The sequence below is a fragment of the Aplidium turbinatum genome, chromosome 3 (assembly GCF_918807975.1).
Source record: "Aplidium turbinatum chromosome 3, kaAplTurb1.1, whole genome shotgun sequence".
NCBI lineage: Eukaryota > Metazoa > Chordata > Ascidiacea > Aplousobranchia > Polyclinidae > Aplidium > Aplidium turbinatum.
The window spans coordinates 6194814-6338033 of record NC_137474.1 but is presented as its reverse complement, the minus strand read 5'-3'; the positions used below and the strand labels follow the sequence as shown (position 1 = coordinate 6338033).

The following is a 143220-nucleotide window of genomic DNA, read 5'->3' as shown; positions in this document are numbered from 1 at the left end:
GAAAAAATTCCAAAAAACGCAAAATGCTTGAAAATTTATCAGTAATCTTAAGCGTTATTGGTAGTAAAAATGTGCATACTGTGAAATCCATCAAGCTTGTCAAATTAGTCGTGTTTGTTCAAGAACAATAACATAATTATCGTAATTTACTAATAATTTCAGACAAATTTTTCTGTTTTCTTTGTGAACACCATCATTAAAGCAATGGCAGAACGCTGAGTTGTTGAGATAAGAATTACAATATAGGCACTGTATTATTAGTGGGAATAAAAATATTTGATTGAGCGTTGGCTATGTCGCATAGGTAAATCGTCGTCGTATCCAGGCTTACGCCCGGTGGTTGAAGATTTAGATTAAGTGGACGGGAAGGCAAGGAAGCCAATCTTCATGTCCACTTTCAGGCATGCCTTTAAGTGTCCTGTCCTTTCGATTGCCGTTCCAGCGCTCTAACCACTCGGCTATGCAGCATTGGTAAATGAGAAAGGTTATACTGTATTTAGCATAATTTTACCACGCAATTCGATACACAACTGTACTGTATGCTCATGAGCGGTGTCGAACCGGCGCCCTTTCGATTGCCGTTCCAGCGCTCTCACCACTCGGCTATGCAGCATAGGTAAATGAGAAAGGTTACACTGTATTTAGCATAATTTTACCACGCAACTCGATGCGCCTATTGTCATGCAAAAACTACTACAAGATGCAAGAAGTGTGATGTCGGTCTGCATGTCAAATGCTTCAAGCAATATCATATTCTGCAATGACTTGTTTCAGTTATGGTAGCGCGAAAGACCATGTTTCCGATGTAAAAGCAGCCTCGTATTGCGACACTTTCATAAACCACTTGCCAATTTTTTTTGCTTCGCTTCAAAGGAATCTGTACCGCCTGTGCGCTTACATTTTAATTGTAAAATTCACTCGCGATTGCCGATTGCAGCAAAACAACAAGAGACTTGTTGCATGCATTTCATTGCATTGCAATTTGCAACTCTAAAAATTATATACAATAATTTCTAAAAATTATTGTATTGCCCCGTGTACACCAGGGTTCAGTTTTGTCACCTCTGATATTTGCTATTGTGGCTGACGTTGTAACTGAAGGAGTGAGGGAGGGCTTGTTGGTTTCATAATCTCATGCTCAGTTCCGATTTAATCATAATTGTTTATGCCTGCTTTCTGACCCTTTACGAAGCCCTTGTTTACATGGCAAGTTTCGGTCGACTGCGTTGCCCTTCCCAAAATAGGCTTTATGCACATTCCCGGATGTTGTCACCGCGATGATGTTTTGACGGCGAGGCGGAAGATTCGAAAGCAGTTTTATTTAGGGTTTAAATATTTATTATCGTGGAAGTCATACAGTATGTAAGTACACTCTTAAACTAACTTAATGTTTATTTTCTTTGAAAGGGATCAGTAACTAATTGATATCGGATTTGTATCATACTGAAAGATCAATGTAGATGTAATTGCCTACTGGATTCGTAAAAACTAAATGGCTGCTGGTGCTACTGCTCACTAAATCTTTTATCCCTTTCCTCTGCTATACCCTATGCTGGCCTAGTCCATTACTAGCGCTCAGTTTATAAATTCGTGACTTTGGATGGTGCTTAACTAGCCCTCTTATTCCACGCCCTGCAAGCTCCCTGGTCTCAGTGGGGCTAAGCCCTGTTTTTTAGGTTTTGCTGTGTGTTGGGTCCCCCTTATTGTATTCTCTCTGTTTAATGTATGTGCGGTCCGCATAACTACTATTGGTCGCCAAATAGAATCAGTAACTCAACCTGTGGTGGTTACATCATATCAATTATTGATTTCTTGCGTACCCTGGTAGGCTACGGTACGATTGATTCATGAATGTGTGTAGTGGCTGCTTTTGCTGTGTGAGTTGAATGTCAGTCATTCAATTTCTTGTGTGAGGTTGCAGTAGTCTAGTTCGGTTAATTGTGGCTGAATGCGCATTAATTGATTCTACTCCAACTTACATAATTTTTGATTTACTGTTGTGATCAGTTGTAGCTCGCTTTGCTAGTTGTAAGCTGCTGACTCGTAGGTTATTTCCGAAGGGAATTCCCCTGGTTATTTCTTGTTTTTGTTTACTGTTGTGTTGTCTGGCTTATCTGTAGCCTATATCTACTGTAGGGATATATTGCGGCTATTTTACTTTGTTAATACTTACTGGTAGTATTTGTTTTCATTAATTTTGTTGAACTCACTATGGATAAGCGCCATGCTGAGTTGTCTCTCCAATTGGAGGAACGAGAGTTAGAACTGGAGCGCCGCGCTTTGCAGCTCCAACGCCAGGAGATGGCTTTAGAGCGCCGGGCCTTGGAGCTGGAGCGTCGACGTTTTAAATCTTCTCTGACAGGCGATGGCAAGGTTGAGTCAGAGAAGGCAATAGGTGAGGGGGAGGGTTTACTTCGTGAGGAATCTGTATCTCGCCATGTGACTGGCGATGTCCCCCTGTCTAAAGACGCAGTTCCGCCAAAAACAGAGACAGTTGTCAATCTCGTTGGAAATGAGAGTCACAGTACTTTCGAATCTTGTCAAGGGGAACTGCACCGTAGCGACAAAGGGCTAGACGTTTCTAGCGAAAAGGACTTTGTTACCAGGAGCCATGCCGACATGGATTCGCGGTCTGTGTTGCCTGGTGAACGCGTCACGGCTTCGCATTGGAATTCGTTTGTGAATTATGAAGCCAAGCGTAAGGATGCTCACTTGGAGTGCCAAGCAGAGTGGAATGGCTGGAGAGCACCACACCAACCCATGATGATGGGATACCAAAGAGATTCTTATGGCCAGCACAGCGCAGACATGAGGTCTGTGCCTGGCTACCAAGGTGTTGGGAGGCACCTGCCCGTAAGGCATGAGTCCACAGGTCTGGATACCTCATTGCATCCGGCAAATTCACAAATTGAAAAGGTTGTCGGTGCATTGCATTCAATGGCAACTGCGGTCTGCCGCGCCCAGGGTGGTCGGGTAACAGAAGAGAGTAAATTTGATGGTACGCCAACAGATTATTATCGCTTTGTCCGATATTTTGAGAAACATGTCATTCGCGATGTAAACGATCCAGCTGCTATGTTGGACCTTTTGATCTCTTGCTGCACTGGGAGGGCACGACGCAGCATCGAGCAATGCATTGTCATGGAACCACCAAGCCTTGCTTACCACCATGCCCGTAACACACTGTACAGAAACTTTGGCATGATCGACAGTGTTACCACAGCCTTTATTGAAAAGATCATAAATGGACCTTCATTTAAGGAAGGGAACACGCAGGGACTATTGGATTTGTCGCGTCAGATGAAGGATTGTGAAATGACTTGTGGGGGGAGACTAGATTGTGGGTTGAACACACGTCACACCCTGACAAGTATTGTGAGTCGTCTTCCACCCAAGTTGCAGGATCGGTTGATTGAGGTCTCTGTTGAAGGGCTTACATTTGCTCAACTGGCTGATCAGATTTACCAGTATGCTCGGATCCAAGGTGGATATTTGGCACAGGCTCTCAACAGAGACAAGATTCAATCGAACCAGGAAAGAAGAACCAAGTCAGGCAAAGGTGTTCTGTCATATGCATCACAGGGTTCAGTAAGGGGTGGACCTCATACTGCTAAGAGTAGCGTTGGTGCAAACTATTCTTCAGAACCATGCGATTGGAAGTGCCCTGTGTGTTCTAACGGACACCCATTGTGGCAATGCAGGCAGTTTCGTCGCATGGCTGAAGTGGACCGACAACGGACAGTTAGAGCTGCCCAGTGTTGTTTTAACTGTTTAGAGTTTGGACATCGTGTACAAGAGTGCAAGTGGGACAGGAGTTGTAAGCTTTGCAAGGGAAGACATAACACTCTGCTTCACCGCCCTCAAGATGACAGGAGTGGAAGAAAGTATGGAGCCACAGAACCCATGAAACCTGGCCAGGACAGCAAAGAGGCCGGGTCCTCTACCTCTTCCAATTGTACTTCTGTAGTAACCTGCGCTAGTTCGGGGCTGCGTGGTGCAAAGAGTTATATGGTACGTCTGAAGGTGGTACCGGTTACAGTTTGGAGCCCGGATAGAAAGTCACAAGTCGATACTTATGCCTTTCTTGATGAAGGCTCAGACACCACCCTCTGCACAATCGACTTGATGAAGCGGCTTGGGATGACAGGCAAGAGTGTGGATTACTCCATTTCAACTATGAACGGCGTCAGTCAACAACGTGGTTACAGGTTGCAGGGTCTGTATACACGTGGCATAAAAGAATGTAAGGGGATGGAGATTGATGCTGTATTGGCGGTTCCGGCATTACCTGCTCTGGATGGAAGTATTCCGAATGCTGATGATGCTAGCATGTTTCCAGATGTATTGCAAGGCGTTGACATCCCAGAGCTGGCTGAAAAGTCAGTTGACCTTTTAATTGGTGCTGATGTGCAGGAAGCACACTATATGCATGCGTTTCGCAGAGGCCGGAATGGTGAACCAAATGCCATTCGTACTGGCTTGGGTTGGACATTGAGTGGTCCTGTGGGACATAATAGTTCCAAGGCCTTGGTGCATGTTAATTTTATTCACTCTGGTAGTGACATACTGCATCGTCACATGCAGCAAACCTACGATCATGACTTCAATGATGTTGGTGATCCAGATGAACTTGCCATGTCCATCAATGACAAACAAGCGCTGACTTTAATGAAAGAATCGGTCAAAAAGGTGGAGGGACATTATCAGCTAGGACTACCATGGAAAGATGAGGAAACTACACTCTCTGGCAACAGAAAGGTTGCCGAAAAACGCTTGAACCACTTTCGGCGTAGGTTTGGAAAGGATGACGAGTTCTTCGATATGTATAGTCAAAAGATCAGAGAATATTTAGACAACGGATATGCACAAAGGATGCCACATGATCAATTGCCTCAGACCAACCGAACATGGTACCCCTCTCATCATGCTACCGGTGAAAAATTCCGCATTGTCTTCGATTGTGCGTCTAAGTTCAGGGGCACTTCTTTAAATGACAACCTACTTCAAGGCCCAGACCAAACAAGCAATCTGATTGAAGTTTTGCTTCGCTTTAGGGAAAAACATCCAATGATCTTGCCCAGCCGACACCATGTGACGCGGCTGGTGATTGAGTTTTATCATGTTTGTAGTGCCCATTGCGGCGTGCTTCATACGCTTAGTGTGTGTAGGAAGGCGTTTTGGGTGATTAAAGGTCATTCTACTGTGCGTCGTGTGTTGCGTGAGTGTAGAGTGTGTCGTTTAAGAGATGCTACAGGGGGTCAACAAATCATGGCACCACTTCCAAAATGTAGGGTTACCCCTGGTAGACCAGCGTTTGCTTGCACAGGAGTGGACTATGCAGGGCCGTTTATGACCAAGTCTGGTAGAAGCATGTCCAAACGTTACTTGTGTGTGTTTACCTGTATGGCCTCTCGGGCTGTACATTTTGAAATTGCTTATTCCCTCGACACCTACTCATTCCTTCAAGCATTTCAAAGATTCGTAAATCGAAGAGGCATGGTTGAAGAACTCATAAGTGACAACGGCACATTTGAAGGTATCAAACGGTGGAACCTTGCCCATATTCAGAAAGGCATCAAGTGGTCTTTCAATGCCCCATTGGCATCACATAGAGGTGGAGCCTGGGAGAGATGCACCCGATCTGCCAGGAGAATTCTGCATGCCTTGGTCAAGGACCGAACTTTGAAGGATGAAGACCTAATAACACTTGTTACCGAAGCAGAACACATTATGAATGACAGGCCGTTGACAACAGTTAGCGACGATCCCGAAGATTTGGTGGCTCTGTCACCTAATAGCTTGCTACAAAGCAAGCTTGATGCAAGCATGCCATGTGATATATTTACATTTGCTGACAGTTACCGTAAATCATGGCGGCTAGTTAACTACCTTACCGACCAGTTTTGGCAGCGTTGGTCTGCAGAATACATGACATTATTGCAAACCCGTAGCAAGTGGCAGAAGCCAGTTCGAAATCTCGCCGTTGGCGACGTGGTCTTGGTAATAAATGACTGTCAATCCAGAGGGTCGTGGCCCAAAGCGAGAGTGACGGAAGTGTTTCCAGATCAAGACGACGTTGCACGCACGGTTCGTCTAAAGGCTGCGATTTCAACCTATGTGCGTGATGTTCGAAAGGTGTGTCTTTTGGAAGCAGACGTTTGAATCGATTTCCCTAGATGATTGGACTTACTGATAGAGACAGTTTTATTATTACGCGCGCGACACGAACATTTACGTAACTTAGTGTATGGTATTGTTGCTTGCGTTTTGTTTCCAATACGTTTGCCTAGCTTTGCTTTTGTGTTCAAAACGACCTCAGGGGACCCACTTCAGAGATCGTAAGTATTTTCCATAGTTATGCGACATTGTACATTTGAAACGTTGTATTGTCTGAACAAGCTCATGTAATAAGAGCATTCGATTATTTTCTCTTGGGGAAAAACAGCTACTTCTACCCCAGTAATGTTTTTGAGGCCGGTATGTTGGTTTCATAATCTCATGCTCAGTTCCGATTTAATCATAATTGTTTATGCCTGCTTTCTGACCCTTTACGAAGCCCTTGTTTACATGGCAAGTTTCGGTCGACTGCGTTGCCCTTCCCAAAATAGGCTTTATGCACATTCCCGGATGTTGTCACCGCGATGATGTTTTGACGGCGAGGCGGAAGATTCGAAAGCAGTTTTATTTAGGGTTTAAATATTTATTATCGTGGAAGTCATACAGTATGTAAGTACACTCTTAAACTAACTTAATGTTTATTTTCTTTGAAAGGGATCAGTAACTAATTGATATCGGATTTGTATCATACTGAAAGATCAATGTAGATGTAATTGCCTACTGGATTCGTAAAAACTAAATGGCTGCTGGTGCTACTGCTCACTAAATCTTTTATCCCTTTCCTCTGCTATACCCTATGCTGGCCTAGTCCATTACTAGCGCTCAGTTTATAAATTCGTGACTTTGGATGGTGCTTAACTAGCCCTCTTATTCCACGCCCTGCAAGCTCCCTGGTCTCAGTGGGGCTAAGCCCTGTTTTTTAGGTTTTGCTGTGTGTTGGGTCCCCCTTATTGTATTCTCTCTGTTTAATGTATGTGCGGTCCGCATAACTACTATTGGTCGCCAAATAGAATCAGTAACTCAACCTGTGGTGGTTACAGGGCTTATTGAGTGAAATTTTGTATGCAGACGACCTGGTCTTGACAAGTAATAGTATGGAGGGAATGGAGAGAAAGTTTGAGAAATGGAAAGAAGCATTTGAAACCAAGGGTATGAAGGTGAATCTTGAAAAAACAAAAGTGATGGTGAGTGGAGCAGAAGGAACAGTTGTTGAGAGCAAAGTAGATCCGTGTGGAATATGTGGCAAGAGAGTGATGAGAAATTCAATGCAATGCAAGGAATGTGGAAAGTGGGTACATGCAAGATGTACTAATGTCAAGAAAGCCGCAACAAGATTGGCGAAGTGTTTTGTTTGTGGGAAATGCAGTAAAGGAAGGAATGAAGTGGAAGGCCATGATGATGAGTTCTGCCATGGCATCGAAACAGTGACAGACTTCTGTTATCTGGGTGATCGGATAAATGGAAGTGGTGGATGTGAAGCAGCGGTGACAACAAGGGTAAGATTGGGCTGGGCAAAGTTCAGGGAATGTGGGGAAATGTTGCATGGCAGAAAATTTTCACTAAGGATGAAAGGAAAAGTATATCGGAGCTGTGTGCGGCCTGCAATGCTATATGGTAGCGAGACATGGGTATTGAGAGAGAGTGAACTGGTAATCCTGAGAAGAACGGAAAGGTCAATGGTGAGAGCAATGTGTGGGGTGAAAACGAGAAGGGAAAAAAGGACTGAAGAATTATTGGATATGCTGGAGATGAGAGAGACCATAGACCAACTGGCAAGGGCAAATGGAGTAAGATGGTATGGACATGTGATAAGGAGGGAGGAAGGAAGTTTTCTTAGAAAGGCACTAGATCTAAAGGTGGATGGGAAGAGGAAACGCGGTCGTCCAAGAAGAACGTGGAAACAACAAGTAAAGGATGAGTTTAAAAAAGTCGGACTGAAGGAGGAAGATGCAAGGGACAGGGTGAAATGGAGAAAAGGGATTAAAACAATTGCTGCGCGGAAACAATCGGCCACCCCCACTAGTGGGGAACAAACCGACGATGGATTATGATGATGATGCCAGGGCCGTCGCTGCAGGGGGCGTGCCCCTCCCATGACAACGACCTGTGCACACACACTTCAGGCACTGAAGAAGAACTGGTTTTAATTTTAGTTTCATGAACTAGGTGGCTAGTAAAAATATTACTTTTCATGTACTTTCCACTTGTGTGTTGATCCGAAATAAAATTTATCGGCGATAATCAAATATTGCCTTTGGCGATAACGATAAACGATAACTGAAAAAATAATTAAGCGATAACGATAAGCGATAAAAATTTATCGCCGATAATGCCCATCACTGCCAACAGTATATAATGCCAAGTCCTTAAAATTTGAATGTTGAAGCTATTCTAAACTGCATCATTGGAGACCATTCTTTTCAAATGCCAAAAAGCCAAACGCAAATTGCCAATTGAATTTTTAAGCCATTCAAACGTAGCTTTTGTGTGGCCCGTAAGCAATTTCTTTTTCCAACGCGAAATTCACTGATGTTATTATGTATAGCATAAGAAACATCCCTACACTGGACGCATATCGTGATTTGAAGGCACGGATATTGAAGGTTTTATCAAATAGTAACTCGGAAGCGACAATACTATGACACTGCTATAATGTAAGGCAAAGTAATAAAATAACCTTTTGTAAAACGCCGGAAATACTAAAAATAGACGGAGATTAGCCTTCAGCAGAACGTTGTGAAAGGTGATTTTAAAACACAGTTTTGTGTAAGCTTATTAATAACTATTTAGAGCCTTTGCAGCATTTTTTTTCAAATAACTTAGCTAAAAAAACATTAGACAGATTAAAATGAGTGAGCCCCAAAAGGGTAGCGTCACTGCTATAAACTATCTAATGTGTAGAGGAGACTTACGCAAAATATCTGAATCACTTGAGCAAAACAACATGTTAAAGCAATTATTTTTGTTGATTCCACATGAACTGATTGTATTTGTCAAAAGTTGAAAAGCAGTCAGTCAAACATAATGGAACGGTGATTTGTTTCAAAATACAGTAATAGTTTTTTTGATGCTTACTATGAAACGACGGTGAAGCACAACAAACGGCACGGAGAATCACGGGTGTTCAGTTCGAAAGAAAACTTTCTGTACTCAGGTTCTTATGATTGTCATATTGCCCAACTACCGATTCGCCAAACTCAGTTGACAACTTCATATTCCTGAACTGCAGTCTGTTGCACCATGTTCCAGTACTTTCTTCTTATTGTATCAGTCTCTTCAGCAAGTTCTTTGCAAAGCTAAATACATGAACACAACAAGCATTAGACCAATTGCTGGAAAGATATGGTTGCGTTGCCGTTCAAGTACGTTTTATTTAGTAACGTTTCAGATGATTTAACCAGGGCTGTGAAATTGGGCGAAAAACGTACGACTCCGACTACTCGGTTTACAACTGGCCGGTTTCGGACACGTTAAAATCTTTCCGACTCTACAGTCCTAAATTTTATCACGATCACCATACATGGTGAAAAAGTATGAATGACGCAAGCTTTGGTTGATTCGTTGATGCAAGGTTAGGTAGTTTGCTTTACGCAAATGTTTTTCAAGCAAAAGAGAAACAAGTCAGGTTTGAAAAATCTACTTGTACACATATCTGATATTTGCCACAATAAATGCTTTGTAGTCAAGAAAAAGTAAAACCCAAGTCAAAAATTATTTCTTCAATTGCAGCAAAGATTGCGCAAACAGACAAAATACATTTTTTACAAATACAAAATCGCTTTGAAAACGGTGACCAATTTCTTATCTCTTGACAACTAGTTCATTTTATCCTCTTAGGCTTAATCTTGGAAGTTGTGCATGCTTGCGAACGCTTTGAACCCAGGAATTTCTAGAATGGAGATGCAAAACTTTCGCTGTTGACGATTGAATCTAAAGCACTAACCCGACTTGGGCTGACGTCATAACTGGTCGGCGTCGTGTTTTCTGTTTGTGCTAAACTCGTCACTCTTTACCTGTAGCCTACCTTGTACGATTGTACACTGTACAGTCTTGACACGCTCAAAATAAACCATTTGTGTTCTCCTTTTGTTAACCGCCACTGAATGGAGAGCTGTACATAATTCTCAAAACCATAACAGTATAAAGGAAGGCTATAAGAGTTCCAACAAATAACAGTCGCTTAAACGCAAGATTTTCTACCTCTTTTATTTTCGTTATTGTCTCGCCAACGTTACAGGCTTTGTTTTCGAGGTCTTCATTGTACATATCAATTAAAAACGCTGCAAGATGCGGGGACTTGAGATTCTCGTTCCTCCAGGACATGATGCGCTTGCGGAGATCAGCATCCCATGTCAGACCTCGATCTTGGAGGATCCTGTTCAGAAAACACAGATTGGACGTCAAAAGTATCATCCTATCTCACTCTGATCGGCATGGCATTGCGAAGTATTATTACGAATGATTTGATATCGATCGTCTTCAAGCGCTTAGCTATTGCTACAAAGACAGCCTAGTTCATATAACAACACACAGCAAAAAATGACCACATACCTAAAGCTGCAATGTGAAACAAGGGACATGACAACTACCAAAAACATAACGAAACATAACACATCTTTTATTTGCAACGTATCAACAACTTTTACACACCAGCTCAAAAAGTTCTTGCCAAAATGATTTGATGCTGGATTGATAGAATATTGTACAATTACAAAGATCAAGTCCTAATTTACACAAACATTTTTGGCAACACTGCAACCGAACTGGCGATCTTACCCTCTTAGATAACTCCAAGCGCTCTCGTTTCTGGTCACAACATCAATCTTCTTCACTGTATACCTAGCAAAGAAATGTGGTTAGCAGACTAAAATATGCTGTCTGGCGCACACGTACGGAATTGCATTCCACAGAAGAATCACTCAAGGTAGAGGTTACAAAGTGTCGTTTTGATCGTTCGTCCACAAAGTTATTTCATAAACTCAAGCATAGTTTAGGCCGACAACACAGCCGAGTGGTGAGAGGGAGCAAGTCTTTTAGGCGCAGACAGTTAGGCGCCGGTCAAATAGTAAAATATTTTAGTAAACCTTTCAGCAGCTACTTTTATTGCTTTCAAAATTACAACTACTTTTTAAAACTTCTGCAAACAAGTTTGAGACATAGAAAGTCGATAAATAATTTGTTTATCAACAATATCTAACGTACTCGATTTCTCTCTTCAAAACTTCATCAGTGAAGCCAGTGGTGTGTTGGATGACGAAGTAGCGCTGGTTCCAAGCGGAGTTATTTCTAACATCCAACTCGTGCAGAGAAGAAATGAAGTCTAATTCCCCTTTCCACAATTCAAATTCCTGTGCAGGTGACAAATAACAGTCGATAAACTCCATTCTAGCAAAGGATGCCAGTTCGATATGTAGCCTAGAAGAACACTTACGGTACCGTATACTGTATTATCTAAAAAGCACGAATAATGCTAAAGGAGATAACTGAATCTGTGATAGACAATAAAAAGATGTGTCCAAACTTCCGCTATTAAATTTTAAAGTTAAATATGTCATACTAGTGAACTTTGTATTTTAGACAAATCATCAAGGAAAGGTTACCCATACCATTATCACCCACTGACGGTGTTGCCAGGCATGATAGTTTTTTTGATCCAATTTGATTATTTTTGATGTAAACTCCATTTCCTTGGAATGATCTCGACTCCATTCAATTAATGCTCGCCGATGGTGCCAGACCTACAGCAATTAAAACCGCATAAAGATTTGATTTGAATGCACAAAATTTAGCACAAATGACCCAGACAACATTCAACCTCTGAGACGTTGAATCAATGTAAAAATAACAGATTTCGCTGTCTGGCCAAGCACATCCTATTAACACCAATTTTATGAAAATATTGACCTGATAATTCTTCTGTTGATCAACGATGATTTTGGACAAAAAATCCATCTCCTTTTGTATATCTTTCTTTAACTCTTTCAATATAACTCGTCTGTAACAGAAACATTGTAGCAACTTGTGTACTGAACAGCTTACACTGAATATATATATACAGAATCGCTTTCAAACTTCTATCTAAAAAGAATCGACACAAAAGTATGTTTTACAACACAATTTTCAAACAGGGTAAAAACTTTGTTTGCAAACTTAATATGTAGATTTAGAAAAGCTAGGTAGCAGAGCAAAGACTAACCATGCCATAACGATGCACAATTGCACATCAAAACTAACAAAAAAACACAGATTTTGCAAAATGATAAGTTCTGTTGGGTGGATGGTTTTGATATTCAAGCAATATCATAAGCAGCTGAAAAATTCCTATAATGTGATACATTATAGATTGGACAATTGGACATGGTAATTTTCATTTATGATGAACTACAGCTTTTAGTTTATACATTGAGATACCTGTATTGCCAAACGGTGTAATTGGCTGGATTTAAATCAATAGCTGATTGTGTTAGCTCTAATGCTCTTTCACTTTTTTCATCTTTCGCAAGCATTGCTCGGAAATAGTCAAACACATCTTTAACTGTAACAAAAAGGCAAAAAAGTTAAAGATGGTTAGCATCCTCTGTTCAATATGTCATGTTTAAAAAAAATAAAAAACATGGCAAAAAACATACGTACTACAGTATTTCTATATTATTTCAAAAAATATTCTATTTGAAAAAGCTGAAGATGCTATTACTATTAGCGAAATCGATTCTTAATAAATTACACTAAGAGGTTAGATTTTTGTGCAAATGCCAGCACTTGAAGAATGCAAAATAGCAGTACCGTGACAAAAAATACATATACAGTACTGCTGTTAAACAAAGGTTGAATTACATTTGTCGCTGTATGCGATTTGAACTACAGGGGACACTCCATCATCTTGTGGGATAGGCTTCACATCGGTCCATTCTGGACGGTCTCTAAAACATGAAACAAAAATATTAATTTTATGCACAATTATGATGCTTTGATGGGCTAACTTGTGGATTAATTGCTAGAATATTTATCTTAGAACTTTAAAATCTTCTTTGAGAGCTTATTTCTGGCAGTTTCATATACTTGTAACCACTGACACAAGGCAGTCACCCAGATTTAGCAGAGAGGTAAGCTTCTGGTTGTTGCAGTGTTAATGTCCGTAAATTATACCATCCACTACAGGTAACTAAATGGAGAATAATCCTTAAAATGAGTTGCACAATCGCAAACCTGAGCAGCGCTGCTTGATTTTGCAGTTTTTTATGCACAAAGTTGAACCCTTAACTGACTGAGCTAAATTTTAAAAAATGCAAAATGTTATGTTAACCACATTCCTGCAAGAAAGACTATAGTTGCACATTATGTCTGTGCCACTTCAATGGAGAACGTCTATAGATGGAATTGTTCTTCACTTGGCAAAGGAAAGCATTTACGACCACAGACCACTTACAACTTGTTGTAAGTCACCTAAAATTGTGTTAATTTTCAGCAATAATATAGCACTCATAAGTTCTATCTATTGGTTTATTGTTGTTTTCGTTCATGTGTTGATTTATATTATTGTTACATGGCTAACCCAAAATAACAAAATGCTACTGATGCACCGGAGGCAAGATTTTGGTCAGAGGCCAGATGTTCCGGCCAGAAAATGTCAACTGTGGCCCGAGCTTCTAAGCCTTTGTTAATATCTACCTCATAATCAAGGTTTTAACTGTGTGGTTGTTGGCAATAGGTTAACAGGGAAGTCTAATAAAGGGTACTGTTGGACCCAAGATAACTTAAAGGGCCGTATTCATTCCAAGGGCTTTAGAAACTTGAAGAAATCACCTCATATTTGTTAAATATGGTGCCTTTTTCTTAGAAGTGTCTGCATTTGGTGCCTGAGAGTCTCATTGATACAACCCACATTATCCTCCAACCTGTTTGTTGGTACACCACTCTTATCTAGCAGTAAAGCGATAACCAGGCACTCTTAAGGAAGGTGCTTTATGGCAATGATTCCATTCTTTCAAAAGGGTTCATTTAGATGCAAACATTTGAATAGATTTCAAATTTGGCTATGTTTTTATGTCCACCGTGACCTGACGTAGCAAGCCTTAAAGCAGTCGGCGGCCATCGCGGCCTTGGCCGCTAAGTAGTGCTTGAATGACCGCCTGTGCTACCTCCTCCGTCGGCCACGTTTGGCCGCCGGTTTCTTCTAGCCAATTATTTAATTTCGCAATAGAATGATCGTGGATTAAATGTCGAAAATATGTAGTATCAAAGAGTGATGCAGTAATAGGTCAGCGCATCATAGTCACTACTGTTGTATTGAATATATCCAGCTGCGATCACCAGCGCTGTAAGTCTTGTGTGCAATTCCCGATGTGTATTTTAAAGAAGTGTTAATCCGAAGTGCTAATTTACATCGGCTGGCAATATTGTCGTTTTTATATCGATTCAATGTTGTCGGACATAAAATCGTTGTTAAAAAGGAAAACTAGGTTAGTTGACATCCGTGGGTAAAACACGTATCTTCATAGTTGAGAACGCTGTGGGTTAGTGACTTCACATCCTCAACGGTGACATCATAACGAAATAAATGGTCAGGTTTTATGAAAGGCGGTATGCAGTTGAAACAATTTACTGAGCTGCAAGCAGTGAAAACAATTTAGGGTCGTTAGATGGTCCCGCAATACCGGATTACAATCCCGATAAAGCATTTAATGCGTGGTACAACAATTCTATTGCAGGACGTCGCCCAGACTTCAATAACGCTAAGTGATCATTTTAACATTGTTGTAAGTTTAATGCTATTTACTTGTGCTATCGTTATTGTATTTTGGCCACCAAGCACGCAGATTTGGCCGCTGAGAAGGCGCTCTCGGTAGGCCACGATGGCTGCCGGAAAAAAACACGAGTTTTAAGGCCTGTGTAGTATTGTTTTTAGGGTATTGAAGATTTTTGCTTGACTTCCTTGAACCCATTTTCAATCTTACATTTTAGCCTAAAGTTACAGTCAACATAATTATGTAATTGAGTATTCTTGCATTATTACAATACCACAATGATACATAAAACTACATTTATCCCAAGTCATAAACTTGACCACAGCTACACACAGTTGGCATACACACCTCCGGCTTTGAGCTGGAGACGTTATCATCTCCAGCCCAGAGCCGAGGTTGAAACAATGGCCAGAGCTGGAGGTTGTTCAGGAATCAAGAACACTGGACTTGACAGCCTGACAAAGCCAAAATTTATCAATGTCATAATAAATGCAGTCAAAATGTAGATAGGTGTAGATACCTGTAAAATATATATTCCTCATCTTCATCTGAACTGGAAGACATTGTTCTAATAATTGCTCTTTCTCCTGCAGTTTACAAATCTTTTCAATCACAGATAAATTAAAAAAACAAGACTTGATACGCTTAGTGCACTCAGTTAGACTCACTTATACATGAGAAAAATAATGCATTTAAATTGATTTTACGTCTTTAATTTGTACATACTGACCTGGGCACAAACAAAGTTGAAAATTAGACTCGCCCCTCACTAGTTAAGAGTAAATTATAGTTTAATCTTTGCGTAAATTTTCGATCTTGGTGGCAATGTCAATCCCTTCACAAATATTTTGCGATTCATTCATTCATTTTATTTTTGTCATTAACGCGTCCAGGATGAAAATTAAAGATACCACTACTAACTACAATAGTCCATAGACCTACCAGCACGTTAATGAATGGAAAAAGGTGGCAAAACCTTGAAAGGTTTAAAACGTGCCTGAACAGTGATCAAATCATTTAGCAAGCTATATATATGTCTGAAGTTAACATGGCCACAAAACCCAAAAGACAAAACAGCAAAAAAATAAAACAAAAAGAAAGAGAAGCACACATGTAGTAATGATTGAAATGGATTGGACAGAATAAAAACTAACAGTTCTTTTATGAACAATATTTTTACAACTTGCACGAATTTTATCGTATTACGCTAATTTTGTCATTTGTTTTTCGCTTTTGAAATGTTTTTAAAAATTTAAATTATTATGAGAAGATTTGGCAGAAACCTATGAAAATTGCCAGTTGCAAATGCACTTCAACTGTGAAAATTCAATACCTAAATTCTGCTCACACGAAATTTAGGTTACCGTATGCTTCCTGTTAAAAAATGCCACTCTCACGGAATTTAGCTTACCACAAAACAAAATAAACTGACTTGACTTGAAATCCGAGTTTCTGAAACGACATAATTATGCTTTCATAATTCCCACTATAATAAAAAGCAAGAGGCTTACAAAAGAGAACAGTTCAACAGACCGAACAACTCTAGAACAAGAAATTCACGACTAGAGAATGTCGCTTTTCTGACACCCGTCGCAATAAAGGGTCATTCCATGTCAACTCAACAGGGTGTGCAAGCTCGACCCTCTTAGATTTTCTTGAAATTCACACTAAAGTTTCATATTGATGTATAATGAACACAAAAATAATTTCAGCTCATTATCTCAAGACGTTTAGAAATTACAGCCCTTCAAAGTCACCAAGGTCCCTCAAAATGCGTTCGCATGTAAATTTTCCTCCATGTTTGGGTCTTCACAACTTTTTATGTAAAGCATCCACAAATCTGAAATTTGGTATTCTGATTAAGAAGCAGCCCTAGTTTTCATATCTACCATCGAAATTGCTAATTTCAAATTAGTTTTAGATATACAACCTTTCAAAAATTGAAATTTTTTACATTTGAAAAAATTACACCAATTTTTGATGTCCGCTATCTCCCAAACCAATAGTCCCAGAACTACCATTTTGTATATTATTATTCTATACTAGTTGGTAATTGACCCCCATGAGACTTACACTAAAAAAATGTGAAATTATTGAAGTTTGAAGGGTGCAAAGATGAAGCGCGGGCAAAAAACTCAAAATGCGCCATCTTGTGGTTAATATTTGACCCTGTGGACAGTCATTCAGGAAGTTGAAACTTTCAGAAAAAAATCTTCTTTGCCTAAGCTATAAACAGTTCAAGTTTCAAATATGTAACCCAACTCCTTCAATAGTAAATGCAGCTGTGAAATCATGAGTTTGACCATCACATGCAAAAGTCTTGGGGGTGTGAGGTAGTGTGGCTTACGGTAGCACGACAATTTAAAGCAGACAATTCAAAGCCGAAAATTCAAAGCCGTTTATTCAAAGCTGATGATTCAAAGACGAAAATTCAAAGCGGTTGATTCAAAGACGACGATTCAAAGATGAAAATTCAAAGCCGTCAATTAAAAGCCGATAATTCAAAGCTGAGATTAACGACAAAAAACAAAACAGAGAAAAGCCGACAATTCAAACCTAAAATAGTTCATAAGAAAACAGTTTCAATTTAATTACATACCAAAAGCCGACAATTCTAACAGAAAATAGTTCGCAAGAAAACTACATGCCAAAGTTGTAAGCAATTCCACGCAGATACTGAGCCGTTGTTCGAGCATCATACTGTTGCACAATGCGAAGGATTCGTTCATTTAGTTGTTCATATTTCCTTTTTCGAGATGGAGGATTGTGGCCTGCCACAAGACGTTCCATTAGGACTTCGTTATGTTTTTGCTCTTTCTTAAGAGCGTTGATGCAGCGAAAGATGGACAGACGAAAGCAACCGACAGTTGATTGAAAACGTCTATACCACCCTTCAATGCTATTGTTGGTACGATGCTCTCCACGCAAAGTGCGCTGATAAACATTCCAAAGTTCATTTGGGAACACAGCAGGTCTTCGATGCCCGTGGCGAGTTGGTCGACCAATCCAAGTGTCCTCAAAGTAATCAGCTACAGGTTGAATTCGGTAATCAAATTCTTCATCTATCACTAGGGCTTGTAATTAGGGTTGCCAGAAGGTAATATAAAAAAGAGCCCAAGCTTATGCAAAAAGTAGCCCAATTTTTTGGGGGGTTCTAAAATAGAGCCCAAAATGGAGCCCAAGCAAAGAGATAAGCTAATATACAAAATTATTCCGAAGCGCTTGATCATCAGTCCTAAATTTTAAGTGTTTTTCCAGTTCTTCACATCTTTCAAACAGATTGGCAACCATGCATTCACCCGATAGCTCAGATGATACTTGGTTAGCGCATAGGGCGTGACTTCAAGAACGAAGAAGCTTCAAGATCAAGCGGCGCTGGTTTGACTCTCGGGGTGTGCGCTTGAGCAACTCATTTTCAGGACTGCTCTCCATTCAGTGGCACCTAATGGATGGGATAATTCCCCGGCGACAACACTTCAACAATCGGCAACTTCACTCTGTCAATCTCGGTGACCGGGCCTGCGTCAGTAATTTAAAGCCTCTACAAGTATGCGAAACTGCCAGGATTAAGCTATTCAAAAAGCTTTCCTAGGCCGAGGATAAAGATTCAATCAATCAACTGTTTGTTAAAATAGCTACAAACAGGTACCGGTACCTAAACACAAAAAATGCCTTCACTAACCATTTTTTTCTCATCTTTCTACATTTTGTAAAAACTTTATTAAAGTGTTGCGACCATGCCATAACTGATTGTCCTGCTTTGGCATCATGCACGTTATAGCGTCCGTGTTTTGTCGTTTCTACCTTTTTCTAGACCCCTGCTATGTTGACATACCGTACATTGTTTTTCGTTGCGATGGTCAGAAATAAAAACAAATCTGAACTGATGTCCACTCACTGCATTTTCATGATAATAACACGGATCACTTAAGTTGCCAAGATTGCCAGACATTAAAGCCTAAACATGCACATTTTTGAAAATTGGCATCTTTATAGCCTACCAAATTGGTAACCCTGCCTGACCGAGGCCTCCAAAAATGCTCCTCCTCAATGAAATAACTACGGTACAAATTAGGTAAAAATCTTAAACATGACACAATTTTTACATAAAAAGGTTATATTATACTTTAAAAAAAAGTAGCCCAATTAGGCGCCATCCAAAAAAGCGCGCCCAACGAGAATTTTTGGCGCCTGGAGAAATCAAAAGTAGCCCAATTGGGCGTAAAAGCGCCCAATCTGGTAACCCTACTTGTATTTTGTAATGCGTTCCCAACGTCTTGTTCTGGTACAAAAGCTAGTGCTGCCAGGCTCCGCGCACTCATTGCAAACTTTCCATCATCTTCTTTATAAGCTGATACCAATCCAAATTGCTGTATTTTACGCCAAACACATTGCTGTAAATGGAAAAAGCAGCCCGTCAGTAAAGTTGCGGGAAAATTGTCTTGAATGGCATTGATTGCAGCCTTCTCAAAGTCTGCCATCCAGGACATTGGATTTATTTGAGGTCGAAGGTTTTTTATAGCCTGCAAAAGTCGACAATAGGTTTGAGCAGCTTTGTTCGGAAGAAGAGCATAGACAAGAGGTACAATTGTGCCTAATTCAATAGCATAGATGGTATATAGCTGTTGAAAGAGATGGCTTGGAGCTGTGCTAAACGTTCCATCAGAGAAATAGCTTTGACTCTGAGAGAGAAGTTCAAGGTTACGCTGGGTACTGAAGATGCATATGCGATCATTTCCAGGCCCAGAATCATAAAGCAGAAACACAGTACCATCATCCAATTTCTTGAATTCTAATAGAATTACCAGTTCTTCAGCATTTGACTGCTCCACAGAAATATTTTGTACTTGTCTTCTGGCTCGCTGAATGCTGCGTTTCAAAACACGTTCCTCAGGAATTTGAGCTGCTGCATTTGGATGCAAATCTGCTGTTGCCGCCGTAATGATTTGCTGAGTTGTAGCGTAAGACGTTGCTGCTTGCAACTTAACCTGGGCACAAACGTCCAAAACCTGCTTACGCTGACCATTTGGAGCGTGGTTATGTTCTCCAACAAATTTCACTGCCTTTTCATTGCAGACATGCATTCTTGCTTTGCACTTATTTTCCTTCCAATACTCTTCACACAACCAGAAGCTTAACCCCTCACCAAGCTTACTATTCCTGTCGTGATTATAGCAGTAGTCACCATGGCATGCTTTATTCCTTCCTCTTTCCGTTTTCGTGAAAGAAACATCCATACTACTGTACCGACTGCTGTCTTATATTCGTCACCAGCCATTATTCTGCAGTGCAGTCCAACGCTCTCATAATTCAATTGTTTAGCCCTTTCAAGTTTCAATTATTATTTAATTAGCTTTGCGCCTTGCAACCTGCGGATGAATATTGTTTAACATATAAATTAAGAGACTAGGTATGAATCTTCCTTTTTTCGATCAACACGTTTCTTATGGCAAGACGTGACGCTTTCTGAATTCGCTCTGATCGCTGCTGCAACAACTGACGCAATACAAGATGATTTCCCAAGTCTAGTGTTGCTTTCAAGTCAATCCAACCAGCAACGTCTACCCCTCAACCCAGAAGCCTTACTTCAAACTCAGCAGCGTCATCACACCTCAACCCAGCAGCGTCATCTCACCAACACAGAAGCGTTACACTACTCCTTGTTCGACTTCTGACTAACTTCAGCATTGCAAAACGATGGACTTTTGAGTACAGTATGAGCTCGCACTCTTATCACATCACAATAAGATTAATTAATTTCAATTATTGACTTTTCCAATCAAGCGGATTAATTATCGTCAACTTTGAACTGCCTGCTTTCAATTGTCGGCTTTCAATTGACCGCTTGGAATTGTCGTCTTTGAATTATCGGCTTTCAATCGACCGCTTTGAACTGTTATCTTTGAATTATCGGCTTTGAATTTACCACTTTGAATTATCAGCTTTGAATAGACGCATAGGCCTAACCGTGGCTTACTTGGCAAACATGAAAATGTTTTGAATTTTGCTGAGGACACCCTTTTAAATTGTGAAGTTGTCAAAAAAAATAACTCCTTCAAAACATTTTTGAATTTGAAATTGATTTAGGGGTGGCCCTCTCCCCATGAAGTTCTGCGCCCTCCCCCAAAATACCAAATCTTCATATCTCAAAAACTGCTGGAGCTAGATATACAGTTTTTGCGTCAAAAGATGCAAAAAACATGATTTCCTATCTGCTTTCTGAACAGTGATTGTGCCTATCTTGAGTAGAAAAGCAGTTATTTCAAAAAACCTGTTTCGGGTAGGCTATTCCAGCACAAAGCAGCGCTGAACAAGTATTTTGGTCCAAGTTATTCAATGCACAAAGTTCATATACTAACTTGTATAGCTGGTTAGTTTCAAGGTAAAAATGAAACGTAAAAAAGAGGGTCGAGCTTGCACTTTTCCAAAAACCTGTTGAGTTGACATGGAATGACCCTAAAGTAAGTTGGTTAGTGTTACTATTAGACAGGAGAGAGAGAGAGAGAGAAACCTTTTATTTTGTCTGTTGCGAGAAAAGTATACGGTACAAAATATAGACAATGCAAATAAAATAGCACCATAACTAGAATCTACAACAGACAGGAAGCAGCGAAAGACTATATTAGTCATCGAATAAGTACCGTATTTCTCAATTTTCCTCATAAGAACAAGCTTTGAACCGCAGGGCCAGTTACCGAGATTGACAAAATGCCTAAAATCAGTCCACAGACCATCCCGTATTGGTTATTCTATTTTCTTCACCATATTTCCTTCTACCATATTTTCTTCACCCAAAAAAATGCGATGTTTTTTCCTAAGCAAGTAATATACAAGTGGATTTTTATGTTTGAAAAATTTTCTACTTGTAAGCGTTTCTTGGATATGCATATAGCCTAGGTCTATTGCAGTAAAATTCACAAGCAAAAACACAGATTTTCAGGCATTAGTAGTTACTCTTTTAGACCACGGTTGGGTGAGTTCACTGATTCTCTGAAACCGAGACGCAGATGACAAACATAACCCAGAAATATGAGTTAAAATACATATATGCCTTAAATCCGTTTTCGACTATTTGCCAAAGTTTTTGGCTTGTTTTTGTATCAGCCAAATGTTGTATCAACTTTTTATGATTAATTTGTTTAAATTTATAGTCTACGAAACATGTATTGTAAAAGCATCTTTGTTTGTTTATAACTTTGTAAATTAGTTGTTTAAAATTTTTTATTTGTGGTAATCTGGCAACATTGTATCAAATCGTCATATTTTTGTCTGGCAACTCTCAGTCTCACCTCTTTGTCTTAATCACAAAATAACCACTCGGCAGTCGGCACTCACATTTCACTTCCAATCTGCCTATTTTGTCATGCGGAAAAGCGAAAATGCTTTTGGCGATTTTGAGTCAAGTGGACAGTTAGTTCAAATCTAAATTTTTATTACCATAGGTGGCTTTCTCAATAATATTGTATTTTAAATATCATGGAATTGGAAAACAGACAGACTTCTGTTGTTTGGGTGATCAGATAAATAGAAGTGGTGGATGGGAAAAAAAGCTTTGACAAGAAGGGCAAGACTGGGTTGGGTAAAGTTCAAGGAATCTGTAATGGAAGGAAACTGGTGCAAGTATAGAATCCGCCACCCTGGTCAACATGACGTCACAAAACGGACGCAACTACTACAAAGAGGGTGAAAAAAAGGATGCTGAAATGCGGCGGAGTGAAGGTGTTAAAGCGGAATGGATGTGGATTTTTTGACAATTTTACTGTGTTTTTACAATAGAAACATTAAAACCACAGTCTCTATAATACTAGTCTGGAAGGTCAATGACTCAATGGCGTTGCTATGCAAGGCAGTAGCCACTTTAACAAGTCGAAATTCTGCCACTGCGAATGACTACAATGCAACCGCCAACCAATCAGAACATGTTATAAGAAGCTACCGTCCAATTGTGACCCTTCTAGCACTCATCCAGAGAGTTAATGCTTGTTTTGAACTTTATTTGGTAATTACAGAAGAAAAAGAGCAATAGCAGTGGTGGGAATCGAACCCGCGTCAATGAAATGACTACTTTCTAGCCCTAACCCCTAAGCCAACCAGCTGACAAAAAATCCATCACTTAATTTGCTTTTTATCATCTTCTTTTCGCCATTTTTTACGTCACTTAAATCGTAGCTTATGATTGGTTGGCGGTTTCATTCTAGTCAAGTTTAGTGGCAGAATTTCGACTTGCTAAAGTGGCTACCATGCAAGGCAGTGTCCTAGCATTTGAGACAGCGCCTCAAGTGGTAGAAGAGTACTTTTGCAAGTCGAAGCCAAAAGTCCATAGGCAGTAGGCACTAGGCAGGCTTAACCGAGTAATGTCAACTGCAGGTTGTTAGGCTAAATTCTTATTTGCAGATTACCGCTAAATAGGCCTAGGCTATTTTTTCTTATTACCAGATTATCCTACTAAGTTAGTCTTAAGTTTTTAATATAGAGAGTTAGAGACTGTGGTCAAATCATAGAATCTGCTTGGAAGGTAGGCTATGCAAATACAGGCATATTGCCAACTATCAACGGTGAAACTGCATGATATTGTGGTTTAATTAAAGCCCTGGTTTAATTACTGAATATTTGTGGAAGCTTTAAGCTGAAGTAGGCTTGAAATTAGTAGGCCTACCGTTATTGGCAGATGCTACTTAGCCAGCATTATTTCCAAAAACATTGATTAATCAACTAATTCAGTTGACACTTATTTTTAAAAAGTGTACATATAAAGTTGTTTTATTTAGTGATACAACAAAAAGTTGATATGTTTCAATCTGTGGCACTCAAAATAGTCACTCCCAAAAATAATTTGTAAACAAAGAGCATTAGCAAGACAATTTTGAGTATGGTAGGCTACCAGTAAATATGCAGGTTCAGTAATTTAAAGCGACAAAGTCACAAGGTTAAAAGTCCTGAGATTTAACTTGTATGTATAGCATCTTAATTGATTATGTACAGACTGGAAATTTGAATGAATGGACCAGTTAAGGCCGTTACCCGTTATGCTGACAAAAGTTATGTTTTATTTATTTCCTTTGTGTTGTAATTTCCTATTCTTTATTGTCTTAAGCATGTCATTTTTTGAAGGTCAATTAGTCTACTTATTATCTTAGTTATGCTTATTTAAATTGATAATGTCACAAGTTAAGCGTAAATGTGGTGGAATAAACTGCTGTTGACCACAATGTAACACTACAAATATGGGATTTTGTTTGTACAAAGTTCCAAGTGGTGAAAACAAATGGTTTTCTGTTTCAACAGCACAGTGGGAAAAACAGTTTCATCAGGTAAGATCAACATAATAAAATAGTAGCCTATAATTTTATGTTGTATGTCATGATGGTTGACATTAGTAAAAATTAAGAGCTTATGCCCAGTGAATCATGTAATGTGTCACACATATAATGTTTTGTTTTTTTTAATTTAGCAATTTAAGCATATGGTGCTCACTGCTAATGTACTCGTATATTGAGAAGATTCACTAATCTGGCATGATCCCTGTGTATAGTTGATTAGTGATGAACACGTGTGCTAATTGTAACATACATTGTTAAATGTTATTTATGATATAGGTCATTGATTTTCAGATTTAGTTGGGGATGTCAATAGAGAGAAGATGCTACTAAGTAAAGCTTCAGATGCCTGTCCTTACCAGCAATAATTCGAGAAACGTTTGCTGCTGGCGCAGAACACTACTTCGGTCGACAACGTCAAAGAGTTGTATGTGATACTGCGCCTGCAGTTCGAATGTTTAGCAGTACCGCCAAAACTTTAGATATGGTAAAGTACTCTGCAGTGAAGGGATCTAATGTCGAGAGTGAACATTAGACTAACTACTTTGGCATACTGCACTTTATTTAAGTTATGGTGTTAATAGAAAGCCTATTTTATTCTTCAAAGTAATATGCTATGAAATCAGCTTTCGACTGATGACAACAAACCGACAAGTAGCAAAGAGAAAGCAAAGCTTATCTGAAGCAAACAACATGCAAATGGAGTTGCAGTCTCCGATTAATTCCGACCCCGATCAAGCGCCCTTATTAGGGCGGACATCAACGAATGTCGTAAGGGAAGGAATAACCTTGCTGCAGCTCAATGCGGAAGGCTTTTCAAGAACCAAGTCTACAGTTTTTAGCTTGAAAAGCATACGATGAAAGTATGCTATGATGTTTATTGTACAAATCAAAAACGGATAACAAAATACAACAGGAATTCTCCTTCAATGTTTGCTTTTAGAATTGCTTATACTTTTCAGACCAAAAATACATCAACCTCTTGAAAGCAACGTACGACGACTCTAAAGCACTAATCAAAACAGACATCGGAACAACCAGACGAATTGATATTATAAAAGGTGTTAAGCAAGGAGATGTCTTGTCTGCTATCCTGTTTTGCATCGTAGCGGCTGCAATAATCTCAGAAACAGAAAATAAGTGTACAACTGGATTCACCATCGGCGGTCATGTAATATCCAACTTAAGTTACGCAGACGATATGGCCATTTTGAATAATTCTAAACTGAAAATGCAGGAATACCTAGATGCTCTGTCAAAAACTGCTAAATTCGGCCTCCAAATAAATGTGTCCAAAACCAAATGTATGACAACCGACAAAACTAACAACACACTCAAACTCACTCTCTATGGAAAACAAATAGAACAAGTACCAGAATTCATATATCTTGGCCACCGACTATCCGCAACCAAAGACTGCAGTGCAACACCGAATTGGCTTAGGCTGGGCAGCATTTGAAAAGAACAAAAAGATTCTAACATCCAATAGACTCCCAATCAAACTGAAAGCAAAAATTTTCAACACCTGCGTTTTACCAGTCGTGCTGTACGGTCTAGAATGCGTAAATTGGACATCATCAACAATGAAAAAACTCACTACCTTCCAAAATCACATCATGAGATGCATGACCAACAAAAGGTTACTTGATCACACAAAAATAGAAGATCTTCTAACTATGACAAAACTACATCCAATTGCAGCAATAATAAAATCAAAAGTTTTAAAACTGTTCGGCCACACTAAAAGATCACAATTCGGAATCAGCAAAGTTTGCACCGAAGGCAAAGTAGAAGGAAAAAGAAAACGTGGCAGACAACCAAAACGATGGCAAGACAACATTCAATCATGGACCGGACTCCACTTGACGACACTGGGCAAGTTGGCTCAAAATCGCCACTCTTGGAAGCAAATAAGCCATGTTGATGCGCAATCTGCCGCAGGCGGAGATAACGACTGATGATGATACTTTTCAGAGTGCTACGTAGTGCACTGTTCGGCTTATGCGATTGTTTAGCTGTTTTGTTTCTACCATGTAAGAAGTCTTGTGGCAAAAATATGACTTCTCATACGCATACAGCAGTTAGTTAAGTTTTTTTTGTTACTGACCATTACGGCGAAAACAATACACGTCAACATAGTAAGGGTCTAGAAAAGTTCTTCAAAAGCGCCTTCGTAGAGGGTTTCTGTATGGATTGCTGTATACCTTGCACAGTCCAAGTCCAGCAATAAGCTTTCTTCACAATAGTCATGATATGCATTAGGCAGATTAAGGTTGTTAATTTCATTGCGCGCAATAAGTCGGTGTAATACCCCACTTTTCGAAGGGAATATCCCCGTCATAGGCGAATTTCCACCTTCCACATCTTCATTCAACTGTAAAATACAAATAAATTCAGTAATGAATTATCATCTTCAAGTGCCATTAATCTCTCCGAACTTGGGTGACTATTTGATGCCATAGTTCTTTAGCATACCAGTAATGTAATGCATATATTTTGTGTAAAATAAGTCACGTTCAATTGCTATATATGGGTCTGCTACTATTCGGCGAGTCCGATTCGGCTAATCCGATTCGGCGAGTTCCCTATTCGGCGAGAGCCTTTTTCGGCGAGTGCCCTATTCGGCGAGTTTTTGAAATTTTATTTTTGAAAGGGAATTATCGGGTACCGTAGCCTAATTATAATTGCCATTTGCTAATAACGGCAATTACAATTAGCGGCAATAATAATTACAATTGCTAATAAACGTTGAAATCGTGCAGAAAGGAATAAAAATAAAATGTTTGAACTATTAAATTAAAATTCGTTATGTCAGTTCAGTTGAGTTGTTTTTATTTCTGACCATCATATGAAAAACAATACACGTCAACATAGCAAAGGTAGAAGCGACAAAACGCGAACGTTAAAACGTGCTTAAATTCGTCATGTCAGTTCAGTTGTTTTTTATTTTTGATCATGATATCAAAAACAATTCACGTCAACATAGCAAAGGTGTAGAAAAAGGTAGAAGCGACAAAACGCGAACGTTAAAACGTGTTCGTGACCGAAGTAAGTTATTGAGTTGAAAGAAATTTGGCACGGTCGCAACACCTTCAGAAAAATTTAAGAAATGAAGGGAAAATGAAAAAAAGAAAATGTTACAAAAAAAAATCATGTTTAATCTATAAGTTAGTACTTTTGAATAGTTAAAATGATTAGTTTGGATCAACAAATGTGTGGCCTACAGCTTGGATTGAAAGAAAATTATCGGGAACCGTAGCCTAGTTATCCCGACCAGCAGAAATTGCCGTTTTTACATCGTTTTAACGTCGCTAAACGTTGAAATCGTGTAGAAAAGAGAACTTTGCTGACTAGGATACGTTGAAACTGGGAAACATTCACAGAAGCCTTTCGATTTGTTCCAAGAACCCATTTAGCCTAACAGTTCATTTGTGCATTGATTCAACGTCTGAATACATTATCTTCAAAATGCATAATCTTAAAAATGCAACGTATCGAAGCACTTCTGTGAATGTTTCTCAGTTTCAACGCAGGCCTTAAAACTCGTGTTTTTTTCCGGCAGCCATCGTGGCCTACCGAGAGCTCCTTCTCGGCGGCCAAATCTGCGTGCTTGGAGGCCAAAATACAATAACGATAGCACAAGTAAATAGCGTTAAACTTGCAACAATGTTAAAATGATCACTTAGCGTTGTTGAAGTCTGGGCGACGTCCTGCAATAGAATCGTTGTACCACGCATTAAATGCTTTATCAGGATTGTAATCCGGTATTTGCGGGACCATCTAACGACCCTAAATTGTTTTAACTGCTCGCAGCTCAGTAAATTGTTTCAATTTCAACTGCATACCGCCTTTCATAAAACCTGACCATTTATTTCGATATGATGTCACCATTGAGGGTGGAAGTCACTAACCCACAGCGTTCTCAACTATGAAGACACGTGTTTTACCCACGGATGTCAACTAATCTAGTTCTCCGTTTTAACAACGATTCAATATCCGACAACATTGAATCGATATAAAAACGACTATATTGCCAGCCGATGTAAATTAGCACTTCGGATTAACACTTCGTTAAAATAAACATCGGAAATTGCAAACAAGACTTACAGCGCTGGTGATCGCAGCTGGATATATTCAATACAACAGTGGCGACTATGATGCGCTGACCTAATTCTGCGTCACTTTTTGATACTACATATTTTCGACATTTAATCCACGATCATTCTATTGCGAAATTAAATAATTGGCTAGAAGAAACCGGCGGCCAAACGTGGCCGACGGAGGAGGTAGCACAGGCGGTCATTCAAGCACTACTTAGCGGCTATTGCCGCGATGGCCGCCGGCTGCTTTAAGGCTTGCAACGTATCCTAGTCATCAAAGTTCTCTTTTCTACACGATTTCAACGTTTAGCGACGTTAAAACGATAGGCCACACATTTGGTTAGTCTTTTCATTCTGTTACTACAATGTAAAAATGAACTGTTAGGCTAACTGGGTTCTTGGAACAAATTTTTGCTGGTAGGGATAACTAGGCTACGGTACCCGATAATTTCCTTTCAATCCAAGCTGTAGGCCACACGTTTGTTGATCCAAACTAATCATTTTAACTATTCAAAAGTACTAACTTATAGATATAAACATGATTTTTTTTGTAACATTTGCTTTTTTTTATTTTTCCTTCACATCTTAAATTTTTCTGAAGGTGTTGCGACCGTGCCAAATTTCTTTCAACTCAATAACTTACTTCGGTCACAAACACGTTTTAACGTTCGCGTTTTGTCGCTTCTACCTTAAAAACAACTGAACGGACATGACGAATTCAAGCACGTTCAGCGACGTTAAAACGATGTGAAAACAGTTAGGCTGCGGTACCCGATAATTCCCTTTCAAAAATAAAATTTCAAAAACTCGCCGAATAGGGCACTCGCCGAAAAAGGCTCTCGCCGAATAGGGAACTCGCCGAATCGGATTAGCCGAATCGGACTCGCCGAAACGGGCCATTCCGGCTATATATAGTATGCAAAAAATGGCACCCAAAGAAGGTTCATTACCGGTACCTCAAAATGTAAATATAGCTACGGAATTATTGAATTAATGCACTTCTAAAGTAGCACCATCATATTGGTGTATATTGCATATTAAGCTTTCGAAAGCTAACTTTTTTCAACCTGCAGCTATTTATTTCATTGGCTACATTTCCAAATTTGATATTAATAATATTATTATTACTATTTATTTGCATCAGACCAATAAGTCCATATTAATTACCATACATGCAAAAAGACAAAAACAAAAAATACAAGAATAATCACAATAACCCGGTAAACAGATAATGCTGTTGCGGAGAATTGTTAACGAGTAAGCTGCAAAAGTATCAAGTGTAGTTAAACCTCATCAAAAATATTCGACTCAGGAACGGCGTCCCACAGGGCTCTGTCCTGGCTCCCCTCCTCTTTAACACTTACATCTATGACCTGCCTGACACCATCTCCAGGAAGTATGCTTATGCAGACGATCTGGCTCTCCTGCATCCAGCCGGAGATTGGCAGTCAATGGAGAGGAACCTAAGCCAGGACATGTCAACTATATCAACATATCTCCAGAAATGGAAGCTACAGCTCAGCAAGGCAAAGACAGTGTCGGCGGCCTTCCACCTAAACAACAAGGAAGCAAAACGTGAGATCAACATTACCACCGATGACGAACACCTCCCCTACTGCGCCGAACCCACCTACCTCGGCGTAACCCTGGACAGGTCACTCACGTACCGACGACACCTGGAGTCACTGCGCAAAAAACTATCTGCGCGCGTTGCACTTTTGAGGCGGCTGGCGGGTTCCGGCTGGGGAGCTGATGCGAAAACCCTTCGCACAGCTACCTTGGCCCTTGTCCATTCTACCGCTGAGTACTGCGCACCAGTGTGGTGCCGCAGCTCTCACACCCGCCACATTGACACCGCCATCAATGACGCACTACGCACTGTGACTGGATGCCTGCGTCCCACTCCAACGGACTGCCTTCCCATCCTTGCAGGCATCCAACCTGCTGAGCTTCGCCGTAAAGGAGCCATGATTTCCCTTGCTCGTCGCGCACTGGACCCCGACCACCTCCTCCACAGTACATTCCAGCGCCTACCTGGAGGACAGCAGCGACTGAAATCAAGACGCCCATTTGTGCCCGCCGCACGACAGCTTCTGAACAACGTTGAAGATCTTGGAATAAGTGCGGCACACTGGACGAACTACACATGGAACATGGAGTGGCAAAACAACACCTCCCGACTCCGTGATTTCCTACCCGACGTCGATCCCCACCCTCCGGGAATGTCCCTCGCAAGACTTGCGTGGGTCCGGCTTAACCGCCTACGAACCGGCGTCGGTCGCTTTCGTTCAGACATGTGCAAATGGGGCCTGGCTCCCTCACCGGGATGCGAGTGTGGCGCCACAGACCAGACAGTAGATCATGTCGTCCATGACTGCCCAATCCATCAACCACCACATGGAGCGCTTGGACTGAAGGCCCTGGATGACGAAACTGTCGAGTGGCTGATGACATCATGCCCAAACATATAGTCCAGAAGAACAGCTCATACGACGAAGAAGATCAAAAATATTGTACGATAAGTTCTTCTTCACTCATGTCTTGAAGAGCCTCCAAACATTGTGACAACATTTTAATGACTTTTTAAAACAATATAATAAAAAAACTTTCTGTACACTTATTGCTGTATTGTAATAAACATATACAGTAGAATTCGCCTATAACGGTTTCGTTTATAACGTCAATTCGCCTGTTACGTCACATTTCGCTCGGTTCCGGCAGAATTCCTATCTTTTACGTACATTGTAGTTCGGCTACAACAGCATCGCCTATAACGTCAATTCGCATGTAACGGATCACCTTCACCATGAACGGTCAGTATTTTAATCCAGTTAGCGCTGCTGCTTGCAAAATGTCTTGTCTTCCCTTTATTTTGCTACGTCGCTCGCAGCAGGGACTTTAATTAACTGAATTAACTTTTTTCCCCCGTGAAAAACTATCACGTGTAAAAAGCAGCTCTACAGCTAACGATCCTGTAGAAGCCGTTTCAACCCCAGTAGAAGCCCTGAAGTCAATCAGACAACTTGACTGATACTTCCAAAGTCACGACGATAGCAAATCCTACATTATTTAGCAAAAGCTGAACGCTAACGCTATGTGGTAGAGAAAGCCGTGTCAAAAATGAAACAGCTGAAGATCAATGCCTTTTTTACTAATAAACAATGAACTTCTCTACTACTGTATGTAACGAGCTGTATTGCGCAAATTTCCTGTACCTTTCGCTGTAGGTTATTTTTTTTAAAAACAATTTGTTTCTTTTTTTCTGCTTGATTTTTGTCAGTTTGGTGGTACGCAGAAAACCTTTACTGGATTATACACCTCTTTCTTTAATCAAAAGACAGTTTTGGAATAGTTTGCGGTAGTTCGTCTATAACGTCAATTCGGCTATAACGTCAGTTTTTTGCAATCCCCTAGCGGTGCCGTTATAGGCGAATTCTACTGTACTGTATTTATAAACATTCTCTATTTGTATTATGCATATAAATTGTTTTCTGTATCATGAGTGGCCCACGAGTAACATGCTAAATGTGACATATCTGAAATATAGAAGTGCTGTATTTCCTTTTCTATGAAGCTATAGCTGTTATTTTTAGTGGAATTGGCTCAAAATCAACCATGGTTACGGTAGTGAATAAGAACTCATAATATATATATAGGCTACAAATGTGTCATGACAAATGCACTTCTTCATTTTGGTGCAAAATATCTTAAGTGGAACAAGAAAGGAGATAACATACGTAACGTAACTTTATATTTTTATCAGTAGTAAACAAACAAGTTTTTTTGCCACTTTATCTGCAGTCTGTAGTGTAAACTGACAAACAATAAATATTCAATGGCAAGTTAGAATAAACTTATTGGGCCTAACCTAGAACCAGTGGCGGCTCGTGCCATGGGGCTGCAGGGCTGCAGCCCCCCCTGAAAGAAAGAGAAAAAAGGGAAGATATGTTTTCCTCTGTGTTTGTCCGACCCGATTACTTTTTTCACTTATGGATTGCGGATTGAAAATTAAAATATTTAAAAATTTGTTTGGAAACATGGCTTTGGGACAACATTCTTTGCAGCCCCAGATTTTGGATTTCAAGTGCTCTGATTGGCTAAAAAATATCCTTGAAGCTCCACCTCTTTTGGTATTTTACAGAATACTTAACAGCAATTTTTGAATCTGTTGGGGCTGCATGGAAAACAGCCCCCCCCCCTAACCGAATAATTCTACAGACTTTTTAAAGTTAAGTTTTGTTTCGCAGAGTAGCGATGAGACATGACTGTAAATGTGATAGCTGTAGGATTAGGGTATTCAACAGGTTATAGGATGTACCGGTACTAGTGCAAGAAAACAACAGTGCTAGGACAAGAAACAATAGTGCTAGGACAAGAAACAATAACTTACACTGGATCTCGAACCTCAATCGTCTTAGGCTACTGTGTGACTGTGATGTGCAGTCTGACCATAAAAAGAGCTCAACACCTGCTCTCCTGGGCCACATCGAAACCTGCTTTTGCCTGAGGATGGGTTTCTTTTATGTCCGGTTTTCTTTATCCATCCTATTATTGTTATTACAAAGTGGCTATTTTTACACACTTGTTGCCATAGTTACAATCAGGTGTTGCCAGAGTTAGGATTAAAGTTAGGTAAGGTTAATTAAGGTAAGGGTTAGAGTTAGGAATAAGGTTAGGGTTTTGATCTTTGCCCAGTTTTGATCTTTGCATGTGACTCCATGCTGCTGAGGGTTGGTATAGTATTTTCTAGGGCAAGGAACGATAATTGTTTCCACTCAGTGATCCGTCAGGAGTGATAGATAGTTAAGTTAGGTGCTTCACTAGTGTCTGCCCTCTAGGTCTAGTACCGGTCGGTATGCTGCAGAAGTGCATCTACATGAATGATTTATCTTCTGAATTTAACGGTCTTTCTGTTGGCTGCTGCATTGGCAACTCCTGTCTTCAATCATTTAATGTATGCTGAAGGCTTGTGTTGTTTTGCATCAAGTGTCAAGGGACTCCAGAAACTCATCAATGTTTGTCAAATGTATGTAGTTTCTCATGACATTATATTTAATTGCAACAAAACTGTTGGTGTTTTATATAAAGCCTAGATGTTGAAATTTGGCTATAATCCGATCATATATAATACGGTATTTAAATAAAAATCGTATCTGCTTTGAGACCCTTGAAATATATTGGAGTAATAATTAACGCTTCTACCTGATGATAAAGACATGAAACGACAATTACGGTCATTGTATTGTTCTGAAAACATGTTAAAAGCAAGGTTTTCCAAACGTTTGATTGCTGTTAAAAATGTGTTGTTTCGTTCCTATTGTATGCCTTTATATGCCTGTCAACTATGGTGTAACTATCTTCTATCCTTACGTGTTGGATACAATAATTGTTACAGAATGTTGTTTAATCTGCAGAGACGATGCAGCATCACCTCTGCATTCGTTGATAACAATATCACCATTTTTCAAGCTTTCATTTGTAAAAAATTATATCAGTTTGTAACCCGCTGTAACTTGTCTTCCAACCAATGGATATATGAACTAATGCGAACAGACTGTTACTCTCAATCTTTGTATTTGGTACATTACGACTCAGCTCTTCGGAGTTGAGTATCTGCTTTGTTTCTACTTTCATCTTGAGTCTGATGCAAATAAATAAAAAAAAAATGTCATATATATAATTTAGGGTGGCTCTTATTTGGCAAAAAATGAAAAAAATTTGAATTTTGTGCGGGACACCCGTTTAAAAAGTGAGGTTGTCAGAAAAAATAACTCCTGCAAAAAATTTTTGAATTTGAAATTGATTTAGAGGTGGCCCTCCCCCCCAAAAGTTTTGCGCCCTTCTCCAAAATACCAAATCTGCATATCTCAAAAACTGGTTGAGCTAGAGATACGGTTTTTGTGTCAAAAGATGCAGAAAGCATGATTTCCTATCTGCTTTCTGAACAGTGATTGCGTCTATCTTGAATAGAAAAGCAGTTATTTAGAAAAAACCTGTTTTCGGTATTCTAGCACAAAACAGTGCTAAACAAGTATTGTGGCCCAAGCTATTCAATAAACAAAGTTCATAAGCTAACCTGTAAAACTGGTAAAGCAATAAACGAAATAAGTATTCCTAAACTTTTATGCATGTTGGAGCGGAATAGTCTTATTCCAGTAGCCCAGTACTCAGGCGGTTGAGCCGCACCAGGCCTTCCTTGGCAAATTATGCATTCCGGTTGGATGGGGGCTGGTGTCGGAGATACAACTTTAAAGTCTTGAGGAGTTCTTCTTCCACTCTGAGCTCCACTTGTTGTCCTCCCAGGTAGCCGTGCTGATGGATTGGTCTTCAGCGGTTCTCATCAGGAGTTGTGCGTCACATACAAATGGGTGTCTCGATTTCAGTTGCCGAGGATGCTCGATTGCTCGCTCACAGACTCGTAGAGACTTGAGTGGAGCAAGTGGTTGGGGTTCGTAGTGCGGCGAGAAAGAGACAGGATGGCTTCTTCGCGACGAAACTCAGCTGGTTGGTTGCCTGCAAGGACAGGGAAATTGTCCGATGGTGTAGGTCGCAGACATCCTGTCACGATACGCAAGACAATATATGTAAAATATTGTCGATAATATCGCTTCTTGCAGTACTGACCAGAATTACATTTTGAAATGAATATCGTTACCAGTGTTCCCTCTAAGGTGCAAAAATTAAGACAAAAAAACGAAATTTTGTAGACGGTTTCGTGGTCACAAAAAAGGTTGTAAAAATCAAGATTTGGTCAAATGCGTTTTTTCTAAATAACTGCTTTTCTACTCAAGATAGATGCATTCAATGTTCAGAAAGCAGATAGAAAACCATGTTTTCTGCATCTTTTAACACAAAAACCGTATCTCTAGTTCAAGTGGTTTTCGAGATACGCAGATTTGGTATTTTGAGGGAGGGCACAGAACTTTAGGGGGAGAGGGCCACCTCTAAATCAACTTCAAATTTAAAAAAAATTTGCAAGAGTTATTTTTTCTGACAACCTCACCATTTGAAAGGGTGTCCCAAGCAAAATTCAAAAACTCAATTTTAAGAGCCACCCTAATATATATGGATACTCTTATTTTGACTCTGAATCTACCTTCATTTAAAAAAATTGACAATGATTTCATTTGTCTTAACAGGTTTATGCTATAATAATTTACACTTTAATTGGAACATTTTGCAATTTATATACAATGGATAATTCTGTAATGTCATTGAAAAAAATTAGGTTTTCCCAGTTGTCTCTGCAAGAAAAACTTAGCATCAAAGCACAAGGAAGACCCACTCCAAACCTTGACATTTCCCAATCATCCACCAGTAGAGGTAACCCTTATGCAAGGAAGTTTAACAGAAATGTGTATGATGATCATGACTGGCTGTGTGGCTGCAACAGTGAAAATGCTTTCTTTTGCTTTCCCTGTTTACTGTTTGGTGGAGATCAAGAACATTCCTGGACCAAAGTAGGTGTGAAAGACCTGAAACATCTCAGTAGAAAGACAGAGAAGCATAGTAGATCAACTTTCCACATGAACAATACTTTGAGTCTTTCAGTGCTTGGCAGAGTTAATATTGCTACACTTATAGATTCTGGATATCAACTCTCCATTACTAAACATAATGAAGAAGTAACGAAGAACAGAACAGTATTGTCAAAGATTATAGATTGTATAAAATTTTGTGGCAGATTTGAATTGCCATTAAGGGGACATGATGAAAGTCAAGGCTCAAAAAATCCTGGTGTGTTCATGGGGTTAATTGATTTTGCTTCCAATCTTGACTCACGCTTCCAAAATCATTTTAATTCTGCAAAGGTATTCAAAGGTACATCCAAAACTATTCAAAATGAGCTTTTGGAAACGATTCTTGAGCTTTGCAAAAGCAAAATTAAAGAAGAAATATCACAGTCTGAATTTGTAGCAATCATGTGTGATGAAACTACTGACGTCTCAGAGAAGACACAGATGGTGATTGTACTACGGTATGAAAGTCATGGGAAGCCTGTTGAAAGATTTTGGGGTTTTTTTAATCCTGCTAACCAGACAGCAGAAGCTCTGTCTTCAATCCTATTTCAGGAACTTAAAGTTTTGCTTGGGAGCAATACATCCAAACTTGTAGCACAAACTTATGATGGTGCTGCTGCTATGAGTGGTGCAAGAAATGGTGTGCAATCAAGAATCAAGCAAGTATTATATATAGCAATGCACACTTTGTCCATTGTTATGCACACCAGCTAAACTTGGTTATACAAAAAGCCACTTCGCAGAATACCAGTGTCAGAGTCTTTTTTAACAGTCTTTCGGGAATCCCAAGTTTTTTCTCCAAATCTCCTCAAAGAATGGCTGCTTTGGACCAAGTTGCTCAAAGGCGTATTCCTCGCCCATCAGCAACACGATGGAATTTTAAAAGCAGGACGGTGAATGCTGTATCGGAGGTAAAAGACGCACTTATAGAATGCTGCTCAACTTTGGAACAAAGCAACTCTTCGGTGACTGGCTTTGCTGCTGCTGGTATAAAACGAATGCTCATAGATCCAAAATTTGTGTTTTGGTTAGATTTCTTTTCGAAAATCATGCCTCATGTTGACATACTGTTTGCTCAGCTGCAGTCTGTGGAGCTTGAGTCATTCAAAGTGCAGTGCTCTCTGGATAATTTTCTGTCAGCAATACAAAGAATAAGGGAAGGCATTGCTGCAGACAATGAGTCACCTTCACCCACACGGAGAATGCCTGAATCCCAAATCATTGATGCTAAAGAAGTATGTGATGTTGTCTTAATGCAGTGTCAAGAAAGGTTCAAGTTCACCAATCATCTTGAAGCAAGCACTTTATTTAATTTGAAAAATGCTTCACAATATGCAAGACAGTTTCCAGAAAAAGCTTTAGAAAAATGTTGTGAAGCATACCCTATGTTAATCAAAGACAAGCTCAAACCGGAGCTGTCTGTTCTCTATTCTAGAAATGACATGCATTCAGTGAGTGGACTTGTGCAGCTGCTTTCGTTGCTAAACCTGGAAGGAATGCAATCAACTTTTTCTGAAGTAATAAAGCTAGCTAAAATTCTACTTACCACTCCAATGTCAACAGCAGAACCAGAACGTTGCTTTTCATCACTGAAAAGGATTAAAACCTTTTCCCGCAGCACCATGTGTACTGAAAGACTTTCTGCATTAGCCATGGTGTCAATAGAAAATCGCTTAATAACTGAAACCAAAGATTTCAACGAGAGGGTAATTGACCATTTTGCCATGGCAAAAAGTCGCCGAATGGAATTCATCTATAAATAAAGGTCCGCTGTCCTTTATATGTGATGCTCAGTAATGTGTAGCAAAGAGTAAATGTGGCACCTATGGCTTGAGCGAGATCAATGGTTATAATTACAATATGTGTGTGTGTATTTGTTTGTTTTTGTAATGTTAGGTTCAGTCGTGTTCTCATTGCTTTAAGAATTGGCGCTCCAATTGTTTCTGGAATGAGGAGGCGACTGATTCTTAACTAATTCATCTAGTACTTGTTTTAAAGTGTCAGGTTTGGTGGCCGTGCTTAACTATATTTATCGATGCATATACCGCAATATTAGATCCTTTCATGCACGTCTTAAACCATTAAGGTTTTGCCACCTTTTCCTTTTGTTGGTTTTGTTACTGTATTTCTTTTTTACAATATCATTTCTTTTGCATTCTGTCAAAGAAAAATAATTTGAATTGAACTGAATTATACTTGCCATCCAGTGGGCATTTATACTTGTGATAGAATTGAGATTTTGTCTTTGTCCTTCTGTATTGTGATACATGCAGGGTTGCTAGCTGGCTTCAGCTGGCAAAAGATAATTTTTGTAGGAAAGAATAAAAAATGTTAACTTCCAAGCATTTTTAGTTCTGGAGCAGTGGGTGCATACATGCAGGGTGCTCCAAAAAAGATGTAGCTACGGTTATACTACATGTATACTGCAATATACTGTGTGTGTGCGAAGATTATGTACTTTGTAATGAGATCGTTTTTAACTGCAAAAAGTCGTTTGCTATGTATTTTCTAACTAATCACTTAAAGTTAAATTTAAATCCAATTTCACGGCTCAACGAAAGTCAAATCCAATTTGTAGATAGCGTCAGATACTTGGGTGTATTTCTTGACACGGCAATGTGTGATGACAAGGATATAAACCGACAAGTACGATCATTATACTGTTTTACCAATAAATTAAAATTTTACAAGAGCTCCAGTGAAGTTAAAAATGTTCTCTTCCGTTCATATTGTACCCCAATGTATGCATGTCACCATGGGAAAATTATCACCAACGTGAATTAATCGCTTGCGTGTTGCATTCAATAATGCATTTAGAATTATTCACCATTTGCCCAAACATTATAGCGTAGGCTACGTGAACATCAAGTCTTGTGTAACATTGTATGTCATATAACATTTGATGCATTACAACGGAAAAGGGCCTTTTTTTTGTTGGGTAATGTGAATCATCGTCAAACTCTATTGTTGATTCCCTGATAAGGTATGACTGCTATCGTAACTCAAACTACCTCCTTCATTATAATACCACTATGTAGGCTATGCCGTTACCTAGCCTTCATGGCTGCTATGGCACAGCAGTGATATCAACATTCTAAAGTTTAAATTTCTTTTTATAGTTGGGTGTTTGAACAGATTAAGTATGATATTTCATTTTGAATATTGATTTTTGTTTCGCATGTTTAATTTGTGTGATATGGATCGCATGATCTGAAATGGACGATTGATTAATAAATTTATTGCTTACTTCAGCGTCATTCCTGTGAATGTACTTCTGTTTGTCTTTTGTTTCTGTGTATTTTTTTTGTGTGGATCGTATGTGGACAATCGTGTCCGATGCCGGCGATCGACAATAAATATTTGCAGACAACAAACTGAGCGAACTATTGAGAAAACGACGAAGTGCATAGAACATAGTTTGATTTGTATTTAGCACTGATTTTGAATATAAAAATTTGAAATATTAGTATTTTTCAAGCTCTACAGCAGCATTTTTGACTGTTATTCCACTCCCAAATTTCTTTTGAAAATGCTCTCAAAATGCACCAAATTAAATGTAATTGTAAAAAATTTTCTGGGGGAGGCCCCCCAGACCCCCCGCCGTGGGTGTCGCCTTCGGCGACACGCCCGCAAGGTTCGCCTGATGTCGCCCTCCAACAATTCTTGGATATGCTGCCTTGCAGCCCCCCCAATTCAGGAGGCCACCAGCCGCCACTGCCTAGAACACTAGCCACAAGAATGGGCAATTTTTTTACTGTAATTCACATATTGTTAATGAACAGCAAAATTGTTGATTGTGACAAGTATAGATTTGACCAGTGCATCATAATTTGCACATGTCTGATATAGCCTTATCTAGATTTACATAATGTAATTAATATCTTTTAAAAATTCTTCAGTAGGCCTATAAATAACCTGTACAGTGTACATACACATTTATAGACTTTGAATAGACAAAAGTAGCCTACTGTTTAATCTTGAGTCTAGGTCAATTTCCATTGGCAACAAGTGCCTTCCTTTAAACTAACCAGTGCCTAATATTCCTGGCAGAAAAGTTTATCAACTAACCAGCCTTTCAACAACCTATGTTTTGGTCTTCTGCTGAAGAAGCCAAAATTCAATTCCTTATAATTTGAACTTACATCATCTTTTAACTACTTGTAGTCATGCTAACCCAAGCCTCAGAAAAGTAAACCAAACGAATTTTTCTAGATAAATACTGTAACTAACATCCTAAACATTTTACATTAGTTAAACACAAGTCTGCAACCACAATATCTTGCACAATTTTACCTTTGATAGTAGACAATATGCCTGTATTTGCATTACTTTGGTGCTTTGCTTTCATAATATACTGTACCGCCACTAGGGGCGCTGTTTCACGAGCGACGACAACTGCTTTTTTCGTTAGCCTTCCAGACTAGTAATATAGAGACTGTGATTAAACCAACGTCGAGTGTTGAATATAACTGCTTAGAATGACATAAAATTTACCAAATTGAACTTTAAAAATAAAAATATGAAACGTTTGCAACAAAATGCGTTGTAGCTATCTAATTTCTGCTCGCATTTTAATTTTTACAATAAAAGTACAAATCTAACGCAACTGCAAAGAGTATGTCTTGCTTTATGCACGTGGAAAGTTTCAGGTTTATATCTTATCTACAAAACGGGCAATCGTCGTTCAAACGTAGCCGCTGGGCGACACTTTTTTCCAATGCATTGTAAAGGCGAATCGATCCTTATTAAGTATAAGCCATCCACTGTTTGCTATGATCGGTAAATAGTGCTTCTACTAAACTTGCTGTAGTTTTCTCGTTTCTGCTCGAATTTTAACAATTTTGCCATCGTTGGAAAGCACGATCATACATCTACACGAATCAATTAAACAGAAGCACAAAATAAGTACTAGCTTTATCTTGTGATAACATAAACTTCACCAACTTGTAACGATTCTCAGCAACTTAATTTTGCGATAAAATCATTAAATCTTTGCAAACTAAAAGAATGTGTCTTGGTTTATGCACCTGGAAAGTTTCAGGTTTTTATCTCATCTATAAAACGGGCAATCGTCGTTCAAACGTAGCCAATCGTCGACACTTTTTTCCAATGCATTGTAGGCTAAAGGCAAATCGATCCTTATTCAGTATAGCCTAAGCCATCCCCTGTTTGCTGTGATCGGTAAATTTTAACAATTTTGCCATCGTTGGAAAGTACGATTATATATCTACACGAATCAATTAAATGCAAGCACAAAGTAAGTAGCCTACTAGATTTGTGATAACTTAAACTTCACCAATTTGTACCGACTCTCAGCAATTTATATTTTACAACAAAATCATTAATCTTTTACAAATGGAAAGAGTATGTCTTGCTTTATTCACCTGAAAAGTTTCAGGTTTATATTTCATCTACCAAACGAGCAATCGTCGTTCAAACTTAACCGCCCAGCAAAGCTTTTTTTCAATGCATTGTAAAGGCGAATCGATCCTTATTCAGTAGCCTAGGCTATACGCCACCCCCTGTTTGCTGTGATCGGTAAATAGTGCTTCCACTAAACTTGCTGTAGTTTTCTCGTTTCTGCTCGGATTTCAACAATTTTGCCATCGTTGGAAAGCAAGATCATACATCCACACGAATCAATTGGCTACAAGTCCAAAACATGTACCATCTTTTTCTTGTGATAACTTAAACTTGTACCAATTCTCAGAAATTTACTTTATGCAATAAAATTATTAAACTTTTGCAAATTGAAAGAGTATGTCTTGCTTTATGCACATGAAAAGTTTCAAGTTTATAGGCCTACCTTATCTAAAAAACTGGCAATCGTCGTTCAAACGTAGCCGCTCGGCGACACTTTTTTCAAGGGACTCATAGTAGCCTATAGGGATCGCCAACTAGGCTGGATTTCTGACAAGCGGAGTGTAAAAGTGTTGCCAGATATTTTTTAAATTTTTAAAAAACTAATTGTTTAGGATTTTTAAAGAGTAGTGGTCGCCTAAACATTGTCTATTTAAAAATTAAAACTAACCTGAAGTTAAAAGTTGCACAAGATTGAGTTAAAGTAGTTTGTAGTTGTGTTACTTTGCAGTAAGAATGTGAATTTATGCACAAAATTTAAATAAAACTTAGAAAGAGAGGTTAAATTTGCAAAAAAGTGTGATAGTTTAGTAAGTGAATAATAAATTTTCTTTAGATTAGTTTTAAAATAGTTTTTCACGGGCAAGTTTTAGGCGACTATTACTTTAAAAATACCGAAATAATATTTTTTCTAAAAATTAAAAAAATATCTGGCAACACTTTTACACTCCGCTTGTCAGAAATCCAGCCGAGTTGGCGATCTTTATGCTATGAATCTCTGCTTTTTTCCAATGCATTGTAAAGGCGAATCGATCAGTATACGCCACCCCCCTGTTTGCTGTGATCGGTAAATTGTGCTTCTATTAAACTTGCTGTAGTTTTCTCGTTTCTGTTCGGATTTTAACAATTAAGGATTTGTAGCCAATTGATTCGTGTAGTAGATGTATGATCGTGCTTTCCTACAATGGCAAAATTGTTAAAATCCGAGCAGAAACGAAAAAACTACCGCAAGTTTAGTGAAAGCACTATTTACCGATCAGAGCAAACAGGGGGTGGCGTATACTGAATAAGGATCGATTCGCCTTTACAATGCATTGATAAAAAGCTTCACTGGGCGGTCAAGTTTGAATGACGATTGCTCGTTTGGTAGATGAGATATAAATGTGAAACTTTTCAGGTGCATAAAGCAAGACATACTCTTTCTATTTGTAAAAGATTAATGATTTTATTGTAAAAATTAAATTGCTGAGAATCGGTGCAAATTGGTGAAGTTTAAGTTATCACAAATCTAGTAGGCTACTTACTTTGTGCTTGCATTTAATTGATTCGTGCAGATATATAATCGTACTTTCCAACAATGGCAAAATTGTTGAAATCCGAGCAGAAACAAGAAAACTACAGCAAGTTTAGTAGAAGCACTATTTACCGATCACAGCAAACAGGGGGTGGCTTAGGCTATGCTGAATAAGGATTGATTTGCCTTTACAATGCATTGGAAAAAAGTGTCACCGAGCGGTTACGTTTGAACAACGATTGCCCGTTTTATTGATGAGATATAAACCTGAAACTTTCCAGGTGCATAAAGCAAGACACATTCTTTTAGTTTGCAATTTATTGCAAAAATGAAGTTGCTGAGAATCGTTACAAGTTGGTGAAGTTTAAGTTATCACAAGATAAAACTAGTACTTATTTTGTGCTGCTGTTTAATTGAATCGTATAGATGTATGATCGTGCTTTCCAACGATGGCAAAATTGTTAAAATCCGAGTAGAAACGAGAAAACTACAGCAAGTTTAGTAGAAGCACTATTTACCGATCACAGCAAACAGTGGGTGGTTTATACTTAATAAGGATCGATTCGCCTTTACAACGCATTGGAAAAAAGTGTCGCCCAGCGGCTACGTTTGAACGACGATTGCCCGTTTTGTAGATAAGATATAAACCTGAAACTTTCCACGTGCATAAAGCAAGACATACTCTTTGCAGTTGCGTTAGATTGGTACTTTTATTGAAATCAAAATGCGAGCAGAAATTAGGTAGCTACAACACCTTTTGTTGCAAACGATTGATGCAATTTGGTAAATTTTATGTCATTCTAGGCAGTTATATTCAACACTCGAAGTTGGTTTAATGTTTTTATTGTAAAAACACAGTAAAATTGTCAAAAAATCCAGTAAAATTGTCAGAAAATCCATATCCATTCCGCTTTATCACCTTCTGCCCCGATAGCTCAATTGGTTAGCGCGTCACTTCTGGAAGACGCTTCAAGATCAAGCGGCGCTGGTTCGACTCTCGGGGTGTACGCTTGAGCAACGCACGTTAAGGACTGCTCTCCATTCAGCGGCATCTAATGAATGGAATAATTCCCCGGCAACAGGACTTCAACAATCGGAAACTTCACTCTGTCAATCTCGGTGACCGGGCCTGCGTCAGTGATTCAAAGCCTCTACAAGTATGCGAAACTGCCAGGATTAAGCTCTGCAAGAAGCTTTCCCAGTCCGAGGATAAAGATTCAATCAATCAATCATTCCGCCGCTTTTCAGCATCCTTTTTTTCACCATTTTTGTAGTAGTTGCGTCCGTTTTGTGACATCATGTTGACCTAGACGGCGGATTCTATACTTGCACCTTGTCAAGTGTCATTCATTATACTACATGTGTGCTTCTCTCTGTTTTTGTTTTATTTTTTGCTATTTGTTTTTTGGGTTTTGTGGTCGTGCTAACTACCGTACTGCTGTATAGCCTACCGGGTGCTGGTTAAGCATCGGCCGCTTTGGTCAGTGACGTCATGAAAATGTGTGACGTCATGCAAAAAAAACGCAGCTACTTTTAAGAAGGGTGCAAAAACGCGGAATAGAAGAAAAAGCGGAATGGCTATTGATTTTTAAATATTTGTAGGGAATAGTGCCTCCAGCTTTCTCATTTCTACTTATAGTGTCTCCAGTTTTCTCATTTCTGCTTAGATCGTTGGAAAGCACGATGCTTCATCTACCCGAATGAATTAATTGCCAAGGCGATTCGATCATTGTTCATCCATGGTTCATCATAAGCCGCCCACCCGTTTGCTGTGATCGATGAACAGTGCCTCCACCAAATATGCTGTAGCTTTCTCATTTCTGCTCGGATTTTAACAATTTTCCTATCATTGGAAAGCATGATGCCTCATCTACCCGAATGGATTAATTGCCAGTCTAAAGTAGGCATTAACTTTATGCAGCGCTAACTTAAACTTTACTATTTTGTACCAATTCTTAGCAATTCAATTTTTAAAATAAAAATACCAAACCAACACAAATTAAAAGAGTATGTCTTGGTTTATTTATATGTTAACATTTACATTTATATCTAATCCACAAAACGAGCAATCGTTGTTCAAACGTAACCGCTCGACGAAGCTTTTTTCCAATGCATTTTTCAAGGCGATTCGATCGTGGTTCAGTATAAGCCGCCCACAGTTTGCTGTGATCGATGAATAGTGCCTCCACCAAATATGCTGTAGCTTTCTCATTTCTGCTCGGATTTTAACAATATTCCTATCGTTGGAAAGCATGATGCCTCACCTACCCGAATGGATTAATTGCCAATCTAAAGTAGGCATTATATTTATGCAGCTCTAACTTAAACTTTACTATTTTGTACCAATTCTCAGCAATTCAATTTTTACAATAAAAATACCAAACCAACACAAATTAAAAGAGTATGTCTTGGTTTATTCATCAAACAACTTTTACGTTTATATGTTATCTACAAAACGAGAAATCGTTGTTCAAACGTAACCGCTCGACGAAGCTTTTTTCCAATGCATTTTTCAAGTCGATTCGATCGTGGTTCAGTATAAGCCGCCCACAGTTTGCTGTGGTCGATGAATACTGTCTCCACCAAATATGCTGTAGCTTTCTCATTTCTGCTCGGATTTTAACAATATTCCTATCGTTGGATGGCATTATGCCTCACCTACCCGAATGGATTAATTGCCAGTCTAAAGTAGGCATTATATTTATGCAGCGCTAACTTAAACTTTACTATTTTGTACCAATTCTCAGCAATTCATTTTTTACAATAAAAATATCAAACCAACACAAATTAAAAGAGTATGTCTTGGTTTATTCATATGTTAACTTTTACATTTATATCTAATCCACAAAACGAACAATCGTTGTTCAAACGTAACCGCTCGACGAAGCTTTTTTCCAATGCATTTTTCAAGGCGATTCGATCGTGGTTCAATATAAGCCGCCCACAGTTTGCTGTGATCGATGAATACTGCCTCCACCAAATATGCTGTAGCTTTCTCATTTCTGCTCGGATTTTAACAATATTCCTATCGTTGGATGGCATGATGCCTCACCTACCCGAATGGATTAATAGTTTAAGTTAACGCTACATAAATATAATGCATACTTTAGATTGGCAATTAATCCATTCGTGTAGATGAAGCATAATGCTATCCAACGATAGTAAAATTGTTAGAATCCGAGCAGAAATGAGAAAGCTACAGCATACTTGGTGGAGGCAGTATTCATCGATCACAGCAAACTGTGGGCGGCTTATACTGAACCACGATCGAATCGCCTTGAAAAATGCATTGGAAAAAAGCTTCGTCGAGCGGTTACGTTTGAACAACGATTGCTCGTTTTGTGGATTAGATATAAATGTAAAAGTTAACATATGAATAAACCAAGACATACTCTTTTAATTTGTGTTGGTTTGATATTTTTATTGTAAAAAATAAATTGCTGATAATTGGTACAATAGGAATATTCAGAAATGGGCAAGATCAAGATCACCAAGAATAGGTGATCTTGAAGATCAAGATCAAGATCACCAAACTATGTGATCTTGAAGATCAAGATCGTGATCTTGAAGATCAAGATCACTTTCAAGATCACTTTTTGTGTACGGTACTTGAAAAAAAAATGAAGTTTTTGATCAGTGATGTTGCAAAAAATAATTACTATAAGCAACCTGGGTAAAGGTATATAGTTGGTATTGCTAACTTTTACTTTTAACTACTCGATCGCTGGCCTAAGAATTGTGATAAGTTAGTGACTGTTGCTATTAGGCCTATCAATTGTTGATGTAGTTTGCGTAGAATCGCAACGTCACACCTAAGGCCGAGGTTAATTACAGTAGTTCTGAAAAAGTCGCAAAATTTGCAATTAGTTTTATACGTTTTATTTAAAATAAATAAATAAAAATAAACTTTGAACTGCATCATTTTTTACCAAATTTTTGTCTGGTTCATGTGGGAGTTTTTATTCGTGTTACTAAGCAGTTTTAACTTTTACTGTATTATGTCAATGTTTATTGCACCATTTACCTATCTGGCAACCTTGATGCTGTTGTCTGCTATCAAAAAAGTTCAGAGGCCTGCGGTCAGACAAACCGCTCCATACTCAGACCCTAAACTGGCTAAACAAGTCTTGGTCTGGTTGATTTGCTGCAATAAACCACTTTACATGACCAAAGTCGGCGCCCTAGAGTCCAGATTTTTTAACGCCGCCATTCTAGAGTTTTGAAACATCTAAAATTGGGTCAAAGAAAGAAAACATTTTTTTTAAATTCACACATGGAAATTGTGAACAAAGTTAAATCATTTTTTATTATACGTCAACATAAAGTACACGGTAGTTGACTTCTTTATTACGATCAACACAGAAAACTTTTTCAATTTTGAAATGGCAACACTGACCAGATTAGACGGAGACTATCGTCTTTTGTTGGACACATATCATATTAACAGTGGCTTAATGTTAGTAGTTGCCACTAACTGCTTTGTACAGTACGAGTTCTAAAAAAATGCCTTTACTTAGGAAGTAAAATTCAATTTTAAAGTGATCTTGATCTTATTGTTCTTCAAGATCAAGATCACACAAAAAAAAGTGATCTTAGATCAAGATCAAGATCACCAAAAAAAAAGTGATCTTGAAGATCAAGATCAAGATCACGCCCATCTCTGGGAATATTGTTAAAATCCGAGCAGAAATGAGAAAGCTACAGCATATTTGGTGGAGGCAGTATTCATCGATCACAGCAAACTGTGGGCGGCTTATACTGAACCACGATCGAATCGCCTTGAAAAATGCATTGGAAAAAGCTTCGTTGAGCGGTTACGTTTGAACAACGATTGCTCGTTTTGTGGATAAGATATAAATGTAAATGTTAACATATGAATAAACCAAGACATACTCTTTTAATGTGTGTTGGTTTGGTATTTTTATTGTAAAAAATGAATTGCTGAGAATTAGTACAAAATAGTAAAGTTTAAGTTAGCGCTACATAAATATAATGCACACTTTAGATTGGCAATTAATCCATCCGGGTAGTTGAAGCATAATGCCATCCAACGATAGTAAAATTGTTAGAATCCGAGCAGAAATGAGAAAGCTACAGCATATTTGGTGGAGGCAGTATTCACTGATCACATCAAACTGTGGGCGGCATATAATGAACACTCGAAATTGATCGCTTTGTGTTTGCATTGTTTTGGTAAAAAGCTTCGTCGAGCGGTTACGTTTGAACAACGATTTCTCGTTTTGTAGATAACATATAAACGTGAAAGTTGTTAGGTGAATAAACCAAGACATACTCTTTTAATTTGTGTTGGTTTGGTATTTTTATTTTAAAAATTGAATTGCTAAGAATTGGTACAAAATAGTAAAGTTTAAGTTAGCGCTGCATAAATGTAATGCCTACTTTAGACTGGCAATTAATCCATTCGGGTAGATGAGGCATCATGCTTTCCAACGATAAGAATATTGTTAAAATCCGAGCAGAATTGAGAAAGCTACAGCATATTTGGTGGAGGCACTATCCATCGATCACAGCAAACGGGTGGCGGCTTATGATGAACAATGATCGAATCGCCTTGGCAATTAATTCATTCGGGTAGATGAAGCATCGTGCTTTCCAACGATCTAAGCAGAAATGAGAAAGCTGGAGGCACTATTCCATACAAATATTTAAAAATCAATAGCCATTCCGCTTTTTCTTCTATTCCACGTTTTTGCACCCTTCTTAAAAGTAGTTGCGTTTTTTTGCATGACGTCACACATTTTGGATGCAAATGCAACCTAGTTTGTACCCTGAACAGTTCGGACCCTCAGTTCGTACCCTGAAAAGACCGAGAGAAAAAATTAAAAAAAGCGGAAGTCGCTGATCGCAGTTTCCGCTAACCCTAACTCCAACCATAGACTAATCTATGCTCTAACCCTAACCCACGCTGATCGCAGTTTCCGCAAACATTTATTCGTAGTTTCCGCTAACCGCAGTTTGCGCTAACCTTTATCCTAATCCTAACTCTAACCATAGAGTAATCAGTTCAGTTCAGTTCAGTTCAGTTGTTTTTTTATTTCTGACCATCATATCAACACAATACACATCAACATAGCAAAGGTCAAGAAAAAGGTAGAAGCGACAAAACGCGAACTTTAAAACGTGCTTGTGATCGAAGTAAGTTATTGAGTTGAAAAAAATTTGGCACGGTCGCAACACCTTCAGAAAAATTTAAGATATAAAGGGAAAATTAAAAAAATAAAAAATAATAAAAGTAATTTGCGTTCTTCTGGTGACTATTTACTAGGTTACCTCCTGATGTTAAAGATGATAACTAGCTTTTGTATTTCCGACGTTTCGTCAGTCAGCACGACTGACTTTATCAAGGTGGCTAAAATAAAAAATGTTACAAAACAAATAAACATATAGCCTATAGGCTATAACTTTATTAGCCTACATAACTTTAGCTGATATATTGAAGATTTGTATGGACAGTTGCTATGAAGATCGGCCATGGTGCGTTATCAAGAGTGCTGATGGTCGTAAGGGGAACACGTCTTGATGCGTTTAGCTCATAGCAAAGAGCAAGGCAGGCAAAGAAAACCCCACAAAGAAATCCTACCACGGGCAAAGCCATTTCAAGCGCAACGCACCAGGCCTTGCACGACTCACAAAATAGATAGGCTATAACTTGACGACATGAAACAATGACAAAAAAAACAAACTAGCAAAAAACAACATCATCATCTTGCGGAAATTCAATTATACCCAGGGAAGTTATGTCTTAAAAATATCAAGCGTGCTTTGATAAAAGTTGCGTTGATAAAGCGATAATTTTAGACCCCAGTCAGCTAAACTCGCCACTTCCACACCGATCCAACGTTAGCTAACGTTGTATTAATGCAAAAATGACAGGCATCGCCAGCTGGGATGTAGTAGTGGTATGTCCCAGTAATATGATAAATTTGGGTTACCGTATGTTTTACACGTTAAACCATATTAAAGTGACAAAAAATATCCAATTTGGCATATTACGTTAAAAAAAAAAAAAAAAAAATAGATAAACAATCAGACAATAGCATGACGATCCAGTCCAAGATATTGAAATAAAACAACTGGCCACCGCTTCACCGAAAGATGGAGATTGGTCAAAAAGGATGGAAAAACTTCTGCAGACTCTGTAGAACTTCTGTGGACAAAAAAACACAAGAACCAGAAGGCCAGTAGGAGTACTTACAATCTTACTATTTTGCTAATAAATCTACACACATTGGCTTATCATTGCTGGGCAAAAAAAATATATATATATGTATATATATATATCTTTTAAATCAAAAATATATTTATATATATCTATATATATATATATTTTTATATATCTTTTATATATTAGTATGTTTGGTGCATGATGTAATACTTAGATGGGATTATTTCAAGGAAGATTTAGCTTGTTTATTTTTGATTTAAAGCCTTTTACAGTTTTACATTCATTTCTTATAGTAGGGGGAAGCTTGTTCCAAACTATTGGCCCCATGTACCGTATTGATTGTTTGCAAGTGTTAATTCGGCAATATATCGGAATATAAGGAGAATTACTTCTTGTTGTTAGGCTACTTGATTGTTTACACATAAGTATATCATTGAATGTTGTGGGAAGCAGCTTTTTTGAATATTTAAACATAAAAGTTGCAATCTCTGTAGTTTTCATGTGGTTAATTGATTTTAAATTATTGAGTTCCATTACACCTTTTATGCTTTCTCTGCGGTCAATGTCAAATACAGTACGAAGAAAGTTATTGCATGTACGTTGTAGCTTTTGCAATATAGTTTTGTTTTCATGACACCACGTTGAGATGCAATATAATATCTGACTCTCAACTAGAGAATGGTAAATGGAGAGAAGTGCTTGTTTGTTTAGGAAAGGCTTAATTTTTTTTGTCACGCAGAGTGTTGATCTTATTTTTTGAAGCAAGATTTCCATATGAGATTTCCATGACAAATGCTCGTTTACAATTATTCCCAGAAACTTTATTGAGGCAACTTGTTCTATGTTGCTTTTTCGAATATTCAAGGGTGGGTGGTATGATAGTGTCTTGCTTCCTTGACTTGAAAATAATATATGTTTGGTTTTGGTGACATTTAGAGACAATCGATTTGTTGATAGCCATTGATCTATGCATACAAGTTCTTGATTTGCCGTATCATATACCGTAGAAACGGTTTTATTTTTATATATAATGGTGGTGTCATCTGCAAACATAATTGCAGTTCCGTGTTGAAGGCAGTTAGGAAAGTCATTTACATAAATCAGGAATAGAAGAGGGCCTAAGATAGACCCTTGTGGGACACCCAAAGATATGTTGTTAACATTAGAAGATAGTGTGCCATTGAAGACCACTCTTTGTTTTCTATTACTCAGGTAACTCATGAACCAATCATAGGCCACGCCTCTTATTCCGAAATGATATAATTTAGCTAGCAATATTTTATGGTCAATGGTGTCAAATGCTTTAGATAAATCAAGAAAGATTCCTAATGCAGGGTGGTTGTCATTGAGTATACTAGTGATACTATCTATTAGCATTGAAGCAGCATGGCTTGTGGAATGATTTTTTCTGAAACCAAATTGATTGTTATAGAAAAATTTATGTCTAATTAAAAACGAGTATAATCTGTTGTACATGAGTCTTTCTAATATCTTTGAAAAAACAGGTAGTAGGCTGACTGGTCTGTAGTTGTTTGAATCTTTGCAGCTACCCTTTTTAAAGATAGGTATCACCTTCCCCAACTTAAATGAATTTATGAATTTTCCACTCGTTAAAGATAAGTTAAATATATGAGTTAAAGCATGCAGTATGTTGTTTGGGGTTGACTTTACAACTATGGATGGTATTTCATCGATGCCACTGCTAGTTTTTGCTGGCATTGCATGAATAATATTGCTTATTTCATTTAAAGTAGTTTGATAAATATAAATTGTCTCAGAGCATGGAGAATCAAGATATGTTGAAAATATTGTATTTGATTTGGGAATTTTTTGTTAATCTATGCTCTAACTGTAACCCTCGTTGATCGAAGTTTCCGCCAAACATTTTTCCGCAGTTACCGCTAACCTTTACCCTAACTATAGAGCAATCTATGCTCTAACTAACCCTAACCCTCGCTGATCGCAGTTTCCGCAAACATTTTTTCACGGTTTTTGCTAACTGCAGTTTCGGCTTATCCTAACCCTAATTCTAACCATCGAGTAATCTATGCTCTCTAACTCTCGCTGATCGCAGTTTCTGCAAATATTTTTTCCGCAGTTTCCGCTAACCGCGTTTTCTGTTAACCCTAACCCTCGAGTTTGTTTGTGGAAACTCCGATCAGTGACTTCGGCTTTGTGCTATTAAACTGCGATCAGCAACTTCGGATTTTTTTAATTTTTTCTCTCGATCTTTTCAGGGTACGAACTGAGGGTCCGAAGTGTTCAGGGTACGAACTAGGTTGCACCATAGATATCTTATATATAGATATGCAACTCAACAATCGTGGAATTATCGTCACGCTCGACTGACTTTATGGACACAATCAACAATCAAGGTTGCCAGCTTGGCTAGCGTATCGATGGTAGGCTATTATTGTACGGTTTGGGCTTGGCGAGTGGTGGCTTTTGAGCTCCTTTGGAATATTTTGTTTGGCGTATATTTCAAGTTTTCACAGAATAGCCTACTATGAAAAATCAAGACAATAATTTTTCTTCACGTAGGTTATGCAACTTCTGCTTCATGATCGTTGGAACTACCATTTAAGCTTATTTCCAGTAACTCATTAAAGCTTGTTGTAGGCAGTTTACAAACCTGAGATAGAGGGGCGCCGGAACGATTTTAGGGTGAAATATACGGTAGCGATAATGCTGGGCAACTCGTTCGTTTTCCCGTTATTAGCCATGAAAGTCGAAATGTGAGACAGATGAATAATTGCAATAGCTTGAACAAGAAACGAAAGGTAAATTTCCCATTCATAGCATCACAATCTGCTGCAAAGTATAAAATGTGTCCACGGGATAATTTGTGTGGGCCTACTGTAGGCTATAGGCCCTACAATTTGGCTAAAAGCGAATAGCAGAAGTTATTAGCCTATATTGCAAAATGTGCAGTAGCTTACATGACCTTAAAAGGGCACCATTGCCCCCCATCCAGAGAAAATTTGAGGGCAGGGGGCATCCTCCCCCCTGCTGAGACAGCTTCATTAGCATCACGGATCCAACCGCCAAACCAAGACAATTTTAATGTTTGGTAGGCCTACACACCATAACTGGCTACCAAATGCTATAGCATAGCTTTCGGTAGCCAGCAGTAACTTTCGTTTTGGTAACACTCAGTAGATTAATTGAATAAAACTTCAGCTTGTTCTGGAACTACAGCTCCAAAAAAGGTCTTTACCTACTTATCAATGGTTGACAGGCTTGTTGTTAGTCATTGTCGGAAATTTTCAAGCATTTTCAGGGGTTGTCAGGCATTGTAGAGTAGCTACTTTCAGGCATTGTGTAGGATTTCCAGGCATTGTCGATCATTATCAGTGTTTGACAGGTTTGTTAGGCATTATAGAACATTTTTAGGCATTGCCAAACATTTTCAGGGGTTGTCGAGGATTTTCAGGGGTTGTCAGGCATTGTAGAGTAGCTACTTTCAGGCATTGTCGGGAATTTCCAGGCATTGCCAAGGATTTCCAGGCATTGTTGATCAATATCAGTGGTTGACAGGTTTTGGTAGTCATTATGGAACATTTTCAGGCATTGTTGAACATTTTCAGGGATCGTCGAACATTTTCAGGGGTTGTCGAGCATTTTCAGGGGTTGTCAGGCATTGTAGAGTAGCTACTTTTAGGCATTGTTGGTAATTTCAAGGCATTGTCTAGAATTTAGGGGGGGGCAGAGGGTGCAGGTACTCCGGACCCCCGACTTTTAAAAGGCCCCCCTACGTGAAAAAATGTGATTTCGTGTTAGTTTTTTTCTTTTAGCTTATGTGGTTTCTGCAAAATGCTGTGCAGTGCTGGATTGATGCTACTGTAGACGTCGAGGGGGTGTTTCGCGCCGTACGGTAGGCGAATTTTTTTGCACGGGGGCCCCTGATCTAAAAGTGCCCCCAGGCCCCCCATCAGTTAAATCCGGCCCTGTGTGAAAATGAAATGCGTTTTTATCAGATTATAATCAAAATCAAAAATCGTACGGTAGTCTGAAAGTGCCGCCCGGGGAGGTCCGCCCCTCCTTCCCCCCCTAGCTACGCCACTGATTGTCGGACATCTTCAGGCATTGTCTAGGATTTCCAGGCATTGTCGAACATATTCAGTGGTAGATAGGTTTGTTAGGCATTGTCGAACGTTTTCTTGGGTTGTCGATCATTACCAGGTTTTGACAGGTTTGTCAGGCATTGTCGATACTTATGATAGCCAGATCATTTAAACGCTGTTTTGTTTGTGTATACTGTAAATACGTTTACAACCTACGCAAAATAGAAAGGGATCATTCTGCTGCGCATGCAGAGCTGGGAATAAAAATGCATGAAAATGTTCGACAATGCCTGACAAACGTGTCAAAAACCAATAATGATCGACAATGCCTAGAAATCCTAGACAATGCTAGGAAATGCCCAATGAAAATGCTAGACAACCCCTGAAAATGTTCGACAATGCCTGACAAACCCGTCAAACACTAATAATGATCAACAATGCCTGGAAATCCTAGACAATGCCTGGAAATTCTCAACAATGCCTGAAAGTAGCTACTCTACAATGCCTGACAACCCCTGAAAATGTTCGACAATCCCTGAAAATGTTCCATAATGACTACCAAACCTCTCAAACACTGATATTGATCGACAATGCCTGGAAATCCTAGACAATGCCTGGAAATTCCAAACGAATGTCTGAAAGTAGTTACTCTACAATGCCTGACAACCCCTGACAATGCTCGACAATCCCTGAAAATGTTCGACAATGCCTGAAAATGTTCCATAATGACTACCAAACCTGTCAAACACTGATATTGATCAACAATGCCTGGAAATCCTACACAATGCCTAGAAATTCCCGACAATGCCTGAAAGTAGCTACTCTATAAATACCTGACAACCCCTGAAAATGCTCGACAATCCCTGAAAATGTTCGACAATGCCTGAAAATGTTCCATAATGACTACCAAACCTGTCAAACACTGATAATGATCGACAATGCCTGGAAATCCTAGACAATGCCTGGAAATTCCCAACAATGCCTGAAAGTAGCTACTCTACAATGCCTGACAACCCCTGAAAATGCTCGACAACCCCTGAATATGTTCGATAATGCCTGAAAATGTTCGACAATGCCTCACAAACCTGTCAACCACTGATAATGATCGACAATGCCTGGAAATCCTACACAATGCCTAGAAATTCCCAACAATGCCTGAAAGTAGTTAGCCTACTCTACAATACCTGAAACCCCTGAAAATGTTCGACAACCCCTGAAAATGCTCCACAACCCCCCAAAAAGCCGACAATGCCTGACAATGCCCGACAATGCCTACAATGCCAGACAATGGGCATTTAGAGGTACCCTCTGTGACTGTGATTTGTTTTTAATCGCCAGAATCTCCATAAAGCAGTCCATGCGGAACGTGAATGTGACGTCATCACAAGCAATCCATACGTCAACTTGAAAACGAAGAAAGTTTTATTTAAACAAAAACCAAAAAAATATATTAAAAATAAAGTTGTTTTGCTGTGCCAAGTTTGAAGTCAATACATACAGCCATAGCTACGCTGTTAGCCTTCAAACATCGTTACGCACCACTGAGTTGCATATCTATATGTAAGATATCTATGGTTGCACCCACACATTTTAATGACGTCACTGACCAAGGCGGCCGATGCTTAACCAGCACCGCCTACCGTACCACATGATTTTCCATTCAGGCACGTTTTGAACCTTTCAAGGTTTAGGGCTACCATATGTCCTCTTTTAGGAGGATTTGTCTTCTTTTTTCATAAAAAATGAATTGTCCTCCGAGGACACTTAAAAATGCTCAAATGTCCTCTTTTATACATTGCTATTATTTTCAACAGGGTTTTATTTTTGGCTGTGGCTATTCTTACAACATATTGTAAAAATAGCCTCAGAGGCTATTCTTACAAGCACCACTCAAGCATTACGTTTGACATCAATATGCGCTCATGCGTGATCTGGAGCTGGTATACAAGTCGCCAACCTGGTTAAAAAGGCGATGACGTCACAGAGGAGGAATCCACCAAAAAAATGGTGTAAAAGTGGGGTGAAATCAGTCAACTATGACAAAAAAAAGCATGCAGGTGTCCGCCTTTACTTAGAAAAGAGTTAAACTTGACCAAGTTTAACTATTTATCCGAAGAATACTTCTAAAGATACCAGCATTTAATCAAGAACATATCTCTGTCGTTTCTGCTTCGATTTTTACAATTGAACCATTGCTGGAAAGCACAAGCTATCGTTTATCCAAATGAAGGTCAGCCAGACTCTAAAAGTTAAAAATATTTCCTAGGTAAAGAGTTAAACTTGACCGACTTTAACCATTTATCCCAAAAATACTTTTAAAGATACCAGCATTTAATAAACGCTAATCTAAAGAACATATCTCTGTCTATTTACAAGCAAAAGTTGAGGTTGATAGCTTTTTCACAAAGCGAGCAACCGGGCTTCAAACACAAGCAAATAACGCCCGATGACTCGTTGCATTTCCGAATCGAAGCAAGTATACAAGTCTCCCCGGTCTGCAATCATTATATGTCTTTATTAAATTAGTTGTAAGTTGCTTGTTTCTGCTTCGATTTTAACAATTGAACCGTTGCTGGAAAGCACAAGCTATCGTCTACCCAGATAAAGGTAAGCCAGACTCTAAAAGTTAAAAATATTTCTTAGGTAAAGAGTTGAACTTGACCGACTTTAACCATTTATTCCAAAAATACCTTTTAAAGATACCAGCATTTAATAAACGCTAATCTAAAGAACATATCTCTGTCTATTGACAAGTAAAAGTTGAGGTTGATAGCTTTTTCACAAAGCGAGCAACCGGGCTTCAAACACAAGCAAATAGCGCCCGATGACTCGTTGCATTTCCGAATCGAAGCAAGTAGGCTATACAAGTCTCCCCGGTCTGCGATCATTATATGTCTTTATTAAATTAGTTGTAAGTTGCTTGTTTCTGCTTCGATTTTAACAACTGAACCATTGCTGGAAAGCACAAGCTATCGTCTACCCAGATAAAGGTAAGCCAGACTCTTAAATAACCAATGCACTATGGTACTTCCACTATAATAGTGGAAGTACCATAGTGCATTGACTATTTACAAAAAGTGAATACCGCACATGTTAAACAAAATCTGTACATATTTTGAGCACAGCACAGTAATTGTTAGGCCAGATCATCACCCATGTGTCCCTCCTCTCCTTGCCTAGATGAGACCTGCCATTTGTCCTCGCAACCCTTTTTGTTTCCCGACCAAACTGAGAAGTTTAGAGTTTCGTTATTTGTTGGATGCAAATAGACGCATGCTTACATTTTTGACCACCTTAAAACACTAAACCAGTTTCTGCTCGACATAACCTACAGTGTTCAATTTTTGTCCCAGGAATCAACTTTTCAAGCAATACTTTCCCTACTTTGTGTGCACTAACATCCTAATTTATATGCCATTGTTAACAATTGCGATATTCGTGAATTCATTTGAGGCTTTGGGTACCGGAATCAATATATTTGAACTAGCAAATTCAATCCACAACACTTTCCACAAGGCTGTTACTTAACACTAAGCACGCATATGCGCTGCGATTTGTGGTCGTGTTAGAAACTGAAAAAAACCTTGGTGTGAAGATCACAGAATTGTTCAAAATGTGAGCTCAGTAGCCTATTAGGGCAAAGTGGGGCGTGTTGTAACAATTTTTACAAATCAGCATATATCTCGTTCTGTACCAATAGTATCGAGATGCTAGATAGTGCAATTGAGAGAGGTATCATTCGACTTCTTTTTGCTACAGCTAAAGTTTTTCTGGATTATTTCGTTTTTACATAAATGCATGTTTAATGCAAGTGAATGGGCTGTGACAACACGCCCCACCCCGGGGCGTGTTGTCACAGAGCATGGGGCGTGTTGTCACAAAATTTCTGCACATGCTTTATGACTAAAATATGACAGAAACCAACAAAAAATGGTTTTAATACAGGCTGAACGAATAAAAAAATATACGAAATGCAAAAAAATTTAATTTCAACATATTGGTAAAAATGTTATGCCCATTGTCAAAAACAATAAAAATGTCATCTTGAGAATTATTTGTCACTATCGAATATATGTGTGTATCATTATCTAATATTAATTTTTATTACCTAAAAAAGCGTTGTATTTTAACAAATACGCATATTACCTCGTTGTATAAGCATAAATATTTTTTTATGTTTTTTAATATTAAAAATGCACACCACGGGGCGTGTAGTCACAGCTGTGACAACACGCCCCGTGGTATGAAATCACGTGGTTTCAACAACCATGTGTACATCTCTACTTGCATGTCTTATCTGTTTGGTATGATGAAAAGAACAGGCTTAAAGCTAACGAATGGTACCTTTTCTGATCAGTTATGATCATACCTTAGTTTGCCAGACCATTTTTTAGTTTAGTTATAAAACCTGATTTTGCCCAAAATTCAATGGTACTCCTCATAATTTCTGCTGTGGTGACAAATTTATTAACCTTCACTGCTTGTACGAAAGAGAACTGAAAACTATGCCTTCCATTGAAAACTCGTGGTTATACGCTTAGGTTATCACATGGAAATCGTGCTGTGACAACACGCCCCACTTTGCTTGCAACTGCATGGTGCTATCAACGTGCAAAACAACTCGGCTCCAGGTCCCCTGCGGTCACAGACACGCATATTATCCCTGAATAGGGGGGTATCGCGTTTGCCAATCGCTCATTGTCGCCTGGTTTGATTGCAAACAAGTCTGTTCTATGTAGTTGCTTTCTTCATTGCGTCCAGTATGTCAGCACAATTGCTTTATCATCGCGAACGCCATTGTCACTTTTCCTCATCCACCTTTCCCAGGCTTGTTCGCGATGAAAGGCACAGAGTAACACGTAGCAATCTGCGGAACAAGAAGTCGTGGGCACTGAGTGGTAAAGTACAGTAGCAACTTAACAGTGACGACACAAATGCATGAGCAATGGAGACAGCACACAAGCAACGAAAATGTTAATGCAATTCACTAACTTGAAAAAACGCTTTCGATGGCCTTGATTTCCGCCTCACATTTATCGGTCATGAAAAACGAAGGGTTCCAGTTTTCTGACCACCCTTTTACAACAGAAAGTGCTTCTGCTATGTCCGAAGCTTGTTCATTTTGGATAATAAACGTAGCAACAACCTGGTAACCAACATTCGTTCTGACGCAAGGAAAAAATAGAGGAAGGGAATACTTGGACGTCTTGTAAGTTGCATCCAAGAGGCAAATGCCTTGGCCGTAATGATGCAACAATCGTATTCTCTTCATCTAAGATGAGTTACAATCAACTAAATTTTCATCTTATGATAGTAGCCTACAGAAATAATATACGGTACTGTACGTAACATTGAAAACCACCAAGCCTACTACGTGAATATGGTAAAAAATAAATTGTCTCAAAACAAACATTGGTTGTGACCCAAACCCTGCCTTTGGTTACCGCTGGACATGTCACTTGGTCCAATCAATAACACCACATAGGCGTATGGATTTGGCAAACTAGATAGAAAAAATACAAAAGAGGTCAGTGAAGTAGGCTAGGTCACTTTGAATCAACAACGCTTTTACACCTGAAAACTGCGTGTCTTTAAGAAACGAGATGAAAAGTTGATGAAACAGAACACATTTACATATGTTTATAGCATTTTTTGCAGTTAGTAAACCGTTTCCTCTTTTATGATGCCTAACCTCCACTTTGGTGAAAACACTGTGCTTTGCAGAAACCTTTTCAGAATCTTTGTCAACAAAGAAAAGGCTTATTATTGTAGTATGAATATCAACACTTATTACACTAGTGAATTACAATGACAGGATGTTAAAAATCAACATTAACATGGCACCGTATGCTCGTTTCTGAACAACAAGCTTCGTTCCTGCTTTTGCTTCGTACTCTTCAATGGATCTCATGGCATCTTCAACTGAAGCCAACCACTTCAACAATAAACAATTGATTTTTTATTGTTATAAACTTATGGATCTTCAACACCCATTTTTTGCCATAAGAAATCAAAGCATTTATGCCATAGCCTAAGATTACAGTGAAGAAATGTAAATACTACACACATGCAACAAATCTGGATTTAGCGAGTATAAGGTAGCTGATAGTTTGAAGCTCCAGTTTTTCTTCTTTCCTTCTACTATAAATAGACTATTTCACCACATTTAGGTTTGTTTTATTCTGATGACAGCTCCTGATGAGTCAGTCAAAAAAAAAAACTGCAGCTTCGAGCTACCTTTTACTTGGTATTTTCAAGTTCTGTACTACCATTTGCTATGAAAGAGTTCAACATATACTAATTGTGTGAAGTTGGAAACAGTAAAATAGTTGAATATTGGTGAACTGTTGAAGGTCTTGTTGGACCGTAGTATATTGCAGCAACTACATTACAAACCTGTACTAGTCCATGACTTTCAGCCAGCTCTCCCAAAGAATGTTAAATGTCCTAAATGAATCAGAACTTTTAATGCCAGGATTGGACTCATTAGTCATTCAAGAACACATCGTTAGCGTTTTATGTGAGGACCATTGAAGAAACGATTTTTATCAAATGTTACAAGTTTCAAGCATAACGCGTCAAGGCCAATAAGTCTTTTCGTAGGTCACGGTTTACATATCCTTGGTTTGATTGACAAACCGAGATTGCAGTATCACCTGAACATTCAATGTCACTTCTCCATAAGGTTGCATTTCCTGCAGAACCAAGACTTCGTTTTTGGCGGCATTGTTCTACCAAGACATCTCAGATGGTGCCAATCCAGACACGAGTCGCACATGATGCTGTCGCCTGCATCAAGATCTAAAAAACAGGAGGTGCACAACCAGCGGCCTTTATTTCGCAAAGTGGTCAGTAGGTTCTCCATCAACTTCCAACCGTCAAAAGAAAAATGTCTTCGCACAGAAGCAATGGCAATGTTTTCATCTAAACACTTCATTGGAATTCTTTCGGGCAATGTTTCAATTTCATTTTCTTCGATCAGTCGATCGCTGAATGGACGCAAGACCTCTTCTATTACCTCAGAATCGACAAACCAACTGAGTATTGCTGAAAAATATGACCATGGGTGACTTTGTTTGATGTAGCCTACGTACGCTTTGACGTAGCCTATCGGCTAGGCAGGCCCACAGAAGTCAAAGTGTAGTTTTTTAAACTAACGTAGGCTATAACAAAAATGAAGTCACACAAACATAAATGCAACAAACCTGCTTCTTTCTGAAAAGACGACTTCAGTCTGAATGGAATTGGTCCGCTCTTTTTTTGTCTCTTGCGTGGTAACCCAATGACTGTCAATCCAGCTCCTTTTGGCCTGCCACGTTTCATCATCTTCGGTGGAAATTTAATTGATCCTGCATCATCTGTTAATAAACACAACGAGAATCGAATATAAGCTACAACGTAGAAAACATCACTATTTCAACGTTTTTATTAAAAAATTAATAAACATAGTGCATTATGCAATGCAAGAAAAAAACAACTAATCAGAAATGAATGTTTCAGAAACAGCACATACTTGTAAAAGACTGAATAGAACTGGACGGTGTCTGCATCATAATCGCACTGGTATCAACGGTCGACAAGACGTCACCGGGTGTGTGCTGTGAACTACTACTTGAGACTGTAGGAAGTGCAATTCCAGGATCATTGCTGGAAGATGTTGCAGCAGCACTTCCAGTATCAGTGCCTGAAAAGGATCACCTCTGAGCAATGAAGAAACAATAGAAGCGTTGCACGAGTCTTTACTGGACAATTATTGGATGTGTTGCACTGTTGCAATGGGGACCAAACTGACGAGGTTACGGTCCTGGGCGGAACATAATGTCGTATAATCGTAAATACGTGCACTGGCAGTAGATATTGTGGTATACCGTATTTTGAGTTGGAAGCGAGCACTTGAGGTGTCAACAAATCTACATTAACCTTTTGAAAACAAGATTTTGTTGCAGCCAAAACATGCTTCTGGCGTGGTTACCGAATGCCAACCAATCCAGTATCTATCAAAATCTGCTAGGTGTTTCTCGATGATTATTTGCAGAATGCTGCATCACCTGTCAATAAACTCATTAGTTATCAAATAATGCAGACCGTGCTATAATCTTAAGAAACATGAAACGTAGTGTAAGCGCTGCATGCAATGCAAGAAAAAAAAGACAACTAATCAGAAATGAAGCTTTCAGAAACAGCACATACTTGTAAAAGACTGAACAGAACTGGACGGAGTCTGCATCATAATCGCACTGGTATCAACGGTCGACAAGACGTCACCGGGTGTGTGCTGTAAAGTACTGTTTGAGACCGTAGGAAATGCAATTCCAGGATCATTGCTGGAAGATGTTGCAGCAGCACTTCCAGTATCAGTGCCTGAAAAGGATCATGCAGTTGTTCACAAAAGCAGAATTACTGAGCATCTGCAACCTTGTATAATCGTAAATTAGTGCGCATGCAGTACATATTAGCCCACCTATTGGATAGCTCAACGCCATAAAAATCATTGCTCAAAAAAGAATTGACTGCAAAAGTGCAAAATCACGACGCAAGTTGCAGTAACTAACCCATATCTCTTCAGATATTTGAAAAAGTAGTCTAGTTTTTCTGATTTAGTAAATAGTGCTAGCATATAATTATAGGCCTACCTTTCTGAGTTTGACCCAAAAAGTTCACAACTTGGAATTTCTTTCCTTCCTGCAAGAACTCTGCAATTTGTCATAAACTATCCAGGTTGTATTGGAATTCATCCATTCCTTGTTCAGATATCATTAACGCAATCTTCTGGGAAATATCTTGAACCCGGCGATACTTTTGCTGTTCTGATAAAACACATCTTCTTTGAGGCTTGTTAAGAATCTCAACAGCTGGTAATGTGGATACAGGACCGTTGTCCGGTGAGTTTCTTGTCAGGCGATGGGATTTAAGAAAATATTGCATTGTCTACCGTTCTGAACAAAGATTGGGATTGTACTCTGACATATGGAGCTGCCTTCTTACTGCCAAGACATGCCTACAAGGTAGCAGCATTGATGATGTGAATCCACAAGGACATGCTGTTGTTGTGACTGCCAATTCCCCATGGACACGAGATTTTACTATGGCAGAATCATTCAAAATCTCTGACATGACAACCTTTTCCGCTAACTTGAATTGTTGTTGCACATGAATATATGCAAATGGTGTCAGTAGCTGTTGGTATTGTCTCTCCGCCACACTTGAAATTGCATCCATTGGAACCTTAAGGAAAGCATTTGACGCTTTGTGGTCACGTTCGGTGGAAAGAAATTGGATACATGCCATCAGATCTTTAAAAAACATGGTCATTCCTGAGTATCTTGTTATGACACTTTTCAAATTTCCATTGATGGATTCCAGTCGATTATTAGTTCTGTTCAAAAAATTAGCTTTCAAGTTGCTCAGTCCATCCACCCATTGATGTCGAATAGCATGCCAGTTATCGTTATAATATGTTGTGACAGCAATTGGGACTGTTTCAACGAATTGGTTATACATTAACTTATAAGCTGACTCATTTTTGGCATTTGCCAGTTTTCCTTAAATTTCAAGTGATACCTGCCTTTGGGCTGAAGAAATGCCTAATTTTTCCATGGAAACTTCTCTACGAAAAGTGCGAAGGGTATGAAAATAGCAAATTAAAATTTCTGCAGTAGGCAGCATTTTCATCATGGCATCCCGCTCTGTCATGTCTTTGTCAGCCATTACAACCTCCACTTTATCCCAAGCTGGATTGTGGAGTTTAAACTGAGTTAACAGCTTGCTGATAGTCAGTTTGTCTTCAGTGGCTACAAGCCACAGACACACAATTTCACTCTGACCTAAACCATCAACATTCAGCATAACATATAATGGCATTCTCAAGTCATTAAGTTTGTAGGTTGCATCAATCAGCAGCATTTCGGGATATGCCGCAAAGGTTTCCCGCATGTCTTTCGTTTGAAAGTATATCGCCTGCAATTGTTTGTCATCATCTGCAAACACATCTACTGCGGCACCTAAAATGAAAATAAACTGAGGATTAGTATACCCTACAAAGCAAGAATCTTGGCAATCCTGGGCCAGACTACATCAGATTTAAAAGCAAAAACATCAACTTTTAGTGAAATTTGTTTTCTATTCTATGTTATTCTAATTATTGGCCAGAGGAAGGATGTTTATGCCTTTGGTAATATTTACATCATATAATCAATGTTCCAACTGAGCGGTTGTATACCACTCTCACCCAATTCTCTAAAAGATGCCACATGGCAATGCTTAGGGTCCGTTAAAAGGATCCATTAGGAGTAAACTTTTACGTAGATTTCAAATTTAGCAATGTTTTCTATTTCTATCCACTCAATGTAGAATTGTTTCAAGATATTGAAGACCTTTGATTGAATTCCTTGATCCCGCTTTCAATCTTACAATCCCCATAGCGCCTGATGTTGCAACAAAAATTTTTGGAGCATGAGGTTGGGAAAGTAGAATGAATTCTTGTGAAGAAAATGAAGCAAAAAATACTCTCAATTGACCCTTTATAGCTCAATGTTGCAAATTTTCCACACGTTGTAGGGTTCTGTGTTGGTTATACTAGACAACGTTTTCTGAATAGAAAAACGTCTGAAAATTAGATATTTTTCTTGTGTAGCCTACTATGATGTGCGATGTGCGTACTGGTACTCCGCAGTTCGCTGCAGTAGACGAAGTCTATTGACCGGTAAACCAGGCGGTCAACACTTTAAATTGAACTAGCAATGGTGGGAATTGAACCCGCGTCATCGAAATAATTCATCTGCAGTCTAAACCATTACGGCGAGAGGTCAATCGCAAATTGCTTAATTGACATTATATCTGAAATGGTTCAAGAAGAATGCTCACACACAATATCATGTGACAATCAATCTGCAGCAGCGACCTATAGATTGCAAATACGCCTACGGTGTTGACCAATGTTACAGGCAACCTGGTAGCCTATTCTTGCATTGCTGCAGTACTACAATGATGCAAAAAAAATAGATTTATCCAAGGTCATGACCCTGACCACAGCTTGCACACACACCTCCGGCTCTAGGCCGGAGTCACATCATCTTCAGCACGGAGCCAGAATTTGACCGGAACCGGAGCTCATTCTATCATTACTTATCATACTGCACATGGAAAGTCATCTCTACTATTTAGCATGAACATATCTTGTATAACAGACAAAAAAGTTTTGTCTGTCGACTAACCTTTTTCTTTCTTCATTTCATTAATAAGTTCATCATAGGTGTTTTCATACAAAGGTCTCTGTTTTGCGGCAATATTATGCAGATCTTTAAGAATAACTGTTTTTCCTGTAGAAGCTGCAATGTGCTTTTGTACCAACTTTTTATTTGCTTTGGTGGCAAGCATTTCTCCGTTCACACTGCTTTCTGTTTCATTTAATCTTCGTTGTTTAGGCATCAAATTAAATGCATTCTGAAAAATAATTTATATGCACATAATCAAGAAAACGACATATCATTTGACACGTGTCCAACCCACAGAGATGGGCAAGATCACCAGGTTTGGTGAATCGGCGGCTTGAATATGACCAGTTTCGCAAAAACTGGTCATATTCAGCATGTGCGTAGTAATGCGCGCAAAGTGAAATGACCACTTTACCATGTCTTACGATGAAGTCAAGATCAGAAAATCTGTCTTGCAACATTTTTAACGTGTTTTAGTACAGTAGCAAACAATATTTGAAATTCAAGTGTCATAATCAAAATGCAATTGTACACGAAAAGTAATTTTTTGGATAGAGGGGGGTTTTGGACGGAAATTTCAAATTTTTTTTACTAAAGTTCTTAGAATCCTAAAACCTGGGTTAAAATTGAATTTGAAAAAAAAGCCGATTAACCCCCCCCCCCCCTAATGTTATTGCTCTTTTTTATCCTTCACATAATTTCTGATGAAAGCCTCATCATATACAGAACTAGTGTGACCATAGCTCAAAGGCTATGACTACTACAAAGGGTTATTTCCACTTACTTCATTGAAATCATGATTATGATCATTGACATTACTAATCTCAGTGATGCATAGCGCTTTTCCATCTGACGTTGCATTTACTTTGATTCCAAATGGACAACCTTTGATAAAAGTACTGAAAAACAACAAAGATGAGGTGACATACGGTAGGCCGTGTTGAATCACCCATAAGTACACTTGAATTAGCCATAACTCACGTTGAAGTAGCCTACCTGCAAGTCATGTCGAATTGCCCATAAGTTGCATTCAATTACCTATAAGCCCACCTGAATTACCCATAAGTCCGGCTGGATTACCCATAAAGTCACGTTGAATTACCACAAGTTCAGCCGAGCATTCTCATAAATCTAGTCGATTTACCCACAAGTCACGTCAAATTGCCAAAAAGCTGCGTTGAAGACCCATAAGACATGTCTTTATGGATAATTCCATGAGACTTACGGGTAATTCGACAAATTGTGCTGATGAGCAATTCGACGTAACTTATGGGGAAATTGACAAAACTAATGGGTACGGTAATTCAATGCAACTTAGGAATAATTCTGGGCATGACAATTCAATGGAAATTACAATAGACAGCATGCGGGAATGGTTCAGCAGAATATATGCATTTTGCTAAGTTCTCAGCATTCATAAGGAATGTAGGCAATTTGCACTTATGCAAAACTCAATCTATTAGCAAAACTTATGCATATAGGCTACATGAGTAGCTCAACCTATGGGCACCAAGGACAAAACCATCATTACTTACCTTTGATTTGGTCTTTTTCCTTGACTACATGATTTGGGTGTTCTTCCTCCATGCACACAAGCATACTGTATTGTACGATACTTCAACTGCTCATTCCAGGTTTTTGTGGATGTAAGTGCTAGACGTCGTTTTGCGCGTTCAATTGTTATGGAATTTCTCACATAAACATTGACAAAGTTTTCTTTTTCCCATTGCTTAATAGCCGAAGAAAGTGTCTCAAAACTGTAATATAATGCTCCCTTCGTAATCATGATGACGATGGATTCATTGACGTGTAGTTTCGATCAGCAAAATCAAGGATTCATTGACGTGTAGTTTCGATCAGCAAAATCAGCAACTACCGCGGTCCACTCTGCGATCAAGTGTGCAGCACAAGCCAATACGCATGCGCGCGAAATTACGTATGAGCGTCGTCGGATGAAACGCCTGAGCGCATTAAGGTCTTGCTCGAGAAAACAACGTCTTGCTTGAGTGGTGCTTGTAAGAATAGCTTCAGAGGCTAGTTTTACAATATGTTGTAAGAATAGCCACTTCGTTTATTTTTATGTGACGTTTGGCGAAAGCTAAATAAGGCTAAGCAACGATACCAAAAAGGAAAAGTATGTGAGCTGTGGCAGAAGTAAGCTATCCTTGTTTAACCCTTTGCTTTTCAACGTTTTTTTGGAAGTTAACTGCTCAAGGGGGGGCCGTTTTTGGATCAAATTCAATCAGCTGTTACGAGTTATCCGCTGATGCTATTTCAACAGAAGTTGCACTGGTGTGAAAGCAAATCATTTGTCTATAAGTTTGAAAAGTCATTATTTTAAAATTTTATATGTTAAACTTGATATTTCAATTTTTGCAAAGGTACCCAAAAACGACAATTTTGATTTAACTTGCCGCCTTTAATTAACCGTGCTAATCCGATTTCATGCAAACTTCTAAATAACAAAGAGCTCGATCGAACGCACGAAGTGTGTGTGCGGTGTGCCGAATCATTGCATTGATTAGAATTTACGACTTGCGAGCAAATCTTATTGTAAGCTACTCACTGATTCTAAAATAGTTACAGTCAGAGTAATATTGTTACACGAATTTGAAAAAAACAAAACTGCGTTTGTTGTCTTACATTTTTATCCTAAACTAATGCATTCCGAAACTCATGGCTAGCTTCTAGTTTTATGGAACCAAATTTCTCATAAGTAACACCTTAGCCTGCTTGAATAGCTGTTTACATCTTCGTTTGTGTATTTTAGGTCTACAATTGAGTTTGTAGTATGAATATTTTTAGTAGAGAGAAGACAATTGAACAAGTTGTTGAAATAATCTGAAATTTCTAAGTTCAAATTAGGTGCTTTTGAAATTGTGGATTTGTGTCAAGTCGCATCACAAATATCATGCAGGCCACATCATAAGTCATTTCGCTTACGGGTGTTTATAAACATGACTCATAAATTACATCCACAAAAAATACAGCATTTACATCAACAAAGCTAAGTTCGAAGCTCACTTTTTATTGAAGATTGTGTCAATCAATTTGAAAATACATTTTTAGTCAGCCAGCGTCGAAATAATGCAACAGCGAATTGAGGAACATGCGTAAACAAAGGAAATGTGAAATAACCCACAGTCAGCAAATCTACATAAATTTAACGTTTACAAATGTTGAATCAATGTAAAAGGACTGGATTGCTGACTGGGTCCTTATTGTTTGAAGCACTAAAAATACGCGTAAAAGCGACAACGTCAGCAAGGCAGTGATTATGTTTCTGGCCAAAAAAAAATAACGTTTGACTTCAAAGATAAAAATGATTATAACGAAGCTTCAAAGTTTGTCGTAAAACATTTTACTGAGATACAATAAACATAATCATTTTGTGCCAGATTGTGAGAAGACTTCCTAGATTCTTTCCAACCATTTGCATGATTGCAAATTATTTTCTATAACTTTACATTGCTAAAAAATGGCTTCTTTGTTGAAACAACGTGGCTACAATTCTATAAAAAATTCTTAGGCCTACTACATTGAAGTAATGAAATGTTTTTTTGTGATTTTGCTGATGACGTTTTACAATATCCGAGAAGTAAAAAATAATAATGATGAATTATTTTACAAAACCGTGGTTTGCAAGTGCTTCACAAAAAATTGTTGGGGGAAAATTTACTATTAGACGTAAAATGTTTGTAAAAGAAAATTGTCGGTTTACGTATTTATAATGTTTATTGCGCTGTTATCGAATTATAAACTGCCTGTAGGCTATTGTCTACCTTTGTGGTTGCCGGCCAGCTTAGAGCAGCATGCAAACTAAGCGTTTATGGTATTTGCATCGTGTTATGATTCTCGAAAATTTCCCACAAGGTCTTTATTTTTATCGTGATATTTTGTGCCTCTTCTGTCCTAAACTTGAAGTTATTGTGCAGCACTATCCACATCGGTTTTTAGACTCAGTCTTCATTGAAAATCTTTTGTGTGGTGCATCATTTCAAGTAGTGTCTTCCCCTAAACTGTTACACAAATCGCCCAGAACCAGGTTGATTATTATGTATCTTACAGCAGTTGAGAGCCCGTTATTGTATGTGTGGAATTATTACTGTAGATGTCTGACTAAATTCATGCCAAAGTCGAGCAAATTCTGCTTTCGGGATCCTTGCCGTTATTTACTGTATTTTTTGTTGATAAGTTTAGGCAGCATTTTTCCAAGATAAATGAAGACATCGGTATTGTTCGTCACTTAGATTTAGTTTTCTCAGCATTATTTATTCATTCTTTGATCCACTAGTTTGTCCCACTTTTGGTATAATCGGATCGTTTATAAATGGCGGGTCTTCACAATAGCCGGCCTCTTATACATTGGCGCAACGTATTCAGATGTTGAATCAATGATGAAGAAAGCTGATTTGTTGTTTGTCTTATGTGACGCCTAAATTTATGCCTCGTCTACAGTACAAAATATTTTGTAATGTACATTGTGTACATTGTACATTTTGTTTGTAGGCCTACATTACAAAATATTTTGTAATGTAGATGAGGCATTATCATCTTTATTTTGCGCTCTTTGGAACAAAACACAGTGCACTGTGAAACAAAAATACAGGACATAACAACAAGTAGGCGACATAAAGCAGTGAAGGGACGCCATCGAGTTAGCTGCTACGTGTAAATGGAGCCTATCTCATAATTTTGAGTGTATCTCACAATTACTGTTTGCAAAAACGCTATTTCTCCGGCTTCTCCCAAAAGCATTTGCAGTGATACATTTCCTCAATTGCAAGTTTTGTCAATAAGAGCATTTCCATTGAACGTTTATTTCGAAACCAGGTTTTCGTGTCTTTATCCAAGAGAAGATTTCTTATTGTAACGTTTTTTATTCGTCAATGAATATTATCTGCTTGAAACAACTGTTTTGACTAGTTTGTGGCCTCCATAGCCTACTATTTTGATCGTGGATTGCTATTCTTCTTTGTAGTGCTGATAACGCAAAAAAGCTTGCTATTATTGTTTCTAATTAACAGCTTTGCGATCACTGGCTTTTCTTTGTAGCATAAGAAATAACGCGCTTTGTATTATTGAGGTCAAACCAAACAAAGGAAAGCAAGAGGATGTTTCTCTCTGCTCGCGCATATCGATGCACGAAGCAATTATGAGCTTATGGCTTGTTATCGCAATGTAATCCATTTCACGCTTTGCTGGAAGTTAGCTAGAAATAGCAAAAATTCACCAAAATCTTGAATTTACAAGAAAACTACACAACTTTTAGCATCAAATTTAATATCATCAGATCCGCCTGGCAATTTTAGGAAAAGTCAAGAAAAACCAAGTGCATGGCGTTACTGTGCTTCAAATAATTAAAGGAAATATGAGGGGGGGGCCAAATCTGGCCTCCCTTTGAGGAGCAAAGTGTTAAGAAAAGTGTTTATTGACTTTGAGGTTAACAATGCATTGCTTGCTGTGGACAGGGCCGGATTAAGGTTTTGATGGACCTGGGGCTATATGGTAATCTGAGGCCTATATTATATTTCATTCCCAGTGTTGTACGTTGACGGCGTCAACTTTTTGTTGACGCTGAGGCTAGCGCCGTCAATTTATTTTTTAGTTGACGGAAGTGATAGCGTCGTCAACTATTTGGCCGATTTTAAGCGTCAAGCGCTATGTGTCATTTTTTGTTTTCGTGGAAAATATCGTTTCACAATCAGAGTTTCACGATGTATTTTGGCCATTGCGACTCATCCGAATTACCCGTTTTCGCGTTGGTTGGAATGGCTACCTGGAATATACAAGCGGAAGAAGTTCCCCAAATAGTGATCACTCATATTGTGAGCAGTATCGAGAACGAGGGATCAAAGAGAGAAAGAGGAAAATCAATGAATGTCATCGCGGAGGTTGAAGATACATTATTTTAAGAGCTCTATACGGTACCCTTGAAAACAGCGATGTTGGTGCAGTGGACCGCGTTAAAAGATTTATATATGCTAAACCAGGGGTGGGAAACCTTTTTAGTATTGCGGGCCACATAAAATGAGAAATAATACAGGCGGGCCACTAAAAAATTCGAAATTTTATTTACAGATAAAAAATGCAGCGAAGTAGACAATGATTTATTTCACTTTCACAGCCAGTGGGATGGCTGAAAGTTTTTATTTTTGGTGAGTCGTGTGATGTCTGCTGACACAGAAGATGTTGCAACTCTTATCTGCATCTCTACGTTTTTATCAGTCAGTCTGGAGCGAAGCCGATGGATTAACTAGTCACAGGCCATTCGCAATATACCGAGAATGTAGAGCCTACTCTTTTTTGAGCTGTTGTTTCAATATATTTTGGGTAAAGAAATTTTGACGCGGGCCACATGAAACAGTCACGCTGGCCGCATTCGGCCCGCGGGCCGCAGGTTCCCCACCCCTGTGCTAAACCATCACAGCACGCTTGGAACAGTGATCCCTTTCCGAGTAAACGCTTTCAAGACTTGTTCTTGAAATACAACACACGTACAATACCATTAAGCGCTACTGTGGAACGCATGTTTTCACTTGGAAAGGACATCATGCGTCCCAAACGCAGCAGATTGTCAGACAAACGTTTTGAAATGCTTGTGTTTCTACAAGTAAATAACTAATAAGCTAAGCAGCTAATTACAATACAGTCTCAAAACATAAAACCTGCTCTTTATTTACAGCCATTGTTAGCTTAAACTTGGTTGCAATACTTCCGTTTTGTGAGACCCTGGCTAAAATAGCGCTCGAAATTAGCGCTGACGCCGTCAATTTCTTTAAGAGCTTACGCAATACTTTACGCGTAAAGTTTTTAGGCAATTCGCGCTGACGCCGTCAATTTATTTCATTGACGCGTACAACACTGTTCATTCTCCTTATTGTACCAATCACAATTAAAATGAAATAACAAAAACTATACCCGAACTACAGTATTTACTTATTGAACACATTCAAATGACATGTTTTCTGGATTTAAACAAAGCAAAGCTGGTAATAACATCATGGGTGTCTATTTTTTTCCAAAATTTTGTTTTCAATGCAGAGTAGAGCTAAGGAATGCAACCTTTTCTGGCCCAATGGATGAACGCAGTTAATTCTTTACTCTTTTAAGCACTGAAAATAAGCGCTCACCTGAACAATTAGAAATCATCAGACACAGATACATTCTTAGTAGGCTACAACAGATACGTTAGGAAATGCATACATAAACTCATTTTCATTGATAAATCTAAACATTGGAGTGTCTTTCCTGCATTCGCTGTTAAAATGGTGTTGTTTTAGCAGTGAAGAAAAATGAATCATCTCTCCAAGCAGTGATTATTCTAGAATTTAGATCATCTGGATAATTGTGAAGCAATGTTTTTGCACTCTCTTCAATGTTTCAGTTAGACATGGTGTTTAATTCCGCCAGAAACGACAATATTATTTTAAGACGATCGTATGCTGCAATTCGGGATTTCATACACAAAATAATTTGGGCAATGTTTGGCAAATGTGAGTTAACTATGAATCTGCTCGATGGATCAAGTGATGTGTCTTCAGAAAATTTGTTGCCTTATTCAAAGTAGTTTTGCCATCCTGCAGTGCCCGACTAGTTTTATGAAACCGTTCTATTATGCACGACCATAACTCAATTAAATTAACGGTTAGGTCTCGCACCTCCCTTGGAAATTAGCTGACGCGCCCTGGGGAGGCATGCCCCTGGCTAAGAACCACTGGTTTACACAGTTAGCATATTCGTTGTATGATTCTCGTCCTTTATTCTTTAGATCATGACAATAAGCATGTCAGTTACTCTTAGTAAGTTGTTATCGGTGGGCCTATTTTCTTGGTGGGCCTGGGGCTGCAGCCCCATCAGCCCCCGCCATAATCCGGCCCTGGCTGTGGATATGGTGGATACATTTATTTCTGTAGCAAACGAAGGCAGTGTTACTCGATGACCATGTCAGATGTGTTTCTATTGTTCGACTCTTGTGTTGCTTGTTTGGATAAATAGACCACTAATTTCATTTTCCGAGTTCACATCCTTTGATTGGATGCTTATTGCTTATACTGTCTTACACCAAAGAATAGGATAGCCTAACGCAGTGGTTCTCAACCGGGGGTCCGTGAAAGTTTTCGAGTTTGTACAATAGATAAATTACGAAATTTAAAAAATGGTTGGTTGTGCTTTATTTGTGTATTACCATGGTTTTTAAATTGTACTTTCCAACAAACTGGTGCGATGTCCTTTGAACTTTCAAAGGACATTAAACAAAGGTTTGGTTTCCTAACTAAAATACTACCGTATAGCCTACTTAAATGAATTAATGTTTTAATAAGGCTTTGTTCAACTTAATTCTTTTGAGATCAATGCTTAACTTAGAAATCTAAACGTTAGTCAGCAGTCTATCACCACTCACAGTTTTGCAATGACAAAGATTATGACGAATTAATATTAGGCAGTGGCTATTTGACCGGCGCCGGTCTTTGAATCTGAAACACTATTTGACCGGTCATGACGTCACTATACAGTCACTTTTTTCTTTTTCTCTTTCAAAGCAAAAGACGAGAAACGCATATAAGTTCTAAATCCAACCATCTCACTCAACTCGTAACGTGGCGCATGCGATCCGTCGCCGCCTCCGACTCTTAAAAAATTAAAAAAACCTCCAGCAAATTAAAAAAACTCTAACTTTATTACTCACATTTGAAAAGACATAAAAAATAATTAAAAACTGACTACAAAAATGCACTTCGTGTCAAAATTTAGTTAAAAAAAAATAAATAAAAAAAAAGAACGCTTCCGGGTAGTATCGAACTCAGTCCCTCTAGAGTCGGAGGCGGCGACGGATCGCATGCGCCACGTTACGAGTTGAGTGAGATGGTTGGATTTAGAACTTATATGCGTTTCTCGTCTTTTGCTTTGAAAGAGAAAAAGAAAAAAGTGACTGTATAGTGACGTCATGACCGGTCAAATAGTGTTTCAGATTCAAAGACCGGCGCCGGTCAAATAGCCACTGCCTATCAATTTACTAATAAGTCCAAATTACCTGATGTACCGTAGCTTATGGGGAAGCCTACTTATGGGTAATTCGACATGCTTTGACATTACTTATAGGTAATTCTATGTCACTTATGGGTAATTTGACATGGCTTATGGGTTATTCATCATCATTTATAGGCACGTATGGTTTATAGGTAATTCGACATGACTTATGGGTAATTCGACTACTTATGGGTACCTCGACTTCACTTCACTGTATACTTAGTTCCAACCCTTCATAATTAATTATGTAGAACTGCCAGGATTAAGCCTTTTTAGTTTGAGGATAAATATTCCAACGATCAATTACCCCAGAAAGTATGTTTTCTAAATATGTATAATATACACATAGGCGTAGAGTTTTAGAAATTACCGGGGGTGCAGTTATATCAGAATATCACACGCATAAACATCAAATACCGTATATATATGCTCGAGTATAGGTCGAGATTTTAGCAAGTGATTTTCACCTTAAATAAAACAGGTTCGACTTATACACGGGGCAAGCCGTTGTCTCCAGCTCGGCAGCCTTTAAAATAACGAATTTTTGCTGTGGCAAAATCATTGCCGACGTAGATTACGGATTGTGAAATGGCGTCGGCCGAAGTAAAAGTTTTGAATACATTTATTTGCAGTAATTCCAACTTATTTTTCAAATTTAATGATTTGTTGTCAATTCTAAACTTTATGCACTTGTTTACCGATAATTTTTTTACTTTTGCGTGTAGGATATAATCGCTCTTATTATGTAACATTCCATGATTGTTGACGTCGATGTCAAATCTTAGCGGCCGCATAAATCAATGATGTCAGGTTGGTTAGGTGACAATGGCGGTAAGAGACGTCATTAATGCAGGCAATATCTGCGACCAAACACCTTTCTTTTTTTATCGCGGTTCGATTTAATCCTCACACATTGTGAACTACCTTTGCTTCAAGAATATCGTGGATTTGTGGGGAGTCATAATAGCACAATTTGCTGGCCAAGTTTTGCTTGAGTTCAACCCCTCAGGTCAGAAGTTTTTCCTTTGCGCTACTAAATAAACTTTTTCAGCCGAGATAAACAATTGCTGGCGTTGGCGGACATTAGCCCATTTTTTACATTGATTCAATGTCTGCCAGTGTTGAATTTTCATGTGTTAATGAGCGGATTGCGATTCTTGTGCGTCTGATAACAAAACAATGTGTTCTGTTGAATCGTAATTGATCTCACAGTGGAAGACCTTGTTGAACATACCGGTAGCGCGTCTAATTTAGCTGGTTTACTTATTATTGCCGTGAATAGTGTTATGTGACTATTCCAGCAGCGTAAGTTACTCTACGCTCTACTTTGAAATTTCCTCACCATATATCAATAAGCTGCGCCCTTTTGGGGCAAATGTTTAATTTCAATTGGGGGGATATCTAAATATCTGTGTATGCCTGAAAAATGAAGGCATGCAAAAAAAAATTTTTTTTTCGTCAATGTTTAGACCCTGCTGTCGGCCCCGGAACATTTGCAGGTTACCGGAATTTTGAAATCTTCATAAAATCTTAATCTTTTGTGCTAGGTAGGGCATGTTGGTATTCATTTCTATTGTTTTTGGATAATTAATCCATTTATTAAGTTTACAGACAAATTTAGACATGTTTTAAAATTTTAATTTTTGCAACAATGACGAATTTTCTTGCATTTTATGTAAATTTTTGTGGTTTCTTAAGGTTATGATAGTAGCAAGTTGGATTTACTGGTTCTGGTACACTCTGAAGCAATATAAATAGACTCATTAGTTAAACATTTCAACAGAAACAATGGCTAAGGAAGTCCAGGTGAAAAAATAGTATTATTATTCTTATTTATGTAACAATTTACATTACAGGCATGTAAGTAATCTAAGTACCGTATGCTGTTTCTCACCCATTAACTTGATTCCAATTATACCTTCCAGGAAACTACGAAATATACCTACCTGACTCATTCTTTTGAATGTATTGTAATTTAGCTGAGTGTAAAAATGTCATAACGATCTTCAATAAAGGATAGTCCTTTAGAAATAGAAAAGTATGAGTCACTGAAAACATCCGAACTTCCGCTTCATTTGAATGTACTCAGACATTTTCTCTATCTCCGCACATTTCAATTTATGAATTCCACAACATCTAGTTAACTGCACAATCAAGTCTACGAAGACATCATCAACATATATTCATCTGCATCTATAGCAGCCACAAATTGCAAGAAGACCATCATAGACCAAGTAAAAGAGCTTGAAACCAAAAGAAAGACTGTGAACAAAAACAAGAATAACCAGCAGATTCTTAGGTTCAATAAGTTAGAGTTAACCAACGCGAGTGACACAGTGGGCCAATTTTTTTCTTGATTAAACTTTCTGGAAGATTTCCACTAGTGGTCGCCTTGCCCAGCTTATGCAGGTGCTTTGCATCATTTGAGAGATTCTGCTAACTTGAACCGAAATTTCAGGATATTTTGGTATATATATTATTTAGTGGTTCAAATAGTAGGGGCTCCATTTCTCATACATTTTTGGCAAGCATTTTTCCGATTGGGCCATTAAAACTGTTTGGCCCTGAAGTTGATCCATCAATGTGTTCAAAAAGTTTGCGAAGTGATAACTCGCAGTGGTGAAGTAAGCGAACTACATGCTGACAAGGTCTTCCTATACTTCTTTCGATATGGGCCATTGAACCATCCTTCCAGCTAGTATTAGAGTTTGTACCATCTCCTCAAATAACACATATGTTAGATATGTTAATTTTCATTGAGGTGAGATGATCCACGACACCTTCAGCAACACATTTTCCTGTAGAATACAAATTTTAAAGTTAAGACTTCCTAAAAAAAATTTATTGAACTTAAGAATCTACTGGTTATTCTTGTGTTTGTTCACAGTCTTTCTTTTGGTTTCAAGCTCTTTTATTTGGTCTATGATGGTCTTCTTGCAGTTTGTGGCTGCTATAGATGCAGGTGAATATATGTTGATGATGTCTTCATAGAGTTAATTGTGCAGTTGACTAGATGTTGTGGAATTCATAAATTGAAATGTACGGAGATAGAGAAAATGTCTGAGTACATTCAAATGAAGCGGAAGTTTGGATGTTTTCAGTGACTCATACTTTTCTATTTCCAAAGGATCATCCTTTATTGAAGATCGTTATGCCATTCTTACACTCAGCTATTACAATACATTCAAAAGAATGAGTCAGGTAGGTATATTTCGTAGTATCCTGGAAGGTAAAATCGGAATCAAGTTAATGAGTGGAGAAACAGCATACATGGGTCAGATGCATCAATTTTGTACCCTGTAGTCTCCAGAACGCATTTTTGCAGTTTTGGTATTTCTTAAGGTTTCAGTCTACTTTTTTAGGCTTTAAGTTACAGTTTAGATATGTGCCCCCCCTATGTAATGCTAATTTTCAATGGAAATTGTTAACTTCTTAGCAAAAATTTTGGATTTATCACAAAATTGCCCACTTTTTTTGGATTTTTCACGTTTTTACTTCTGTAATTCCCTTGTGATTTTTCACAGGCAAATACTGCAGTGCTAAACTGACTTTTATTTAACACTGTGCAGCTTTAGCTACATTTTAATGTTGAAATGACACTGGCTTTACAATTTTGGCCTTGTATTTTTCTCAATTTTACGAATCTGCAATTTTGGCTCCACTATGTTGTAGTCTCCAGAACGACCCATGGTACTACTCTACCAATGCCTACTCTGTGCTCCTGTTTGGGTGTAAAATGATGCAAATTTATATATAAACAAACCTACAAAACAAGAAAACAGATTTACTAAAAAGTGTGATAATAGTTCACTCTTCTATGGAAGCTATTTAGCATGGCTCCAAAATTGTGTAGTCTCCAGAACAAACTTTAACAAAAAATGTATGCTTCCCTGTTTAAAATGGCAAACATTCTTCCAGTATGTGATGGACTAGTATGCTCACTTAGCAGGATTTCATAGAGAGGACTCGGAATAAATAAAAGATTAGGAATTTCTTTCTTATTGAATTTGTCTGTAGTCTCCAGAACACTGTAGTCTCCAGAACTTTTTTTTTTCTTTTTTTTTGTAAAACCAGTAAGCACTCCTTTGTACAGTTATTTTTACATGTAATGTTACTATAAAAGTTGCTCATAAGAAATGATAACTGTTGAAGCATTCTGTAACCTATTTTTGATCTTAGAGAACATAGATACAGTTAAAGTTGTTAAATTTTAATTTAGCTGTGATTGTGAGGTGCTTTTTACGCATATTTGATTGGCAATGGCTCCATATGAAAAAAGTATTGCTATTACTATTGCTAGCATATGATTTATTACTACCTTGAGGTCAAACAATACATGACTTTGGCTGAAGTATCAGAATATTTAGGTACATTATCGCACAACTGCAGTAAACCTGCTAGAAACTGATAAAATAGGTATACTCACACTGATATTTAATTTTCAGTATAAAAACATGATATTTTTTGGGGGCAGTCTTTTGATTTAGTTGGTAGAGAAGTATCTCAAGACTTTTAAATCAAAATTTTATGGCACCAAGCATTCTGAATTTTTTCTCCGTTCTGGAGACTACAGGTACAAAATTGATGCATCTGACCCACATACTTACATGTCTGTGATGTAATTTGTTACATAAATAAGAATTATAATACTATTTTTTCATCTGAAATTCCTTAGCCATTGTTTTTGTTAAAATGTTTAACTAATGAGTCTATTTATATTGCTTCAGAATGTACCGGAACCAGTAAATCCAACTTGCTACTATCATAACCTTCAGAAACCACAAAAATTTACATAAAATGCAAGAAAATATGTCATTGTTGCAAAAATTAAAATTTTAAAACATGTCTAAATTTGTCTGTAAACTTAATAAATGGATTAATTATCCAAAAACAATAGAAATGAATACCAACATGCCCTACCTAGCACAAAAGATTAAGATTTTATGAAGATTTCAAAATTCCGGTAACCTGCAAATGTTCCGGGGCCGACAGCAGGGTCTAAACATTGACGAAAAAAAAATTTTTTTTGCATGCCTTCATTTTTCAGGCATACACAGATATTTAGATATCCCCCCAATTGAAATTAAAAATTTGCCCCAAAAGGGCGCAGCTTAATATATCAATACCAATAAGAGCAGGGGTGCGCCGCACCCCTGCACCCCCTTACTCTACGCCAGTGAATATACATTTACACAGAAGAGCTTAAAGTGAATTTTAATAGTATTTTTGAAATAATTAATTATGAAGTTAGGTTTCATTGAAACGTAGTATTTGAGAATGACTTTCATAATAATGCATAATAATTGTTGAATTTCAGATGTTATAGTATGTACGTTTTCACAATGCGGAAAGTTCCAAAAAATTGTTTGGTTTTGGTTGAAGCGATATTACTTTACTGGACAGGGTTCTGCAATACAAACAGCATCACTAACACTCATGTTGGAACATTTCTTACAACTGAAGAATACTTTTTAACTTCAAACTATTGTCAACCGACCAATAAAACAGCACCAAATCAAGCTGTGTCATCATTTTTCCACTATGACTGGTATAGTTCAAATGATTTTGAAGGTTTGGGATTGAACATTTCATGGGGCATTGTACCAGCTGAAACAGTTGAATTACTTAGTGGCTTTCACATTGAGATAGTAAGCCATACCAACGTTATACTGCATGAGATGTATTATTGTTTTAACTCTGCACCCTCATATAGGAATGCTACTTTTTATTATGACGGTTTTGTTGAAGCAATAGCTGACTCCAGATATACTGCTCGTATTTCAACTATTCCTGAACACAATGCTGAAGATTTTGCAATATCCATTCCTTCCTGTAGTCAAGACTTCAATGTAGAAAATACAACGGCTTGTATTACTATAACAGTGACTGTACCATACAACTGTGAAAATCGTTCCTTTCAGATTCAATACCATGTCCCAAGTTACTATTCTAATACTCCATCTTTAAGGATTTGTGAACCTACTTCTCCTGGTTTCTGCAATCGTTTGTCTCATGGTGTTTTTGATGATCAAAATGACCTTCCACGAAATGGAGTGAAAAACATTACTGTTCCCAATGAAATTTTAAATACAAATCTAACTTACAACTTGCAAGTGTATGTATCCGGGGAACCCAGGCGTACAATAAACATTACTGCTCTATATGAACATTGCTTGACTTCTGAAACAAGTTTTTCCATAATTCTGATTATATTATGCTGCTTATGCATCTCAGTAGTGATTTTTTTTATTGCACTATGTTTTAAGGCAAGGTGGAAAGTAAAACAAATTGCTGCTTGGTTATCCTGCATGTCCAATGAAATACCTCGAGAAATCCCAGATCTTTCCCAACTCAAGCTATATCTTTTGTTTGTGAATGACCATGATAAACACAAAGATGTTCTTCTAAAGTTTTCATCTTACTTGAAGTGTGACCTAAACTTTGATGTGATGTTTGAATTGTATAGTCAAGAAGAAATTTATGTAGATTCAGAATCATGGATGGAAAACAGCATGCATGATGCAGATAAAATAGTAGTTGTGTGGTCGCCAGGTGCTGTTGAGAGATGGAAAACAAGGGACAGCAATAATATCGATAATGACATGTTCACACCAGTTGTGAGGAAAATCTACAGCAATGCATTCGGCCAGACCGATCAATCACATAAATACTTTTCTGTTTATTTTGATTATTGTGACCAAGAAATCATTCCCAGTGAATTCAGAAATCCTCCATTCACATCATTTAAGTTAATGCAAGATTTTAAAAGATTGTACTTTCAAATGTATGGAATTGCACACAGTGACAGACTGCATGATGAGCGGGTCTCGTTTGAAAGTTGTTTTGACTCGAATATAAATACCCATGGCCAGGTCCTTCATGATTCTATTAGTGCAATGCAGAGTTTGGCAAAAGAAAATCCTGACTGGTTTGTTCAGCATGACAGTCAGGCAAATAGATGTATTAATGTATCACCAGTATAAAGTGACTACATTATAAGATAATGAAAGTTATCATTCTCTATTTTGCTTCACAGAAGTCTGGTCTTCATCCCGAAACATCAGGGTCGACCAGTTATATTGTATTAAAGGCTATGGCAATTTTTTGACCGACTTTTTTACATTTAAAAAAGTGTTATGAATTGAAAATGTTCTTTGACATCATTTTGAAAACTTGTTCGATGATAATTATGCATTGTAATTCTCTGTTTGAAAGTTGAGTTAATTTTCCAACTACATAGTTTAACAAACCTGACACACCATGAGGTTGAGGTTAATTTCCTAACTTAAAAAGGTTTGTTGCTAGTGTCAATTCAAACAGGGCTCCTGCTAGTAAAGTACCGTAGAGTTCTTGTTTGCTGATGTGGTTTAGTACTTATGTAATATACTTAAAAATGCTAAACTTTTATAGTGTGAAAGCCAAAATTAAAAAGAATCGCTGAAACACAGTGTGGAGAATAAGATTTATACCGCTTTGGTATCTTGCTTTGATCTGCAAGTATCTTCATCAGTGGGATATAATGAATGCGCCATAAAAGTTGTAAAATGGTTATTGACAGTGATACTACACATGGAAACCTAGACAGCCAAAATCGTTAGGTGAGCTTGTTTTGATGGTTGGCAGTATCTGGTACTAATTGTCAGAAGAGCCTTTCTTGGCCTGAGGACAAAAATATTTATCATAACTGTCAAAAATTCTTGGATCCTTGTCATAAATTACTCAACTTACTATGCAGTATTCTGCCAAGACTTCAATACAGTTATAGTAAATAAGTTATTGTCAATAAAAACGTTGCTGTTTCTCGACAGTCGAGTGTAGCAAGAATTGACAGTGATAGATACGTGTTTCGCCCATGAGGCTGGGCTCATCAGTATCACACCACTATTTCATGCCACATAGTTCTCAACTGCTGTCCCACAACAAAAACATAGCTGTGATTTCAAAGCATTTCATTTGAAGTCACATATTTGTATTACGCTTTTGCAATGTAGCTTGACATTTTTTCTGCACCAAAACCAATATTATACTTGTTATAGTCGTCATTTTATTTACGTTGAATATATGTAACTCGTGACCAGCGTCACTACATAATCACAGTTCAGCGTTTTCTGGTACAGACGTAGGAATTGATTACCACCGCACTGCGCGTGTAATCAATTGAGCGTTCTGTACCACGTTCCTTAGTTGATTGTTTTGCGTTTCTTTCTTACTATATATTGCGTTGATTTTATACACTGAGCCAGTAAGTAACAAGAGGTAAATGGTTTTCTCACTTGGTTGGCTATTGCTACAATTATTATTGTTTATTTTATATTAAACGTCTGGAAATATAACAGACATTTAACTGGCGTCGCCGGCAGGATCTTTACAGAATTTCTACAGGATTTTAGAAACATGGAGAAACTGATCGAAGTCCTGCAACAACAAATTGCCAACCAAGAACGCCAGACGAAGGAACAAATTGCCAGACAAGAAGAACGTCACCAAGAACAAGTACAACGTCACCAAGAACAAGTACAACGTCACCAAGAACAAGAACAACGTCATCAAGATCAAATTGCCAACCAAGAAAAGCGCCACCTTGAACAACTACGAGAAATACGAGCCCAAACTTCAAGACCACAACCAACAACAATACAACAACAGGTATCTTTACCTAAGTTCGTAATGTTTGATGCCACCACTGAACTGTGGGCAGACTATTGGAAGAGGTTTAACACCTTTGTAGCAGCACATTCAGTCGCACAAGACAAAATGCCGCAGGTTTTTCTCACCAATCAATCACCTACAATCTACAAAATGTTAACAAATTTGGCTGCGCAGGAAACAAACCCAAAAGAAGTCAACGATCTCACCATGACGGAAATTACAAATTACATGGCTCAACAATTCGACCCAAAACGCTTCATCGTGAGGGAGCGATTCCGTTTCTGGAGCGAAATGAAGCGCAAGCCCGGTGAAACAGCTCAAGAACTAGCCATCCGCATACGCCAGGCAGCTGCCACCTGTGACTTCTCGTCCATTTCAAATCCATTGGACGAAGCTTTACGTACTCGTTTTATTTGTTCAATAGGTAACGAGGCGGTGCTTAAGGCGTTATTCAAAATCAGAGCTGATGAACTTACTTTCAAACGTGCGGTAGAGGTTGCATCAGAAACCGAAGAGGCAGCCAAGGTGGCCAAAGAAACTGTTTACGGCACTCCACCAGTACCAGTTGCGAAAGTAAGGACCATCAGCAAACCTCCAAAAACTAGGCAACTTACAGGTACTTTCTTTTCTTCTAAAAATAAAGAATGCTATCGCTGTGGTAATTCCAACCACAACGCCAATGACTGTAGGTTTAAGAAAGCCACTTGCAATTTCTGCAATATTACGGGACACTTACAGAGTGTTTGTCGAAAGAAAGCTAGACAGTTCAAACCTTCTAAGGTAAATTGTATTAAGGAAATTAACATGCTTTCTAGTTCTTGCAGAAAACCTCGAAATTCAAAGTTGGAAGTACCGATCTCCATTAATTCGGTAACCACACACTTAGAACTGGACACTGCTACAAATGGAAATTTCCTTTCCAGCGACGTCTGGACTCGGGTAGGCGCACCTCAATTGCAAGCACCAGTGTCGCAGTTCCAATCTGCTACCAAGCATCTAGTACCAATCACGGGTTCTTTCACGGCCCAGGTAACTTGTCCTTCCACGGGAAGGTCAGATAATATTCCTTTTGTAGTCACGACAGTCAAAGGACTGAACTTGCTAGGTCGTGATGCAATCTCGTCTTTAGGAATTTCTATCGATAAATTCCTTCTGTCTAACTATTCTACTTTACAGAGTATCCAGTCATACGACAAGCCTGATAAGAGTCTGGAGAAAGCATGCTCCCTCTTATGTGACGAGTTCAAAGATGTTTTTAAGCCTGAACTCGGGTGCTTACGAGATTATGAACTAGACATAGATTTTAACTCTGATGCTAAACCTGTTTTTCTCAAACCTAGGCCTGTACCTTTCGCGCTAAAGGAGGACTTAGCACAAGCCTATGATTCGGGCATTGCACGTGGTGTATGGACACCAGTTCAGATTTGCGATTGGGGCACACCGGTTGTTCCAGTCCGTAAGCCTTCAAACTCTTCAGGAGCGAAGGCCAAGTTACGCATATGTGGCGATTATTCAGTCACGGTGAACCCTTCCCTGGAGACCCATCGTCACCCGTTACCCTTACCAGAAGACTTAATGCAAAAGTTGGGTGGTGGGTATGGTTTCAGCAAGATAGACTTGGCTGATGCCTACAATCAGATTCGACTTGGTCCTGACAGTCGAAAACGACTCGCATTAAGCACTCACCGTGGCGTACTTTTACAAAATGTTTTACCTTTTGGCATATCTTCTGCTCCAGGTTATTTTCAGAAGATCATGGACGACCTTACAGCCGACCTTCCAGGGGTTGCAGTCTACCTAGACGACATTCTTGTCAGTGGCACTACTGCTGAGGAGCATCTCCAGAATCTTAGACGGCTCCTCGATCGACTTCACTCAAAAGGCCTGAGGTGTAGGAAAGACAAGTGTAAGTTTGCACAACCTCAGGTAGAGTATCTCGGACACATTTTGTCCAGGCAGGGCATCTCCAAAGGTCCCAAGGTAAACGCCGTACTGGAGATGTCTGCCCCCACTGACGTATCTTCTCTTCGTTCGTTTTTAGGTTCCTTACAATTTTATTCGAAGTTTCTACCGTTGAACGCTTCTACTGTAGCAGAACCACTATACCATCTCACGAAAAAGGACATTCCTTGGAGATGGGGAAAACAAGAGGAAAACTCTTTTGCTCAGCTGAAGCATCATCTATCTACTGATGAGGTTCTTACACATTTCAATGCGTCACTTCCGGTAGGTATCGCATGTGATGCTTCTAGTGTGGGCATTGGTGCTACTTTGTTTCACCGTTACCCAGATAGCACAGAACGGCCTATAGCAAACGTTTCAAAAGTATTAACAGCCTCTCAGAGAAACTATAGTCAAATTCAGAAAGAGGCTTTGTCGATAATTTTTGCGCTAAAGAAATTCTATCAATATCTTTTTGGTAGATCATTCATTTTGGTCACAGATCATAAACCATTGCTTAGTCTTTTTGGCCCGACCAAATCGACACCTTCTTTGGCAGCAAATCGTTTGGCTCGTTGGGCACTCTTTTTGTCGCAATTTACATACACTATTGAGTACAGGCAAGCGGTGGGATGGCGCAACGGATAAGGCGTTGGCTTTCCAATTATGCAAACCTGGTTCGACTCCCGGCTTCAGCTGGTTGTTGAAAACACCGCTCACCTCTACCCAGGGTGTAATAAATTGGGTGGGCGTAGTTGCTGAAGTAAAGGCGGCCGAGAGAAAGGAACTGGCCACCCTACTCTCCATAGTGCCGAAGGCTTAGTACAATGAGAACCCTATCTTCTCATACCCGACACTTGAATCAAGTATGGGACCCCCTTTACTATTGAGTACAGGAAGACGAAGGATCATCAAAACGCTGATGCTTTGAGTCGCTTACCAGCAGGAGGGGATAAAGTCTTCGATGAAGAGGAAAGTGTGGATGACATTGATATCGTCTGTGCTATCGATGCTTTGGATTTGCAGGTCCAGACCCCAAATGCCGCCTCACTGCGTAAAGAATCTTCTAAAGATCCTATCATTTCCACGGTAATGCGTTTCATTCATGAAGGATGGCCGGCCAAGTCTTCTCCACAAGACCCGGTCGAACCGTTTCGTAAGTACGCAGACTCTCTTTCTACTTGTTACGGGTGTCTACTTTACGGTTCCAGAGTGGTCATCCCTTCCAAACTTCGTCCTTCCGTTCTTCAGTTGCTTCATGAAGGACATTTCGGCATTGAGAGAATGAAGCAGTTGGCAAGGACGTCCGTCTACTGGCCAAACATCGATCGAGACATCGCGGAACTTTATCACAAGTGCAGTACCTGTGGCGAATATCAACCGCAATCTAAAACCCAGGTCCAATCATGGACGGTTCCAGAAGCACCGTGGAGTCGCTTACACATAGATCATGCGGTAGAATTCATGGGTTACCATTGGTTACTCAGCATTGATGCTTTTTCTAAATACCCTTGTATTCATGCTACTACTTCCTTATCTTCAACAGCTACTATCAACCTGCTAGAAGAAGATTTTGCTCATTTCGGCTATCCCCATACTGTAGTTACCGATAATGCTACTACTTTTAAATCCACAGAATTCCAAACTTTCTGTAAGGAGAGGGGTATGGTACACATCACGGGTGCCCCTTACCATCCGGAAACCAATGGAGCGGCGGAGCGCCTCGTACGTACGTTCAAGCAAGCACTTCGCAAATCTTCCCTGCCCCCGAAACAAGCAGTCTTGGAATTCCTACAGCATTATCGACGCACGCCCACTCCGAGTGGCTACTCTCCAAGCCAATTACTCAACAATCGTCAGATTCGAACCAAGATCGACACGCTTCTCCCCACACCGTCTCAAGTGGTACCCCGACAAAACCCTCACAACACGGACGCCTCTGAAGTTACAAAACGACATTTCAAACCGGGAGATCCCTGTTACGCGCTATCATTCACTCCACGACGGAGCCAGGATCCTCGTTGGGTTCCAGCCGAGGTGATTAAGCGACAGGGTAGCCGAATCTTCCTGGTACGTCTGCTGCCACATGGTCCGACGTGGAGGCGCCATATGGACCAACTGCAACCTCGCTATGCATCATCGGAGGACCAGGAGCCGGGAGAAACTCCTGCACCAACAGTCGACTCCTCCGCTGTCTCCATCTCAGCTCGAACGGATTCGGACGACACACCGACTGTACCGGAATTCGGGCCACACAACCCACGAAGGTCGAGCCGTCGCCGCAGACCTCCGGCCCGTTTCGGACTTTGAGAGTTATTGTTTAATTCGGTGTCTTGTTCATATTTTTCTTGGTGTATAAAAATTATCGGGGGAGGTGTTATAGTCGTCATTTTATTTACGTTGAATATATGTAACTCGTGACCAGCGTCACTACATAATCACAGTTCAGCGTTTTCTGGTACAGACGTTGGAATTGATTACCACCGCACTGCGCGTGTAATCAATTGAGCGTTCTGTACCACGTTCCTTAGTTGATTGTTTTGCGTTTCTTTCTTACTATATATTGCGTTGATTTTATACACTGAGCCAGTAAGTAACAAGAGGTAAATGGTTTTCTCACTTGGTTGGCTATTGCTACAATTATTATTGTTTATTTTATATTAAACGTCTGGAAATATAACAATACTCACATTAGTACATTTGAAAAAGTATATTGTTCGCACTGACTATTTCTATGACTTTTTTATTGCCTTCTTACATTATTTGCACTTATTGTTACATTTTAATATGTTTGTAAACATTGTATCCGTATTAAAAAGTGGTTTCATTCAACCATGCATTTTACTTTACAAAACAGCAGTGTGTCAACTTTTGACTTGCCAGTGCACTGAGCTGTGAGCATGTTGTTTAACAAGAACTATTTTTTCAACTTTTTTCACCAAATGTTCGAAAGAAGGAAATAACAATGAATTGCAGCTAAACCTTGCTTGAGAAAAGTGCCATACAGTGTATTAAATGGCCTATCATTTATATTATTGCTCGATTTTTCATCGAGAATTGTATGAACTTTATGATGTGCCATGCAGTAAGGACGATCAATTTATTTTAGTATTGTTTGCCTCAGTATAGTATTGCATGTATTTGATCACTCAAGTATTGCTTGAAATATTCTGAATTGTAAACATATGCGAAATCATTAATTGTATGTCATCCATTTTGAAATTTATTTTTTGTCAGCTTCTATTGAATGAGTTTTCGTCTGAATTTATGTGGGCTTACATTTTACAAATGGTGTTTTCTTTTTCAAATTTTCTTCCTTGGTGAATTCCCCACGACTTTTAATATTACCAAGTTTGTTAATTCAGCCAGTTTCTTCTAAGAACTTTCCCAATCACGCCGGTGACTGATTCAGTGAGTTGCCTCGTGCATATAACAGCGAAATATTATTGGTGCTACCTAAAGTAACCATGGAAGTTGACGTCGCAATTATCATAAATACGTGTTTTTGTATGTATTTTTGTTTTCGAAACAGTCTTTCATCCTCGTTTTCTTTTTTTGGTGTATTAAAATTACAAGTTTCGTTTCGAAAGCTTTCCTCAACTTCAAACGCAATCAACAATCATGCAACTTTTTGAATCCAGTTCCACTATTTCTTCATTTCGGCAATATATTTTTGTGTTTTAACATTCACATAAGCAACTGGTAGGCTATGGTTTGTCAGGCTGGTCATCTCTTTCAAACATTTTGTATTGCTTTATTAAGCATACTATTAATAGAAAGAGTACTCGGATCTCTATTAAAAATAGTTATTGTTGTATTTCGTCTTACGTCTTTTCTCGTGATGAGTCATACGAAAAACGCCTGTTTCCGAAACTTCGTATAAACTTCGGTTGGAGAATTTGAACCAAATCTGTATTTTGAGTCATCAGTTCCATCGTGATTAAAGAGTTCTACGTCACAGGCCCGAGGTTTTTCAAATGTTCATGAGCGTGATGATAGTCTTTATTTAAAAAATCGTGAAGTTTCTACTTTCTTTGTTGTGTAATTGCAATTTCCTTTTGATTCACAGCCAATTTTAACATATGCTACACTTTACCTTTTATGTCGTTAAGTCATCTGATTGGAACATCATTACAAAGCTCGATAGATTGCGTGTCTTGTCGTTATAATCCATTGTTTATTCCCAAAGATGTATTTGTTTCCCAGGTATGAAGCACCATAACAACTATTGTTCAAGCAGTGCCGGTCTTTGGGATGTGCAAACCGTGCGATCGCACAGGGCCCGCAAATTAGGGGGCCCACATTTTACTCAGAAAATGCAGTAATTTTGTCATTTTCAAAGGAAAAATTCAACAAAGGAATTCGCAACAAGAAAACATAGAGACTCAACGAATTCAACCTATTTTGTCGCCTGAATATTTCGTACCCTGAAAAGATCGAGAAAAACAAACGACATGGCCGAAATCGCTGATCGGAGTTGCCGCAAACATTTCAAAATTTCTCGATCTTTTCAGGGGACGAAATAAGTCGAAATTTAATTTTGTTACACGATTTCAGGGGACGAAATAGGTTGCATCCAGACTCAACATACTGTAGAGACATAGCTTTATTTCCGAAAAATGCCAAAGAAAGCATGATCTTATCCTTTTGCTATGCCACCGGACAGCACCATTTCACAGTAACATTCATACTTAAATTTTTGTTGAACATGCTCTCAGAATGTCCCAAATTCAAAGTAATTTTTCAAAATTTTCTGGGGGAGGCCCCCCAGACCCCCCGCCGCTGGTTGTCGTCTTTGGCGATCACGCCGCCACCACCGCCCCTTCCCTTTCAAAGTAGCCTACCTAGGTACGCCACTGAATTGGATTATTGTCATTGGGGCCCGCAAAAGCATATTCCGCACAGGGCCCGAAAAACCCTAAGACCGGCACTGGTTCAAGCTTTCCTATGTGCTAAATCAATACAAACGCTTTTCCAGGAAATCATGTTTCTGTAAGAGTTCGTTGTCTTGGCAGTCTAAGCGCTGTGCGTCAGATTGTGAATTGAATTTGGCAAACAATCAAAATTCAGTTGAACGTAGAATAGAGTCGATATAAGTTGCGGTCATTTCAACTGCATAGTGCATACCGTACTAAGTTTCCAAAATCTGATTTGAAAATAGTCTCAGGGGGAACGAGATCAAAAAAGATTTTCTATGATTTTACAACCTCTAATCTGCGAATCATGTTATCCATGGATTTATATAAGCATGGGATGTCCAACTACAACAACGGTCTCGAACGCAAATTGCTCTGAGGGTCGAATGAATAGGACTTGTAAATTAACCCGAGGGCCGCAATATCTTCGCATTGCGGAAAGTTAAGCCGGTTTTGGCCCGTTCCATTTTCTAAATTTTGCTGTAGGGTCCTACAAAGTTTTCGACCATCACTCTCCTTCCCCAGGTACCTCGACTCCCCTACCTGGCCCCGCATTTTGCAATTTAAGCTGGTGGACTTTCTCCCCGGGGGCCCAGGTATATCGCCACTCTAAAAACACGCCGGTCCCCACCACCGCGGGTGTGGCAGGCCGGTTTTTTGAAGTCTCTGACCTGGCTATGTTCATTGTTCTCACGATGTCAGTTATATGTATTGTAGCCTACGTGTGCTTTGCAAATGTTGATAAAACAGTTCATCAACGTTCAAATAACATAATAAAAACGCAATGAAAGAGGGAGTAAAAACGCACCAAGAACGTAAGATCGCCAAAAAAAGGAAAGAGGAGTAAGAACAAAGACATGGAAAAAAAAACACTGTAAAAACAAAACAAAAATGCAAACGGCACGACTTGGACCTGGAGAAAAAAAGTTCAGTGAGTTTGATAGGCATTTTCAGATTTCTTGAGCAATTTTAAAGTGAAATTTATCTTTTGATGTGAATTACATTTTGAGTTTTAATTGTCAATTACAGTAGCCTATCTAAAAGTTCAAAAATGCATCGCGGGCCACATGATCAGACTCGCACAAAATCAATCATGCAGTTGAAATGACCATTTTAGAATAACGGATCCTTTTTAGAACTAGATCCAAATTATGGAACCAGAATAAGATACTCGCCCAATGTTTGCCGCTGCTGCGCGGCATTCTGGCTTTGATCACATAATCTTTCTGTGCAAAGTGAGAGGACACTTGCTGAGCATCTTCATCTTTGCTAAACCAGGCAGTGCGAAGGTCCTATGAGGAAGATCTTTCTTTTTAGCACTCAATGATTCAATCACATGACGAAAATGTTTCTTATCCTCACAGCAGCCATTGCAGATCAAGTGTGAAAAGAGCCTGCGAATTTGCAACAGGACGATTGTGCATGCTGTTCTGCCAAGTTTTAGGAGCCTCCATTACACCACATGCTCTATGGTGGCTGCATAGCCAAGAACCCTGGAACGACACTAGAAAAGACGCCGGTTCGACACCGCTCAAGAGCATGCGGCTGTGTCTTTGGCAGGACACTTAAAGACATGCCTGAAGATTGGCTTCCTTGCCTTACCGTCCACTTAATCTAAATCTTCAACCACCAGGTGAGCCTGATAGCCTACAACAAACAAACCACATTTTTTCTGACCGGACGTAGGGACAAGGCGTTGAAACTGTTCCTGCTAAACAGGGACGTAGGGCTAGTTTGTGGATAATGTGGTCCGATAGTTTATATTTAGTTTTTTTTTTCAACTCCTTAAGAAAGTTGTTTTCGGCTAATCTTGTATGTAGGTTGTGACAGGCATTTACTCCTTATCATGTGTTTGAAGTTAACGCAACTTGTTCACAGTCGCTGTTATCGTAAACGAGTTTGTATACGATACAGGCTACTTGAAAAGTAGGCTATGGAACGTGTTGCTGTAATATTATTACAACACAATTTTGTAACTTATAAAGCCTTTTAATTCAAATTTTAAAGTTCTTTTAATTATTTTATTTACTTCACAGGATCTGAAATAGTTAACTATAACTTAGTCTTACTTAGAGGGTTTGGTTTTGAATCTTTATCCTCGGACTAGCAAAGCCTTTTGTAGGTTATTCCTGGTTGTTTCGCATACTTGTGAAGGCTCTTGACGCAGGGCCTGTTGTCGAGATTGACAGAGTGAAATATTTCCGATTGTTGTGATTCCATCCACTGGGTGCCGCTGAATGGAGAGCAGTCCTGAAATGCGTTGCTCTGGCACATACCACGAGAGTCGAATCAGCGCCGCTTGATCTTGAGTGGGGGCGCGTAACCACTGAGCTAACGGGCAGACTAACTGTTTCTAAACTGTCACTCCAGCAAAAAGACAATGGAGTATTTGTGGTCGCACACAAGCAATACAACTTTATGGAACCACAATGGACACTTACACTTTGGAGATATCTGTAATGTTGTCCGTCGGGAGGGGTTAACGCAGTGCGGACAATTTGTGGCAATAAGGGAGGGAGTAATTATATGAGAACGCTTTTTATGGGCCACACCTTATCAAATACAATATTAGCCTACTCGGTTATCGTTAAAGGCGAGAAACAAGTCATACCAGATGAGAGGCTAAATAAACAAATGCTGCACACTGCACAGGGTAGCCTAGCTTACAATATAATTGTAGCAGTATCTATTGAACTACTATTTCACAAAAGAAAATTACCGTAATCGAAATTGAATTCTACCGATTTTTTGTTTTTTACACTATGTTGTAAACTTTATAGTACCGTAGCCTAATCATCAGCTTTCGTTATTATTAATACTGTACTAAGAATTGAGTTTATCGTGTTTTTTTTTATTGGCAATAGGACCGGGACAAAAAATCCGAAAACGCAACATAACCCAAAATTTACTCATACACCTTTACATGCAAGTTACGAACTACGTAGGCCTACCAGAGGCGGGTGGTGACGCCAAAACATTTTTGTTTACTGTAGTGGTTTGCAGAACTTTTTATTCGAGGTAGCGAACAGATGCTATATTTGTTTCAATCGCGCTTCAGCTACTTTACAATTTAAGTGGAAAAAAATTAACGGATTTTATAGAATTTTGATGGAAACACTGGAACATAGAATAAAATTTCACCCAGAACGTGTTTTACAAAAAGACGTAGAAATAATAGAGTTTTAGCAAATGTAGTAGGCTAGGCTACTGCAACGTAATAGGCCCTATTAGAGAGCGATGGTAAGAGCAATGTGTGGTGTGAAGCTGATGGATAAAAGGAAGAACTGAAGAACTTATGAACTTGCTTGGGTTGAATGAAAATGTTGATAAGTTGGCGAAAGCGAATGGAGTGAGGTGATATGGGCATGTTTTGAGAAGGGATGAAGATGATGTTTTAAGAAGAGCGTGGTCACAGCGGTAAACCATAATCTCTTCGTGGGAAAATTGTAACATAAGATTCTCGGATCCGTTCGTCTGTATGCAATGACCGAAAGAAACGCTCTTCTGGAAACGTCTATTCAAGAATTGTATTTCTGTAAAAATAGCCTCAAAGCTGACGAAAATGGGGTGCAACGCGATACACCACTAAAAACTTGTCACTATACAATACAAACTACCTAGATAAAAGACGGAAATTTCGTCCAGCTGGCAGCACTAAGCAAAACAGTTAAATATGCGACTAACTTTCAAGCAACAATTTTACGAATGACCAGAATAATTTGCAATATCTCAAACGCACGTAAGCAGCTATGTGACGTAATAATGATAGGCAATGATAAGTTATTCAAGCACCTGTTCAAGCCTGGCCCACACCTGCTCAAGTCTAGCTCACACCTGCTCAAGTTTGGCTTACACTCGTTCAAGTAATTAAAGATTTAACGATGATGTAATGTTATGCCGCAGCTGCAAATGTTTTACAGGTCTTGCAAACGATTCTGCAATCTGCTCATTTTTAGCAATAGTCCATTACGTCAGACGCCAAGATTCAGTAGACCTAAACGGTTTTATATGACGTTTGATATTAAAATTTTCCGTAACAGAGCGCTGGAGGTGCGAGTGGAAGGTCGTAAAAAACAAGAAAGGCCCAAGAAAACGTGGAAAAGGCAAGTTGGAGAAGAAAGCAGCAAGGTGGGCTTAACTAGAGAGGACGCGTTAGACAGATCGATGTGGAGGCAGGGTGTGAAGGCGATTGCGGCATGTGGAGGTGAATTCGGCCACCCTCGGTAACGGGGACGTCACCGGATTAAAACTGGACTACTACTACTTTTACTTCACTAATCACTTGAAAACAGCTTTTCAGAGACAGCTCAAGACAGAAGTAGCGCGCATTACTTTTCATCGACTGCTAGTGAGTAGCGCCGCACTTTTGGCGTATTGTAGCGGTAGCCCACTACCTTTAAAGTCGCGGATGCCCACCCCATCATTTAGCAGGGATACGCGGAACTCATTTTTCAGTACACACCTTGGTGTTCAGTGTTGCCAGTTAAACAACTCGGGTGCACGTTTGAGGTTATTTCATCGAAAACTGGTTGTCAGTTAAACAACTCGGGTGCACGTTTGAGGTTATTTTATCGAAAATTGTTGAAGACTGATGCCCTGAGTGCAGAAGTTTGTCACATCAAAAGTAAACACACGCAATTTTTTAAAACGCACACATAGCCAAGTTACAAAACTCTTTAAAATCTTATAATCATGTTGATAAAATATCTATGTTAATATATATATTTTAATCTATGTTAATGATTTTTCGAGATGTTTAGTACACTCTGAATTTATAATGTTTGCTGACGATACCAATTTATTCTTTTGCAGTAAAAATTATGATAAACTTTTCGAAATGGCGAATGAGGAAATGACAGGAGTAACAAATTGGTTAGCAGCAAATAAGTTATCACTAAATGTAAAAAAACAAAATACATGTTATTCAATAATACAAATAAACTTTCAAACCTCTCTTACACACTCTCTAGCCTATATGCAATCAACCCATTGAACGTGTCAACACTATTAGTTTTCTGGGCATTTTGCTGAGCGAAGACTTGTCATGGAAACCCCACATGCTATCTTTACTGCAAAAACTTCGCAAAAACTTCGGAGTTATCTGCAAGGTTAAGCCCTACCTAAACACCAACAATTTGATTTGCCTTTATCATTCCTTAATTGAAAGCAATCTCCGGTATTGCATAAGTGTATGGAAGCATGGTCATGTAACTGTTTTAAAAAAGCTTCAAAAGATTTGCAACAAATTTATAAAAATGATTGCAAAACATGAATCAAATCACTCTGAATCCCATAATTTCTTCACAATTGACGAACTATACACAATAGAAACTGCAAAATTTATGTTCAAACTCAAACACAATCACTTACCCCAATGCTTTAATTCTCTATTTCAACTTAATAACAATTTGCACTCAATATCAACCAGAAGCAACAATCACTTTTTCCTCCCCTACTTCTCCAAAAGCTTGACTCAACAATCCATTCAGTTTAGTGGAGTTAAAGTGTGGAACCATCTCCCGAAAACCATCACCGAAATTGAAACCTTTTCAATATTTTGCGGTAACTTGAAAAAGCACTTGCGTTTTGAAAATTAACCACTAACAACCTATGCTGTAGCTCTTTAATTATCTGTTTGTTTGTTTGTTTGTTTATCTTTATCCTGCATTGCGGGAAAGCGGACTTGAGCGCTATGCATCGGTGTACGCCTTCCGACATACACCTGACCCACGCTGCAGCCGACGGCAACGTCTGTTTCCGGTTGTCTACTCTACTTATGACTTAAATTTGGTACTACCCATTACTCGAAATCGATCACTAGGTAGAGGCAATTATCGTAAAGTTTCTTGCCCAAACTGTATTATTGATTGTTGCACCATATCCTGGTATAGCATGCCTTTCCAAATGCCACTTTTGTAAATTTATCTTACATATCACATATTACTATATTATACAATAACATATCTTACTATACGTATATCTTATATATTACACCCGACCGGATAAGGATGATGATTATTATCTTTACTCTTCCATGAATAAGCTACTATACCATTTTGTATAATTTAATATTTGCCAGATAAGAATATATCACTAAGTTACTACCAGCTTGCATCTAACTACTCCCTGATTATTATAAGCTATTATGTTCGTTCAGAGGATCGCTTGACTTTTCGTAAGATTATTATTTAGGTTGGTGTGGAAAAGACGCTTGAAACAACTCAGACACTCCATCCTTCATCGGCACTACCAAAGAATCTCCACCTCTCCATCCCACCATCTCCACCACATTAGCGATACCAAAAACACTCCATCCCTCATTGACGCTATAAAAGATGATTCAACTCTTATTAGAAATACCAAAAACACGCTGCTATATCATCATGCTTCTTATGCTCTTACATGCGCAGGAAATTAATTTAAAAAAACAAAGCTTTTTTAACTATTTTATCTTGATAATGAGCTGCCATATTATGTATTTATTCTGCAATATATAAGCTACTTAATATCGTTGCTGCGAACACTTTATTTCTGTATGAAATCTGTAAATAGTCCTTGTTTTGATAGTCCGTTACGTAATTTCAATATGTGTGTGTAACTGTGTATATTAGTTTGTTTTTGTGATGTTGGGTTCAGTCGTGTTCTCATTGCTTTAAGAATTGGCGCTCCAGTTGTTCCAGGAACGAGGAGGCGACTGATTCTTAACTAATTCATCAACTTATTTTAAAGTATCAGGTTTGGTGGCCGTGCTTAACTATATTTGTTGATGCATATACCGCAATATTAGATCCTTTCATGCACGTCTTAAACCATTAAGGTTTTGCCACCTTTTCTTTTTGTTAGTTTTGTTACTGTATTTCTTTTTCACAATATCATTTCTTTTGCATTCTGACAAAGAAAAATAAATTGAATTGAATATAATAGAAAGTAGAAACTGCTATGCGATTACCAATACAAGGGTACATTCACTAGTATAGTGCACATTCGCGTTTCAATAACCTTATCCACGCCAGCCTTGAATTATTCTATACAGTCGATAATGCATGAAGAATATACAGTGAATTCTTTTATTGCTACGTCAATATGTAGGTGCGTCAGTTCATTGGCTATTCTTTGTTTTCAGAAAGTATGTCTGACTCTTCAAGACTGCAGTTATTGCAAAGTTGCCATCTGGTATTTATAACGAATGTCATGTCTTGATCAGTTCACTTTTTTCAAGTATTTGTGTACAAGAAGCGTATTGAAGAATAGATTGTTCTAAATGTTTTAACATTTTCAACGCATCTTTGTGAACTTTGCTTCGGTTGTTCTTGTATTTTATCTGAAAAAAAAAAATCCATAAATATTGTTTTGATGTTTCTTTTTCAAGCAAAAGATAATTGCTGAATGAAAAAAATCGGCCACCCCCACTAGTGGGACCAAACTGCAACTAGACACTGATGATTGTATAAGCTTCCTTTGCGTCCAGAAAAAGCGAATCTACGCGCTAACTAGTGCTTCGTTGGTATCTGAAGCTAGGGATACTGAAGCCTAATAATGATAGTAAGAACTTTTCATTGCCAACGCAGTGGATGCGAATCGATCTTAGCCACTCACAGCTTATAAAAATTTCTTCAAAAGGTAATCGATCCAGAATACGTTTGTTTTGGGCCGATATTGCGACCAGTCATCTTCTACTATGCTTCTCATCATCCGGTAAATTTCGAACTGGTAATCAACACCTCCATCGCCTTAAAAGATTTCTGGATCAGTTGCCAGGTCTTGGTAAAGACATAAACCAACTGCAAGTTGCAATAGACCTCGTGATTTCCAAATAGCTTGAAAAAAAAGCTTGGATTTTACTGTTTTAAAAAGAGATAAAAACGTTTTACAAAGCCACACTGCCACAGTGTATCGTAAGTGATATGTTATGGAAATTCATCTGTCAGTTTCATATGCACTTGAATATGTTCACTCGGAAATTCGAGCACACTCTGGTTAAAATCTTTTTCTGTGTGTATTTTTCTTGGCTTTCAACCAACAAAATCTGTAACCACTTAAACAAGTCGAAATTCTGCCACTGCGAATGACTACAATGCAACCGCCAACCAATCAGAACATGTTATTATAAGAGGTTACTGTCCAATGGTGACCCTTCTAGCACTCATCCAGAGAGTTAATGCTTGTTTTGAACTTTATTTGGTAATTACAGAAGAAAAAGAGCAATAGCAGTGGTGGGAATCGAAACCGCGTCAATGAAATGACTACTTTCTAGCCCTAACCCTAACCCCTAAGCCAACCAGTTGACAAAAAATCCATCACTTAATTTGCTTTCTATCATCTTCTTTTCGCCATTTTTTACGTCACTTAAACCGTAGCTTATGATTGGTTGGCGGTTTCATTCTAGTCAAGTTTAGTGGCAGAATTTCGACTTGTTAAATTGGCTTTTAACCAACAAAATCATCATTGCTGTAGGAGTAGGGGCAGTGATTCCCTGTTAAATATTTGATTTAATAGCACTGGAGATGTAAACAGTTTCTTTTCAAAGGGTTTGCTGAACAGTGAACATGAGCTTAGTATGTTCATTTTGGGCTCTTTATTTTTTATTATAGGCTACTGCAGTCTGCTGGGGTGTCCAACTTTTTACCAGGCATGCCATGCGGGGCGGACTTTGGACACCCCTGTTATACTGTTCCTGTTAAATAAACTATTGGGTAATTTGAATTGATTGATTCAAATAGATTTAAACAATAGAATGTTGCTTTAAATGTGCATCGTTGTCTGCTACTCTCATGGGCGCCGATCCCTATAGGACAGCGGGGACATGTCCCCACCATCTTTTTATATGTCCCCACCATCTTTTTACATTATTTTTATAATGTAAAAAGGAAAATATTAACCGAATGTCACAATTTTATTAGTCAGACGTTTAAAATCTATTAAAAGGAGGGTAGCCCACAACATTTTAGTTTTATGCGAGGAAACCCCGACCGGCGACCGTAGTAGAAATGTTGGGCACATATTACTAATCCAATTATATCAAAAGATATTGTAGCTTCGCCATTTATTAGAGATGCTCTAAGATCCACACAAGAACTTGGAAAGCTATGCAAAGTTTCTGGGAAATTCAAGCATCTGTAGCCTACCTGAACTTTTATTCTAAAGAGTCTTTGCCTCAGGCTGCATTAAAACTGAAACCAATTTGTCCAACAAGATGGCTCACACGTGCAGCTGCTGTAAAAGCAGTGCTTGATATTATAGCCTAAGTCAGTATTGGAAGCCTTGGAAGCAGCCGTGAGTCAATTTGATTCAAAATTTAATGTAGCAACAACTGTTAATTGGCTTATGAAATCTTTTCTCTTGGGTCGAGTGTACTTGGGCAATTAGCGGCATTGTCTGTCATTCAGTGTCTGGAACGTTCAAAGCCTTGCAAGGTTGCACGGTGACTGTGGCTGGCATGCATGAAGATGCTGAACGTTGTAGTGCTGAACTCCGCCATCTGCGCAGTGAAGAAGAATTTCATCGTGTCTTTGTGAAGGCTGAGAGGCTAATGGAGGATTGCAAACTTGAGTCATGGAAACTGTCACATCCCAAAAATATCCCAAATCGTCTTCAGCATGAATAATGGATATGGCCATGGTCAGCCTCCTCAACTTCAAACACCAGAGACGAAATATCGGTCAGAGTATTTTGCAGTCATTGACAGCGCGCGACAAAATCTTAGGCTACTGACTATTTCAAGTCGACCGATCTTGAGCACTACAAAATTCTACAAGATTTATTTTTTAGTGGAAAGCTACTTTACAATCACGTGTGGTAGACGATTATCCTGAGTTCTCTGACACGAGTCCCTGGCGCAAGAACTATGCTTCTTTCGAAAGCAGTAGGCTACAATGGAAAGTTTGTGGAAGATTTTCGAATGATATTCAGGATGATGCCATCCGCTGTTCAGCATATGTTTCCGCAAGTGGAACTTTTTGTACGACTTTTGCTCATTTCACCAGCCAGCTCGTGTTCACAACGGTCATTTTCAACATTTCGACGTGTCAAAACTTGGTTACGAACTAGGCCTACCATGACACAGAAACAGCTAAATCATGCAATGGTCTGCCATGTGAACAACAAAGTTTTAAATTCGATCAAACTCTATGACCTCTCCAAAGACTTCGATTTTAATTCGCTAGAGACTCGTCGCCGAGTGTTTGGACGTCTGCTGTCCACTGCTGACACTGACAAATAAAATATTATATATAGCTTAATTTGTATTAAACTTGTCAGAACAGACCCCATCTTTCAAGCTCGCTTCGCTCGTCACCCCTTCCTACCTTTCCTTGTAAATGTCCCCACCAATTTTAGAGAGCGATCGGCGCCCATGCCTACTCTGCTTTACCGTATCGAGTGTTGTAGCCTAAACAACCAACCTTTTGTCATGCGTGAAAGCTTGAACTCGATAATCCGAGCAGTTACCCCGTGCGACTTTAATTCTCTTCTTTCTCCTTTGATAATGAAATCGATGTGCGTGGTCTTGTTGGCTTCGATCAATATGTTTCCCCAATGCAAATCCCTGTGTTCGAACTGATAAACTTCCTCTGCCACGGCGAGTCCCGTTACAGTTTGCCGGATTACAGATAAAGCCTGAACAAGGTGAGAATATGTTGCAAAGATCTGATTGCTCGCTCAAGACAACTCCGCCTGGTTGTCTTTATCAGTACCAGATCATTTGGTCGACAGTCATTTGGTCGACAGGACGTTTGGTCGACAGACATTTGGTCGACAAAACACTTGGTCGACAGGACATTTGGTCAACAGACATTTGGTCAACAGACATTTGGTCGACAGAACGATTCATTTTAGGGTTAGGGTTAGTTAACTAACCTTAACCCTGACCTAACCCTAACCTAACCCTAAAATGAATCGTTCTGTCGACCTAACGTCCTGTCGATCAAATGTCTGTCGACGAAACGTCTGTCGACCAAACGACCGGACACCGTCTTATCAGTGGTGGGCACAAGTTACTTTCAAAGTAACTGAGTTACAATAACAGTTACTTCGCTCAAAAAGTAACTAGATTCAGTTACAGTTACCGTTTTTTGAAAAGTAACAAGTTACAGCTACTTTTTGAAGAAAATGGATGTGTACCCTACGACTACTGTTCTTCACATGAAGTACAAGTTGAAAAATACATGATAAAGGGCAAAATGATGCTTTGTTCGTAGCTGTTGCCTAACTAGAAAACAGCGACCACTCTTCTAGCTGTCCACATACTGTGATCAGGGGTGCATTCCTAAAATTTTTTTGGGGGGGCTCTAACACTTGGCTGTGTTGTTTGCGTAGCCAGGAAATTTTGAAGGGTGGGTTTGATGACCAGCGGGCGAAGCCCTACGGCGTTTTCGCCTAAGACGACACCCAGCGGCGGGGGGTCTGAGGGGCCTCCCCCAGAAAATTTTGAAAAATTACTTTGAATTTGGTGCATTCTGAGAGCATTTTCAACAAAAATGTGGGTATGAATATTCCTGTAAAATGGTGGTGTCAGGTGGCATAGCAAAAGGATAAGATCATGTTTTCTTCGACATTTTTCGGAAATAAAGCTAAGTCTACGTTTTCTTGTTGCTAATTCCTGGCTGAGATGTTTGAATGTTTGGTATTGGCAAAACTCGCTCTTTTAATTCAGTTTTGTTTAAAATTAGGCAAGTTTTTTTTTAGACTGAAAGCATCATTCCCAAGCATAGAGAGACTGAAAGCATCATTCTCAATATCGTGACGTCACACAACATCTTAAGGGGGGGGGCATGGCCCAATGGCCCCCCCCCCTGCGTACGCTAGTGGATATAAAATTATAAGTTTGAAATTTGGCTTGGTTGCTACACTGCAATCTCCTTTGCTTTTTTTTACTGAGTAGGCCTACACTTGAAACTCGATTTGCATGAGCTAATTTCAATCTCTTAACTCAATTGTAAACTTATTTGTATGAGCCAATCCTAAGCACACTTGCAAAAACATTGACTGCAATAGGAAAGTAAGGAAATGCAATTCTTGAAATGAGCGATTGTGGTTGCAGATTTGCTATATAAGAACCAATAAGCTGCCAATGTGACAGTTACACTAAAATCTCATTTAGTTATTAACGAACAGTTTAAAAAACTCCAATTACAGCAAAAGCATATTCCAAGTTGGTGCAAACGAGATTACACAAAACAAACAGCCTGTCTGCCAGGTCTTTGGTTTTATGGGCTAAGTTTAAAGCACCACGACAGTCCTTGATTTTAGCCAGCAAACAGTTTTTGCGGAGATCTGAGTTCATTCAATGTGGGCAGCTTAGAATGCTTAACTTGAACCTCCACAGCCGACCGATGAGTCTGCAACCACTTCTGAGTTGCCGCAGTGCCATTCCATAAATGAGGAGGTGGTCCATTGATGCTGATGAACAACATTGCTGAAACAAGTGATATGGTCAGCCGTGATCGTAGCTGTGTAATGACCAAGTTCATTTGTGAAAATCCACGTTCGGCTTCAGCAGAACTTATAGCAATCATGTTTAGTACTATACGTTCTTGAGCAACTTTATCGTATCTGGTATATGACAAGGATTGTCAACATACAATCGAAAATCGGAAATAGGAGTGATGACATGAAATCTCTCCTCTATTTTTCGTAATCTGTGCTCCCCTTCTTGCCATGGAACTTCGACTGCAGCAGGCCATAACTCTGGTACAATAATTTCCAAGCTCTTCACAGAATTTTCATTGTTGGTGTCCACCATCCTGCTTCCAATGTTCTCAACCAAAGCTTGAATAAACTGATTACGATCAAAAGAAGGGTAGGCTAGTCTCTACGTCGAGCTTTGAACTGGTCCAATGTTGTGCCTTTAAAGGAGTAGTTTTTTGTACTTCCGGGACTCAAGTTAACAACTTCATCAAACGAATACTTTCCTTCTTGAATAGCATTTTTTATTTGAAGTAGAGAATTAACAGTCCATTTGACATGACGATTAGCTACTACGAAGTTGATATTCCCAGTCTGGAGAGTTTCTGACAAAAGTGATAATTGGCGATTGCTATCAACTTATGTTCGTGTTTTTTTGCAGTTCTGTTGTGAGAAAGCTGTTAAAGTGTTACTTGTTCAGTCGAGAAGTTGTTGTTCAGCCAGAAAAGCTGAAAAATGGAAGCTTGAACGAGCCCCCCCTGAGCCCCCCCCCCTACATCAAGCCTTTTCGTTTTTCGGGGGGCTGGGCCCCCCGAGCCCCCTCAGGAATGCAACCCTGACTATGATGCTTCTAAACATCCATAATCTAAGCCCAAAACGGCCGCCTACCGAATATAAAAAAATTGAAAAAATAAACGACATGCACAGGACACTCTGTAGGCCTATATAAGCAGTAGCCAGTAGGGCGTGTCAATATTTTTATACGGGTATCTAAAATGAGCGAAGAGGCACAACATCAATTTCCTTTCAGAAACATCAATATTTTAAAATGTTGATCGCTAAGCCCAGCTCGCTTTGGCTTTAAAATGTCCTTTCCAAGGGAGACCACTGAGACCAGCCTTTCAACTGCAGCACAGGGGGGATAGGAAAATTAGCGTCATTGGGGAATGCATCAGACGTTACCGTCTTTGTTAGGTTACGTTCGAGAAATTTATCTAGAATTTTTGCGACACTCGCTTTCTTTTTTTGTGTTTTCAAATAACGGAGCAAAAAAGTTATCTGTGTCATGATTGTCAACATCAGTGTCGCTGCTGCTTGCTGCATCGTCGATATTGAAATTGCTGCTGTTCTGTAATAGATTAACGATTTTGAGATGCAGACTGCAGAGCAATCTTAATGTTTTCACCCTTGTCAAGCCAAGAAAGTTTGAATTGTAGATGAAACGCAGCAGCTAGCTGACAGTCACTATCATTAAAAACATGATCAAATCTGTTTTGCAAAGATTCCAACAATCGGGTAAGTAATGGCACGCAGACAACCACCTTGTTACTGTCCCGAAGTTCTTGATCTTTTTTGCGTCATGCCCAAAGGTTGGTATCGCAGCAACCCATATATGCCTTTACCATTACCAGTGGGGTTTGTTTCAATCTCAGATACTTTAGATAGAAACTTATCTATTTCGAGTTTTCGGCTACTGATACTGAGTATCGTCTACCTGTAATCAAAGCTATGTAATCACAATCTACGAAAAAAAATCGCTTTACAAAAAAGGAGAACGTGAAATTTCTAACAGACAGCTTAGTAGGGAAAAGGATATAATGGAAGGATAAAGTCACAAACAAAGATGTACTATCTATCTAGAATACATACCAACATGGAAATTCTACAAACAATTAAATCAAGAAAATTGAAATATTTTGACCACATGATTCGCAATGATTCTATTCAAAGACAACTACTAGAAGGAAAAATGAACGGCAAACGAAATAGGGACAGACCACCAAGAATTTGGACTAATGATATTGAAGACTGGTCAGGACTTGATTACAAAACTGCAGTAGGAAAATCTCACAACAGAGAAACTTGGCGCCTCATTGCTTCCAAGCTTCAACGAGAAAAACTTAATAAATGAAGCAGGGGAACAAACAAAGGATTATGGCGTCACAGACATCAATCCGTATAGAGAGAGAGAGAGAAGAGAGAGAGAAACCTTTTATTTTGTCTGTTGCGACAACAGTACGGTACAATTATACACAATACGAATAAAATAGTACCATAGCTATCTAAGTACCACAACCAGGGCCGGATTAAGGTTTTGATGGACCTGGGGCTATATGGTAATCTGAGGCCTATATTATATTTCATTCCCAGTGTTGTACGTTGACGGCGTCAACTTTTTGTTGACGCTGAGGCTAGCGCCGTCAATTTATTTTTTAGTTGACGGAAGTGATAGCGCCGTCAACTATTTGGCCGATTTTAAGCGTCAAGCGCTATGTGTCATTTTTTGTTTGTTTTCGTGGAAAATGTCGTTTCACAATCAGAGTTTCACGATGTATTTTGGCCATCGCGACTCATCCGAATTACCCGTTTTCGCGTTGGTTGGAATGGCTACCTGGAATATACAAGCGGAAGAAGTTCCCCAAATAGTGATCACTCATATCGTGAGCAGTATCGAGAACGAGGGATCAAAGAGAGAAAGAGGAAAATCAATGAATGTCATCGCGGAGGTTGAAGATACATTATTTTAAGAGCTCTATACCCTTGAAAACAGCGATGTTGGTGCAGTGGACCGCGTTAAAAGATTTATATATGCTAAACCAGGGGTGGGAAACCTTTTTAGTATTGCGGGCCACATAAAATGAGAAATAATACAGGCGGGCCACTAAAAAATTCGAAATTTTATTTACAGATAAAAAATGCAGCGAAGTAGACAATGATTTATTTCACTTTCACAGCCAGTGAGATGGCTGAAAGTTTTTATTTTTGGTGAGTCGTGTGATGTCTGCTGACACGGAAGATGTTGCAACTCTTATCTGCATCTCCACGTTTTTATCAGTCAGTCTGGAGCGAAGCCGATGGATTAACTAGTCACAGGCCATTCGCAATATACCGAGAATGTAGAGCCTACTCTTTTTTGAGCTGTTGTTTCAATATATTTTGGGTAAAGAAATTTTGACGCGGGCCACATGAAACAGTCACGCGGGCCGCAGGTTCCCCACATCATCATCATAATCCATCGTCGGTTTGTTCCCCACTAGTGGGGGGGGGCCGAAAATAATATTTTGGAGCATAGATTTTCCAGCCGGATGCCCTTACCTGACGCTAACCACAGTTATTGGCGGTGGGCCTAGCCTTTACTTAAAAAAGTATTTCCTGCTAGGCAGCAGGATTTCTAACAAGTTTTAGCCAACCAGTCGAGGTTGTTGCCCATGAGGTGGGACGTGGACCCACTTGTTAGTTTGGTGTGTGATAAGACCAGTGTTCCCCGAGACCCATGGTGTAACAATCCATGGCGACTGCCCAAGGTTCAAAGGTGCTACTTGTACCACACACTTACCCCACCCCTGTGCTAAACCATCACAGCACGCTTGGAACAGTGATCCCTTTCCGAGTAAACGCTTTCAAGACTTGTCCTTGAAATACAACACACGTACAATACCATTAAGCGCTACTGTGGAACGCATGTTTTCACTTGGAAAGGACATCATGCGTCCCAAACGCAGCAGATTGTCAGACAAACGTTTTGAAATGCTTGTTTTTCTACAAGTAAATAACTAATAAGCTAAGCAGCTCATTACAATACAGTCTCAAAACATAAAACCTGTTCTTTATTTATAGCCATAATTGTTAGCCTAAACTTGGTTGCAATGCTTCCGTTTTGTGAGACCCTGGCTAAAATAGCGCTAGAAATTAGCGCTGACGCCGTCAATTTCTTTAAGAGCTTACGCAATACTTTACGCGTAAAGTTTTTAGGCAATTTGCGCTGACGCCGTCAATTTATTTCATTGACGCGTACAACACTGTTCATTCTCCTTATTGTACCAATCACAATTAAAATGAAATAACAAAAACTATACCCGAACTGCAGTATTTACTTATTGAACACATTCAAATGACATGTTTTCTGGATTTAAACAAAGCAAAGCTGATAACAACATCATGGGTGTATATTTTTTTCCAAAATTTTGTTTTCAATGCAGAGTAGAGCTAAGGAATGCAATCTTTTCTGGCCCAATGGATGAACGCAGTTGATTCTTTACTCTTTTAAGCACTGAAAATAAGCGCTCACCTGAACAATTAGAAATCATCAGACACAGATACATTCTTAGTAGGCTACAACAGATACGTTAGGAAATGCATACATAAACTCATTTTCATTGATAAATCTAAACATTGGAGTGTCTTTCCTGCATTCGCTGTTAAAATGGTGTTGTTTTAGCAGTGAAGAAAAATGAATCATCTCTCCAAGCAGTGATTATTCTAGAATTTAGATCATCTGGATACTTGTGAAGCAATGTTTTTGCACTCTCTTCAATGTTTCAGTTAGACATGGTGTTTAATTCCGCCAGAAACGACAATATTATTGTAGAATCCGCTTGAAGAATTGCCCCTTTTTTGACACTTCGTATTGCTCTCTGCTGCCGCCACTAAAACATAACAATCTCTGGCGTGCAGAATCTGTTGAATCTCTTTTTGTGTGAACTACCCTAGCATGAGGGTGTGCTAAAGTTCACTGCATGGCCTCTTCGACTCCCAGCGTGGCTTCTCTCAAAAGGTTTGTGCTAACTATGTTTATTTATTTTGCAGCACTTAACCTTAATGTTTAAAAATCAGATAACCAGATATAACAGACTTAAAGCATTTGGACAATTGAACTAAGCTCTGAACATTGACTTGCAAGTAATCTGTGGCATATGAAACTCTGGATTGGAGTTGCCATTTTTCCCCTCTCTTTTTCTTCTGAGCTAGCCTGGGTTGTTTTTTTTTGTTAGCTCAGTTAGTTGTAGTATTTGGGTGGGTTGGGCCTTCTTGATCATAACTTGGGAGCATTTGGTTTGGCACTCACATGTGCTATTGTCGGCTACCCCACAAAGTACATTTCCATTTTTTATTTGTATTGTAACTGTCTGCATTTTTAGTGTTATTTGTTTGTGCTTTATTCATTAAATAGAATCACGTTGATATTGGTGTCAACATCATTTTTAAACAAGGTAATTGTTTGGTAAACTAACTCTAGTTCATTGGCTGAACTCTTGTGTGTAGTTGGTTTAATTGGCTTTTCTTTGGAAATATTGAACATTTAATTTGTTGCCTTTGCTACTGTTGCCTAACTCTGGTTCATTGGTTGAACCATTTTGGTGTGGTTAGTCACAATAACTTGATAAGGTGTTTGGTTGTTTTTGGTACGGTATGTATGTTAACTTGTGATTAAGTCGCCTTGGTAAACACGGTGGTGTTTATAGACTTATTCTAGTGTATTGGTTGCACTGTTGGTGTTAAAGTTAATTTGCCTCATTGTTAAGTACGTTTGGGTTGTTTTGTTCAAGTATCAGTAGTTGTGATAACTTGGCATCTGTGTTTAAGTAAATTTTCGGTAAGTTTTGGTACATTGTAATTATATAAGTATGCATACTCGAAAAAGTATAGGGACAAATGTTAAGCAAAATGTAGCTAGTGAAGAGGGCTACCAGGCAGAAAAGCTGCACAGCTTAAAAAAGACACGGCAGTCTCACTTGGGTCTTCTCACTAGAAGAGAAAGAGATGTCTTGGGTGCCTTAGCTGATGGGATTGGTGTGGATCAAGTGAAACAATTTCGAAGTGAGTACAATAAAGCGTACCAGTCGTGTATAGGGGCATGTTCGCAATACATGCTTGCAATCCCTGTCAAGCAAGAATACCTTGTTGAATTGGAAGATGCTCGCCAGCGATGGGATGAAGTACAGAAGCGCAAAGATAAAATGGATGCCCGCCTTTCTGGGCAAACTAGTCCTAAAATGCCAAGCTCGTCGAGTAATGCCCAAACCTTCCGCCAGTCTTCTGTAGCACCAGCCACTATTGGACAAGTTGTGCAACCTGGAGTGGCTGTCAAACAAAACATACGTGAGAGGGCAATTCGTGTAGCTAGGGAGGCTGCAAATGACTATAATAAGCAAAAAGAAGAGGAGAGGTCTGCTGGTTATCGCCTTCAGTACAGGTCGGAAATGTACCCTCCTCGGCCACCGCCCCCTTCTCAGTCCAGTGATCATTTTCAAAATAGTGAACAGGGTGAGACAGGCAGTCATTATGTAACATACGATAAAGTAGGCCCTTCAGAGCCGTCACTAAATAGGACCAGAGTAGAGGAACGTAGGCCTGGCCGTTTGACTCCCTCCGGTTATACTATGGAACATTCTCCGGTGGAACCTGTTCGCTTAAGCCCGCCTGCTTTCAATTCAATTCCTTCTGTTGGAATTAGATCAACTCAAGACGAAAATTGGACATCCATTTCTCAAGACAGAAGACCTCGTGAACCTGACATCAATGGACTTGTTGACGCCCTGTACACTATGACTACTTCCATAAATCGGAACCAATCCAGCATGGAACCGTTTGATGGTGCCCCAGAAGACTATCGGCGTTTCATCCGGCATTTTGAAGCATACACCATTCGGGGAGTTATTGATGCAGCGACGAAACTTGACAAGTTGATTTCTTCCTGTGTTGGTGAAGCAAGAGAAAGCATTGCAGACTGCATCCTCAGCTCTTCTCCAGATTTGGGCTACCTGGAAGCAAGGCGAATTTTGGAAAGCTCTTATGGTCAAATGCACAGCATTGTAAGTGCCTATACTAGAAAGTTAACTGAGGGAGCTCCCATCAAACCTAATGATGCAGAGAGTATTGTTAAGTTAGCTAGGGACATGCGTAGCTGTGAGATTGCTTGCAGTGACTTTCCCAATTCAGGTCTAGACACACAACAAGTCATTGGCTCCATATTTGGTCGACTCCCTATCTATATGCAAGACAAGTTTGTGTCTTCTGTCAGCCATCAATTGGAAAGAGGACAAGCTGTGACCTTTTCTCAGCTCTCTCAGTTTGTTCAGAGGAAGGCCCAGGCAGATAGAAGTTTCCTTGGACAGCTCGTTGGAAGAAGAAAAGAAAAGGCATCAAGTACTGTCGCACCCACTGCTAGACAACCACGTAGAGTTTCAACATTCTTGAATCAAACTGTCGTAGCGCAGAATGCAGAGGCTGGTCAATCGAAGGGAGTCGGAGATTCTACGATGTGTTTGGCTTGCAAAGGTGCACATCAAGTCTGGAATTGCCAAACCTTCAAAGACAAGTCTGGACCTGATAGGTGGAAGCTAATTTGGTCCAGCAAGCATTGTCTTAATTGTCTTGGAAACCATTTTGTCAGAAGGTGCCCTTCGTCCAGGACATGCCAAATTTGTAGACAGAAGCACCACACCTTGCTACATCAGTCTAGCCAGGATGGACGTAGAAATCATAGCCCAAGCTCGAATGCCAAGAGTCCCCATGGGGCCGGTGTTGTGTCCAATGCAGCACCAGAGAAGAAAGTGTGTAGTACCACCACTTTGCAACACTCTAGACATGGTGAGGTGAGACTTAAGGTAGTCCCAGTGGCTGTGTGGGGATCTGACTCTCAGAAATGTGTGAACACGTATGCATTTCTGGACGAAGGTTCAAACTCCACTTTGTGCACCATGAGTTTGATGAAGAAGCTTGGAAGCAGCGGCAAGAGAGTTGGGTATTCCCTTTCAACTGTAAATGGGACAACCCAACAAGAAGGATTCAAGCTCAAACTGTCAGCAAGGGGCATTAGAGAACAAAAGGTCATCCCTTTAGCTGATGTGTTAGCAGTACCAAGCTTGCCAGACTTGGAAAGCAGCATCCCCTCCAACGACATTGTAGAGCGTCATGCCCATCTTCATGGTCTGGACTTTCCTATGTTGGACCAAAGGAAAATTGATATCTTAATTGGTGCAGATGTCCAGGCAGCGCACATTGCTACAGAGTTCCGTCAAGGCAGAAGTAATGAGCCAGTAGCATGTCGGTCAGGATTAGGTTGGGCATTAGTTGGTCCCACTGGCGTTGAAAATCCAGAATCTATGGTGCACCTAAACTTTGTTAGGAGTGAAAATGTCTTGCTCCATCAACAAATGGAGCAAATGTATAACACAGATTTTAAAGATGCTGGTGTAGTCGAAGTAGCGCCATCAGTTGAAGACAAAGAAGCTCTAGCCATAATGGAGGATTCGGTGTTAAAGGTTGATGGACACTATGAAATTGCCTTGCCCTGGAAGAATGGCCATGTAAATCTTCCATACAATAGATCGCTTGCTGAGAAAAGACTGAACCAGCTGAGACACAGGTTTTTAAAGGACAATGACTTGTTTGAGCTTTACAAGGAAAAGATCCGGGAATATGTAGAAAATGGTCATGCCCGTCCAGTACCAAATGATTTACTTTCTCCCTCATCCAAAACTTGGTACATACCCCACCATTCCACTGGAGGGAAATTTAGAGTGGTTTTTGACTGTGCCGCAAAGTTCAAAGGAACTTCCCTGAATGAAAATCTGCTTCAAGGCCCAGACTTGACTAGCAATTTGGTTGGAGTTCTCCTTCGGTTCAGGCAGCAGCCAGTTGTAGTAGTTGCAGATATTAAAAGTATGTTCCATCAGGTGAGGGTGAAGCCAGATGACTGTGACAGCTTGCGTTTTTTGTGGTGGCCTAATAATGATCTTTCTTTACCTCCTCAAGACTACCAAATGTTGGTACATCTATTTGGTGCAACATCCTCCCCTAGTTGCTGTGGCTTTGCACTCAGAAAGGTGGCAGAAGACAATGAGTTAGGGGCCAGCCAAGAGGCAGTGGATGCCATAAAAGGTAATTTTTATGTTGATGACTTCCTCAAATCCTTTGAGACATCTGAGGATGCTAAAAGAGTTGTTCTGGAAATTAAAGACTTACTGCAGCAAAGTGGTTTTGTGCTTACTAAATTCATTAGTAACTCGGAAGAAGTGGTGGAGTCTTTGCCTGATGAGTGTGTGGTGAAACCTTCTTTAGATCTACATCTAGACGAGGGTCCTGTTGAGCGTACCTTAGGAGTGCAGTGGAACACACTTTATGACAATTTTGGAGTGAAGATCAATGTGCAACAAAAGCCAGTGACACGCCGTGGCATTTTATCAATGGTCAGCCAGGTCTACGATCCTTTGGGATTTGTGCAGCCATTCTTGTTGCCTGCAAAACGTATCATGCAGGATTTATGCATCAGTGGCCTGGGTTGGGATGATCCAATACCTGAAATTAAAGCCTTAGCTTGGCAAGAGTGGGTAAGATGTTTGCCAGCACTGCAAGACTTGAAAGTAAGTCGGTGTTTTCGTCCAGCACAGTTCAAACCTATTGTGACAGAATTGCATTGTTTCTGTGATGCAAGTAATATCGGTTATGGCGCAGTTGTGTACTTGAGGATGGTGGACAAGAGTGGAAATGTGCATTGTGCCTTTGTCATGGGGAAGTCACGAGTGACTCCAGTGAAGCCCATGACTGTTCCGAGGTTAGAGCTGTCAGCTGCGGTGATTGGTGTCAATTTGGTTCGCTCAGTGAAAAATGAGCTTGATTTGAAGATTGATAGGACTTTCTTTTGGACTGACTCCACATCTGTACTACAGTACATTAGGAACACTGCTAGAAGGTTTCAAGTTTTTGTGGCAAACAGGGTTGCAGCAATTCATGCTGGGTCAGAACCATCACAGTGGCATCACGTTAGAACCAAAGAAAACCCAGCAGATATTGCGTCTCGTGGTCTTGGTCCAGACAAGCTTTCCAAAGCTGACCTGTGGTTTAAAGGACCAGACTTCTTGCAACTCAGTGACGAGCTTTGGCCAGCCGGTCCTGAAACTTTGGTTCCTTTACCTGAAGATGACCCTGAGATCAAAAACATGTACCGAGTGAATGCAACTGAAACTGAGGAACCTATTGGAGGGTCCCCTCTCAATCGCTTGTTAAACTATTTCTCTTCGTTTGTTCGTCTAAAGAGGGCAGTTGCTTGGATATTGCGATTTCGGCGATACCTGAGGTCAAAGACTGAGCTTCCCAATCAATCAGGTGCATCTGTAAATCTCAAGGGCGACTTATCGGTATCTGAGTTAGAAACTGCCACAATTGAGATTGTGAAGGCAGTGCAAAAAGAAGCATTTCCTTTGGAGATGAGTTCGCTCCAGAATTGTAATGAGTTTGGTGTGGGTGGATCCCAAACTGTGTTGAAAACTTCCTCTGTTAAAAGGCTGTCCCCTGTGGTGGTTCATGGTGTGCTTAGAGTTGGTGGCAGATTGCACAAGTCCCCTGTCTCTCAGGATGTTAAACACCCTGTTATTTTGCCTAGTAAGCACCATGTTACGAATTTAATTATTGAGTTTTACCACCAACGTGAGGGTCACATGGGTGCCCTACACACACTTGCTGCCAGTAGAGAATTATTTTGGATTGTTCGTGGTCACTCTGTAGTTCGACGTGTTTTGCACGCTTGTAGAAAGTGTCGTCTTCGAAACGTTGTTGCTGGTGAGCAGATTATGGCGCCATTGCCTGAGTTTCGTGTTACTCCAGGGAAGCCGGCATTTGCATGTGTGGGTGTCGACTACATGGGTCCAATTATGGTTAAGTTAGGTCGTAGCTGGGTAAAACGTTATGGTTGCATTTTTTCGTGCATGGCCACCCGTGCCATTCACATAGAGATTTCACATTCCCTTTCCACCCATTCATTCCTGCTGGCATATCAACGATTCACCAACCGTCGAGGAACACCAGAGAAGATCGTGTCCGATAACGGTACAAACTTTGTCGGTGCGGCCAGAGAACTAAAAGAAGGAATACAACGATGGAATAACAGCATCATCCACAAGAAGTTCAGTCAACACGGTACGCAGTGGAGTTTTAATCCGCCCGGTGCTAGTCACCAAGGAGGTGTCTGGGAGCGTATGATTCGTACCGTCCGCAAGATTATGCTCTCGCTGACTGAAGAACGTTCACTAGATGACGAGAGCCTCATCACATTCATGACCGAGGTCGAGCGCATCATCAATAATCGTCCTTTGACCTCAGTTACTTCTGATCCTGACGACCTGGAAGCTTTGACTCCAAGCTCGTTGTTGACCGGACGATTGGCTGCATCTCTACCTACCGATGTATTTATCGAAGCAGACGGCTACCGTCGTTCGTGGCGTCTGGCAAATTGGTTAGCTGACCAGTTTTGGAGTAGGTGGCTGAAAGACTATTTGCCTACTCTTCAAGTTCGGCAAAAGTGGTTGCAACCCAAGCGCAACTTGCAGGTTGGGGACATTGTACTTGTGAAAGACGAGTGCTTGAAAAGGGGTATGTGGCCCAAAGCCCGAGTAGAGGAGGTATTTCCCGGGTCAGACGGTCATGTTCGAACAGTACGAGTAAAGACCGCGGCATCGTCATACAATAGGGACATCCGCAAACTTTGCCTATTGGAGGCATCGGATTGATCAGGACATTTGTTGAAATCATGCCTTTTGTGTCGACACTCCTGTGTTAGACCTTTCGACAACAACGGAATGAAAAGGACATTTATTTGAAAACCATGCCTTTCGTGTAAACCTTCATAGTCTCGACCTTTCGACGACGGAATGCACAGGACATTTGTTTATAATTACTGTATTATTTGTGTGTACTCTTATGATTCAGACTTTCGGCCTTCGACGAGCGACGGAATCAACAGAACATTTGTCTGAATCAGAACTTTTGAACTTGCTTGCCTTCTATTTTTTTTTGTGTTTTTTACTATGTCACATGCCGCATCAAGTTTATTGCTGCAATTGTATCTACTCGTTGTAGGGGTAGCCTTCACATTTTAAATTTTATCGTTTATCTAACCATTCCTCTTTGTGCTCATCGAGCTGTTCTCAGTCCTACTTGTCACTGCTGGGGTCGGCCATTGTGTTGTGTCAAGCGTCTTAATATGAATATAATCTGTTTGGTACAGTTATATTGGGGCCGGTGTAGAATCCGCTTGAAGAATTGCCCCTTTTTTGACACTTCGTATTGCTCTCTGCTGCCGCCACTAAAACATAACAATCTCTGGCGTGCAGAATCTGTTGAATCTCTTTTTGTGTGAACTACCCTAGCATGAGGGTGTGCTAAAGTTCACTGCATGGCCTCTTCGACTCCCAGCGTGGCTTCTCTCAAAAGGTTTGTGCTAACTATGTTTATTTATTTTGCAGCACTTAACCTTAATGTTTAAAAATCAGATAACCAGATATAACAGACTTAAAGCATTTGGACAATTGAACTAAGCTCTGAACATTGACTTGCAAGTAATCTGTGGCATATGAAACTCTGGATTGGAGTTGCCATTTTTCCCCTCTCTTTTTCTTCTGAGCTAGCCTGGGTTGTTTTTTTTTGTTAGCTCAGTTAGTTGTAGTATTTGGGTGGGTTGGGCCTTCTTGATCATAACTTGGGAGCATTTGGTTTGGCACTCACATGTGCTATTGTCGGCTACCCCACAAAGTACATTTCCATTTTTTATTTGTATTGTAACTGTCTGCATTTTTAGTGTTATTTGTTTGTGCTTTATTCATTAAATAGAATCACGTTGATATTGGTGTCAACAATTATTTTAAGACGATCGTATGCTGCAATTCGGGATTTCATACACAAAATAATTTGGGCAATGTTTGGCAAATGTGAGTTAACTATGAATCTGCTCGATGGATCAAGTGATGTGTCTTCAGATCCACCTTCGCTATCCAAGCATACTTTTCTTTTCTGCTTTCTTGAAATTTCTTCAATATGATGACAGTCACTACTCTACCCTTTTCTTCGAATTCTTGAAATTGGGATCTTAATGTTTGAACAAAGTTATGTAGATCATGAAGAAAATTTGTTGCCTTATTCAAAGTAGTTTTGCCATCCTGCAGTGCCCGACTAGTTTTATGAAACCGTTCTATTATGCACGACCATAACTCAATTAAATTAACGGTTATGTCTCGCACCTCCCTTGGAAATTAGCTGACGCGCCCTGGGGAGGCATGCCCCCTGGCTAAGAACCACTGGTTTACACAGTTAGCATATTCGTTGTATGATTCTCGTCCTTTATTCTTTAGATCATGCCCAGAAGCATGTCAGTTACTCTTAGTAAGTTGTTATCGGTGGGCCTATTTTCTTGGTGGGCCTGGGGCTGCAGCCCCATCAGCCCCCGCCTTAATCCGGCCCTGACCACAACAGACAGGATTTTTAGAACACTGCGAAATCCTACCACGCAGTTTACACGGCCTCCTTCCTGTCGCTGGTGCCCGCAAAATCCTATTTAGCTGTTCACACAGCTCCTCTCTGTACATAACCTCGCTTCTTATCGCCGAACTCCTATAATATCTCCCAAACAAGTAATTTGACCACTAAAAAAAAACTGCCATAAAGTGAAAAACAAACGACCAATTTTTGTTTGGGAAATCAAGTAACTGTAACTGTTGAAATACTAGTTACTGCTTATCGTTACTTTTTCAAAAAATTAACGAAGTTACAGTTACTCAAAAAGTACTAGTTACTTTTTTAACTAGTTACTGCCCACCTTTGGTGGGCAGTAACTAAGAGTTTTTGTTTGTTTGCGAAACTGCGATCAGCGACTTCGGCTTTTTTAATCTTTTTTTCGATCTTTTCAGGGTACGAACTGAGGGTACGAACTAAGTTGCATCCGTCGGTCTAGGGACTTTAGGCCTACCACATTTTCTTAACCCAAAAACACGCGATGTTTTTTTCTAAGCAAGTAATATACAAGTGGATTTTTGTGTTTGAAAATTTTTCTACAAGCGTTTCTTGGATATATATATACACATGCAAAACTACCGATTTTTAGGCATTGGTAGTTACTCTTTTAAACCACGGTTGGGTGAGTTCACTGGTTCTCTGAAACCGAGACGCAGATGACAAACACAACCCAAAAATATGAGTTAAAATACATATACTGGTATGCCTTAAATCCTTTTTGGACTATTTGCCAAAGTTTTGGGCTTGTTTTCGTATCAGCCAAATGTTGTATCAACTTTTTATGATTAATTCGTTTAAATTTATAGATTACGAAACATGTATTGTAAAAGCATCTTTGTTTGTTTATAACTTTGTAAATTAGTTGTTTAAAAAATTTTAATTATGGTAATCTGGCAACATTGTATCAAATCGTCATATTGTTGTCTGGCAACTCTCACCTCTTAATCACAAAATCACCACACGGCACTCACTCACATTTCATCCAATCTGCCTATTAGTCATGCTGAAAAGCGAAAATGCTTTTGGCGATTTTGAGTCAGGTGAACAGTTAGTTCAAATCTAAATTTTTATTACCATAGGTGGCTTTCTGAATTTCTCTAGTTGTATTTTAAATATCATGGAATTGAAAAACAGACAGACTTCTGTTGTTTGGGTGATCAGATAAATACGGTAGAAGTTGTGGATGGGAAAAAAAGCTTTGACAAGAAGGGCAAGACTGGGTTGGGTAAAGTTCAAGGAATCTGTAACGGATGGAAACTTTCATTAACAGTAATTGAAAAAGTGTATAAGAGTTGTGTGTAGCCTGCTATATTGTATTGGAGCTCAGTTACACTGTCATTCATTAGGCTATACTTGGTCACAGCGGTAAACCATAATCTCTTCGTGGGAAAATTGTAACATAAAGTTTCCGGATCCGTTTGTCTGCATATAGTGACCGAAAAAGAAACACTTCTTGAAACGTCTATTCTTAAAGTGTACCGGTATTCCTGTAAAATTAGCCCGCGGCTATCGAAATTAAGATGCAATGCGTACACCTCTAAAACTGTCACTACGATACAGATTACTTGAATAAAAGACGGAGAATTTGTCCAGCTAGCAAGCACCAAATAAACCAGTTAAATGTGCGACCGACTTCCAACAAACAACTTCGAGAATGAATCAGAAAAATTTGTGATAACTCAAAGGCACGAGAGCAGTTCGTGTGACGCAATATTTCATGTTTAAACCGGTTTCAACAGGTTTGACACAGGTCTTACGATCGATGGTGCAATTTTGGCTCATGTTTTAGGAATTTCCATGACGTAATATTCAGTAGACCCGAACGGTTTCTACATGACGTTTGACCAGGCGAACAACCGTCTGGAACAATACTACATGTGTGCTTCTCTCTGTTTTTGTTTTATTTTTGGCAGTGGCTATTTGACCGGCGCCGGTCTTTGAATCTGAAACACTATTTGACCGGTCATGACGTCACTATAGGCATTTTTTTCTTTTTCAAAACTAAAGACGAGAAGAGAGCCTATATAAGTTTTAAATTCGGCAGTTATGTTCAACTGATTCGGTGGCGTGTAGGATAAGTCTATGGCTGGTGCTCCAGAGGGAATGAGTTCGATACTACGCGGAAGCGTTCTTTTATTTTTAATTTTTAACTAAATTTGACCCGAATTGACTCAATCGTTAGGCTGCTGCATTTTTGTGGTTAATTTTTAATTTAAGTAGCCTACAGCCCAATTTTTTATGTCTTTTCAACTATGAGTAATAAAGTTCGAGTTTTTAATTTTCTGGAATTTGAGAATTTCTCTGGGTAATTTTCCGTTTGTAATAAGAGGATGTGAGCGTGTTTGCCGAAGAACGCATTACATTTTGCGTCGTTCGACAAACACGGTCACATCCTCTTATGACGAACAGAAAATTATCCAGAGAAATTCTTAAATTCAAGAAAATTAAAAAATAAAATTAAGTAATAAAGTTAGAGTTTTTAATTTTCTGGAATTTGAGAATTTCTCTGGGTAATTTTCCGTTTGTCATAATTTTCCGTTCGTCATTACATTTTTGCGTAGTTAGGCAAACACGGCTGTAATAGCCGAGTCGTATAATCTAATTTTGTAACCAACCTTGCCTTATCAATATTACTCGCAGATCAAAGCCAGACATTGTGACGTAAGACTTGAACTAAGTTGCGCGTGATTAGTGTAAAAGTACCGGTACTCCCATCGATGAAGAATTCACCTTTGTTACGCTGATTCAATGTCACCAATCGTAAATATCGAAAGTTTGGAGCTGGTTTACAAGCTCCCCCTTTGGTTAAAAAGACGATGACATCACGGAGGAGGTATCCATCAAAAAATAGTAGAAAAGTGGGGTGAAATCAGTCAACCATGACGATAAAAGCATGCAAGTGTCCGCCTTTAGTAAATTAGTTGTGATTTGCTTGTTTCTGCTTCAATTTTTACAATTGCCCCAGCCCTGCAAAGCAGAAGATCTCACCTATTCAAAGCAATGTAACACAGGCCCGAAAAACACCACATATCGGGCGTCTTTAAATGTTGCAAACCTAGCAAACCTCGCAAACCTAGCAAACGTAGCAAACCTCGCAAACCACAAAGTTGCCAGATGGTATTTTATTAATTGTATTTTTTTAATTTCTTGGCGTTTTATTTGTCTGGTGCCTGTTTTTTAAAACCCTTTTAAATATGTTATTTGTTTAGTATTGATGTGCTATTATCATCTATAAAAAGATATCAAAATATCTGCTTTGTTGTTTATGGTTAGTTTTGATATAAATACGTTTAAAGCAATGCCTTTGCGATCAACATTTGTGAGATGTTGAAAGTTAATATTAACGCAATATTTGGTAGTCAGACATTCGGGAATCAGTATTCCCTCCCTTAAACCATGGTTGGGTGAGTTCACTAATCACTGGTTCTCTAAAAACCGAGCTGCAGACGATAAATAAAACTTAACTTTTGCAGGCAACCGTAGTTCCTGCCCTTGGCTACGCCGTGTGACACACAACGAACAACGAAGAAGTTCCTAATGACAAGTTTTTGTGTGTGTTTAGAAAGTAAGGGATATTTTGTGAACGAAACCGGTTTTTCCAAAAGTCTTTGTTATTTCAAGTGTGTTTAAAATACCTATATGCTTTGGCTCCTTTATGGGCTACTTGCAAAAAAAAATTGGCTTGTTTTTGGGATTGGTTTGAAACGTGTTTTTGGCTGGGTAATTTTTTAGTATCTGGCAACTCTGCAAGGCTTGCTTCTTTAAATGTAGCAAACCTAGCAAACCTTGCAAATCTTGAGAAAGGTTTCTACAATTGATGGCCGATGAGGTTTTCAACTGTTTATAGTTTGCATAAAATAGATAGGCCTAGACTACAGACAACCTTACCATTACTTGCTGCTAATCTAAATCTATCTTCTTTTGAGAGACTATGAAAACCTACTGGGGTAAGCTTTCAAATGCAGAAACCTTCTCAAGCTTTACGAGGAATTCGGAGTTCGCGACATTTAAAGACACCCGCTGAGAAAACCTCATTACTATCAATTGACAAATGCACAAACCTTCCTCAAAGTCATAGCCTAGATCAGGGGTGGGGAACCTGCGGCCCGCGGGCCGAATGCGGCCCGCGTAACTGTTCCATGTGGCCCGCGTCAAAATTTCTTTACCCAAAATATATTGAAACAACAACTCAACCTCAAAAAAGAGTACGCTCTGCAGTCTGCATTCTCGGTATATTGCGAATGGCCTTCTATGACTAGTTAATCCATCATAGAAGGCCATTTGTAACAACAATGTGTACCGTATGTCACAATGTGACCAGTTATTGTTAATCGGTCAGTTATGCCATTCGTGAAAAGTGTTTTGCAGAGTAGCCTTCTGCTCAAATTTCAAAATTTTACGTTGTATAATGGCTTCTGGAAAGAAAAGAAAGATTGGTGATGAAGGCAGAATGTTCCAGAAAGATCGGACAAAATTTCGAAATTTTTAGTGGCCCGCGTGTGTTATTTCTCATTTTATGTGGCCCGCAATACTAAAAAGGTTCCCCACCCCTGGCCTAGATAGTAAAACCTTGTCGGGTTTGCGAGGTTTGCTACATTTAAAGAAGCAAGCCTTGCAGAGTTGCCAGATTCTAAAAAATTACCCAGCCAAAAACACGTTTCAAACCAATCCCAAAAATAAACCAATATTTTTGCAAGTAGCCCAAAAAGGAGTCAAAGCATATAGGTATTTTAAACACACTTGAAATAACAAAGACTTTTGGAAAAACCGGTTTCGTTCACAAAATATCCCTTACTTTCTAAACACACACAAAAACTTGTCATTAGGAACTTCTTCGTTATTCGTTGTGTGTCACACGGCGTAGCCAAGGGCAGGAACTACGGTTGCTTGCAAAAGTTAAGTTTTATTTATCGTCTGCAGCTCGGTTTTTAGAGAACCAGTGATTAGTGAACTCACCCAACCATGGTTTAAGGGAGGGAATACTGATTCCCGAATGTCTGACTACCAAATATTGCGTTAATATTAACTTTCAACATCTCACAAATGTTGATCGCAAAAGCATTGCTTTAAACGTATTTATATCAAAACTTATGGTTGTGAAACATGGACTTTCAACACAGAAACCAGGCGTAACATTGAAGCAGCAGAAATGTGGTTTTACAGAAGAATGCTCAGGATTTCATATACTGATCACATCACAAATGCAGAAGTTTTGAACCAAGTACATCAAGATAAGGAACTATTGAACAACATAACTCAAAGGCAACTCAAATTTCTCGGTCACATTATCAGAAAGGAAGATTTCGAAAATCTCTGTCTAAGCGGCCGCCTTCTCGGGAAACGTGCTCGTGGCAGACAAAGAACAACATTTATATCCAATTTCAATACATCAATCAGCCAACCAAGAACACTTTGGGACACTGCGCGACAAAGGGAACACTGGAAAAAATTTACGAACTGAGCATCTAGTTCATCAAAGGCCGCATCGGCTATGATACTGTTGATGATGATGATATCAAAACTAACCATAAACAACAAAGCAGAGATTTTGATATCATTTTATAGATGATAATAGCACATCAATACTAAACAAATAACATATTTAAAAGGGTTTTAAAAAACAGGCACCAGACAAATAAAACGCCAAGAAATTAAAAAAAATACAATTAATAAAATACCATCTGGCAAATTTGTGGTTTGCGAGGTTTGCTAGGTTTGCTACGTTTGCGAGGTTTGCTAGGTTTGCTACGTTTGCTAGGTTTGCGAGGTTTGCTAGGTTTGCTACGTTTGCTAGGTTTGCGAGGTTTGCTAGGTTTGCGACATTTAAAGACGCCCCACATATCTCCTTAGAAAAGAGTTAAACTTGACCAAGTTTACCTATTTATCCGAAGAATACTTTTAAAGATACCAGCATTTAATCAAGAACATATCTCTGTCGTTTCTGCTTCGATTTTTACAATTGAACCATTGCTGGAAAGCACAAGCTATCGTCTACCCAAATAAAGCTAAGCCAGATCCTAGAAGTTAAAAATATATCCTAGGTAAAGAGTTGAACTTGACCGAGTTTAATCATTTATACGAAAAACACCTTCAAAGATACCAGCATTTAATAAACGCTAATTTAAAGAACGTATCTTTGTCTATTTACAAGCAAAAGTTGAGGTTGATAGCTTTTTCACAAAGCGAGCAACCGGGCTTCAAACACAAGCAAATAGCGCCCGATGACTTGTTGCATTTCCGAATCGAATCAAGTATACAAGTCTCCCTCAGTCTTCGATCATTATATGGCTTTATTAAATTAGTTGTAAGTTGCTTGTTTCTGCTTCGATTTTAACAATTGAACCATTGCTGGAAAGCACAAGCTATCGTCTATCCAAATGAAGGTGAGCCAGACTCTAAAAGTTAAAAATATTTCTTAGGTATAGAGTTGAACTTGACCGAGTTTAACCATTTATCCCACAAATATTTTTAAAGATACCAGCATTTAATAAACGCTAATCTAAAGAGCATATCTCTGTCTATTTACAAGCAAAAGTTGAGGTTGATAGCTTTTTCACAAAGCGAGCAACTGGGCTTCAAACACAAGCAAATAGCGCCCGATGACTCGTTGCATTTCCGAATCGAAGCAAGTATACAAGTCTCCCTCGGTCTTCGATCATTATATGGCTTTATTAAATTAGTTGTAAGTTGCTTGTTTCTGCTTCGATTTTTACAATTGAACCATTGCTGGAAAGCACAAGCTATCGTCTACCCAAACAAAGCTAAGCCAGATCCTAAAAGTTAAAAATATTTCCTAGGTAAAGAGTTGAACTTGACCGACTTTAACCATTTATACGAAAAATACCTTCAAAGATACCAGCATTTAATCAACGCTAATTAAAAGAACATATCTCTGTCTATTTACAAGCAAAAGTTGAGGTTGATAGCTTTTTCACAAAGCGAGCAACCAGGCTTCAAACACAAGCAAACAGCACCCGATGACTCGTTGCATTTCCGAATCGAAGCAAGTATACAAGTCTCCCTCGGTCTGCGATCATTTTATGTCTTTATTAAATTAGTTGTAAGTTGCTTGTTTCTGCTTCGATTTTAACAATTGAACCATTGCTGGAAAGCAGAAGCTATCGTCTATGCAAATGAAGCTAAGCCAGATCCTAAAAGTTAAAAATATTTCTTAGGTAAAGAGTTGAACTTGACCGACTTTAACCATTTATACGGAAAATACCTTCATAGATACCAGCATTTAATAAACGCTAATTTAAAGAACATATCTCTGTCTATTTACAAGCAAAGGTTGAGGTTGATAGCTTTTTCACAAAGCGAGCAACCAGGCTTCAAACACAAGCAAATAGCACCCGATGACTCGTTGCATTTCCGAATCGAAGCAAGTATACAAGTCTCCCTCGGTCTGCAATCATTTTATGTCTTTATTAAATTAGTTGTAAGTTGCTTGTTTCTGCTTCGATTTTAACAATTGAACCATTGCTGGAAAGCAGAAGCTATCGTCTATCCAAATGAAGCTAAGCCAGATCCTAAAAGTTAAAAATATTTCTTAGGTAAAGAGTTGAACTTGACCGACTTTAACCATTTATCCCACAAATATTTTTAAAGATACCAGCATTTAATAAGCGCTAATCTAAAGAGCATATCTCTGTCTATTTACAAGCAAAAGTTGAGGTTGATAGCTTTTTCACAAAGCGAGCAACCAGGCTTCAAACACAAGCAAATAGCGCCCGATGACTCGTTGCATTTCCGAATTGAAGCAAGTATACAAGTCTCCCTCGGTCTTCGTTCATTATATGGCTTTATTAAATTAGTTGTAAGTTGCTTGTTTCTGCTTCGATTTTAACAATTGAACCATTGCTGGAAAGCAGAAGCTATCGTCTATCCAAATAAAGGTGAGCCAGACCCTGAAAAATAAAAATATTTCCTAGGTAAAGAGTTGAACTTGACCGAGTTTAACCATTTATACGAAAAATACCTTCAAAGATACCAGCATTTAATAAATGCTAATTTAAAGGTCTGGCTTACTTTTAGGGTCTGGCTTAGCTTTATTTGGGTAGACGATAGCTTGTGCTTTCCAGCAATGGTTCAATTGTAAAAATCGAAGCAGAAACAAGCAACTTACAACTAATTTAATAAAGCCATATAATGATCGAAGACCGAGGGAGACTTGTATACTTGCTTCGATTCGGAAATGCAATGCGTCATCGGGCACTATATGCTTGTGTTTGAAGCTTGGTTGCTCGCTTTGTGAAAAAGCTATCAACCTCAACTTTTGCTTGTAAATAGACATAGATATGCTCTTTAGATTAGCGTTTATTAAATGCTGGTATCTTTAAAAATATTTGTGGGATAAATGGTTAAAGTCGGTCAAGTTCAACTCTATACCTAAGAAATATTTTTACATTTTAGAGTCTGGCTCACCTTCATTTGAATAGACGATAGCTTGTGCTTTCCATCAATGGTTCAATTGTAAAAATCGAAGCAGAAACAAGCAACTTACAATTAATTTAATAAAGCCATATAATGATCGAAGACCGAGGGAGACTTGTATACTTGATTCGATTCGGAAAAGCAACGTGTCATCGGGCGCTATTTGCTTGTGTTTGAAGCCTGGTTGCTCTCTTTGTGAAAAAGCTATCAACCTCAACTTTTGCTTGTAAATAGACAGAGATATGTTCTTTTAATTAGCGTTGATTAAATGCTGGTATCTATGAAGGTATTTTTCGTATAAATGGTTAAACTCGGTCAAGTTCAACTCTTTACCTAGAAAATATTTTTAACTTTCAGGGTCTGGCTCACCTTCATTTGGATAGACGATAGCTTCTGTTTTCCAGCAATGGTTCAATTGTTAAAATCGAAGCAGAAACAAGCAACTTACAACTAATTTAATAAAGCCATATAATGATCGAAGACCGAGGGAGACTTGTATACTTGCTTCGATTCGGAAATGCAACGAGTCATCGGGCGCTATTTGCTTGTGTTTGAAGCCCGGTTGCTCGCTTTGTGAAAAAGCTATCAACCTCAACTTTTGCTTGTAAATAGACAAAGATATGTTCTTTAAATTAGCGTTTATTAAATGTTGGTATCTTTGAAGGTATTTTTCGTATAAATGGTTAAAGTCGGTCAAGTTCAACTCTTTACCTAGGAAATATTTTTAACTTTTAGAATCTGGCTTAGCTTCATTTGGGTAGACGATAGCTTCTGCTTTCCAGCAATGGTTCAATTGTTAAAATCGAAGCAGAAACAAGCAACTTACAACTTATTTAATAAAGCCATATAATGATCGAAGACCGAGGGAGACTTGTATACTTGCTTCGATTCGGAAATGCAACGAGTCATCGGGTGCTATTTGCTTGTGTTTGAAGCCTGGTTGCTCGCTTTGTGAAAAAGCTATCAACCTCAACTTTTGCTTGTAAATAGACAGAGATATGCTCTTTAGATTAGCGTTTATTAAATGCTGGTATCTTTAAAAACATTTTTCGGATAAATGGTTAAAGTCGGTCAAGTTCAACTCTTTACCAAAGAAATATTTTTAACTTTTAGGATCTGGCTTAGCTTCATTTGGATAGACGATGTTAAAATCGAAGCAGAAACAAGCAACTTACAACTAATTTAATAAAGCCATATAATGATCGAAGACCGAGGGAGACTTGTATACTTGCTTCGATTCGGAAATGCAATGCGTCATCGGGCACTATATGCTTGTGTTTGAAGCCCGGTTGCTCGCTTTGTGAAAAAGCTATCAACCTCAACTTTTGCTTGTAAATAGACATAGATATGCTCTTTAGATTAGCGTTTATTAAATGCTGGTATCTTTAAAAATATTTGTGGGATAAATGGTTAAAGTCGGTCAAGTTCAACTCTATACCTAAGAAATATTTTTACATTTTAGAGTCTGGCTCACCTTCATTTGAATAGACGATAGCTTGTGCTTTCCAGCAATGGTTCAATTGTAAAAATCGAAGCAGAAACAAGCAACTTACAATTAATTTAATAAAGCCATATAATGATCGAAGACCGAGGGAGACTTGTATACTTGATTCGATTCGGAAAAGCAACGTGTCATCGGGCGCTATTTGCTTGTGTTTGAAGCCTGGTTGCTCTCTTTGTGAAAAAGCTATCAACCTCAACTTTTGCTTGTAAATAGACAGAGATATGTTCTTTTAATTAGCGTTGATTAAATGCTGGTATCTATGAAGGTATTTTTCGTATAAATGGTTAAACTCGGTCAAGTTCAACTCTTTACCTAGAAAATATTTTTAACTTTCAGGGTCTGGCTCACCTTCATTTGGATAGACGATAGCTTCTGTTTTCCAGCAATGGTTCAATTGTTAAAATCGAAGCAGAAACAAGCAACTTACAACTAATTTAATAAAGCCATATAATGATCGAAGACCGAGGGAGACTTGTATACTTGCTTCGATTCGGAAATGCAACGAGTCATCGGGCGCTATTTGCTTGTGTTTGAAGCCCGGTTGCTCGCTTTGTGAAAAAGCTATCAACCTCAACTTTTGCTTGTAAATAGACAAAGATATGTTCTTTAAATTAGCGTTTATTAAATGTTGGTATCTTTGAAGGTATTTTTCGTATAAATGGTTAAAGTCGGTCAAGTTCAACTCTTTACCTAGGAAATATTTTTAACTTTTAGAATCTGGCTTAGCTTCATTTGGGTAGACGATAGCTTCTGCTTTCCAGCAATGGTTCAATTGTTAAAATCGAAGCAGAAACAAGCAACTTACAACTTATTTAATAAAGCCATATAATGATCGAAGACCGAGGGAGACTTGTATACTTGCTTCGATTCGGAAATGCAACGAGTCATCGGGTGCTATTTGCTTGTGTTTGAAGCCTGGTTGCTCGCTTTGTGAAAAAGCTATCAACCTCAACTTTTGCTTGTAAATAGACAAAGATATGTTCTTTAAATTAGCGTTTATTAAATGCTGGTATCTATGAAGGTATTTTTCGTATATAATAAATGGTTAAACTCGGTCAAGTTCAACTCTTTACCAAAGAAATATTTTTAACTTTTAGGATCTGGCTTAGCTTCATTTGGATAGACGATAGCTTCTGCTTTCCAGCAATGGTTCAATTGTAAAAATCGAAGCAGAAACAAGCAACTTACAACTAATTTAATAAAGACATAAAATGATCGCAGACCGAGGGAGACTTGTATACTTGCTTCGATTCGGAAATGCAACGAGTCATCGGGCGCTGTTTGCTTGTGTTTGAAGCCTGGTTGCTCGCTTTGTGAAAAAGCCATCAACCTCAATTTTTGCTTGTAAATAGACAAAGATATGCTCTTTAAATTAGCGTTTATTAAATGCTGGTATCTTTGAAGGTATTTTTCGTGTAAATGGTTAAAGTCGGTCAAGTTCAACTCTTTACCAAAGAAATATTTTTAACTTTTAGGATCTGGCTTAGCTTTATTTGGGTAGACGATAGCTTGTGCTTTCCAGCAATGGTTCAATTGTAAAAATCGAAGCAGAAACGACAGAGATATGTTCTTGATTAAATGCTGGTATCTTTAAAAGTATTCTTCGGATAAATAGTTAAACTTGGTCAAGTTTAACTCTTTTCTAAGGAGATATGTGGTGTTTTTCGGGCCTGTGTTACATTGCTTTGCATAGGTGAGATCTTCTGCTTTGCAGGGCTGGTTCAATTGTAAAAATTGAAGCAGAAACAAGCAAATCACAACTAATTTACTAAAGGCGGACACTTGCATGCTTTTTATCGTCATGGTTGACTGATTTCACCCCACTTTTCTATTATTTTTTTGGTGGATACCTCCTCCGTGATGTCATCGCCTTTTTGACTAAAGGGGGAGCTTGTAAACCAGCTCCAAAAGTTTTCCTGCTTGAATGGAAGCCAAGGGATACAGTATTCACATTTTCTAGATGCGTGCTAGAATGCACGGAAAATCAGGTATTCGCAGCAATTGTTCGTGCTATGCAATGACGATTTTTATCGATATTTCTCGGTGGACAAATATGACTGCTAGGGGGATTCAAAATCGATAAAAAATAATTTTTTTTGAAATTTTCAACTTTCACCCCCTAAAAGTGTGATGAGTAAAGCAATAATATGATACATAAAAACAATTTTGTCCTACCTAAAGGATTAGTGGTGGCACATCCAGTTTCAATTTTTGCAAATTGGATGAAATTTATTAAAAAAATAACATATTTATTATTATGTCATTGAAATGGTGGGTTTACTGATTCACAATATTCCACAAGGAAGAACAACACCTAAAACACAAATACATGCTAAAAAAACTATATAAAGCTAGAATATAGCCTGACAAATTAACACGCAGAAAACAAACAACAAAAAATTCGCATTTTTGTTGCATCAATAATACTTGATAAATATCAAAAACACTGTCTTTAAAAGTCATCAAATATTTACAAAGATTCAATGAATGCAGAAATGTTATTTTGTAATGTAGATATGTGTTCAGTCATTATCACAAAGTTTATGCACATTATTGTTTGTCAATCTGGCTCACAATGGTATTCTTACACTGTCTGGAAAGTTTTTTTTGTTGCTCAGTCACCTCTTGAAGAAGAAACTGAAATCGCTCTTCAGTCTTCGAAAGCAGCTTGTTAAACCGCTGTACCAGGGCCACACCCACACCTCGTTCAACATGATCGTTAACCACTTTTAGAGCCAGCACCTGTGTTTTAGCTTTTGCATAATCATCTCTGTCACCCCAAGTAGTCGGATCTAATGAAAGCTCATGTGGAATGTCAAGCTTATGGAAAAATTCCATAGTGTGTTTTGACACAAAGTCCCGCAGCTCTTTTTCAGCAATTCTGGACAAAATAATTTTTGCCCTCTAGGTTTTGTTGCATTCTGAGAAAGCTCATCATTTTCCTCTTGGTTTCCAAGCTCACCGAGGTATCAAAAAAAGCCAGAGCCACTAATTCTTTTGACACATACCATTATGTGGTATGAAAGTATTTGGGTGCAACCTTGTTTGTACCTTGAACCATTCGTACAGTCAGTTCGTACCCTCAAAAGATCAAGAAAAAAAATTAAAAAAAGCCGAAGTCGCTGATCGCAGTTTAATAGCACATAGCCGAAGTCGCTGATCGAAGTTTCCCCAAACAATTTGAAACAAACTCGAGGGTTAGTGGAAACTGCAAAACTGCGGAAAAATGTTTGCGGAAACTGCGATCAGCGAGGGTTAGGGTTAGAGCATAGATTACTCTATGGTTAGAGTTAGGTTAAGCGGAAACTGCGGAAAAGTATTTGCGGAAACTGCGATCAGCGAGGGTTAGAGCATAGATTACTCTATGGTTAGGATAAAGGTTAGTGGAAACTGCGGAAAAACGTTTGCGGAAACTGCGATCAGCGAGGGACCGAGGGTTAGAGCATAGATTACTCTATGGTTATGGTAAAGGTTAGCGGAAACTGCAGAAAAATGTTTGCGAAAACTGCGATCAGCGAGGGTTAGGGTTAGAGCATAGATTACTGTATGGTTAGAATTAGGGTAAGGGTTAACGGAAACTGCGAAAAAAAATGCGAAAACTGCGATCAGCGAGGGTTAAGGTTAGAGCATAGATTAATCTATGGTTAGAGTTAGCAGAAACTACGGAAAAATGTTTGCGGAAACTGCGATCAGCGGACTTCGGTTTTGAGCTATTTTTTCTCAATCTTTTCAAGGGGAAATTTTTAAATGATTGGGTCATTCCAGCTCAATTCACCCAGTGCTGTTAACACCACCATCACCGATTTTCCTCAAATTTGGTTTGTGGTTAGGTTTTGGGCAAAAACGCATAAATTTTAAATTTTATTAAAATCCGGCCAGTGGTTTTAGAGATATGGGCCTGTGAAATTTCGTATTTTGGGGGAAAATTGGGGTACCCGGCTCATTTCAAAATGCCATTTCTCAGCAACCACTGGGTGTATTTTAATGAAATTGGTGTCATTTTGCAGGAAATTGGTCAAGGATTTCATTTCTGTGGTTAATTTTCAAAAATAAGCATGTTTAGGGGTAATGACCTTTTGACCTTTGCTTTGACCTTGATTTTGACCCTGTGGATCACGTGATACAAAAAACTTGTTCACATGAAAAATATTCCTTGATACCATCTCTATAACATATGAAAAAATGGGAGAGGTAATATTTTTAGTTTAGCCATAGTTTTCATTCAAAGAGGACGATATCTGTGAAATTTTCATAAAATCCGGTTAGCTTAAACCTTATATTGTAGAATAATTCTTGCTGCTCTTGCAACAACAGTGTACCAGCTTCATTTTTAATATGAGAAATTGATTTTGCCATACTGTTATAGCATGGTCAGTCTGATAAGGTATATCGTTATCCATAGGCACCGAGTTTTCAAAATAGCTGGGCGGGCGAACACATACTGTCACGTCATTAAGGTTATTTTGTGCGTTTTACAAAAGGGCGATTTTGCTAGGTTGTTGGGCTAGCCTAGTTTTACATTCAAGTCTATGTCTCCTCTAACACGATTTGGAAACAAGTAATAAATATAATTGGTACGCAACAACGTCTGGTCCTGGTAATTCAGTTCCGCATATTTTTTGTGATTGGTATGTGCGGGTTGCGGGACGAAACTTGCGAGTTTAATATCAGTGACGTAACAAACGCAACTGTGATGATTGAGACGACAAATTTAGAGCATTTTGGCAGCAGAGTTAATTGATAACGTCGTTTGGGAGAAAATTACTCCTTTGAAGAACAATGCTACAGTTTTTACACCGATTTAACATCTGGCGATGTTAAAACGATGTAAAAGCAGTGGAAATTGCGGTCAGACTTTTGCCGCAAATGAAATTCCTCACAGGTTTGCGCAATTTACTTGATTTATAGCACTGGGCTACCAGTAGCAGAGTGGAGACAAACGGCGCGGCTGGACACTTTTGCTCCTTTAACGGCGAATCAACGTTGTTTGACGTTGCATGAATGTAACAATGGCAATAATTGACAAAAACTAATCGCTTAATTAGTAGGTCTAGTAGGGCCCAACATACAAGGAATTCAATTTTTCAATGTCAAGCCTGACCGGATTTTGAAGCTTGCAAAGAAAAATTGAAAAAAAGATTCTCGTTGGCAAAGACAATAAAAGGAACACTAAAATTCCATAGATTTGTTCCGATTTCTGAAACAAAGTTATTCGCGTACAAACTCAGTGCTCAAAAAAATCTGCCTGAAATAGTGTCAGTGAGATGAAGACCTTGCACTTGAAGCATTGAATGAACCTATCAACATCGCAAAACAGACATATGTGTGCTGACTGCTGTATATATGATTATGAACCGTGGATAGGTTTGGTGAAAGACATTTCTGATGAGTTTGGAGACTATCATGTAAACTTTATGCATCCTCATGGTCCAGCCAGAATCTTCTACTGGCCTACCTCTGCTGATAAATGCTGGATCGATATTAATAACATTGTTTGTATCATTGAAACTCCTTCCATGATTGCATCTGGCAGATGTCGTTACATTATTTCCAAAAACGATACAATTAAACTTCACAGGTTGTGTAAAAACTGGTCAGCTCAGTGATTGCTGTCTATGGAAAACTTTCAGAACCTAACGTTTTGTCTGTTGTGTCTTGACTAAACTGTGTCATTTAACTCATTTTTATGCAGTATTAATTGGGAGCGTTTATGTATTACATCATCAGAATTTGAGATATTTTACCCCCTCCCCCATTTGCCAATGTTATAAGCTTATTTTACAAAAAAACAAACACTCCTCATCATCATTTTGGATCCATTCTTTCTGATGATGCAATGTGCATATCGTTCCATTTGTACATACCATATATATATACTATTTTTGAAGGTGATTTTAAGAAAATTTATTGAAAAATCATGAGACATGCAAACTTTGAGTAAAAACTATGGCTAAAATAGAAATATTACCTCTCCCATTTTTTCATATATTATAGAGATAGTGCCAAAGAATATTTTTCATGTAGACAAGTTTTTTGTATCACGTGATCCACAGGGTCAAAATCAAGGTCAAAGCAAAGGTCAAAAGGTCATTACCCCCAAACATGCTTATTTTTGAAAATTAACCACAGAAATGAAATCCTTGACCAATTTCCTGCAAAATGACACCAATTTCATTAAAATACACCCAGTGGTTGCTGAGAAATGACATTTTGAAATAAGCCGGGTACCCCAATTTTCCCCAAAAATACGAAATTTCACAGGCCCATATCTCCAAAACCACTGGCCGGATTTTGATAAAATTTGAAATTCATGCTTTTTTACCCAGAACTCACACACAAACCAAATTTTAGGAAAATTGGAGATGGTGGTGTTAAAAATGTCATTTTTTTTGGGTGATTTGATGTGGAATGACCCGATTGCGGAAACTGCGATCAGCGACTTCGCTTTTTTTAATTTTTTTTCTAGTTTTCTAGTATTTTTAGTACGAACTAGGTTGCATCCAAAGTATTTGAAGTAGCTTTTGAAAGACCCGAGCAGATATGTTTATACCCTAAGACTAAGAGCCATTTCATTAAATTAAGATCTTGTTGTGGAGCCTCACTTGGCAAAATGCAAGTAATCCATGCTTTCACATAATATACTAATGAAGCAAAGAGGCATAGATCTTTAAGTCCAGTATCATCTTTCTTAGTCAGCTTTAATTGGATGCGAAAAACACAAATCTTGCAACAGTAGGCCTACAATACCTTGGGCTTGGACATCCACCAAGCGTGGTGGAATGCACCTGGACAGCGGAAAGCAACCCCATTATGAGGTTGTTCTCCTAAAAAAGTTATAAGCAATTCCAGCAAGTCTCGGTAATCATCTCGTGGGTGTCTTACAGACAATTGTTCATTTGCAAATGTCAACAGATCTGCACAAACTGGCTAGATGAAGTCATTGACATGTGCATCAGTTGGGATGCAACCTAGTTCATACCCTGAACAGTTCGTACCCTGAAAAGATCGAGAGAAAAAATTAAAAAAGCGGAAGTCGATGATCGCAGTTTTCGCAAACATTTTAAAATTTTCCCCTCGAAAAGATCGAGAGAAAGATAGCACAAAGCCAAAGTCGCTGATCGCAGTTTTCGCTAACTCTAACCCTTACGCTAACCCTCGCTCATCGCAGTTTCCGCAAACATTTTCTCGCAGTTTCTGCTAACCCTAACCATAGATTAATCTATGCTCTAACCCTAACCTTTGCTGATTGCAGTTTCCGCAAACATTTTTCCGTAGTTTCCGCTAACCCTTACCCTAACCATAGAGTAATCTATGCTCTAACCCTCGCTGACCGCAATTTTCGCAAACATTTTTCCGCAGTTTCTGCTAACCTTTACCCTAACCATAGAGTAATCTATGCTCTAACCCTAACCCTCGCTGATTGCAGTTTCCGCAAACATTTTTCCGCAGTTTCCGCTTACCCTAACCCTAACAATCGAGTAATCTATGCTCTCTAACCCTAACCCTCGAGTTTGTTTGCGGAAACTCCGATCAGCGAGTTCAGCTTTGTGCTATTAAACTGCGATCAGCGACTTCGGCTTTTTTTAATTTTTTCTCCATGTTTTCAGGGTACAAACTGTTCAGGGTACGAACTAGGTTGCACCCCATCAGTTGGGCCTGGCTGGTAATTAGATTGATCAATAAAGTTCCATTTTTCGGGAAACCGCTTGAAGGAAGAGGCTGATGTCTGGAGCAGAGGACTTACCAGATTTTGTTCCAAATGCGCCTTTCAACATAAGTTCCATAATGTGGTATGTGCAAGCAAAGTGAAGCAAACTTTTCCCAAGTTTCTGCTCCAAAAGAATGCATTCACCAGCGTCCAGCGTGTTGGCCGGTGTTGGAGGCAGTGGTGTCAAAACACATGGCCCTCACTTTCGCACTAACTTCCCATTCTTTAAGTGCATTAAAAACATCAGTTGCCATCATGTTTCCAGTTCCTGAAACAAGTTTCGGTACCCAGAGAAGCTTGGAAATGCTGTGACCGGAAACTGGTATTGGTGAACGGTCCACATGCTGCTTGCCTACCACGGAATGGCCCGATTCGGTGAGTTCCCTATTCGGTGAGAGCCTTTTTCGGTGAGAGCCCTATTCGGTGAGTTTTTTTTTTAAATTATTGCGCGCCGTAGCCTAATTATCATTGCCGTTATAGGGTTAGGGGATAGGGAGTTGGGGTTTTGGGGTTTTTTTGGGGGTTGGAATTTTTTGGGGGGTTGGGATTTTTTGGGGGGTTGGGGTTTTTTGGGGGTTTGGGGTTTTAATTAGGCTACGGTACCCGATAATTTTCAAAAAAAAATTCAAAAAAATCACCGAATAGGGCTCTCACCGAAAAAGGCTCTCACCGAATCGGACTCACCGAATAGTAGCAGACCCTGCCTACCAGATCTTCCAGGAGCTTGCCACCCCAATGCACTGGTAATGGTTCATTAGGATTTTAGAATGGAACTGATCTTTTATTTCATTCATTCAATGTCTAGTCTATACTTTTGTCGATGGCGTCTTATGGTAGAAGAACTTAGCCTGAATTGAGCAGGGTCTTCACCCACCCCCGCCACTATTTCTGCTGATATATACACGGATCTCCTGTCAGTGACCTCTGTGCAATCTAACGCAGCTGCAAGACCAGGTGATGACTTTTTCAGGCACTCTTTCTTCTGGTTTACTAAATTACTGCCATGTACTTGTAATATTTACCCCGTTTTTGACATAATTTACACTTAGGATCTTGATTAAAAATATCTGTGGTCCTGGTCAAGACGATGGTAGTGTATCGCATAGGAAAACTATGAAAATTTTGCATGGGCTGTGCCACCTCTAAATGATGTCTCATTTCAAAAATCTTTTGGAATACATGTTTTTGCAAGATGCATCACATATCTAAGAGGTAAGAGTGATAAAAAAAAAGTTTTTTTTGAATCACCCTAATGACCGCTCTAGATGGTACTTCCCGCGGACATCACATGCTGTGACGGCGGACATGACCGCCGTGAATTTCGAGGCCTGGTATCTTTTTCGTCCTGTTAATGACGAAAAATAAAATGATTGATTGATTACACATGGATACCAACAGAGAGTGAACTGGCAATTTTAAGAAGGACAGAAAAAGGCGGTTCCACAAATCACTCAATAGCACCAAAAGTCCATTGAATTACCCATCCATAAGTCCGTAGAATTTCTCGAATTGAATTACCGGTACCCTTAAGTCACATCGAAATGCCCATAAACCACTTCAAATTACTTATAAGTCATGTCGAATCACCTATAAGGTTAGCCGAATTACCTATGAGCACCATACATAAGTCGCGTCAAATCAATGAATCTTGTAGAATTACGTCAAATTACTCATGAGTCCGTCGAATTACCCATAAGTCATATCAATTTACTAATAAGTCCAAATTACCTGATGTAGCTTATGGGTAAGCCTACTTATGGGTAATTTGACGTCCTTTATGGGTAATTCCACATGCTTTGAGTAGTTTGGCCAGACTTATGAGCAATTTGACGGACTTATAGGTAATTTAGCCGGATTTACGGTTAATTTGATGTCACGTATGGGTAATTCGACATGACTTATGGGTAATTCGACACTCACTTGTGGGAAGGGTACTTATGGGCACCTCGACTTCACTTCACTATATACTTAGTTCAAACCCTTCGTAATTAATTATGTAGAACTGCCAGGATTAAGCTTTTTTAGTTTGAGGATAAATATTCCAACGATCAATTACTCCAGCAAGTATGTTCTCTATGTATAATATACATTTATACAGAAGAGCTTAAAGTGAATTTTAATAGTATTTTTGAAATAATTAATTATTAAGTTAGGTTTCATTGAAAGGTAGTATTTGAGAATGATTTTCAATATAATACATAATAATTGTTGAATTTCAGATGTTATAGTATGTACGTTTTCACAATGCGGAAAGTTTCAAAAAATTATTTGGTTTTGGTTGAAGCGATATTACTTTACTGGACAGGGTTCTGCAATACAAACAGCATCACTAACACTCATGTTGGAACATTTCTTACAACTGAAGAATACTTTTTAACTTCAAACTATTGTCAACCGACCAATAAAACAGCACCAAATCAAACTGTGCCATCATTTTTCCACTGTGACTGGTATAGTTCAAATGATTTTGAAGGTTTGGGATTTAACATTTCATGGGGCATTGCACCAGCTGAAACAGTTGAATTACTTAGTGGCTTTCACATTGAGATAGTAAACAATACCAACGTTATACAGCATGAGATGTATTATTGTTTTAACTTTCCACCCTCATATAGAAATGCTACTTTTTATTATGACGGTTTTGTTGAAGCAATGCCGGTAGCTTACTCCAAATATACTGTTCGTATTTCACCTATTCCTGAAAACAATAGTAAATATTTTGATATATCCATTCCTTCCTGTAGTGAAGACCGGAATGTAGCAAGAACAACAGCTTGTATTACTATAAGAGTGACTGTACCATACAACTGTGAAAATCGTTCCTTTCAGATTCAATACCATGTCCCATATTACTATTCTTATCTTCCATCTTTAAGGATTTGTAATACTACTTCTGGTTCATACAAAAGTTTGCCTCCTGGTGTTTTTGATGATCAAGATGACCTTCCAAGAAATGGAGTGAGAAACATTACTGTTCCCAATGAAATTTTAAACATAAATCAATCTTACAGATTGCAAGTGTATGTACCCGGGCAACCCAGGGGCCGACTAAACATTACTGCTCAATATGAACATTGCTTGACTTCTGAAACAAGTTTTTCCATAATTCTGATTATATTATGCTGCTTATGCATCTCAGTAGTGATTTTTTTTATTGCACTATGTTTTAAGGTAAGGTGGAAAGTAAAACAAATTGCTGCTTGGTTATCCTGCATGTCCAATGAAATACCTCGAGAAATCCCAGATCTTTCCCAACTCAAGCTATATCTTTTGTTTGTGAATGACCATGATAAACACAAAGATGTTCTTCTAAAGTTTTCATCTTACTTGAAGTGTGACCTAAACTTTGATGTGATGTTTGAATTGTATAGTCAAGAAGAAATTTATGTAGATTCAGAATCATGGATGGAAAACAGCATGCATGATGCAGATAAAATAGTAGTTGTGTGGTCGCCAGGTGCTGTTGAGAGATGGAAAACAAGGGACAGCAATAATATCGATAATGACATGTTCACACCAGTTGTGAGGAAAATCTACAGCAATGCATTCGGCCAGACCGATCAGTCACATAAATACTTTTCTGTTTATTTTGATTATTGTGACCAAGAAATCATTCCCAGTGAATTCAGAAATCCTCCATTCACATCATTTAAGTTAATGCAAGATTTTAAAAGATTGTACTTTCAAATGTATGGAATTGCACACAGTGACAGACTGCATGATGAGCGGGTCTCGTTTGAAAGTTGTTTTGACTTGAATATAAATACCCATGGCCAGGTTCTTCATGATTCTATTAGTGCAATGCAGAGTTTGACAAAAGAAAATCCTGACTGGTTTGTTCAGCATGACAGTCGGGCAGACAGATGTATTAATATTATATCACCAGTATATACTATATAGTGACTATATACATGAAAGCACTATAAAATGATGAAAGTTATCTTTCTCTATTTGCTTCACAGAAGTATGGTCTTCATCCCGAAGCATCAGGGTCGACGAGTTATATTGCATTAAATACATTAAAGGCTATGACAATTTTTCGAACAACTTTTTTACATTTAAAAAAGTGTTGTAAATTGAAAATGTTCTTTGACAACATTTTAAAAATTTGTTGGGTGATAAAGCATTGTAATTCTCTATATGAAAGTTGAGTTAATTTTCCAACTACATTGTTAAACGAACCTAGCACGTCATTTTAAGGTTAATTTCCTAACTCAAAAAGGCTGTTGCTACTGGAGAGCGTTCAAATATTACGTAACGCTGCTTTTTCAAATTTTTGACCCCCCCTCCCCCACGTGATGCTTTTCCATTACAAAGCCCATTTTGCCAGTTTATATCAAAATTATGACGTGAAAACACAGGCTGATCAAATATCTTGGTTTGTATGCACCTAAAGCTTACGTTTGAGACATGAAATTTTAGCTATATTCTTTTTTTGGAAATAAAACGTTATGTAGCCTACCTACTGAAACGTTTAGTAGCCCACCCGGTTCAACTCAATAGAACCACCCTGTCCACAGCTAACACATTTTCTGCTCTCTATGTCTCTACTTAGTAATTAAAACGGATATAGTTCAGGCTTTAACTCAGTGGTTTTCAACCAGGGTTCCGTGGAACCGTAAGGTTCCGCCAGTAAGTCTAGGGGTTCCGCAAGTTTACATTCAAATCCGAGAGTCTATTATATTATTATATGCATATTGTTTAAGTATTGATTAGGTTTGCCACTATTAATAAATTTTCTACACTTTAACACGTTCGCTGCAATCCCGAATTTTTGTTGTTTTCTTGTGGTACGATAACCAGAGGTGGGCAGTAGCGCGCTACTTTTTTGGTAAAAGTAGCGGTAGCGATGCTACTTTTTAGCTGGAGTAGCGGCGCTATTTTTTTTTTCAAAGTAGCGGTAGCGGAGAAGCGCTACTTTTTTTCAGTGGCATACCCGCTACTTTATAATTTAAATTGAAAAAAATGCTTGTTTTGCACTACTGGCGTGGTCAAGCAGCTATATAATCGGCTTGGTTGCAAAGTTTCGGTCTTTTCTAGCTGACGTCAACTTTTTCGGCGAATATCTCCGTGTAATGAAGCCTGTCTGCCAGGCTTTAGACATTCTTCAGGGCGAGTCCAAGACATATTACGGACTCTTGCTTCCAATTCCAACCATCACAATTTGCGAGAAGAAGTTGACCGAGATCAGTGATCTTGTGACCTGTGAGGAGTTGAAAGTGAAAGTCCTTGAAGAGGTGAAGAAACGATTCAACAAGTGCTTCAACAACATGAAATGCGTTATGGCATCATATCTTCATCCCTCCTTCAAGACGTCGTGGCTACAATTTCTGCACTACGTTTCCACGGATGATGCTGACGCACTGCGAGAAAAAGTCAAGACAGATGTAGCCTAATTCGACTGTTGCGGGAAACATCAAGCCAGGTTGATACCGAGAAGAGTGACACCAACACCAGTCATGACTCCGAGGATGTGTTTTTAGGAGTGTTTGCGCCATCCCGTGAAACGTCGGTGCAGAAGGAAGCAGCAATTGTGGACGCCTTTTTTTCGGACAAGAGCAAGTCCTTGAGCTTTTCCAATACCGCGTTTAATGCATACCGATTTAATGAACATATCTGTTCATTACATACAACACCCCCATTTCTTCCAGTGCTGCGGTGGAGAGACTTTTCTCTGTTGGAAAAGATATGCTTAGGGAACGTTCAAATATTACGTAACGCTTTTTTTCCGAATTTTTGACCCCCTCCCCTGTGTAACGCCAACGTAACGCTTTTTTCAATCCCCCCTCCCCCATGTAATGCTTTTTCACTACGAATTCAGCACAAAAAAACTACCATTCCGTACTCAAACGCGTTACGTAACGTTTTGCTTGAACCCCCTCCCCCCCGATGTGACGCTAACGTAACGCTTTGCATAAACCCCCCCCTCCCCCTCGAAGGCGTTACATAATATTTGAACGTTCCCTTAAGCGAAAGCGGGCAGGACTTAGTGACTCTCATTTTGAAATGCTCGTGTTTTTGAAAGATGTGTAACACTAAATTTCCCTTAGAATGTGTTTTCTACAACGACGTTAAAATGACAGCGTAAACGAATGATAACGTTCGTTTTCAAGGTCATTTTTGCGTCACTAGGGACTTGAGTGTTACCTAGTGTCATTTTAGACAAACGTAGCAGAAGAAGTATCGGTAGCGCGCGCTATTTTGGCCCAAGTAGCGGGTAGCGTGCTACTTTTGTAAGTTGGTAGCGGTAGCCCGTGCTACTTTGGCCCAAGTAGCAGTAGCGTGCTACTTTTGTAAGTTGGTAGCGGGTAACGGTAGCATGCGCTACTTAGGCCCAAGTAGCGGGTAGTGCGCTACTTTAAGAGTAGCGGGTGCCCACCTTTGGCGATAACCTTTAACTTTCTGCTCTCCCGCCAAATTTTGTCGACATGTTTTCTTCGCTTCAAGGAGTTCTTTCAGACAGTTCGTTTGTACACCGGTGGGTCAAATTGCCGTGAACGTGTTAGAGATCATTTTGTTTTGTCATGGCTATTAGGTTTTTTACAGTTTGTATTTTTATTGTACATAAATAAATCTGAACATGAGTGTTTTAGTTTAATTTTATTAATCAAATGATGTTTTTTGCATAAGGTAATTAAATTATTGAACAGGGCTTCCTCGAGCTTTTGGAATGTTTCATTGGGTTCCGTTCCACCAAAAAGGTTGAAAACCACTGCTTTAAGTGATGATAAGTGATACTTTTATTTGCAATTTACTTAAAATAATACTTTCTAAACCGGTCAAAATTTGCAGCCATAAAAAGAGCCAAATAAGGCCAGATTTTCTGGCCTTATTTGCATTTTTTTTAAGCCAACTGCAATTTAAAAAGGCCAGACTTTTGGAATTTGGCCTAAAAAAGGCCATCTGGCAACCCTAATGTTGTTCACTCACATCAAAGCAAGCTTTGTGATGTAAGAATGCTGCCTTGCAATTTCGCAATGCGAGGTTTTGAGCACTTAGAACCTGTATGGAATTACGGGAATTATAATACAGTACCGTAGTTGATACTTGATAGAGATTTTGTTGGTGCTGAATAGGTGCTGTTAGATATGATTTCAGCTTAATTTAGTATCCAAACGACAATACCAGCCAGCACAAATAAACTACCGTACTCATAAGCGTTACGTAACGTTTTGCTTGAACCCCCTCCCCTAGAGTGCATCAGTTGCCCCGATGTTGGAATTTTTTATCGGCCCTTGGTAATTTTGTTCCAAATAATGAAAAAACACAGGATATAAAATATTTTGTCAATTGGAGTTGGTTGAGGGGGTCAACATCCAAGTCAAAGTTTGATGTTAAAAACTATTTTGTGAATATCCGTCGGTCACGTTGTGGAGTTTCCCTGCAATCTGGCCCATTGTACGTCACAATTTTTTATTGTCTTTGAACAATCAACTAACTAGTCGTTGTATAATATGCAGTTGAAATAACCGTTGTTTGATAATTTGATTCGTTTGCTGTTTAGTTAGAGTTATGCTTGCTTAATGCTTTTTCGAAGCTAGCTAGGTAGAAGATAGATAGAAGCTTGAAGATAGATAACAGCAACGTAAATTAACTTTTATAAGACAGTCTTAACTTTTACATCGATTCAGTTGAGAGAAGTGACCATAGTTGCACAAATTCAACGTTCGACAATGTTGAATCATTGTAAAAATGATGAATTTGGTATATAACTACGTTGGTGTGAACTTTTAAGTTTGCTTTGAAATATGTGCATGTCTGAGCTTAGTTAACGACTTTACTAAAACTTAATTTGGTCTATGTAACGCATTTACAGGCCTGGAGCATAGTCAGTAGTCAAGTGCTTCACTGACGTCCAATTCTCTAATTTTAATGACATCACTTCAACATTTCCACCTCTTATATTTTGTTTTATGTACACACTGATTTACGATTTAAACAGCCTGAGAAGCTGCTATGACAGATAACCATAATATGGAAGTTACAGTGTAACTGTGTATTTATTTCACTTTTCTTTCCTTACCTTGCTGTACATATTGTGATAACGGATGCGTTAATTTTCCAAAATTTTGAGTTCACTGTTGACCCCTTTAATGAAGTTCAAATTCAATAAAATTTTGGCTATGACGTTTTTTGGTGAATGGGAACAAAACTACTATTAAGGGCCGAGTTGAATTTCCAATTTTTTAAAAATAAAGGGGCAACTGATGCACTCTACCCTCCCCCCTCGATGTGACACTAACGTAACGCTTTTTATAACTCCCCCTCCCCCTCGATAGCGTTACGTAATATTTAAACGGTCCCTAGTGTCAATTCAAACAGGGCTCCTGCTTATTAAGTAGAGTTCTTGTTTGCGGATGTGGTTTAGTATACTATTAGTCTGGGAGCCTACGACAGAAGATTTCACCCCATAAGGTACAAAAGGTTTGACCCCTTGAAGTTACTGGGGTCAACCATGTCACTCACAAAAAGTATGGAAGATTGACCGCGCCGGGTGGATCTGGTCCCTAGAGCCCCCTAAAAAGCCCAAAAAGGGGGTTAATTTCACCCCATAAGGTACATGGACCAAAGTTGGTGAAAACGAAGTTCTATGTCAGGACATCACAAAAATATCAAATCTAACAATATTTTCGAGTGGAAAGGTGATGTAAGACCCCCCCGAAAGTGACCCCCCGGGGGGTTAATTTCACCCCATAAGGTACATGGACCAAAGTTGGTCAAAACGAAGTCTTATGTCAGGACATCACAAAAATATCAAATCTAACAATATTTTCGGGTGGAAAGGTGATGTAAGATGCCTTCAAAGTGACTTCCCTTAATGTGACCCCCTCGGAACGTTTGTTTCACCCCATAAAGTACATGGACCAAACTTGGTCAAAACGAAGTCTTATGTCAGGACATCACAAAAATATCAAATCTAACAATATTTTCGGGTGGAAAGGTGATGTAAGATGACTTCAAAGTGACTTTCCTTAATGTGACCCCCTCGGAAGGTTTATTTCACCCCATAAAGTACATGGACCAAACTTGGTCAAAACGAAGTCTTATGTCAGGACATCACAAAAACATCAAATCTAACAATAGTTTTGGGAGGAAAGATGATGTAAGACACCCTTAAAGTGACCCCCAGGGGATTAATTGCACCCCATAAGGTAGGCTACATGGCAGGGTTGGAAAAAATCATGATTTTTTTAAAAAAAGCGGATTTTTTTGATTTAAATCGGATTTTTTTTATTTAAATCAGATTTTTTTGATTTTTTTTATATAAAAAAGCGTCGAGTCTACTTGGGGGGAAGAGATCATTGTAGTAAGATAGCAGAATTATTTTTAACCCCTTGATTGATTAAAAGGCTTTGGTTTGCAAGTGTTTAATCATTTTTATTATCATATTGTAGGCTAGCCTGTCTATTGCACATATTTTTAAGTAGGTGTGATATGTTGCTTTATACTAAATCATAATGTGCATATCGAGATTGAGGTACGTCTCAGACTGTCATCTCACTACACTAAGATCTTTCCTTAGGTTTGAGCACACATCACTTTGCTTTTTTGCTCAACTGATGCATAGCCTACAACCACTCTTTTTGGCTTTTGCAAAGAATGTTAACCGGTGTAATATAATTATGTTACCGACATTCCATACCAAAACAATAAAAGTTCAGATGACACAAAATTGCAGTTTATTTTGCATTGAGAAGTTTGTACATAAATACAAGCTCACCAGCTTTTGCAGTGCCCAATCGATTTCGAGCTTCTGATTGAACCAGACCAAACGTGGAAAAAACTCGCTCAAAAACTATGTTTAGTGAACAACACCGTTTGTGAACTGCCAAGTAAACTAAGTTGCCTTTCAAAGCATGCATAGCCTATAGCCTAAAGTATTTAAATATAACTTTTGTATTACAGAGAAGCAGTGAAACGTTTGTTGATGTATTTATTTTTATTTTAGCAAATAAAAAATCATTTGATTTTTTTAATTGATTTTTTTGATTTTTATTGTTTGATTTAAATCATGATTTAAATCATTTGATTTAAATCAACCAACCCTGCTACATGGACTAAAGTAGGTTAAATCGAAGTCTTATTTCACGGCATAACAAAAATATCAAAACTAACAATATTTTCGGGTGGAAAGGTGATGTAAGATGTCATCAAAGTAACCCTAAGAGGGTTTATTTCACCATAGAGTACATGGACCAAACGTGGTCAAAACGAAGT

At 38.9% G+C, this 143220-nt stretch overlaps 8 protein-coding genes across 9 annotated transcripts; 3 read left to right on the top strand and 5 right to left on the bottom strand.

Moving 5' to 3' along the window:
- Positions 1 to 8241: 8241 nt before the first annotated feature.
- LOC145766940 (protein farnesyltransferase/geranylgeranyltransferase type-1 subunit alpha-like) lies at positions 8242 to 15586 on the bottom strand. The gene is made up of 9 exons (XM_082578651.1): positions 15382 to 15586; positions 12952 to 13037; positions 12529 to 12652; positions 12022 to 12112; positions 11724 to 11855; positions 11320 to 11465; positions 10894 to 10956; positions 10318 to 10492; positions 8242 to 9413 (listed from the first exon to the last, which is right to left on the bottom strand). The coding sequence occupies exons 1-9, from the start codon at positions 15423 to 15425 to the stop codon at positions 9315 to 9317; spliced, it is 960 nt and encodes a 319-aa protein (XP_082434777.1). The 5' UTR covers positions 15426 to 15586; the 3' UTR covers positions 8242 to 9314.
- A 43075-nt stretch (positions 15587 to 58661) lies between these two features.
- Positions 58662 to 59304, bottom strand: LOC145765898 (uncharacterized). The gene is made up of 2 exons (XM_082577564.1): positions 58915 to 59304; positions 58662 to 58789 (listed from the first exon to the last, which is right to left on the bottom strand). The coding sequence occupies exons 1-2, from the start codon at positions 59192 to 59194 to the stop codon at positions 58671 to 58673; spliced, it is 399 nt and encodes a 132-aa protein (XP_082433690.1). The 5' UTR covers positions 59195 to 59304; the 3' UTR covers positions 58662 to 58670.
- A 164-nt stretch (positions 59305 to 59468) lies between these two features.
- LOC145767360 (uncharacterized) lies at positions 59469 to 62675 on the bottom strand. 2 transcript variants are annotated; one of them, XR_014288768.1, is made up of 6 exons: positions 62556 to 62675; positions 62113 to 62283; positions 61436 to 61606; positions 61128 to 61280; positions 60319 to 60969; positions 59469 to 59857 (listed from the first exon to the last, which is right to left on the bottom strand). XR_014288768.1 is itself a non-coding variant. In XM_082579170.1 (5 exons), the coding sequence occupies exons 2-5, from the start codon at positions 62150 to 62152 to the stop codon at positions 60593 to 60595; spliced, it is 741 nt and encodes a 246-aa protein (XP_082435296.1). In that variant the 5' UTR covers positions 62153 to 62283; positions 62556 to 62675; the 3' UTR covers positions 59956 to 60592. The 2 variants fall into 2 exon arrangements, 1 of the variants encoding a protein (XP_082435296.1); XM_082579170.1 differs by lacking the exon at positions 59469 to 59857 and having other exon boundaries at positions 59956 to 60969.
- Positions 62676 to 63465: 790 nt separating this feature from the next.
- Positions 63466 to 66921, bottom strand: LOC145766135 (uncharacterized). The gene is made up of 4 exons (XM_082577792.1): positions 66671 to 66921; positions 65920 to 66034; positions 65209 to 65364; positions 63466 to 63879 (listed from the first exon to the last, which is right to left on the bottom strand). The coding sequence occupies exons 1-4, from the start codon at positions 66919 to 66921 to the stop codon at positions 63466 to 63468; spliced, it is 936 nt and encodes a 311-aa protein (XP_082433918.1).
- A 13552-nt stretch (positions 66922 to 80473) lies between these two features.
- Positions 80474 to 81148, top strand: LOC145766134 (interleukin-17 receptor A-like). Its single transcript, XM_082577790.1, has one exon. It carries the CDS (start codon positions 80474 to 80476, stop codon positions 81146 to 81148), a length of 675 nt encoding a protein of 224 aa, XP_082433916.1.
- A 1411-nt stretch (positions 81149 to 82559) lies between these two features.
- On the top strand, positions 82560 to 97205 carry LOC145766133 (uncharacterized). Its single transcript, XM_082577789.1, has 3 exons — positions 82560 to 82811; positions 82989 to 83555; positions 97140 to 97205. The coding sequence occupies exons 1-3, from the start codon at positions 82560 to 82562 to the stop codon at positions 97203 to 97205; spliced, it is 885 nt and encodes a 294-aa protein (XP_082433915.1).
- On the bottom strand, positions 96970 to 107682 carry LOC145766132 (serine/threonine-protein kinase haspin homolog). The gene is made up of 4 exons (XM_082577788.1): positions 107599 to 107682; positions 100072 to 100285; positions 97268 to 97401; positions 96970 to 96992 (listed from the first exon to the last, which is right to left on the bottom strand). Exons 1-3 carry the CDS (start codon positions 107680 to 107682, stop codon positions 97271 to 97273), a joined length of 429 nt encoding a protein of 142 aa, XP_082433914.1. The 3' UTR covers positions 96970 to 96992; positions 97268 to 97270.
- A 15-nt stretch (positions 107683 to 107697) lies between these two features.
- On the top strand, positions 107698 to 113580 carry LOC145766130 (uncharacterized). Its single transcript, XM_082577787.1, has one exon. The coding sequence runs from the start codon at positions 107698 to 107700 to the stop codon at positions 113578 to 113580; it is 5883 nt and encodes a 1960-aa protein (XP_082433913.1).
- The last annotated feature ends 29640 nt before the right edge of the window (positions 113581 to 143220 follow it).

Excerpts from the sequence above, each read along its gene's own strand:
- LOC145766940 (XM_082578651.1), bottom strand. The coding sequence starts at position 15,425 with ATGTCTTCCAGTTCAGATGAAGATGAGGAATATATATTTTACAG. Across the intron at positions 12,653-12,951 it reads AATCGCATACAGCGACAAAT|TTAAAGATGTGTTTGACTAT; the intron begins GTAATTCAACCT and ends TTTTTGTTACAG. Across the intron at positions 11,466-11,723 it reads ACCGTCAGTGGGTGATAATG|GAATTTGAATTGTGGAAAGG; the intron begins GTATGGGTAACC and ends TCACCTGCACAG.
- LOC145765898 (XM_082577564.1), bottom strand. The coding sequence starts at position 59,194 with ATGAAGAGAATACGATTGTTGCATCATTACGGCCAAGGCATTTGCCTC. Across the intron at positions 58,790-58,914 it reads CATCGAAAGCGTTTTTTCAA|ATTGCTACGTGTTACTCTGT; the intron begins GTTAGTGAATTG and ends CTTGTTCCGCAG.
- LOC145767360 (XM_082579170.1), bottom strand. The coding sequence starts at position 62,152 with ATGATGCAGACTCCGTCCAGTTCTGTTCAGTCTTTTACAA. Across the intron at positions 61,281-61,435 it reads TTCTATTCAGTCTTTTACAA|ATGATGCAGGATCAATTAAA; the intron begins GTATGTGCTGTT and ends GTTTATTAACAG. Across the intron at positions 60,970-61,127 it reads GTCTTTTCAGAAAGAAGCAG|CAATACTCAGTTGGTTTGTC; the intron begins GTTTGTTGCATT and ends CATATTTTTCAG.
- LOC145766135 (XM_082577792.1), bottom strand. The coding sequence starts at position 66,921 with ATGATTACGAAGGGAGCATTATATTACAGTTTTGAGACACTTTCTTCG. Across the intron at positions 66,035-66,670 it reads GGAAAAAGACCAAATCAAAG|TACTTTTATCAAAGGTTGTC; the intron begins GTAAGTAATGAT and ends GTTGTTTTTCAG. Across the intron at positions 65,365-65,919 it reads ATAATCATGATTTCAATGAA|AATGCATTTAATTTGATGCC; the intron begins GTAAGTGGAAAT and ends ATTATTTTTCAG.
- LOC145766134 (XM_082577790.1), top strand. The coding sequence starts at position 80,474 with ATGTCCAATGAAATACCTCGAGAAATCCCAGATCTTTCCCAACTCAAG.
- LOC145766133 (XM_082577789.1), top strand. The coding sequence starts at position 82,560 with ATGGAGAAACTGATCGAAGTCCTGCAACAACAAATTGCCAACCAAGAA. Across the intron at positions 82,812-82,988 it reads CAACAACAATACAACAACAG|GAAACAAACCCAAAAGAAGT; the intron begins GTATCTTTACCT and ends TTGGCTGCGCAG. Across the intron at positions 83,556-97,139 it reads TTACGGGACACTTACAGAGT|AAAAAGCGAATCTACGCGCT; the intron begins GTTTGTCGAAAG and ends CTTTGCGTCCAG.
- LOC145766132 (XM_082577788.1), bottom strand. The coding sequence starts at position 107,682 with ATGTACCAAAACTTACCGAAAATTTACTTAAACACAGATGCCAAGTTA. Across the intron at positions 100,286-107,598 it reads TTGAACAAAACAACCCAAAC|GCTTTATCTGTAATCCGGCA; the intron begins GTACTTAACAAT and ends CACCTTGTTCAG. Across the intron at positions 97,402-100,071 it reads GCTTTCACGCATGACAAAAG|GCGATGGAGGTGTTGATTAC; the intron begins GTTGGTTGTTTA and ends AAATCTTTTAAG.
- LOC145766130 (XM_082577787.1), top strand. The coding sequence starts at position 107,698 with ATGCATACTCGAAAAAGTATAGGGACAAATGTTAAGCAAAATGTAGCT.